Below are 144,179 nucleotides of genomic sequence, written 5' to 3' on the forward strand. Positions count from 1 at the left end.
GTTGTCATAAAATTGAAAAATAAAACACATCAAAATTTGAATGAGAATCAATGAACATTTGAAGATGGTGTCAACTTGCACATATGCCCTTTCCAGCATTACAGCACTTAATAGTATAATGTATTTTGCAACTATTGAATTAAAATTTATATTGCATTGAAATAAATGTCTTATAAAAAGCCATTTACAGATTGCTTTGGTCTATTTGTAGCTTAATTTATCACAGAAATACAGAGAAATGATCGGGAAACTTTAAAAAGTTTAAAACTGATTGTCAAAAATAATTTATAAATACATTTTCTTTGTATATGGTATTATAACTTAAAAGAATACACTTAATAATAATAAATAAATGCTTTATTAAATTCATTTGATGCAATCTTATCTTCACTTTGTTAAAATCAACTCTGAAAAGAGTTTGATCCTGTCGGTCCTATTTCCTGATGATATGTAGAGCCTTCTTTTACATTTTATGACAATTTGAACATATTACAATCAAACCATTCAAAAACTAAGAGAAATTAAGAAAACAACAGACAGACTGGCTAACCAATAAAATTCCAAGTTTGACATGGTGTATGAGCTCCATTGTCTAACTGAGATATTACTTGAAAATTAAAAAAAATCTTTCCTGGAAACTGTAGAACAAAGAGGAAATGTTAGTAGAAATAACAAGAAAATTTAAAGAGAACCAACAAATGATTGTATTCAAAATGGTAATCAGTCATTTTCAAAAGGTGTTGCCTCTTCACTCTATTATTGCTTTTTGTATTTCAGAATTTCTATCATTCTATGTTTCTTAGAGAAATATGGTTCTTCATCTTGATAAATCTCCAATAAAACAAAAATATTATCTCCTTTGCTAGAGCAATGGAAAATAATATAGTTTACACAGCTGGTGGTCCTACATAGCCTGTCAGTGTCATATTACACTGATGGGTTCTTCTTACAGTCGCACTGAGTTTCTGAAACAGTGTCAGAATATGGGAAGTTCTGAGGTGGTTTCTACACTTTTTGTTAATGATGTGATATTTACAACAACAAACAAACGCCTGACTTAGCTTCACCTCCATTTGCGTATCCGCCGGAATCTACTCTGTTAGGATCATTCAGTTCTTCAAACAGTCCTGTTTCAATAATTTCTTCCTGCCAGGCTATAGGGACAGCACCTGTCGCGAACTTTTTGAAGAACTTCTTATCTTTGTCATCAAACTCAATTCCTCGTATTTCAGAGAAGTCAGCAATGTCTGCAACATCTTTGGCATAGACAACTGATGGATCTGGCACAAACGGAGGGTCGATAAGGTTTGCCTCTAGCCTGTGGAAATTTATTGTTTTGAAGAAACTATGTTTTCTTGGGTCATCATTTTCATTTCTGCAACAAAGCAAAAGTTTGTTAATTGGTAGGATGTTTTGCTCTCAAGTGTGTCTTCGTGTTGTATACATGAGAGTATTTTAAAGTAAGGAGAAATACATATATACACACAATGCAAGGCAATTCCTTTTTTCATAACCAAGACCCACTGCATTGCACAATATAAGCAAAGCTGAGAAGCAGAAAACATCTCAATCCCATTATTCATTACTTTACCTCTCAGGGTAAATTAGTCTGGGCAAGGAGCCAGGCAAGAGCTGCAGCGCTGCTCCTGGCAGCGCACCGAGACACCCATACCCAAAGACATGCTTTAACCAGAACTGAAGATACAGCAGGAAGGGGAGGGGCAGTATTGGATTTACTGTCCAACAATGGAAGTCCAACAGTTGGGTCTATATTTACTAGGATAAGAATATCTATTAAACTCTAGACTGGGGTACATTGAGTTAATATACCTAGGGATTGACTTGGAGGAACAACAGTCTGGATAGGAAACTGGTGACAAATGACATTTCTGGTTTTATCTTAATTCAAAGCAGCTATATATTTACATGATAAAACTCAGTTATGTTCACAGTTTTAGTGAGTCCGCTCCTTCAAATGAACTACTCATAAATGAACAAAGATTTAAAGCAAGAGATTCACAAATTACAACATTAGCAAAATGCACCACTGTTACAAACACAGCCCTTTATTAATACTGTTAAAACCCAAGAACAGAAGCCAGAAGGGACTAAAATAATTGTAAATACATATTTTAAATACATCTTAAGGAAAGCAACTACAGACCTCAAGGAGAACTTTTGCTATAAAAGAAACAATGAATTGTTTCATTGCAGACCCATAGAGAGGACTTGTAGGATATTCTGATTTTAAGAATAACCTGCCCTTCAAATCTGTGCTCGTTAAAGCCTGACCAAGGACCATACCTTTTGAGCTGGGCCTCTAGCATCAAGGCATGCAAAGTCTGAGTTTTGAATTCTAGTGAAAGAAGAGAGGACCACTGTATTTTCTCCACCTATGCATTTTTTTTAATGTATTTATGGATACATTTGTCTTGAAAACAGTGATGTAGAAAACCCAAATTTGTCTGGTTTTTGGCCTCGGAAAATAGTAGTTGCTAACTTGTTGCTTTTTTTCTTTTCCCACTTCCTTAAAAAATCATATATTAGCAAAGTTTAAGCCCTTATGTATTTCTAAACAATGTTTGATGAACAAAATGCAATGCAAACCTTTAACAAGTCTTTTTATCTTTGCAAATGTGTAGAAGCACCATATAGAAGAAGCAGCTTGGTGTTACTATAGAAAATCTTCCTTTTTTAAGACCTTATACCATGTGTGCAGAACAGCTCCTACAGCCCGCCTCTCCTGCCAGTTCTTCAGATGCTGTCCTGCCATGTTTCTAGCCTGCCTTGGTGCTACCTGGCACAGTTGAGATGAAACTACCAGCTGCCCATTTCAGCTCTCTTCTTAGAAAACTGGCATTTTGTGCCTCTGCTGCCTGATTCTTCTGAGCAGGTCACCACCAGCTGCTAACCACTGCACAACACCATGACCAGGATGCTAAATCACGGCCTGAAGAACAACAGATGCTGCCATCCAGGCACCCTGGGCAATGAAAGAACAATGTTTTCAACCCAAAGGAGCCATATGAACACAATTACGAATGTATAAATTAAGCCAATGGGGTGATGACCTCTGTATATACTCAGTCTTGCAAAATCATCTCCTAACTTAACTAGCTATTCAGTGATAACCAAGCACTTGAGCAGCCCTCAAGCTTGATGTGATTTATTTACATTCACTGTTAGCTTGAAGTGCATTAGACTTGCTGCTCAAATTAATTAGTGTCCTGGGACACTAGTGAGCTAGTAGTGCCAACAATCCTACTGGGTAGATGGACTCACAAACTTTCACTTGTATTTTGCTTTCCCTTTCTGTAACATTAACTAAAAGTACTAGAAGCTGGTGAAGGCTCCAGAATGGATTGCTGCAGTGTTTCTCCTCCTGATGTATTTTCTGACACTGTCAAAACAATAAAAAGTTTAAAAACCTAAAGCTACAGGAACGCCATCTACTGGAACCAACTGAGGCATCTTCCAACTAGCTGGAGATGAACTTGAGCTCTTCCTGCGTAAACTGCATGTTTATGTAACTTAAACGGAAAGAGCAAATGAACTCACCTGAACTCCATCAATTTTGTATTATTCCATTAAAAAATAATAAAAAAGTCACTTTACAGATTTGGGATTTGAGATGTCATTCCCAAAAAGCCTGAGCGGAGAAAGTTTTACATCTTTCCTGAGTTATCCAGTGACATTGAGTCCTCAATAAATGAGTGGAGTATTTTAAAAGGCCAGGTGTACAAAGTAAAGCTGTCCTTGAGCAGCTTTAACTTATGCAACAGGCACTTATGTAGATAACCCAAGGTCTTGCTGTCCTTAGTAGAATTACAGCATTAATCTTTACATACGGATGAGCTGTCCTGAATAGTATCACCCTGTTTAAGAGGTACATGCGGGCTTTTATTCTGTATCATGCCCAGACATGGTATACATCCTATCGTTTTCCTTCTCCAAGTACAGCACATAAGACTATCTTAAATAGTAGAAAATTAAAAATAATTACCTGTGTACATTTCTCCTATTGCTGAGAAATAATGTAACAGTAAGCAGACAGAATGATTGCAAATGATTCCCTTGGCAAAGAGAATGTGGTTACAGTAAGTGAATAGTCTGTTGCTGGTTTCGCTTCAGACTTGCTGAATGAACTTGACCAAGTCACTTAGAATCTCTAGATTTCATTTTCCCCTACTCTGAAATTTGTTTACTTCACAAAATGCTGTAAGACAATGTCTGCAAAGTATGCTGACTTGTAAGGTAGAATGCTCTAAAAGTTTTTGTATTAAATTTATTTTTAAAATAAGCTCTTTAAACGTATTAAAAATAACACACTTGTTTTTTAATCAAACATACTCTCTGTGCTGTTGAAAATATTTTTTTTCTGCAGCCTTGCAGAATTATTGTGAAAACTCATCAGGCACAAAGAGTAGTTGTCTTCATTTAGCACTGGAATAATAAGAATATATATTAATGATATATTACCTTTCACTGAAGTTAATTTTTTCAGGCAAATGCATGGCTAACATTTTCAAAACTGTTCCATGTTGTTAGGAAATATAAATTTAGAAAACTATCTGTGCATTTTCATTAAGTCCCTGTGTCTATTCCACTTTTAGATTTGAAAAGCACCCGATACATACCTTTGTATCCATAAGTGATTCAAATCATGGTGCATTCTAAAGACGTGTACTATCAGTTTCCTATTTTGGTTTTTACATTTTTATTGTATTTCTCTTGTCTGTATCGCAAATGTAGATCCCCAATTTGTCTCATTAGAAATGTACTAAATTATTTCTATACACACACATATTAGAGAGATCAGAGATATTACAAGTTAAATATTACAACGCTTATATTTCCGATTTTCTTCTTGTTAAACAGTTGCTTGAAATTGCTATGTCAGGAACACATCCATTAGCCTTCATCAACCCAAAGTCATCTCTGAAGTCCCCAAAAAAATATTTTGCTTTAAAAGGATTTGTGCCCAAAATTCTTTTCCTCCCTTTTCTCCCTGGGATGAGTCAGGAAGACCAGAACCTCTACAAGATTTTTTTAAAGCACTGGAGTAAAGCGGAGGGGTTAAGGTCTCTTCAGTAAGAAGCCAATGACACAGCCTTGGAAGTTAGATATCTGCAGGGAAGAGAAGCCACACTGCAGATTTGGATTTTTGCCCACTTCATTCCAGTAAGTGATACAGCCTCAGATTGTGCATTCAGTCTGCGCTAGCATATCCTTTACCTTTAGGAAAGAAAATGCAAGAGAAATGGGCTGCTCCCTTCTCCCAAAACTATATACAGTCTAACCCCACAAAATATCTAAAAGGGAAGTCCTATGAGTAGTCTGGGGTGAGGACAGGCAATCACGTTATTGCAACAAAATTCCTTATTTCCATATTATCTTCAAAACTTTCTACCTCTCTCTTCTTAGAGGTGAAAGGGAAAACTCAGTACACTGTAGAATCAAGATCTAACCTCATTTTTTGTAATATGTAAAATAATAATATTGTTTGCAGCTTTAATCTGGCTTTTACTGAGTTTGAGAAGTAAGGCATACCTGCTTCCTAAACGATTCTCTGTTTTCTTAGCCAAAAACAGTCGGCAAATATCTTTTGCTTCCTCTGTAAACTTGGCATGTTCAAATTTCACCTCATCTTCCAGAGTTCTTCTTTTAACCTCATCCTTACCGACCTTTTCTTTGAAATCCTTGAATGGTGTTCGCCCAGCAACCATCTCATAAATACTACATCCCATAGCAAACCAGTCCACAGGATAGCTGTAATCTTCTTCCTTCAGGATTTCTGGAGCCATATAACCATTTGTCCCAGCCTATTGCAAACATACAGACAGATTTACTATTCAATGTCAGTAATGAAATACATACAATTTAACAGACTAGTCTATAACTCTTCAAAAATATTAGTAATATGATTGATATATTTTGTATCTAGAAACTCTGTATAATTGATGTATTTTTTTCATCAAGAAAGTCTGAGGTATAACTCTGTTTTAGCACATGGACTCTATCTGTCTTTAAATGTCTTAGCATATGGGAAAACTGTCTTAAATATGCTCTTCAAAAGGTGAAATGTCTGTGCAATTTCCACCTAAAAGTGGTTTCTTTTTAAATGCTTAACTTGCTTTCTTCTTGTACATTAATTTTTTTCCTGTTGAAGATAGCATTGTTAGCTTTGTCCTGTAAACACAACATCAATTTGAAAAGATTAAAAAAAGACAAAAATCAGACAAACAATCACTGATTCCCTCCCTATTCAGTGATCATAACTGGTCCAACGTAGGGGTCCGCTGCCAATGAGAAAATTCTCATCAAGCTGGTACCTGAGCTGCACTCCCAGTTGTTTTTTGGAAGGAAGTACTACCATCAAGGGCCAAGAAAAACTCTTAAAACCATTGTAAGAAAGTAAACCTATGAAAATTATAATTAGTAGATTAAATGCATTCAGGTGAAAGAACAACTTTGTATCTCCTAACTGAAAAAAGCTCTCTGGATAAAGACTGCTACTATATACAGCACTAAAGGACCCTTCTCCAAGAGAAGTGACTACTCTTTGAGAGGGGAATCTGCCTGCTTCCCTCCCAGACCAGGCCCGGCACATTCCTATCGGGGGACAGAATGCGCAGTGTTCAAAATAGCTCCTGCTGCCTCTCTCTCTCAGGTGCTGATCCACCTGGGAGGGAAGAGAGGAGGTCAGCCTCTCTATACACTCTGCTGCACTGTTACGTGACTAAGGACGCGAGATTTCCATCGAAACAGCATTCCTTCAGCTGACCCACCGGTTCCTGCTGCATCTCATGCTACATCTTATATACTTACCAGATTCAGCTAATGGTGATAACTATGTCAGAAGTTGCTTGAACCCCTTTTATATCTTTTTGAAATACTGGGACTGATATATTAGTAGTACTACAATTTAAAATGAAAAATTATGTTCGGGCAAAATTCTACTAAAGATTATTCAAGATGGTCATCATTACTGCTACCAGAACACAAGTAGTGACAGAGTTTCACTCTAAAGCAAAACAGTTATAAAAAGGTAATTAAAACTAGACCTCGTTTGGGCAAATGATATTTGTAAAAAGCACAGATTAACAAATGAATTTTATTTTACGGGGTTTTGGTAACTCCTCTAATTTTTGCAACATTAGGCACAGTATATCTGAGTCAGGTCTCCCTATGAACTTTAGCTCAGCCAGTACACATTATGGCATATACTCTACTGTAAACAACGTGTGCAAGAGGGAACGTCTTAGCATCAATTACAACATAAGCCTAATGGACAGAAAATTAAATCCAGTTTGTTTTCCCTCTTTGTACTTTTTTTTTTTTACTTTTAGGGATACAGAGAAAAATCTTCCATTTGGCTGAAAAACAGAAATGAGGTGAGAACAAAAATACCAGCCAGGCTGAAAGCAAAAGAAAAGGTTAAAAGCTAATTGCTGCCTCCCTCACTAAACCCACAAAAGTACAGAGGAGCCGTACGGGCAGCGCAGCAGCTGACATCATCCCACAGGTAATTTGTACTGTTTGCATTGAATTTCTCCAAGTAAAAGTTAATATTGAGAGATACCCTGACAGTACTACATGTTTATGTACGATTACTGCTGAATTCAGAAAGAGGGACAAGCACTCAAATACAGACCACAAAACCCAGATCCATCTGGCCTCAGAAGATTATGAAACCTGGAAGGGAGAAGAGGGATTCAAAGCAGCAGAGAAAGTTTGGTACAAAAGCAAGCACACAGAGCTCACTGCAGGTCAGTGAACACAGACACTAAATAGGCTTCTGGAATATTTTTTGTCTTTTTTTTCCCCTTTCTGGGAAGCAATAAACATTCTTATTTTCACCGAGATGAAGCTGGGGCACTAATGCCTTGAAGAACTGATGAGTCATATCATCATCAAAATGTACCCTGACAGCACAGTACAGTCCTGATAAGACATTACTTTGCTGCAACTGAGCATCATCATACGGGAACTGGATAAATCTGACCTGGAAAAGCCAGAATTCTGCGATCATAAACGTCTCTCAAGGCAGCTCCTTTCAGACTGCCTCTCTTCCAGTTGTGCTCTTTCTTCCATAGTTGCTTTTTTCAAAAGAAACAGTTGTCAAGTCACTTCAGTCACTTCCATGTGCACTTTCCACATGACCTTCAGCAAGTCACACCATACAAAACACTACGCTTTGACATGACACTCATGTTTCCCAAGAACAGAGAAAACAAGACCATAATAGCAGACCAAAAAGACTGCTTGACCGTAATTTATTAGAAAATAGAGATGGACCAACAACAGCCTCCTTGAGACCTAAGCGAAACACTGTGGATGGGGTTACTGTGAACAAGAATTAAACTTCAAAATTGTATATTAGTAGCACGGAAATCTTTTGAGCTGTTATTGAGCAGATCCAGCTCAACCTGAGAGAAGTCTAGGGTTGTTCCTCTGCTATGTCAAACCATTCCAATTCAGGACTGTGGGAGCTGTTTTTCTCATGGAATTTTATCAAAACTCATACCTGATCTTAAACCAAATCTCTCTTTATCCTGAAGCTTTCCTATGATTCATTATGAAGGAACAGGCTGAGAAGCAGGAATCTAAACCTCATCTCATAACCCCTGAGACTCAAAACCCTCTTAAATACTACCATTTTATAGCAGAAACAAGCACATTTCACAATTAGTCAGCAGTGATGTTTAAGGGGGAAGAAATACATAAATCTCTGCAATATTTATGAAAACAGGAATTTGAGGAAAGGAAGGAAAGAGCTCATATTTTAGTCTTTTCCACCTATTTCTACATATGTGGAGCTTTGGCAAAATCATTTGGGAAGAAAGATGATAAAGCTATAAGCATTTGCTGTATTAGGGAACACCAAAAAAAAGGAATTATTCAACCCCTGGTACTGGAAGAACATACATATTTCAATCGAAGATTTAATTTTGTCTTTAGGAAGTAGATAGCATTAGAGGGAAGCTAAAACCTAACATCCCCGCACTAATCATTATGGAGAACAAAATGCCAGAAATCAGATCATGTTTCAGGGAAGAGAGATCCTGCAGCAACGTGAAAGGCAGCCTCAGTGAGTCAGGAAAGGTTTATTTAAGCAGGTAAAACAGTAGCTTAGTGAAAGGAGTTTTTAAACTGTACAACTCTCACTAGCAGTAGTGAGATTTGAGCAGCAAAAAAAAAAAAAAGCATATTAGGTGGAAAATGCATCCACTGATTCCCAAAGCAAAAGTGAATTAGAGTAATGAGTCAAATTACTGTCAGCAGGCCAAGTAGTAAGTAAATATACTGTAAACTGTACTCAAATGTAAAAAGGAAAAAAAAAGGACAGAAAGTAAAGGAATTAAAAGATATCACAAAAAAGATAAATAAGCTACTTTTGAGAAGGGGTCTATTTTCTATGGGCTGGTACTGAATATTTAATTGGATTAGAATTATCTGACCATGCCTCAGAATGTATACTTTAAGTATGAGTTACTGGTATGTCTGTCACACACAAAATCATTACGTTCGTACAATTTTGTAGTTGTTTTCAGTCAATACAATTTGTAAGTAAATTCAGAAGCTGTGTATTAACTGAAAAACACTTTTTCTTACTAGAGCTCATTTTACATAGATAAATTTCACTCTTTTAATGGAAATGGGGAAAATAAAAACCAAAAACATTCCCCAGTCAGAAAGCTGAATTCCTTTGTTGTCAGCTCTACACTTCTAGGACATGCACTGGGTTTTGACTGAGATTTAAGACCGAGCACACAATTTTTTTCTTTCCTGTAGGATTCCTGATAAGACCAGGAACTATTTAAACATATGTGTCAAGCGCTCAAGTGATCTTACAGAGACACAAAACCACATGCAATTACCCCTTCACTGACCTGGAAGTGTCTAATGGGATACAATAAAAAAAAAATAGGAAAAAAAAATTACAAAGGAGCCAATGAACGTTATATTATCCCAACTTTTTTACAGAAGGCAGAAATCATATGTTAATGCAGGGGCACACGACTTTCTGAAGCATAGTCAGTGAAGTCAGTGCAACACAAGCTATTTTTTGCTTGCTCTCCATCTAACAGTCTTTTGCGATGATGAGCAGGATGCCTTATTTGCATGTGCTATTTGAAATACAAAAATAGTCATCTAATTTCAGTCAATTAAATTTTAATTGACTTCCTTTTAAAAAGGGTTAACAGATCTGCTTCTCCCTTTATTCCTCTATCTTGAGAGCAACCCAAAAAACAATTTTCCAATAATCCTCTAAAACGTAATGACCAAGTGTTGTCCTTGGATACATTAGTGAAGCAGTTCTATCAAGTGGAATTGCTGCTCCGAGTGTGGTTTGACAGGGCATAGTAGAAATGACTCATCTGAAAGTATACAAATGTTTCTTTTGTGAAATGTGATCCTGCATGAATTTTTAAAAGGTCACATAATTATAAACTTTTAATAATACAAGATGTGATCCTGAGAAGCACTAAGTGCACTCAGTTCCCAGTACAGTCAACGGGTACTTGGCACAGCACAGCTCTGAGCAGAGCGAGGCCCACTGTGCAAGTACGCTCACGCATCCTATTCCGATTGCTGTCCCGACAAGGGAAAGCCCCTTGAACACCACCATTATCCCAGCTTCCAGCAGACGCTGGTGAGAAAGAAACAGAACTCTCTGGAGCTTTCATCAGCACAGAAACAGACAAATGAGGAGATATGGGATTTAGATCTCTCTACCTTTTCCCACAGATCTCTGCAAAATAAACTCAATTGATATCACAAACCAAACAGTAAAGCAAATCAGAATGTCTATCTTTTGTTTGCCATGGCACAAGAACTGTTGAACAGAGGAAAAAAAACAAGCTGAGTTTAGCTCCATCAGCTGTTTCCTGGGGCTCAGTCCTTCCTTCCTCCAAGGGGTGCCACTGCCTGCTTTGTTCTCTTGTCCAGCTGTTCCTCCACTCCTTCAGCAATGGCCTTAATAGACCCTGCAGGAATGCAGGAACAGACCACGGAAAACTTCTCTGCACACAAGCTAATGGGCCCTAGATGTAGAGAGGAACAGCTAATCTGCCTCTGTCACTCATTTTACAATCTTCATTTTTCTCCCAAGTGCCACTGTGAGGAGGAATGGAGCATGATTTAAATGAGTCACACAGAATTGCAGTTCCTCCACATTTTCTCACCACACCTTCATAAAGTAACAAGCAGCCAGTTATCAAGTGAATAGGCAGCAATCTTATAAAATAAAATTTAACTTGGACAAAAGGCACCCTTGAGAAGTCTCACAGAACAAAGATTTTGGCATATTGTTAATGTTTAGCAAAGGGAAGGATTTTATGATGGGATGGCCAACCATAAATTGATGGGCAACACAAGGAACACTGTTCAGAGTACCAGGAAAAGACAATGACAAAGACCGTATAGGAGCTTAGGGGCTACTGAATGCCGCATACTTACACAAAATTCAAGACCAAAGTTTTCTTCATTTTAACACAGGGACATAATGTTAACAGGGAAAGCTGTCTGCCTTAAAAAAACCCCACACAGATAAAAGCACAAAAGGGACAAACCAAATTTCTGCTGTATTAGAAAAAAAGGAAACAAAATTGCCTCTAGGTTCAAACCCATTAACTGGAGTAGTTAAAAAAATCCACCATCGGTTTTTATTCTTTTAAACCTGGACATCAGTAGTCATTGAAATCAAGGAAGTTGCACAAATGAAAGAGAAAGCCACTTCTGTGACAGTAAGGGCAGTCTGCCTCTGTGCTGACACTTGGGAAGAGAAAGAGACACAGTTACAGCATGATTTTCAGTTTATATTCACGATACCTGAAAATCAAAGGGATAAATGGCTTAAGGAAGGAGGGTTCAGCGACTGGGCACCAGTTTTAACTTTGGACTCTAGAGCATCTCTCCGCTTTCTCTCTGGGTGATCACACGTAAAGCACCGTCTTTGCCTCACATCCCTACTGGAGACAGAACGTGCCAACATCCCCGCCTTGGTGAGTGTCATCAGAAGAAATCTGCATTCATAAACACTGAAGCAATCAGATGTTATGGGGATCGAGCATGTAGGACAAGCAGAACACTGGGTACAGACTAATAACCACACAATGAGAATTCAAGAATCATCAGGGTTCTCTAGTCTTCCTGTTTAATTTCCCTTTAAATTTCTCATTACTATTTCCCATATATCATGCGGGAATAATACTTCACTTCAGAGATGTTTATGGTTTCATTATTTAATGACTACAGAATGTTCCATAAACTATTAATAAGGGAGAAAATTCTCCATGTACTTAGCTCTGTATATATTTTATGAAGCTCTTCATAATGAATGCAAATGCAGTATCATAGCACAACGTGTAGGTGGCTTTCTCAAAAAGGGAGCCTCAAATAGAAATTCTGTGTTCAGTGCCAGTGTGACGGAGGGAACAGGACTGCAGGGTGTCCTGAGAAGGCTCCAGCGTAGGTACAGCCCCTCTAGGTTAAGCTGCGCGAATTACTGTCTATCTGTCTATCACTGAAATCCATGGGATTTCATCCACTTTCTCTTTTGGGATTATGACTAATGTTGGAGGTACAATTCTTTTACATGTAAAACCAGGAAGACGCGTACTGGCCGCATTAGACCGAAGAGCCATATGGCCAGTTTACTATTGGCCAAAAACGGGATGCATGGGGAAGACTGTAGGAACCTGGTACACACACTGATACTTCTCTAAGACTTTCCTAGGCTCCAACTGTTTGCAGTTCAATGGCTTCCAGAGACAGGAATGGTTTCTCTCAACAAAGGTTTCTTCCATCAATTGTCTACTCTCCCCCTAAACCTAGATAAATTCCTAGATCATCCAAGATCTTTTACAAAAAAGTCCTGCAGCTTAACTGCACATTGTCTTCAGAACCACCTCCATGGATTCTGAACCTGCTACCCTTCACTAGTGGATTTTAGACTTGAACAACGAGCAAAACCAAGCCCACAGTTTTCACTTGCTTGTGTCTGTAATTTCAGCAGTGTCGTCATAAAAAAAAGTCATTATATGTTTGTTAACTGAAACTACTCATGACAGCAAGTGGAATGTCACACGTGGTCCAATAAGAACAGAAGCGCTACATTCCTCAGCATCCCGTAGCTTACAGCTCCTGCAATACTGCTTCTGGTCAAAGCTGTCAAATCAACAGTTCAAAGAATTACGTTGTCAGCCAAATGTTGCATTTCTTACCCAATAAAATAAAAACATCTTTGACAATGTTGAACCAAGTAGCCCACTAGATGATTTACCCAAAAGATCCTTGCAGAATGTGTATTATTTTTTATAATAAATAATGAGCCTCAAGAGACAAAGGGACTAAACAGTAGTATTTAGCACTTACATAGCATTTTTCATGTTCAAAGAGCTTAATTAAGCTTTCTACCAATTCTAGGAACATCATAAGGAACCTTATCTCTTGCTTTTTTACTTTTTTATAGAGCGTGCTATAGCATTTATTAACTGTCAGATCAAACTGAAAGAAGAACAAGGTTACAAGTCATGCAAAGAGACATGATGCTATACATCTTAAAGGACTCTAATGTCTTTTCCCAGACAGAAAAACGTGTCTCATGAGTGGCACACCCTGTGAAGGAAAAGCATTTCTTGGGCCACATTGCATTCTCATAATTTTAGACAACTACAGTATCCTTTCTGCCATCTCCAAAACTGCAGGAGGCAGAATGACCCCATTCATTCATTTTTGCTCCCTTTACTCTCATGATCATGGCATTCATAATGGATAAGGCTGCACTCTGTAAAGTATGTGTTTCAGAGACTAAAAAAATCTGCAATACTTGTCATGACAACGCACTTCATAACAATTGTGATGATCAAAATTTTTAAGAACAAAGTTCTCCTAGTAAAACATAATCAATTTTACGTGTCATACTCAAAAATGTATAAGCAAAATGGTGATTTTGAAACTGTAAAATAGCAGCAAGTCACTCCAATCCCAAACAAATGATGGGCTATGATTTTTAAAAGTGCAAAAGAAGAATAAATTTTTACAGAATCTTACCCAATAGGAATGCCATGTGATAATGACCACAGGTCAACTGTGGAATAGCTTGCTGAGTTATTTTTTATTTCACAAGTCTGAACCTTCCTCCTGCTTCTCCACTGCCTTGAAATTAAACCGCAAGTTTCAGGAACATCTAAATAGATTTCCTTCTGTTTTCCTAAGAAATAGGATCTTATAATAAACAAACATACAGGAGGGCAAAAGGACATTTTGAGTAAGATTTTAACCAAAACATGTTTTTCCTATAAAAATATTATGATGTCCTTCAAATATATAAAACATAGCTCAGGAAAACTATGAAGCAGCCTGAAACCTCTGAAGGTATGAATGCACTTTTATAAATACTACAAAAATATGTTTGTCTTATTTTCTCACAGTTATTATGTCAATATTTAAGCTCTCTGGCTCACATGCATCTGCACAAAAGTACTTCATAACTTAGATGCAACAGTTGCTGTGCACAAAAGCCATACCCAGTAAGGGCAGAAAATTCTCCCTGAAGTAAACAGCAAATACGCACTGATTTCTGGAAAAATGGAACTAAGTCCTCTATATTTCGATATGCAGAGGATATGAGGATACTAAACAGAAGAACATACTCACTTTTCTCACAACCAGGAAATTAAATACTGTTACTCTTTTGTGTAAGGGTAGGAGCATTTCACTTCCATACAACAGGTGAATTTTGAGTTGTATGAGAAAAAGTTGCAGAGACTTCAAGAAAAAGGATGCCAACTCAAACTGTTCAAGAGGAGAAACTTGGGATGGAGGCTCCCCATTTCTGTCATATGCAAAAAGAACTAGTTCCAGAATCAATCAAGTACATAACTAGACAAAACATTTTGCCTACGCAAAAGCCATCTTTGTGGGCTCTAGGTTCCTCCTTGTTGCCTATTTCAATTATATAAGCCAAAGAGAACATTAACATTTAAAAAGGCATAATTTTAAGATACGATCTAGTTTATGCATGGTATGATCAACACATCAGAAGAGATGCTACAGGCACATTTGTACGAGAAGTCATGATGATATTTCCTGAAGTCCTGAATAATTATATTATCACTGGCAAAGAGTTTATTTCTATTTCCAGTGATGTCAGTAAGAACTCTTGACTAAGAGTGCATATACCCATTCTAGGTAGACTGTACAGGTACATGTACACATCACAAGAAGATCCCATATAATCCATGTTTGTTTCACGAACAAAAAATACATTTAAAGTAGCTTTCAATTGCCTTCTATTTATTTCCGAGACTGTTATTGTTCAAACTTGTGTACTTTATTATTTATTTCTCCAGTCTAAAGCCAGGTAGCATTTCACAAATACAAATAAGCACACCTTAGTGAAACTAAAGTTTTCTAAACTCTGTAATTATTGCCATACCAATTACTTACAGCTGCTTATATATGTTCAAAATAAAACTCACATGGAAACCCAGATGTTTCTACTTGCTTTAGCAATTGAAAGGAAAGGGAGAAAACTAAGGCTGGGTATCCAGCTCTTCCTAGACATTTGTAAGGAGCGTTGTTTCAGAAAGTAGGGTTTTTTTATATATATAATAGTTACAGACAATTGGTAGAGAGTACACTAAATATTTCTCAAAAGGAGTATATGTAATGACAATACTTAAAGGATACCAAGACTACTTCTTCAATTTACGTAAGTATTAATCACCAGCTGCACAATGCTTTTTCTGCAACATAAACACACATTACTTTATATGAAGACCATGTTAAAGCTACCCATCTAAAATTAAAACAAACATTTCATCCACGAAGAAAATAATGTTTGACTGGTAAACAGTACGTAAACATAGATACATAAAAATCTTCACTAAAAACTTGGAAAATGTCTAAAACAGGAAGTCATTAACTAGCTTATCACTTGTGCCATGTGATAACCTAATCACCTAACAAGATTTACAAAAGGGACTTATGGATCCTCCAGCTGATGTATGGGTGATGCGCATTTATTCATACGTGAGAAGCTAGGAATTTTTCTGACGCTTTGAAAGCGGAGCAAATTTCTCTTTCATGGCTTGTACACTCACAAGTGGTGCACAAAACTTTCAGAATGCATCCAAATAATGTATGTTTTGCAATCTCTAATAAAAAATACACAGATAAATCCATATATTGCATACTATTCAACCCTGTATGAGGAACGATGGAAGTCATCACATGATATTTCTACTTAACAATACACAGCAAAAAAGAGACATAGGAAAAAAGTTGGAAAACTGCTACTTTGTTTCACGATGCTGTATTTCTATGGTGTGTATAGGGTGTTAAGAGACATTTTCATACCAGCGTAGTTACAGTCAAATCCATGGAGACAAACAATTTTTAAGCAGATGCCTAAGATCAGATGACTACTCCGCATTTGTTTACTTGGTCCCTCCTGATATAGAAGAGGTACAGAAGAGTTTTCTATGTTATTTTGCTTATTCACAAGGAAGACCCACTTAACACCTGAAGAACTAGAGAGATCATGAAAAGATTAGCACTCAGGAAGGAAAACCTAAATCGCTGAGAGAGATTTTTAGATGGTTGTTGAAAAATCTTTTATTATTTTACTTTATCTTTAGCATCTATTTAGTTCACACCTACAGAAAACAATTTGGAGGAAAGTGCTCTAGTTTTAAAAAGGCACTATTCTGCTGCTTCATTTAAGAGTATGAGACTAAAATAGAATCTTCATACTCAGAATGAATACAATCTCATAATAACAGTAGCTTTACTGAATACAAGGGTAGCTTGCATTGTAGAAATCTGTGGAGTAAACTGTTAAAATATGACCCAGAACTGCATATTACATTTTTTCCTCTGAAACAGTACTTTAGCAAAACAAGGAATTCAACAGTTGCTGCTACTGATATTTCTAAGATGAAAAACAAGAAATGAAATGAAAGATCAAACAACTCGAGCTCACAAGCTTTCATTATACAGCAGAAGATTTTTTAAAAATATATCACCTTACAATAGATGCAATTTTAAAAATTATTTCTACCTTAAATTTAACAAATATACTATTTGTTAGTATATACTATACTATTGTATACTATTTGATAGTATACAAATATACTATCTTAATTCTTTGTACTATATGTAAGACTGGCTAAGTACAATTTATCTTAACAGCTGAAATATATGACCATTAACTGTACCAGACAGTTGAACCATGTTTTCATTTGGTACTAGGGACATTAGTTAATTACTTTCAGGCAGTAGAATAACTTATGAATATGATTAAAGCAAAGTTAGGCATTCTTCTCGTATTGCATTAGAACAGTATTTTAAGTATGATATTAAAGAACCAGGTCATAAAAGAGGGTTTCAAGGCTTTAAAGTCAGAACTGCTGGAGATATGAATAAAGTTCAATGCATTACAACATCTATCAAAACAGTACAATTCTTTGCAAATGGGAAAATAAAATTAAATTGGAACGTTTTATGTTATAGTTCAGTAGTATTTTCCCTATAATTAGTGACTGAAAATTATAAGCCTTAAATTGTCAGTTCAGACCATCATCCAAAATCTAGAACCAGCGTTATGACGTTCAGCACTTCACTCAGATACACAGGACAATAGAGATTTGGCCCGGAGAAATATATTTTCTGCTGTAGCTTATAAAGTTCCCTTTATAAAACTGTGTCCACAAAATGGTGCAACTGATTAATTTAATACATCTGTCTTGGAGCCATATATCTTTTTGAGTGAAAAAAACCCCCACATCTATACAAATATCTTCTCTCAAGATTTTTTTAGAGAGATAATAATTTACTAGTCATACTCAAAAAGCATGCTATGATATAAACTTTCTGCCAATTTTAAGTCACAATGTAACTGTGATTAGTCAACTAAAAATACTTTAACAGCACCATTTTCATTTTATTACAGTGATACATGGTGAAGCTTAATGCAACAAATTTTGTAAAGGTGTTTTTAGGTTTTCCTGTGTATGACATTACTATAAATAATAGTCATATCTAGCTCTTATATAATGATTTTCACTAGTAGCTATCAAATGACTCAAACAGGTTTAGTTTATAGAAATGCAAAATAATACTGGCAATTATTATTCATTTAACTCCTTCATAGTTATAATACAGAAAAAAAAAAAAAAATCTTCATTTTCTTCCTTCTCCTATTTCAATTTCCTGAATGAATAAAAGTGCCTTTACCAAAAATTCCTTGTAACACACTACAATTGTGTAGTATATACATTGCAGTTTTTGCTCTAATAAAAGCACCCACCTAACAGTGATTAGTGCTTCTAAAAACAGTGGACAACAACAGAAGAAACATCATTATAACAACTTGATGACTGTCATAGAAAGTGAGGAGGAATAACTGCCTTGTCCAGTACTGCTTTGAGATTCTACCCTAATACCAACAGAAGTGGTTAGACGTTTCTAAATACACTCTTTCATTTTGTTTGTCTTTTTTTTCTTCTGCTAAACCGCACAGAGCTACAAGTAGTAAAAACTGCCCTTGGATTTTTTCCTGATCATCATAACTACATGCATCCATAACTTGCAAAGCACAGTAAAGTTAATAGCTTTGAGTTCACTGATCAAAAATCCACCTTCACAAACAAAACATTATTCTCATTTCACAAGTTCTATACAAAAACCTGCCTTAGCTTTCATAGAAACTGTATTTTCACATCTAAAACACCATGTAGTCTCATTTTAGAATTATTTCCTATCTAAAAAACCACCAGTTTCCATATTTTCTTTCACTGAGAACTAAAAACACTCATACTACAAACTTTTTATATTGCCAGGAAAAAAATGCATCCTTCAAATGACAAATTACTGTATTAAGTAACAATGTCAAAAGATGTGTGTACTTCAAGCACGATACAAAAGGTTACCAGCAGGTCCTCTCTCCTCTACTGAATTTCTACAAAGTAGCTTGAAAGACTGGGGGAACTTAACATAAGGCAGTTAGATCAGTTTATAATGTTGCTTCTGTTTCTTCATATTCTTAGTGTATTTCAGACACATTCACTCATTATATAGATCTTTAATTCATAGCTAAGCTACCTGAATACATCCTTCTTGTGTAAACCTCGTGACATTATGACAAATCTGGGTTGGTTTGGGATGACCAGAGGCACAACTGAAGTGCTGCACAGTCTAATTCACGCAGGAAAACCCAGGTGGTCTCCTATCCCCTTCTTCCTAAGCACACACAGAGGCATGTACATTAGCAAACTGAGATTAAGTCTGCTAACTTTTTTAGGAATCAGTCTGTGGCGGGAGGAAGGCTGGCAATGGTTTATCGTGCAGCATCATGAACACCTGCAATACAACCCGTAGCACCACTTAAGAGTAACCTGGAAGAAACTGCATTCTTCTAGGAGCAAAAAATGAACACAGAAAGAGTCATATCTTTGACTTCTGCTCATTAAACAAACAAGTAATTGGTTCAATCCCTGACTATGCTCTACTGCACAAGACATCTGCGTTAGCATCTCTAAAATAACTGGTTCAAGAGTTTATCTTAAAAGAAACAACAGGTCAAGTTGATTTTACCGTTTCTGTGTAAGACAAGTTATTTTACTACCTACATATAGTGCCTAGAGAGTTAATTAACCAAATCTTCTTACCACCCGTCTCTTAGAATGAAATGACCACGTAAGGTCTTTAGCAAAGAACAAATCCCAGGGAATTAAGTCTTGGAGTCATAATGTATTAGAAATAGAACAGCTTCCCTTCCCACTTCCCATGTTCAGTGAATTTATACTCACCCTCTGAGTGATGCTTTTTCCCTCTTTGACTTGCACTGCCAATCCAAGATCAGACAGTCTGCAATTACCGTTATCATCCAGGAGGACATTTTCTGGTTTCATGTCCCGGTACACAATCTTGATGGAATGGAGATGCAGAATCCCACAGGTGATCTGAGCTGAGTAATAGATGACCCTGTTCATTTCCAAACCCCTTTCTCCCACATTGTAGATGTGATACTTCAAATCCCCTCCATTCATGAGGCTCATGACAAGACACAGATGGGTTTTGCTCTCATAGGCATAAGCTAGTGTGACTATGAAAGGGCTGTTGACCTTCTCCAGGATCTCTTTCTCCAGTAGCGCCATCTTCTCTCCACCTTTCTTTTTCAGCCTTTTCTTATCCAGTTTCTTGCAGGCATACATCTTGCCAGTGTTTTTCACCTGGATGGCACAAACCTAGAGAAGCAAGATACACAAGGAAAGGTAATGAAGGAATTTTACACATACAGACTGGAATATCAAGGGCAGTAATAGGCAGGAACTGGGCAATCACAGATGCCTATTTGTAGCTGCTGATGCTAACTTCCATGGCAGAGTATTTTAGCAGAGAAAATAAGCAAAAAGCAAGTATACAGTCTGTTCTGTTCCAGACTAGTATACGGTGGACCTTATGCAAAGTTCTTGAGGACACCATTAGTAGGTATGTATTAGAAAATAATATGAACATGGACCCATTCTCTGACCATGAGAGTAAGTGGGATATACAGCTTACATCTGCATAGCTAAACTCTCTTCCATCTCAAAAAAAGGTAGCCCCATTCATACTGTGTTTTGGGAACAGATCCTGATCTATGCTATTCCCTAAACTGCACCTAGGAATTACCTAGGAGCGCGTGATGTAGCACAGGCTAAAACAGTGCCAAGGAGCAGACTGATAATTAACTATACGGACAGTCATACAAGCTTTTGTAAAGAAGCCTGCTTTTTTACTAACATAGATACATAATATAAAAATCTTAACTCTTTGCCAACAGGCATCTGAATCCTTTGTCACAGTGTAGATAACAAACCCAGCCTAATTTCTGAGTAACAGACAATCTGAAGGACCAAGTTTTGCAAAACCTTAGACCATTTCTTAACCCATTGCCAAGTTCCTCTTTGCAAACCCACCTGCTGGTCTTGAAAGGAGAGGGATGACCCACATCCTTAAAAGTACACCTCTTACCTCTCCAAAGCCACCTTTGCCCAGCACTCGGAACTCATAGAAGTATTTCTCAGTTACCGGCTGCTTCTCAAAAACTTTCCATTGGAGGAATTTGTCATAGAAGGGGCTGGTCTGAAAGTCCTGGAAGGGCTTGTCTTTAAGGAAGAGTTTGGTTTCCTCCTTCGCCAGCTGCATGACATTCTCATAGTCTTTTGCAGTAGCTGCCTGGCATTTGCTCGCCACATCAGAGCTCATAAAAGCCAGATAGTTTTTGGAGCCTGTCTTAAGAAAATTGGTGATCATGTTTTCCATGGTACTGCTCTTGACATTGTCCTCTGCCAGTTCCCAGTTTGACACCTCATCCAGGAAGTCCCTAGCTACCAAATATTCTGGCACTGTCTCTAAGAAGTCTCTGAAGAACTTCTTGCCGATGGGCTGCTGCTCACAGATGCTGTCATAATCAGCAACAATGGACTGTCTAACCTCGGTGCATTGATCAATCTTGGGCAGTGAGAGGCTCTTACGTCTCTTTTGCATCTCCTTGGTGTCTCCATCTCCACTCTTCCTTGCCTGCAGATAGGCTGTGTTGGCAATCAGGTTGTCAAGCCCCCCCATGTCACACATCCTGGCAAGGTCTTGGGGTGGCAGAGCCTGACTGAGACAAAACAAGTAACTGGCCCAAGTGCTGTGCTGTAGCTGCCCTGCACCTCTCCCTGCTAGTGGTGTGTGGCTGCCTCTGAAAAACACCAGAGAGACTAACTGCTTTTGCATTAAATACCTCTCAAGGATTTTCACTAAGTACCTTTAGGTATATGCACCATTTGTGGAAAGTGACTGGTAAGAGGTTTCTCTGTAAGGAGCTTTGAGTTTGCTATGTATAGCCGAGGGATGACATCCTCGGCAAACCTTCTCACTGGCAGCACCACAAGCACGCAGTTCAGCTGGTGTTTTTCACAATTTAAATCTAAATATAGATTCCTTCTATATGCACTGTCATGTACTGAGATTCCCTCTATATGCACTGTCCCTGGCTACTGAGAACATGCAGATTCCTGTCTGCAATACACGCACACTCCAAACCCAGTGACGCTCTGGCCACAGTTAATAGCACAGCCTCCTACCTCCCTTGCTTGACACAGAGAACACCAACGTACTAAGAATTATGTAAGCTGGGATCTGGTTTTATACAAAGCTTTTATCACAAATCTGCCATGCCTGAAACAAGAAGCTGACACAGACAAACATGTCATTGAGCTTTAAATTATCACATAATTCAGTGCGTTAAGCATCCATATTTCCAAAACTCAAGTTATACTTGACACCCATGACTGAGCTCCGCAGACACTTCATGCAAACCTTGATGCCTCATGTGGCTCTGTCTGAGAGGATTATGTGCAGAGGCTAAGACCTGCTGCTGGTCTAAAAATAATGATCCCTATATACAAAACAACACGTAGCTCTGAGTTCATCTCCTACCCACAGAAAAAGCAAAACCACTTCAAATGACCAGCCAAATCTCGCCAAGACACTTCTGTAAACTACTGTGGCCTCAGTTTATTTTCCCTGCTTAGCTTTACGACAGTAAGTGGCGAGACGGTGGCAACAGTGTATGGCTGAGGTGGCATCAATAAAGGGACAAAGCTGATTATAAACAAGTGAAGGCAAATTCCGCCTGACTTCACTCACTGGCTGCCTACCAGGAAGCCTGTGCCCCATTTTTTCCCCAAAAGAATAAAAATCATGTGTGGCGCTTATTAGGCTAAGCCCCCGTCTACTGTGGGGTCATGTGATTTGGCTGCTAAAACTTTCTTTAAATATAAGGAAGGTATTATGGGAACAGGAAAAGCAGTTCCATAAATCTTCCAGTAGCAATGGGGTCAAGCTGTACTCCTGAGGTCAAGGTCAAGTTTCCTTTTCTCTCTTTTCACTCTTAGAGCAAGCTGAAAAGCTGAATCCCAAACGCTAAACATGAGGAGTAACAACAGGCATCTCTCAGACTCTCTACTGTAAGCGCTAAGCCCTTCTTGGCTGCTTTTTGTCACTCTACTACTATGTAGTAATTTGTTTTCACGTGCTTAACCCCATATGCATTGAATCCATTTGACATATAACTCATGCTTATACTCTACAAAATTACATTAGAGGCGTGAGTGTTTTTCTAGCTGTGATCGAGAGAGCCATCCACCGCAAACCACTGTGTGTGCACAAGAACGTGGTGTACCCTAAAGCAGAGTATTTGGAAGTCTTGCTTGTAGAGCAATTCCGCCAGGTGAAGGCAAACACGGGGCAGGAGGTGGTTACGTAAAGGGCTAAATAATGCAGCCAGCAGCCTCAGCAAAACCGAGAAAAGTCAAAAGAATAAATGCAGAATTCCGCTGGTGGCTTTCCTGAAAATGGTGCCCACAGCAACATATTCCTATAGTACTCTGGGTACAGAAAGGCAAGAAAGGAGGTAATTAGAGCTTTAATTTCAGGTCCTAAAGCTCAGCAGGGTCTTTTTTTTCACATTCAGCAAGCGTGCCACCACAGCTCAAACAGCAGCAGTACAAATGGCTGGTCGTTGGGGACGTAAGGGTGAACTCAAGCTTATACCAGCTATTGATATATTCGTGTGTAAGCAAATCAAGAAAACATCTAATGTTTATAGTACCTGCATAAGAAAGACAGATTCACAGCTCCAAAAAATCATTCTGCTCTGTGAATTAGAATCTTTCCAGATTTCTATGGAGCATAAACTTCCTCTAAAAGAACATAACTTTGTAAAAAGCAAAGTGGAACATTATCTTTGGACACACATTCCATTACTCCAGTCACTTTTGAGAGAAGACTCTAGCCAGATTTGCTGAATTGTCCAAATCTGCCCAGCATTTATTAAACAGTGGAGAAAAGCAGACCAGCATTAATCTATTAGTTAATAATAGCTATTTAAGTTAGTGTTACGGACTCATAAAAGTATGTTCAGGTGAGAAGCAAAACAGATTTATTTTGTGTGTACAAGAGGCGAACAAATTCAGGACTAAAAATGGGTACTCAGTAACAACTATACTAATAGAATGTCAGGGTATGATTTGGAACAGAAGAAAATTTCTCTGGTGCAAAGCTCACAGAAAGACTGGGACATAAGCTAAATCACAGGGAAAACACACAGGACTTAAAATTCATTACCTTATATTCTAGGTTAACCTCTAATTGCTGGCCAACAAGATACTTATAATACACAGATATACACAAATACCAGCTACTTTGACTCCAACATTAACTTTCATAATACCTCATGTGTGCTAACACCTGTTTGAGCTGACACTTTGGAAAAACTTATCTGCAATTATAATTTCAGCTGCTCTTATCACGCACATGACATGAACTGAAAACAAGGTGAAAATTACTTTGATACTTTCCATATTCACCTATAAACCAAAGCAAAATGAAGGAGGAAGTCCTCTGATGGGACTAGATGAAATTAATAGAGGTTAGAGGATGGAGCCTAGGACCAAATTCTGGCAGAGAAAATAGGTGGTAGAGAAGATATAGTTTAAATGTGACAGCTAAATATAATTTCCACATATCTGCATTCATTTTAGGATGAATTCTTTTCCACAAACAGAAATACTCTACAACAATGTAAATGCTATAGGCACTTCATTAATACCGTTAACCTATTTTATATTTGCTTTCAATTTTAAGACAGACATCATCTGGGATAATAACAACTGGTGTGATACACTGTAAGAGAGAGGATTATTTTTAACTCTGTGTAATGAGAAAAAAGCTATATTTAAAAAATTAAAAATATTTTAAAAACAAGATTACAAGTATTAAATAAAAACACAGTAAACTGCATGCATGCTTGTTAACACAAAGGTTGCCATTGGAACTACTTTATACAGTGAAGATAAACCTTTTTAAATATACTTAAAATAAACAGAACTAGATAGAAATACATCTGCTGAGAAATGCATTAAACATTTAAGGTAATAATTTTGAAGTAAACAATGACATGCATAAAATACTGCTTCAATTTCACCCAGGTTTATTAACCATTTTATTAAGTCTGAATTTGCTAAAGACTTAAAGCAGTAATTCAACCTATTACATATATTAAAAAAAACCCCCACGGCACATGTCCGGATTACTTTGGATATTTAGGGAAAAGACAGTCAGAGGCAAGCATTTAAATATCTGTAAGAAAAAAAATAAAAATCACACGATTCATATAAAAAGATGATATCTCAAGGATATATCAAAAGATGATATATCAAGAAAACAATGTTTTCTCCCACTTCCAACACACCATAACCAATAAAATGATGATAAAGAAATTTCTATTAACTGAATTTTCATGAAACCACAATTTAGCATTTTTCCCTAGGTTTAATTAGTACCTGCTTCCTTGGGATATGTTGGCTTTCTCTATTAGTCAGCTAACCAGTGAGATTGTTCGTGCCACTAGTTAAGTCATAGCAAATACATATCTTTGTACCAAAAGTCTCTGGATTAAAAATACATGTCTCCATCTTTAACAGAATATAAATTAAAAAAATTATTAACGCGGTTAAGTTTTAATACTACGGTTGTAGGAATCATGTATAGAATGTAATACAGCAACAGACTTAGAAATACAACAAACCAAAATTGTCTAAAGTCAAAAATAAAACCTAAATTAGAAATGTTTAGTATAGCGTGATGGAAAAAGCACATAGCAAATGCTCCACACTTCATTTTTGATTAAATAAAACAGAGTATTTTCTGAAAAACTCACCAGCTGTGTTTTTGTGAACACTATTACTCAGAAAACAATTTCTTTGTCCTGACAGTAAACTATGCAGCATACCAGCCAGTATGATCATCCTTTCAAATTAATTCATTTATCTATGCAAAAACATTAAATAAACTGTATTTAGGGTATAGTTTGCACCACCACATTTCTATGCTCTGATACAGCTGACACTCAAATCGCAACAGATACATTTGTTAATGTAGTGTCTCTCTTTTTTTCAGTTGTGGAAATACATGCACTGAGACTGACCACTGCCACCTTGTACAGCAAAGAGCATATAACAAAACCACACTGTTCTTGTATCAGAAAAGCTAAATAAATCATGCCATGATTGACATGTTCCATTTTTTGTATGAGCATATGGCATAAGACATACACTATTTCAACAAGTTCAACAGAAAAAATCCACAACTTCCAGTGTTTTTATTTGCCTATTCGCTGGACTACCCAGTCCTGCTGGCAGAGGGGACAGCGATTATTCTGTTTCACCCACAAGGACATGCAGCAATTGTGGAAGGAATGATTGCATTCTCCCCAAACCACTGAAAGAGAAGAAAGAACACGTTCCAGTCATGCTCAGCTGGCCAGTCAACACCTACAGCAAGGTCCAAACCATCATTCTCAGAGGTTTATAGCCACTGCAAGCTTTAGAGAATGAAAATGAGCCCTTACTGATTTATCCACTAAGATTCCATTATTATGGTCTTTCTGATGACAGTCAGTCCTCTGTCATCAATTCTTTTATTTATTTCCAATTACAAAAAAAGAAATGCATGTTTTCAACTTCTTGTATAAAGTGACACAGTTTTGTGAATGTATAAACACATTTATCAGTTCTGTCCAGGAAATAAGTGCAACTACTTATTTACTTCGTCTTCCCCAGTATCAAAATATAGCCACTGAACTACTGACTACCATACGAGAGCAGATCACCAAATTATTATCTGAAATGCAGTGTTTAAACTTTCATGTGTGATAATCAAGGAGGCGTATTTGACACAGCACATAGCCTAAAAACAGGATCTTAGACCAGGATACAGGTCTAAGTCTACAATTGTTTCAACACAACAAAAAGGGTTGTCTGTTGTCCATCTACTCCTGAATAGTATTGGTTACTTTGCTTTTTTCCTTTATTAGTTAACATTTTCCTTATGGGAATACAAGCGTACCAATCAAAGAAGTGTCGTAAATTATGTTTGGGTTTTGGTAGTGGTTTGTTGGTTTTTTTTTTTCGTCTCTGACCATCTTACATAGGACACTTAGCAAGCCAGTTAAGATATCTGGAACAGGAAATTCCTGTTCTCATTAAAACAATCATCAAAACCAACAGTGGATTGAGTTTGAGACAATATACTTCAAAACCAAAAAAACAAGGGCATGGAAAAGTTTACCACTGGTTTAAAAGTTGACTTAAACGTTTAAAGCAAACTCTTTGAGACAATTTTCATTATTTTCGATTTAAAAATATCAGAATTAAGTTAAGATTTGCTTTTGCCTACATTGGTATGCAAATGAAAGCATGTTTCTGTTTAAACAACACTATAACAAACTCAAGTGATTCCACTTTTTCAAATGAAAAGTGAACAAACAAGCAATTGCCTCCACTATGTCTGAATTAAGACTTGGAAAAATACCACTTTCTAACCCAGGCACACATTTATTTCAGAACGTTTTATTGGTATTACCATTGTGTCTTCTAGCATGCACCTCCGAAGAAAAAAAAGTAACCTTTTCCTACCCACTTCAAAGAGGTACATTATCATCTCCTTAGTTATGCTCAGGGTGAGAGAAACTGAAACCTCCCAGTTGTCTACGTGTTGACTGTAAATTTGAAGCTCTTTTGTTCTACAGCATGTCTAAAGTGAAAACTGATTTTATTAGTGCTCAAAAATAAAGCATAAAATATTCCTAATGTAAAAAGATGACACAATGTAGAACAAAACACCAGTTTACTTCTGAGCATTAATAAAATCAGTATTCCCTTCAAACTTTAAAATGCGCCCTACTGAGAGAAGCTTCAATTGAAAAACAAGCGAATGAAATCACTACATACCAACACAATCTTCTTGTTTGTTTTCAGCTTGACATCTAAGACAGGCATCTGAAAGTAAACAAGAACAAGATGCAATTTGATTCTCAGGATTCCATCATAAGAATAGGTTTGTCAGAGGAAAAAACAAACTCTAAAACCAATTTATAAAGGTAAAAATTCCAAGTTTTGATCTTTAGTTCAGCCCTTTAACATCAAATAACACCTCCCTAAATTTTAAAACAGTGCATATGACAATGAAATACATATCTGAAAGAGATCAGGATTATCAACTGTTCAGCAAGTTTTTTTTTTCTTTTCCATTGCTTTGGTGTTTTCATAACTTCTGCTTAAAAAAAGCCTTCTCCATTTTGTAGATATAACAACCAGCAGATTTGTGCCAAGGAACTCAGGCATATTAAGAGCAGAGCAAGCACAAAGCCAAACCCCAATTACAGGACTTTGTTTTTCAGATGTCAGCATCTCCTTTTAAGGAAATCATTCACAATTTTGTTTTTTTTTGTTTTTTTTTTGTTTTTTTTTTTTTTAGGCTGTACATCTCTCACCACAACCTCCACCTCCTACTACTTTTTATGTAGTAGTTTTCCTTAATAAGTACCTGCATGTAATTGTCACAAGAGTCACATACACATGCAAACATATTGGTCAATTTGTTAATATAAATTAACAGATAAACTTGGAATAATATCTAAATAAAAATATTTACCATCTTTATGCACTCCAGTCTGTGGCTATAGGACCGGATGGCAGGTTCAGGACTCAGTAAGACAGAGAAGTGACAACTTCCAGGCTTAGTACCATGCGACACACATACAGTGGAAAAATGCCTTTGTTTATCCTTTGCCCTGACACGGGCTGCCATAGGCATCTGTGCACATACCACGCAAAACAGAAAGTGTTCAATATTATGGGAGCAAACACATCTTCATCTCCTCCAAAGAAAAGGTAATAGTTTAAAGAAAAGTGTCCTGCAGGTCAGATCTGGCCTACATGCCACTAGTTGGACCACATTTTCCTACAAGACAGAAACATAATGTCCTACAGGAATTTAGATTTCTGTATTTTTGCTTTCTCTGCCAGATGCGGCCGATACTTCTATTGTAGATTCATCTCCTTAGGCATTCCTCACCTTCTTGGGTAATAAAGAAGAAAGAGGGCAGAAACTCTGAAACAGTTGCCTTTTCCTCACTGAGATAAAAGAAAGGCAGTAAATAAAGTTTCCTGTTGTCTGTCTGTTCCTATATTTCCACAGCATTTAAGGGCCAAGCTGCAGGGAAGATTCAGCCAAACTGCTTCAACTTGTATGACGGTACACTGAAACAAACTGATCTGGGACCACCTCAATATGCATGGCACCAAGCTGTGCCACACCAGTAGTAGCTGTAAAAGCAGCTTTCCTATCCTAGCCCTAGACTTGCAGTTTCAGACAGAGAAGCAGCATTTCTGAGGACAGAAATGACCGCAACCATACCAAGGTAAGCTGTCCCCACTCTTGCTTCACAACCCTAAGGGCGTCAGTCTGAAAGGTTAAGCAAATCTAAGTCAGGACTGCTGCAATCCTCCCCTTCCCAGCTAACACCTGCATTTTTCCTTCCTTCCCTTATGCTTTTGAGGTCTAAGGAGTTGTAACAGTAGAAAATTAAGGCAGCTAACACTTTCCTCCCTTGCAAAAAAATCAAACAAACTAACTTTCAACAAGTGCCAGCTTAAGTCTGGCACTGCCTCCAACCTAAGGTTACTGCAGACGCAGTGGCTCTACAGGAGCCAGACCGGGTCTGGCAGGGTCAACGTGAAATTGCTAAACTGAAGTCAGTAATGATCAAGTTTCACGTTTTAACAATGTGGTTTGTTCTCAAAAAATAGTTACCAGATTTTTCTGCTAGTCCCAGACTGGGACTACTTACGAAAAATTGTAAATTAACTTTTTCTTCTTTTAAACTTTTATAAAAGCTCTAGGTAAGATTTTGTTCATTTAAGACTTTTTTATAGTGCCTTGTAACAGGCTAGCTAGAGCAGGGAAATACATTCTTAAAACTGGGGTTTACACGGCCAATGAAGCCAATTTCATATTTCCAGGGTGGTCTCTGTTTACCATGTAAAAGCAGACAATCTTCAAAACATGCTTACGCAAAAGGTGAATCTCCCACCGCTTCAGTCTGGGCTGCATCTTTTTTCCTTTAGTACACCTTTTTGCCTTTTCCACAGCATGTTCTCAGGAAAAACATGTACGAGAAATGACGGGATTGCATATTTTCTCTCACTTCTGTTAAGCCCAAACCTGACCAGATTTGCAACATGCTTCCTGGACCTACAAAAGCAAGGTGCTCTGGAGGGAATCTTGGGTCATTTGTTGTGCCAGACTGTACCAAGCCCTACCGAGGGCACAGTTATGACCAGGATGACTCAGGACAATAATAAAAATTGGATATAAAGATACAGTAGAATAATTTAAAAAATTTTCAAAGATCCAATATCATATTTGTAAAAGATGTCAGAAAATAGCAACGCCAGTCAATGATGAGTCTGCTTTCAACGAGATTCTCCAGATTTCAAACCCAGGTAAACTAACCCCTTAATTTTCAAATAGATTTTTTTGGTATGTTCACGTGTGTTAAACTGCACCACTATTTAGGAGGCTTGAGTACAAGTGTTAAGAGACTCTGGATTAACGGAGTTGGAAAATGAATTCATATCAACATCCACGACTGCTTCTTCAAACAAACCCCAGAACAGCAGCACCACACACGTAGCACTTCGGGCAGCCCGGCTGTAACCCAGCGCTGGCGGACTCGGCCAACAGACACGAAAGGGGCTCCGTGAAGAAGGCGCCTTCGCGGAGGCCGGGGTCGGCAGGACGGCCGCCCGCCTCCGGGCCCTGGCACACGCTCAGCTCGCCTGGCGAGCGCCGCTCCCCGGGCTGACCGGCGCGGGGCTGCACCCCGCAGGCGGCCCGGCCTCCCCCGGCGGGAGGGCGGGCTGCCCGGGCCCGGGGGGGGGGGGAGGCCGCTCCCCCGACCTGAGGTGACGGCAGGGCCTGCGCTCGGGACGCCGCGGGCCGCAGGACCCTCCTCGCTTCCTCAGGAGGAGGAAGAGGAGGCGCGGAGGGGACAGCCCCCCCCCCCCCTTCTGCCGGAAACCGTCTCTCGCTCGCCGTGCGCGGGGAGGGCAGGGCGGCGGCCAGGGCGCAGCGCACCCCCCCACCCCGGCCCGCGGCGGCGGCCATGGCGGCCGGGGCCTGCCGTCCGGCGCTTACCCATGACCTGCACCCGGCAAATGGCGCAGGTGTCGCACTCCACATCCCAGCTCCACATGGCCACCGCGTTCCACTTCTTCAGCGAGAACATCTTGTCGGGGCCGCCCGCCTTCGAGCCCGCCGAGCCCGGGTGCGAGTGGGGGGCGCCCGCCTCCTCCCCGTCCTCCACATCGGCCATGGCGGAGGGGCGGGGACGCGCCGGGCGGCAGCGCGGGCCGGCAGCGCCCCCCAGCGGCGGCGGGGACGGGTGCAGCCCCGGGGCGGGGGGTGGGGGGGGGGCGGCCCCCAGCGGGGCTGGGCGGGGGCGGCGGGAGGCCGCAAATAGCCCCCTGTCAGCCTCCTCAAAGCCTACAGTTTCTGGAGACCGAAAGCAGAGTCTAAGTTTAGAGTCCGGATTTATCGGCTCCAATTTGTTGATAGACAAAAAAAAAAAAAAAAAAAAATCAGCAGGAAATAGGTAAAAGAGTTGTGAAGCACTAGGGAACTAAAAAGCTCAAAAAGAATTTTGAAGTGGCCGGTTACGTTCAAAAATAAAGTATTTAAATATACAACCACAGACGTCTTAAAAACTGGAGCTTCAAAGTGTGGATAAGAACAAAGCTAAACAACGTACAGACTTACAGACTTAGTTTAAAAGATAATAGAAACTTGGATTTCTTTCGTAATCTTTACCCAGATAGAAGTATACAAAATTGACTTTTCCAACATAGTACCCTGTCTGTTTAAGCCTACTTTAAGATTAGTTTGTTAAGTCATGTTGATATCCATGTGCAAATTAAACTTCAAAGACACGATGTTCTATTTAAAGCTAGGACAAAACAAATTCGTGGAAGTTGTAAGAGCTGGAGTTAGAAACAGCCCACCTCCACCTTCCTTTTCCTTTTCTCAAGACTACCGATGTTTCTTTAATTTGCACTAAAGTTCTCCTATCACATCGCCAAACAGATCAACTACCGTCAGAGCACCTGGCTGTGACCAACACCGAGCCTTGTCTCGGCAGCTTTTCATACATAGGCAGCATTTATTTGTGTGTAGTCTGGACCATTCCTATGGCCATATGCCCTAAGCCATTGACATACCCCATCACACAGCCTCAACAGGGACCATCAGCAACACAGGTGTGCACGGACCGCAGCAGGTCATCTTAGCTTACCCACAAAGCGAAAGGCTAAAGGCAAAACTCCTCTCTAGCCCTGGATCAGACCCTTGCGCGCACACACACACCATCCCTCCTGCCTTTAGGGAGGAATTGCTCATTGCAATTTATCAAGTCTCTGACCACACTGCAGAAATCTCAGTGTGTTCCACCGTATTTTGGTGGTTGTGCTGAACTTTGAGCCTCAGTTTGCAAAGCCAAATGGTTCCAGACAATCACACTTCTGTTGATGGTTTAAGCAAGATCTTAAATGTGTCAGTTCCCACTTGTACTGTGGAAAAACCTGTTGATTCTCTATTCACTAACCCACTATCAGAGAAGTCATACCAACCAGAGTACCCATCTCCACTGTTCCATACTAATACAGGTCCAGTTCTGGATCTACATTAGATTGCTGTGCTAAGCTTTAAAAACTAGGCCGGGTAACTGCTTACTAACTTGAGAAATTGCTTCTGTCTCTACCACTTTAAAAAAAAATAATATCTGTGCTCAGCAGAAACGCTGCCAAGTTGAGGTTTCAAAATACTAACTTCTTGGTTTTGCCAACTTTCCTTCAATAACAATTGCAGCTGATTGTTGCAGCTGATTGTCGCAGCTGGGCTACACATGATTATAAAGGCACAGGAATAATGATGTGTAAGAATATGGTATAAACAAGAGTACAGAGTAAAAAATGAGCTATTTTAAAGGAAGGGAAGGGCAGAGACAGAAATTGCATTTCTTAATCCCTTTTTACCATTAAAAAAATCGTTCCATCAAAAAATGCAGTTTTCCTTGTAACAGAAATAACTATCATTTATCTCTAATTCAGCTCTTAGATGGTAACAACAACAAAGCAGTATGTACAAAAGTAATGTGAATTTTAAAATTCATTTGAGAAAAAAAAAATTTTGGATAACTTGAATGTTATGATCCCTAATCAAGCCCAGATTTTCTTTACATCTAAGAACTAGAGAATATTTGTAGAACTCTTAATACCTTAATTGGGACAGTTCCTATCTTCAGTTATGCTGAATATAATCAATGTTAAAACTCACACTGTTTTGATGTTCTAAATATAAACTTATTTTCTGCTTGCTTGGTATAGCAGGCAACAGTGGTTGCTGAGAAGGAAAGCAGCTCCAAGTCATTCTGTGGACCATGCATCAATCTCAGAACGGGCGAGTGCTGGTGTAGAAAAGGAGTACGTGGTGCTTCCATCCAGCTTTGCGAGTGCTGTAGAGTAATACAAAGTGTGAGTAGAAATAAAAACTTCTCACATATAATGACACATTTTTCACAGCCAAGGAAGACTTTGTGCAAGATTTTTGAGTGCCTTTATGTATTTTTAAACCATTTTTTATGTTTAAACAGGACACCTAGCAGGTGCCAAACCGACCTTCCTCAAGAAGGATGATCTCTGCATACAGAAAATATTATCAACATTTGTAGTGCAAGTTTCTCTAGCTGTGAATCACCCCTTCACCTGAATGGACTGAATACCTTCTCAAAGGGAGAGGATGACCAAATCCTCCTGGAATTCCAACTCTTGTCATGTTTCCTAAGACTGCCAGCAGAGTAAGTCACACACTTTGGCAGAGGCTTGCACATTGTGCACCTTAGCCACAAAAATCTAGCCCTTGATAATAAAGTAAAAAAAACCCCAACAATTCAATAACTTTAACTATATATTGATCTTAAAGATCTTCTGTTTCTACATTAATCAACTATCCATTCAGAAGGACCTATCATTTCCTTGAAAACACTGTTAAACAACATGTGAGTAAGATACTCCGCTCTTATCTCAGCTGATCCACACTTCTCTCAATCCACACTGCCCAATTCCCAAACTTGCAGAAGTCAGCGATGGAAGGAGCAATTCTGTCACCGAGTCTCTGGTTTGGCCAGAGTGAAGAGGTCCATAAACTCAGAGGAGCTGCCATACATAGCTGGTGTGATGCTCAAGCTACTACTATAATTATGCTAATACAGCAGTGTCTGATGATGATATGGACTATCGCATATATGCTACAAAGCCCTGATTACTCTTATTTCCCAGTGAGAAAGAAATGTTATAATTAAACAACAATGAAAACATTTAGATACAAAATTGGTTCTATTTTTCCTCCCTGTGGATGTGCCTTACCAATAGGCCTCTCTCAATAGGTTCTCAACAGCTACCAGAGAAAATTTGAAAAGATCAATGACACAAAGTTGAAAGTCACTACCTTCTAGTCATAAACCTGTCATTAACTTTGATAAGTCAGGTTTTTGTAACTCATCATATTCTTTTTTTCTCCCTGTTGTTTTTTTTTTTTTAACCATCGTGGCAGTCCTGAATCTGAGTTACTGGGACTAGGTGTAATCCAGAAAAGTTTAAAATTAAAACTGCTTTTTGTAAAACTTGAAAATGTATAAATATTTTTCCTTTGATAATACATTGTATTTGTTATAACTGTTGCATGGATGTTTAAACTTTCAATATATCTGTTCCTAAAGTAAAAAAAAAAAAATCTGAAATTTAAGCATGTTTAATTTCTGCTATGTAAAATGTCAACTGCCTCTAAATAAAGATTAAAAAAAAGCCTCTTGTAGTCACTTTTTTTGGTAAATTTACACAATTTGCCTTGTCATCTCTTCATTTTTCTTAGCAGGGATTAGATGGAAACTGGATGCAATTTTCCTCTTCAGTTCTAAAAGCTCATAAAAGCAAAATATGACACGTTACAATTATGTTTGTGTGCTGTCAAAATGTCACACATTTGCTGTACACTTTGCAAATGCAAATATAAAACACACTGATTGCAATAATTTGGCAATGCTACATTTAACCTGTAACCATTCCCTGAACTTAATCACTTCATAATGCTATAAAGCAGTTTTTCCTGCACAACTGAGAAGGGGGCAGCCAAAAAAAGTGTCTCTAGTATATAGGAACTGCTCTGGATGCCTATGAATCACAGATTTCTCAGAGTTGGAAGGGACCTCTAGAGATCATCTAGTCCATGATCGATATGATCCATCATATGGTCCATCATATGGTCCCTATGGATAGAGTCAGTAAAATAGGAAATGGTGTCATTAAAACAATTAGGATCCCTTCCTTTAGTCTCTCCTCCTCACCTCCTCCTGCAGAAGCCATCAGGCACAACCAGCTCCTTTGCTGAGCGTGTCAGTTCAAACGAGATGCAGCTCTGAGTTTATTCCAACAGAGCGGGTTAGTCCTTGATAGAGGAGAGATTGCCAACATGAAACACTGTTTTCAGTATTAGGATGAAAGAGATGTTTTGAAAACTAATTTTTTCAAAAAAGAAAGGAAGTAACTTTTGATTTGGTATTCCCTTGCTTGTCTTGTCTACTCTTAAAAATAGAACTTGCATCTTTACTGTGCAGTGCCAGAACTTCCATTAGCAGTGAAAGTTGTAAAGCAAATATGATAAAGGTGCCTTTAACTCTGTCCATATTGCTTCATAGAAATAAAACAATAACTTCCCAACTAATAAAATAGCTAAGAAAAATAATTATCACCTGAAGAGCTGCACAAAAATTTCAAGCCATCTTGGAGGAATACGGTCCTGGCACTCTAGAATTCATCTGTTCTCTACGGACGCACACGACACTAAGGACATCATACATGGGAGACTGGCACAAAATATGATAGCTCTTGCAGTGAGTTTCCCCTATATACTTTGCCACTGTTTTTAAGTAAAACCTCATTATTTCAGATTAGGCAGGGGACGACTGCATTTGCTTATCTCATTCAGACTTTACTGAAAATGTTCCAAATTGAACATCTAAATATAGGAACTTGAACTAAGTTCTTTACAGCCCATTGAGTGATGGTTCAGCTAGAATTACAGCTAACTGTGTGCTACAGAATGGCAAAATCCAGCTTGTTTGGCAACTGTGAATGGGGATTTACATAATAGTAGATATCCAAATTTGGAATCTTTTTTATATTATACATTTTATAATCAATTATATTTCTGCAATCGTTTCAGAGTAAGGATGCAGCAGTGTAATTCATCAAGGACCGGTTCTGGATTCTGATTATCTCCATGTCAAATAATACCCATTCCAAGCTCCAAGTGTTTGACACCCAACTTACACGATTGCCATAATACAGTTTTCTTTTCACACTCCTAATCCCATGTCAAATGAAGACAGAGATGCATCTTCACCTCTGAAGAACATTTTCAATGCACCTTTTTAAACTCTGAGTATTGCACAGTGGCTGGAAGCACATTCAATGCCTCTCACAGATTTTCACTAGTTTTTTTAGAATGGAGATATCTGGAAATGACCTGACTTTTGTTCTTTTTTTTTTCTTTCTTCTTTACTCTTACAACCTTTTGAAATTTTTGTTGTTTTTTCCACAGCTTGCTTACTCTGAAACATAGAATAGAAAATTATTTTTACTAATAACAAAACTGTTATGGAAATGTCAGTTTTATGATAATGCAAAGAACAGTTATGTAAGGATGTGTGTATCTTGGCCAACTAATGCATGTGCTGGATTGTATTATTACACTTACTGTTTGTTCTGTCAACAGACTAACATATATCAGAACACTTAAGTACTGTGTCAATTAATCTGCCAAAGAAAATAATTTAAGCATAGTTCTGTGCCAAAACTATTTCTTAAACTTCAGATCACTTATGCCTCTCTGTGCTGTTTTTCCAATAGGAATATGCTAAACAGTGCTATTAATGGCCAGTACTAATAATACTGTTGTGGTTATAGCGGAGACCTCGGTGAGGGCAGACAGTGGGGCTGCAATAGAGGAAGACAGCATAGGAAACAGTACTGTATCAGCACAGGAGCTGTCATCTGTACTCCTTAAGGTTTTACTGAAGCTGCCTGATGCAGTTGTCGGAACGGAAAACAGACTTGAAAATATGTATACATTGAGTATTTGGAGCTTTGAATGAGTGTTATTTGACATGGAGACAATCGGAATCCAGAATCAGTCCTTGATGAACTACACTGGATCCCTACTGTGAAATTATTGCAGAAATTTAATTGACTATAAATTGTATAATATAAAAATATGTAGTTTCTGTGAAAGAGAAGCATGATGTGGGCATCCAGAAATATAAAAGAAACGGAAACAGAAATTTGGGAAACATACTGCATTTATGGAATAAATTGCATACCACTCTTAGACTGGGAGGATGTCACTGGAAGGGAGAATGTAGTGAAGAAATCACAGAAATATATTGCTACCCGGAGTAACAAATGGAGTTTTAAAAAGTACATCCCCACCATTTTCCCTGTAATGCTGCATACGTATGCAATTTGGCATGAACCTTATAGAAGTCCAAGAATGAGTTCAAAGACAGAGAAGTACAGTAATTCAGACTCTTACATGCATTGTGCATTACTCATTAAGTGAAAAAACCAGACATCATGACACCTAATATATAGAAGGAAAATTCTTGAAGAAGTTTTACAAAAAAAGTTAATTACTTTTGCACGGGAACCTTTCTGCTTTAATAGCAAAACCCTGTCTACAAGAGACTAAATATCTCCTGACTTTGCTGAGCTGCTTTTATTAAGTCTAAAGCCTTGAAACTTTTCCATACAACACCCAAGCTCATCCACCTTTCCTTCTGAGGTAGAGATTTAAAGCCAGTGACACAAAGACCTCAGACTACTCCATCAAATTCAACACTAGACTCTTGTTTGCTAATTGCTTTACTCTGGAGTAAACCTCACCTATTACTATTCCCCTGGACAGTGTGGATTTTCAAGTTGGAAGCTAGTCTCATATTCCATTTATTAGTTTTAAAAAATTAACTGTGAAGATAAAATTTTGCCTATGTTAACTGAAGCTAGCTGTTTGAGAGTGGAACTGCATTCTGAACTGAAAACTGAAAACCAAGTTATGCTGTTTTGCTGTTATGAGGGGGCACACCCTCTACCTGTGTTGAAATATTGACATCTCCTTTAAATTCATGTGAGGTAGCGCAGTTCGTCTTAATATTTTTACCCTTTCACAGATACTTGGAACCTGCCTAGTATCAGGATAGACCCCATAAGATACCGTTAGCAAGTCCTGCCCTCCAATCCAAAAAACGCTGACAAAACAAAAACCAAAAAACCACCAAGGGAAGCCACACAGAAATTTGCCTTATGGAAACTCCCTTTACTCACATGCTTAAATTACTGGAAGGTATTGTGTAAGTGAAGCTAATCCTCTCATCCTTCACACTTGCAGACATTATGTCCTGTGTACCACATCACTCAAAGTATTTTTTGACTTTGATCCAACTTTCTACTTTTAGATTTTGGCCAAGGTAGTGCCAAAATGTATGTATATACAACTCAAGTATATACATAAATAATTTTAAAACACCAAAACCGTATCAATGTCACACCGTGACAGAATGGTGTGACAGGGAAGACTTGACAAGAATCTGAATCAACTACTCAGGAGGAAGCTAGGTGAATTATTTTGGTTGTTATAGAAATCATTGTATGCTTTGCATTTTAAAAAGGTAGATCTTTTATGGAGTTTTTCCAGCAGTATCGGAACTCATGCTTGTATTTTTCCATCTGTACAGCTTGATGCTTTATTTAAGAACTCCTATCTAGGACTAGGGTTATTTCTGTTTCAATTTTAAGATACTTGTAAAATTAATCAGATAATCTGTATTGTGTTTGCTCTAATTTATGCTAGGATAAATCAGCAAGATAAGGAGAAAAGGTAAGAGAGGGAAAGGTACAGGATTAAATACAAGTTGTGAGGTAAATGATGAGCTATATTACATCATTATCATATGGAGAAAATGCTTGTACAAACCTCTCAGCTTACAGTCACCTTCTGGGGTGTCAGTTCACGACTCGAGATGATTAAAACAACCTAGTATTTGACAAAGCATTTTGCCTACTTCTGGCATCATTTAAATACTTTTTAGTTATTGGCACTACAGGGAAGTATTCCTTCCTCTTGGACTTTTAAATTTCCATTGCTATACAATATTAGCACCTTGCCATCCCCGAGTGTGGAAAGAAGAGACTAAGTTGTATACACTTAGCCTTCTTTCATTAAGTACTTCAAAGGTTTAGGGATGAAAGATGCAACATGAATGTCAGGTCTGAGCACTATTGTGGATCACTTTTACAGAGGAGTTTCAACACTTAATAATTTTACCTCTGTCACCTGTTTTTTGCCATCTGATGAAGGCTTGTTTCTGTATCACCTAGCAACAATGTCACTGTGTCCAGGAACAGCGAGGGCTGAGCAGGCGGTGTTAATCCCCGTGGAACTCCCACCCCTAAGCTTCTTCGCTGGCTACTGAAGTAACCCTTCAGTAGGTATGGTGTCTGCACGCTGATCCCAGAGGAAAACACTGCCGGAACACCCATCGAGCTGGCTTTGAAGGCTTCTGTTGTATATACAGTCACGTCCCCCAAACATCGTCTTCTCTCTGCTCCCTGGCACCATGCAGCGTGTCACTGAAGCACCAACCTGGAGCAAAGCAGGGGATATCTTGCATTTTTTTAAGAAACCAGAGCAAAAATCTTCTGCACTACTGTTTCGGAGGGACCAGGTAAGAGATTTTTACCTTTAAATCTTGAATTCAAGTCACACAGTAGATTTACTTTGGCTGTTCTGTGATTCTCTCAGCTTCTTCCCTTGTGTACGAAGAACGATCAAAAATAGAGGATGAAAGTAGGGAACAAAATCACAACCCCTTAAAGCAAACTAAATTGTCTGACTGGATTTAAAGAAACATGTAATTGATGTTTCTAAAATGAGAATAAAGATTTATATTTATATTTTTTGTGAAACTTAACTAGACTTTATATAAAACTGCCACAGCATTTGCAATAGTAATTATGCTAAAATAATTATGATCTCAAACAGTTATAAAGCTTAGTCATACAATTCTATGGAGCATGATATTAAGGAAGATTTATATATGGATGAATTTTGTTCTTTTCCGTAAACATTTACTAATGTAAGGAATATTTTAAAAACAATTCATTAAGGTTGTCTAATCATTCTTTTTAAAATTTATTTATTTTTTCTTTTAAAGAAACATATGCCCTTCCTGAACACTGCAGCCACTAGATCTTTTTAAAACTTATTCTGTTGTAGAGCAATTGATTACCAAATTTCTGTTCCTGCCTTAGGTACATAAAGTGACTTTTAAAACTTACATTTTAAAACTAAGTAATTTAGCTACATTACAGTCTGCATTTCCAGTTCTTATAGCTTTACTCTGGCAATCTGAATTTTTTTTTTTTTTTTTTTCAAACAGCTGCCTGTATTTCTGAACCTCAGGAACAGACAAAATATGCCAGCAGCAGTCTCACCACAGCTGAACACAGTAGCACTGATAGTCTCCTTACTGTTATGAAAAGATTTCTGGTTTATTTAATCTTCATAAATCATAAAAACCTTAGTTAAATATGCTTCTGTAACTACTTGTAAGAACCTTAAGTAAATTACATGCATTTGTCCATTCTACTAGAAGGTGCTTTTTTTTTTTGTTACTGGGAGCTGTTGCTTATTGGCCTAATTTTTATTCCATATGCATGCTCTTTTAAATGCAATACTAAATGATTCCTTATCATATGTGAATTGATGTTGTAAACTTTGTACTTCAAAACACATACAAATAACGAAATTAAAGATAATGTCTTTTAAACACTTAATTTTCCACATATTATTGATTCTGTTTACTATATATATAGTCTATAGGTAGACTATGTGAGGATAAATATATATGCTTACCTACGTAAAGGCTATAAGCATGCATTTTCTGTGTGAGGAACTAGCACACTGATTTTCAAGGAATCCAGAGCCTTAGGAAGAACCTTCTAGCTACAGAGGCCTTACGCATCTATGATTGCTAGCCCAGCCCAGAACTGAGTGTGATCAGCTCAGAAGCTACAGATCTTAAATGGGAATGCCCTTTTCACGTCATGGTGTAGAGAACTCAGTTTAACGGAACAGTTAGAAAAGGCAGCACATTAGCGCTGAAAAGAATAGATCACTATGATCATCACAGAATACTTAACAAAAATTTTTTTAATGTCCACAGAAAAAAATTCCTCGTGTACTTCCAATTTCATCTTTAACTTCCTCTGCTTTCTGACCTCTGCAAATGAATGTAGTGACCACTCAGACTGGGCCTTACTATAGCTTACCTCAGAATTTATTAAAATTAATTCCAAAATGGCTGGAAGGTTTGCACAGTAACTGCTAATAGCAGCTTCCATACCAGCAATAAAGGACAACAGGTCAGCTCTCTGTACAAGAAAACAAAACATCTCAAGACATTAAAATACACTTGCACAAAATTATCTTATAAAAAATGCCCATAAGCATAGGAGAGGAGAGCTCATGCCAAAAAAGTGCCCAGATTACATAAAGAAAGACAAGTGAGAAAAAGCAAAGACCAAAGTGAAACATACTTAAAATAGGTCTGACATTATCTAGCGGGTACCAGTACACAGGACAGGTAATGAAAGACAAATCAGTAAGCAAGAAAAAACATTAGTCATATATAACACGAAAAACATAGTACTAGATAACCTTCAATACATCAGACTAGTCATTGCAAACATTTTAAAAACTGTCAAATTACTAAGGCTTCTATGCACAGTGTTATGCTAAGTTATTAACTATCACTTCTCTCTCCAACCATCAACCTTAGTCAGAATGTAACAATGCTACAGATGCCTACGCAAGACCCCTCAACTTAAATCTAGCTGGCAGGAAAAAAACCCAAAAATCATCTCTATGCACACAACTCCTGTATGTAAACCCCTATTAATTCAGTCTTCAGATAAATGCTAACCTTTTAAGAAGCCGAGCCTCACAATAAACACACAGTGTATCTCAAGTTTGTTGCAATTTATTTGTGAGTTATTCTCAAGCAATGTTACAAAACATTTTAATGTATTGGTAAGAAAATAAAATTTAAATAAAAATACATTCAACAATACATCATCATAATACAAATTAAAACTAATGATAATTTACAATCCTAACAGAACTAATTACTGAATAACATCATCTTTCTAGACTAATCAAAATGAAGGCAACTTTTATTATTAATCATCCTACTTGTACCTAATTAAATTCTAGAACATCTACTGCACTTTAAAACATTATAAAAAGGAGAAATCAAATCTTAATCGTCACAAATATCCAATGGCCTTTTTTTTTCCCTAGATATTCCAGTACCAAAGCAAAAAAAAAAGTGCATATTTAAGAAAAAAAATGTTGCAAGAGTATACAATTCAATTTTTCGTAAATTTGACTTTGAAAACAACAGAAAACGGCTCCAAGGAACAGAAACTTTGCCACAGAGTTAATCCATGTACAGGAAAACCTAACTTAGACACTCAACCACATTCAACTTTGTTTAATGGCAGCTTTTATTAATGGCAATTAATCACACTTTCCCATGGCAAAAGACATTTCTTGGCATTACTATATTTCCCCCCTGCCCCGCCCCAGTTTCAACTGTTGGCAAAGAAAAGTCCCTTAGAATACATCAAATGTGTAAAAAAGGAAAAGGCAAAAACAACTGAGGTGATAAAATGATTGTGACGTTGCAGACACTAGTACTGAGTCCCGGATATTCTAAAATACTTTGTCTGGTATTAAACCAAATAGTTATTCTAACAAGTTACATTCATTCCAAAAGATTTCAATCCTGTCTCGCCAACTTGCTTCCCTTACAGAACGCCTCCCTACAACACTATAATACATGTATAGGAATTTAAACAGCTTACAGTTTCAAGCATTGTGGATTTCTATTTGATTTCTAAGTTACATTCCTAGTTAATTTGGCCAGATCATGATTGTAAAAAACCCAAAAACAAACCCAACAAAACAACAATAAAAGACCCCACAGCAAATGCTCCAAAAAGAAAAGTACCACATATAGTTATTATTAAAAATTATATTCCAAGGAGTACCATTGTATTTAATACTGATGAAGCAAAGTTGCCACAGTAATACCTTTGCTTCTTCCTGGTTATATACATACACGTTCTTTCAGCATAAACATATCTTCTCAGATGAAGTGAGCAAAAATTAACCTTACCAAAGTCACAAATGCCAGTTTAAAATTGTGTTAAGTGGCAAATATGAATCCATATAACTAAAGATATAAAAATATTCACGGAAGCATTGCTTAAAGACAAAACAATGTTGATCATTCAACTGATCATAACAAGCAGATACTACAAAGTATCTAAAAATAATCTGGGATAGTCCAGATATCTAAAGTGCTTTGAGTGATTATAATAGAGATTATTTATTAGATTTGTAGTCAAAAGGTGAGCTGGACCTAGTTATCACTTTTTATAAAAAAAAGAAATAAAATCATACATGGGATGATGTAAATTGATCAGTACTTAACCACAATCTGTTCACATTTAAATTTTACTATCTGTAGGCAAATTTATTAAAAAAACAATGTTGCTACCCTGCATTTCTTTTTAGATTAAGAAAAAAATATGTACCTTAAAAATCCTAAAGAAAATATAGATAGTGGTCTAATGTCATTCCATATATTACTCACCCCAAATGTAAACAAGAGGTACAACATAAGTTCCCTGATTTCTTCTTCTCTAGTATTTTAAAACATAACTAACACTGGTATTTGCTGTCCAGATTATTTGCAGCATACTGCAAGATTCTGTAAGACTTCAGCTGTAGATAAATCAAGTCCTGACAACCCCTAATACAAGGAAAAAAGTCAAATAAATTGAGTGTGAAGCTTCAGATCTTTTCCATGTCTTAGTATCTTGGGATTTCTATTTCAAGATCCGTATCAGCAGGGCAGGCACTCATGGTAAACTCATGCAAGTTTGCAGTGTATGTATTGAGAGATGTAATCCAACCAACAAATGCTGTGTGGATTTTCTTCCATTAAAAAGCTTATTTGTTTAAAAAGTTCTTTCTAATAAGACAACAATGGCAAAACAACATTTAGATTTATTCACACCTATTACTTCAAGAACCTGGAACTTCAAGTTCTTCAGCAAAATGAGAATAAACCTTAAGACCAGATTTCCAAGTAGATACTTTTCTATTAAATATTAAATAGATTGTCAACACAACTAGCATTTATGCTCATTCTTAAATACTTTGTAAAAATGCATATAATGAATTTAAAAAAACAAAACCAAAAGAAAAACCCCAAAACACTCAAGAACATTTCCAGTTTCTTTTTTCATCCAAGTGTGCCACAGTTTGTTTTGGTTAGGAAACTTTTCCAACAATCGGATTTTCTCTGGAAAAAATAAAATATTATATGTAAATATTTTTAAGGTTAACATTTGCTTTCTAGTTCTCAACATAAAATTTTCATATATTAAGAAAAAAAAGTATTTTTTGACAAATTTCTACCACTACTTGTGAAATTTCACAATTTGTGGAAAACTTCACACACTCTCATGTGAGACCTCTAAATCAAAGTAAATTTGTCTAAACAACTTGGGTCAATACTAAACTAGGCAAACCAAACTCTGGTTTGAACATTTTCTTTTCTGGTGAAATCTAGCCTTATTGGCACAAAGAAGAAACAGAAAACTTGGTAGTGTTTTTCCATAGATATCAGCCAGGATTGAGAACTGAAAGAATCTGCTTTGGAACAACAGTGTACTCCAAAGAAAAGATTTTTTTTTTTTTTAAAGTTTACCAGAAACAGAATTTATCATTGAGCATGGCAAGTGAATTGAAAGATACATTTCTGCAGTATAATCTTTACAGTTAAATAAAACTTGGCATTTTAATTATTTCTTAACTGAAACATGGAATTTCAAAAAAAAATTTAGAAGGCAGGCAGACAGTTAGGGATAAATTTTGTGTGCACTTCAGATGTTAACTTGCAAGGAAACACAGAGCCACTGCACCCACTTACGGGAATCTCAACAGAAACACAGATGAATCCAACACGAGAGGAACTTCTAACAACTGGTAAAAAGCTGCATTACTACAAATGAAGTACCTTATTTTTTCTATTTCTTTGTGTTGTCTAAATCTACCTTTAGCTTAATTATCTCTAGCTAAACAAATCTGGTCTTGTTCTGTGATTTATTAAAAAAAAAAAAAATCACACATTTACATATGTCAAAATTACCTAAGATACTTACTCACTACCATATTTAGCACTAGATGATCTCTTCTTTTGGTATTTTTCATGCGATTCATTCAGCTTTTCTACTACATCTATTATCTGTTTGAGTGTATGAAAAGTTGCTACAGAATCTTCAATTGTGAAGTTAGAATAATCATCTGGTTCCTTCCGTGGACCTTGATAGACTGCTATACTTCCGCAAGCCTCTACAAAAATTACCAGAATTATTCCAATTAGAATCGCAATAATTAACAAACAGATCTAACTCTGACGTAAATGGCGATTCTGAAATTCTGAAGTGTAAAGTTACTCTAGCTTATACACAAAATAGGTTAAGACAAAAGCATGAGACAGTATCAACTCGCTTAATTTACAGTTCTGTGGCTTATTCTCTGCCCGTTGTGGTCAGCATCTCCAGCATCCAGCTCTCCCCTCTTCACATTAACAGAATAACAATGCTTTCTTGCAAATCAACCATGTTCAATAGAATTCACTCCATAGTCAGGTAAAGGAGAGTAAAGACAGAAGAACAACCAGCTATAGTTGCAGTCTCTCTGTTTAGACTACTAAGAATATTTCATATATGCAAATTCAGTTAGAACAACGTGCATGCCTGATGTCTACTGTAAAGAAATGACTGAAGAACGTCTGACACCAGAGCACTAAGACAACAAAAATATAATCTGTGCCTCTACTCTGTTATTTTCAGGTAAATTGTTAAGAAATCAAACTGATGTTAGGGGCCTGAAGAATTAGAGCTGATTAATATCAGTATAATTCTTCTGAATTATTATTTGAGTACCTTCCAACTTCTGTAGTTTAGACATGTTGATAGTGAAAAGCGAATAAATTCTTTCTGTCTCTCTGTCTCCATCAATCTCAATTTGAGTATCAGCAGGAACATCTCTAAAAGGTGATAAGAAACAGATAGTCAATATAAGAAATTTTCTTGAAAGATTTGAAAGCAAGTGAAAACTGAGTCTGTTTCACTATACTTAGCCTTTTAACATGTCTGTCACTCACAGATGGGGCTTTACAACTGCTACACAAAACTTAGCATTCAATGCAAGTGCTCTATAGAAACAGGCCTAAACAGTTTTGAGGGCAATGAATACAGCAATACTAAAAAATCGCTTTTTCCAACAGAATTTATTATTCAATATGTCAAGGAAAAATATTTTTAAAATATCAAGGTAAAGTTAATTGTTATTAAATGACAATTAAACCCTTATTTTAAAATCTTCTATTCTTGAAAGGTAACCAGAAGTGAAGGACAAAATACATTCCTAAACCAGACCAGTTCAAAAAACTAGAAAGACAAAACCAAGTTATTTAGTAACGGGAATCTTTTGAACTGTTGAGAAACCTAACATAGGAATGAACTGAGTAACATGGAAGAAGTATTATATGTATTTTCAGAAAGCTATCTTGTAGGACTTACACTGAATTTTAGAAAACTGACTGAGATCTTTAGTCTGTAATTTATGCAACCTATCCAGACAAGGATAAATTTATTTTTCAAAAAGATCAAAGCATTTGTTTGTTTTCAGAAATCAGCAGCTAAAAGACAGACATTAATGCTTTATAAGACGTTACTCATACTCCTGACACACCTACAAAACCCAAATTATCTGTCAGAATCTACATCCAAGATTATTTAGTTGATTTTCTTAGTACACTCTGTTTTAAAATATGTGAGGTTAAAATAAAAAAGTGACTGTATAAAACAAGCCAATGTAATTAAGGGAATAGATAGACTTCCAGGCTGAGCCCTTTGCAGCAAGGTATTTCAATTATTTCATATAGATGACATAGGAGTGTCACATTTCTGCATTCAGCTTGGCATCTGAATAAACTTGTGCTATTAAATCTATTATTCTGTGTGGAAAGAAATCAACCATTCAATATTTCTGATTTACATGCTGAATTGGTTACCTTCATTTCATATGGTGGCTGATGAAGTAATAGACTTAGTAAAATCCAGTACTTCAGGCCTTATCAGTAAGGCATGTTTATAGTAGCATAACTTGCTAAAGCCTTGCTTTCAGATTTTCAAGTTGTATAGCAATTTATACATTATCTGTCCAACAAAACATATGTAATTTCATCTGAGAAGCAACTTACGCAGTGCAACGAGCACAGCCCTCTGTGTTCTCTATTGTAGCCTTGCAGCAAAGCCAGTTCCCATTCAGAAAAGCAGAAGGATGGTAAAAACTAAGCCTATTCTGGTTGCATCTTGTTACCCGGCACAGAGCTTCTATCCACTCACTAGCTTCTACGCAATTATTTGCTTGGATATAGAGTGGCTTTTCTCCATGTAGCACTTGAAACATCTGTAGAAGGAACACAATATTATTCTGCTCAGTAAAAAAAAAAATCCAGTTATTGAGTAACTTTATGTCAAAATAGATTTCAAAGCTCAGGCAATTCGACAAAGCCAAATTAAGACAGAATATGAGACAACGGAGAAAAGGAGTCTTTTCACCTCTTCTGTTTTACTACACAGCCCTATTTAGAAAAAAAAAAACCACCACAAAACAAAATAGCTCCCTGTATTCCACCTACACCATTTCCTCATTCAAAAAAGAATTCTTAAATAATTCTAACACGATGCATTTTCTGATCTCTGCATTCACGTATCTTTAAATGTGACCTCAGACTTCAGGCTTCACATCCTGTGAGCAACAGAAGATTCTCAGAAGATTCTCTTTAGCCATCCTTAGCCCAAGTTACAGCTGTACTTTTATCACTGCCTCAGAATTTTTGATTGAAATAACACCGAAATACTGATGTGTTACTGGTCCCGAATGAGGCTGTGAGCACAGACAACTGTCTCAGCTGATGAAGGTACTGGAGGAAGTTCTCATCAAAAGGAATAACTAGAAGTTTGGTAACATTACATTTCTAGTAGAACATAATATAACACATACTACTAATACCTTACATGAAAGTGCTTTGTCATAAGGTTCACAGTAGTTTTAACCTTCATTCCAGGTATTTGGAAAGGGGAGAAGTAGTCATAAAATCAGTCAGAAAAGCTGGTGCAGAGATCCAAATCTCCAGGTTAAGTTCCATGTTCAGAGTACTTGGAAAAGCTGCACATAGATTTTTATTCCTGATCCAAAAAAGATTTTTTGCTGAAGTGTTTAGTAATAGTGTTTCAGTAACTCTATAAGCTAATTATAATCTTTTATTGAATAGAACACATCAGGAATTACATATAAATATCTTTTGACTCACATTTTTCTTGTTGAAGGAGCTCTCATCAAGTTTCTCCACTGCAAGGATGTTTTTTATTGGAATAGTGAAAATTGGTTCTTTATCTGTAATAAATTGTAACCACATGAGTGAAGCGATTTTTAAAAAACTGGTTTATAACCTCAGTGCATTGATACTGTAGATTATGTTCTCCAAATTTGCATTTTTATTACTGAGAAAAGGTACATGAATCATAGAAGCATTTTGTAATCAGGGCAAAGGTAACTAAAACATATCATATGTACTTAGGAAAAGAAAAAAATTATGCATTTTAAAGAGATTTAAATGAGATGCAAACACTTAGAAAATATAGAGAAAATGAAAATAATTCTAAAATAAATATCATTTACCTTGCTGTTTGTGGTAGGTGAATTCTCTACTTGTTAGACAGAACCACCGCTTCTTGAAATTCTTTTTACCAATCCGAGTCCTTCCCTGAGCTCTTTTGTACATTTCTCTGTAAAGACAGAATCAAATGAAACACAACCATTAGTCTTCTGGAGAGCTTTTAAAACCATTTATTGAGATAACACATTACTGTTCATCATGCAGCAACATAAAAATCTACTTAATTGTGAATTAAAAAACAATTTAAAATCTACTAGTTGTTCAAAAAAGATCCTCAAGATTACCTCCCAATATAGTGATCGTGCACAGGGTTAACAGGAAAAGAGTTTGAAAAACACACAATCCAGACTCTTTGTAGCAGTAAATTTGGAATGGGTACTTATTCAGATCCAGAACTCCAATTTTTCCCAAAAGGGAGTAAAGTGTATCCAACTACCAGATTCTCTCTTTCCCGTGAGTTTCTATATGTGACTGTACTTGACCGTATCTGGTCAGAAACTGAATATAAATGAAATGACGCTGAACACAGCTCAATAGCAAGGGTAGACACAAACTGTATTCAGTACACTTTAAGTGTACTCACTGGCAACAATTTTTTTTGAGCAACAGCCATCAATTTATAATATAGATTAGCTTCCAAATTGCTATAACTAAGCGTTGATGCACTACAATTGTCTCCTTCATTTCTATTTAGTATTTTAATAAGAGGTATATTTCTTCCTTGTCTGAAATGCAGATGCTTGTTTCACAAAAAAAAAAAAAAAAAAAAAAAATCTTTACTTGCTATGAATCTGCCTCTCTGGTAAATACAACTTTTTTTTCCTCCCATAAATATTGTTTGAATTTATTAATCAGCTATTCTTCCCCAAAATCCAAAAAAAAAAAAGACAGTTCATTTCTTAGAAAGATGCTTTTCACCTCATTCTAACATCTACTGTTAAGTATCCCAATTGCAGGGTAATTTTTCCCTATACTTAAAGCATTAACTTCAAGGCAGAACATTTAGCTGGCTGGGGATAAACAGCATGCAAAGTAATTCTAAATTACATTAATACATTCTTTTAAAATACACGTTCACAATCTTGAATAAACCATCACAAAGCATGCATTAATGAATTGTAACAAATTCAAACATTTAATAGGTTTTAAGGAGCTTTTAATTATTTTTTCAAAGTATTTATAAGATGAGTTATGAAAGTTTAGAGCTGTTGGTTTAATTCTGCAAACTAACAAAGAATTATCACAAATTACAAATACTGTAATTTTTACAGTATATCAAACATTTTAATGAGCTTTAATCTTACATTGGCATTAATGAAAAAACAGTAAAGTCAATTCTGGCTTGCATGATATAGATTCAAGATATATTTACCCTTCTTTTAGATGTACTGGCTCGCTCAGACCACTCGGTTCTTTACTTTCAGTAGAGGAAACGTCATCCAGGAACTTAAGGAAAAATACACAGGGAATATATACTATTCAGAAACAAAGAACAACCAAAAGCTATTTTGAAAATATACATGTACAGCTTCTCCTGGAACGGAACAATTATTTTATGCAACAGATGAAATGAAAATATATTGCAGGGACTTGGGACAATGTAACATGGCATGCCCATAAGCCACACAAGATTTCTTTAACTGGTTCCTAAGCAGCACATCTAATCAAGTCTGTTTCAAAAAAGTTATACTACTACTTTTTTTTTTTTTTTTCCTTTTAAAACTGAATTAGCTTAGGCCACTACGTATAACTCTTGTGTATTTGATTGTGTGGATTTTGGGGTGGGTTTTTTGTTGTTTGTTTCTTTTTGGTTTTGTTTTCTTAAAAAAAAAAAACCTCTAAAATGGACTACAATTTTTCTTTTCCTATTAGGAAACTGAACAACAACACAACCTTCTAATAATTAGGACTGAGCAAATACATCAACCATTAAAAAAAAAAGTCTAGTTGAAAGGTACCTTTTTCACAGATTCAGTAAATTTTTCTTCTTGAAACGTTTTGAAAAACTCACACATAAATGTCTCCTTGAAACTTGACTGAAAGAAAAGGTATATCGACATAAATAAACTTTCGAAGAATGTTGTCTAAGAAATAAAAAAGAATTTTAGCAGCCTTACAAGTTTGCTTTTGGTCAAACTTCCCCAGCTCCCCAAAGTCTGGATGGCTTTTGATATAAGAGTTAATGTTCTAGAAATCTGTGCATCCTAAAATAAACAAAATGCAGAAGTCACATTCTTTTTTCACAAATCCAGGTAAAACATTGATTTAAAAATGAAAATGTCACAAAAATTTTTATATTACACAATGTAGTAAATCTGACACATCTTCATTCCTTTTCTTCTTTACTCAAAGAGAAGAAATGCACATGCAGTATTGTGCCTTTATAGTACTTGTGTTTTGTGCATATATGTATATTTTAAGCTGCTGCACAGTGTTTAAAACTTTACTCACTATCACTAGAATTTAATATTTGTACTTGGAAAAATATTTTTACCTATAAAACATCTCAAAACCCTCAAATCCTGTAATTGTTGCTACACATCTAATGCTTCTGAACTAAGTTAACACTAAACATAATGAACTCTTGCTTGACAAATGGTAGAAATTTTCATAATAGAAAGTGAACTTTGTGTTTAAGGCTTTTGCACCATTTGTTTGCTACCTCACTGCTTGCATTTTAGGGCAGGATTACAAACACAGCCACAGAAAGATGCCTTGCTGTTCCCTTTAAAATGTTTAACCCGCAAGTGATAAAATCCTGTAATCTTTTTACTCAACAAACTGGATAATGTCAAAGGAGTGAATTTGAGTATGTAGATTTTTTCTTTTGAAAGCACAACACACATAAGTACATAAAATAAGCTAATAAAGATAACCTCTAGAGCAGATTTCATACATATTCTGTATTTTATGTGAAAATAATACAGTATTTTTTTCTTATCTCCATATTGCTGTCTTTGAAGATTATTTTTTTTACGTATATCATAGACTCATGGAATAGTTTAAGTTGGAAGGGACCTTAAAGATCATCGAGTTCCAAACCCCCCTGCCATGGGCAGGGACACCTCCCACTAGAGCAGGTTGCTCAAAGCCCCATCCAGCCTGGCCTTGAACACCTCCAGGGATGGGGCATCCACAACTTCTCTGGGCAACCTGTGCCAGTGTCTCACCACCCTCACAATGAAGAATTTCTTCCTTATATCTAGTCTAAATCTACCCTCTTTCAGTTTAAAGCTATTACCCTTGCAACCCAGTGCAACTAGTGGAGTCCAGAATAAATACACAGACCAATTATTGGATAACTCTACAACCTCTGTTTAAGACACAAATGGAAACATTTTTTGAAAAGTAAAAGTGGCATCTAGATATTTAACTTCCATGTGGAGGGAACCAATGCAGTTTAGGCACATGTCCTAAAGAACCCTCAGTCGTGCTGCTATTCTAACAAACCAGCGCATTCCCAAAAAAAGGCACAGCATCTTTAATATCAATAGCTCTTCTTCATCACTTGAGAACACCTCATAAAGACTGAGAAATCTGATGCTTCAAGAACTGCAAACATCTGAGTTCCTTCAGCGAGGTATAAAATTGAAAACTCAACTTGGAGACATTTAGTAATCTTATTTCCCAGTTACAGACCCACTGAAAGTAACTTATTCCTTCCCAGATAAACAGATCTGACAGTTATGAATAAAACAGAACAAATCTTCACAAAACTTACTGGATGGTGAGGTCGTAAATGAAAAGTATGAGGTGAGACTACGGCTACAGCAAAGAAACGAAGAAACACAAAGCTGCTCACTGCAGAATACTGTACATGAGGGTCATCTGCAGAGAAAAACCATGAAATGTAACATGCACTAAACTTAATAGGAAATAATGAAGACAGTCAACATAAAAATCCTTAAGAAGATAACATCAGAGGAGACATTTATATTTTAAAACAGAATAGAAAAATCAATGAAGTGCATGAAATGAGAAAGGTGATCATGGTAGGAAATGTTCTGCTTATAATGGAGGGTTTATTTCTCTGAAATGAAGTTCTATTCTCATAAAACTGGCTCATCAGCTCCACTACTAGAAATGACGAAACTATTGCAAGCATTTACATACACAATGTTGATTAGGTATGACTGTATGCATGTTAAACCAAAAAAGAAATTACTGTAGCAGTGGCCTTTAAACACGAGGGCCATTGGGTTTATTCACCCGTAAAGCTAATTGCTGATCAACTCAAATACATTAATGCTGCACAATAAATGCAGTCAACACATATGAACAACTAACTCAAATTCTGAGTTGCACCATAAAACCATGGTATTCTATAACTTTGATGCTGTAAATGAGGATTTTCGCATTTACTATTTTGGGTATATTTACATCTTTATACTGGGAAATATAGTGGGATCGCATTCTTACTCCAATGACCACTTTGATCTGATCTGTCTAGGAAGTTAGCTATTCTGAAAGGACCGTCCTAACTAGAGGAATTTATGGCGTCAGTTCCAGTGATAAACATAAATCAGAAAAAGGCTCCAGATTATAAGAAGTATATTCTTCATTTGTAGCTTACTGTATGACATTTCAGATTTTGATTGACTGAAGTATTTCAGACCCACCACATTATTCCAATATTATTCTGAAAGAATAAAACTGTTCTAATACCAGTCACATTACAAATACGTTAAATATTTTACATCATCCACTCTCCTCAAAACTACCCATAAGTAGTAAAGCTATGGCAGTAGTAAAGCTAAATTCATGTAAATTATGAATGTGCTACTCATAGTTAACATAGCTGCAGTTCATGTCATTAAGATGCAAATACTGAATTTATTTTCGAGTTTACATTTTGCTTCTTTAGAAGCAATAAACAGATCAGCTCTTCTCTATTTTACATATCTTTCAACTAAATCACTTCCTGTATTACTTGTGACTTATTTGCTGCTGTCTTGCAGTGTTTCTGACCTGCTACATATTTTCATCAAAAAATACAGAATTCTTCCTGATTAACCACAATGCTTTACTGTAAGTTACAGACGGGCAGAAAAACAAATGCCTGATTGTCAGGGCAAGAAGTTCAGGGCACAGCTTTGGACAAGGCAAGAATTTTAACAATCCTCATAGGTAACTGCAAAAGTTGAGTATTTCGCTCTGAACACCTTTTTCAAGTTTTTAGAGAACACTTACTTGGAAATCTTTTGGCAGCCAGATGCCTCAAAGAATAAAAAACATCACACATTAGGGTAGGACAACTTATACTTGACCGCACAATTTCACGGAATACTTTGTCTACATAATAGCGTAGATTTTCCTGCAATTATGAAAAAAGTTAGTTTTTCAGACCGTTAACATTTGCATTTATATGTTTTTTTTTCCTGAACACAAAACACTACAGTTCCTTTTTTCAAAACACTGCCTGACTACTCAATTATTTTTTTAGTACAGTGCATATTTAAAAATACTTGTAATAGCTATACGGGATTACTAGTGTTAAAAGATAGTTTACTGTTATTCACATACAAGAAAGTATATAAGCAGTGTCTGGCAATATACAACTATAACAAAACATGGTTTTGTAATTTGACAACATGTTACAAGGAAGGAGCACTTCCCATGCATATCTAGTGAATGTTCAGTTGGTTTGTTGCAGCAACTATTGCCTTAAAAGTCATCCTCTGGTAACAGTCAAGCCTCAAGCAAAAATTTAATGAAAAAAATAAAAACAGTCCTAAGTAGGTACTTCATCACCTAAATGCTGAGTACAGAACACCAGGAATTACAACACCCAACAAGCTGGCAAGGAAGACCATAATTCCCCTAATTAATTTCTCCTCCCCATACCATTTTCAGCTGGACTTTACTGTTTTCATAAACAGGGATGAGAAAATACAACTTTTCCTTTGTTTACTCTGGAATCAGAGGCTTGTACTGCTACCACAAGTTACTAATTTTCCATTACACAGATCTGCTTTTAAAGATGTTTTTCTAACAGATTTTGAGAAAGTTTATATTAGGAAAAACACATTTGGAAACTCACCATATTAATTTCTACATTATCTCCTTCTCTTAATTTTATGGGATCTATTTCACAGGGTTTAGGAGACTCACATATCTGAAACAAACAAACAAAACTGTAGGAGTTCAATTTTTCAGACAGAAAACATGGAAATACACCTATTTAAAATCAGATTCTATCCTAGATTTAGGGGTAAAATTCCAATAATTTCTAACTCTAATAATTTCTAACTATAGACAACAGCATGCAACAATCATCCTCAATTTTGTGTGTGCCTTTTTACGTGGATCAATTACATACAGCACCATGTGGGTAAATTCTGCAATGTGTTAGAGGCTGGAGAAACTGTCATTGTTTATTTTCAAGCATCCAGAACATAAATAACAAAAAAGCAGCTCCTCTCACTAAAACAATTATTGCTCAATTTAAGTCTCCTCTACAATTCCCCCACCTGAGTGACTACCACACAGAGAGCTGTAAGAAGAATGTTTATCAGAGACAGGATACCCCAGGGGGCTAAGAATCCTGAAAACAGCTTCAGCAGGACAACCTACCTCATCAATAACAGGTTTCAAAGTAACCTTTAGGTAGTGCTTCCCCACTATTTTCATCATTTCGTCTACACACCGAGTTGCTAATGAGTTGCCTCTGAAGATTGTATTTGCTTCTCTATAAGGAAATAATATAAATTATTTGAATAGGGAAAAAATAAGAAGCTCAGTTACAAAATCCAATTAATACTTTATCTTGCTATTTAATTAATTAATTTTTTTGAAAACATTTTTTCACATATTTCAATCAGGAATTCCAGAACCTAGGTACCTAGCTTGCAATGGCACTCAGGAACAGAAAGAGAATAAACAAGATTTTTATTACAGCTATTACCAAAACCAGGAACATAAATAAAACCATATGGAAAAGCCTAAGAAATTTTAGACAGCGAAGCTATAATCCAGTGCTGAATGTGAGAAAGAACAATTGGAGAAAATTCCAAAACAACAGACTTATATCTCACTGATATACAATTCTTCCTCTGTGAGTCCTGGTGGAAAAAACATCTTAGAGCTACAATAAATAGCATATTGCTACACTACACTGATAAACTCAGACACTTTAATCAAAACATGTTTAATGAAGGGTTAGGCTTTTTATTCATTATAGCTGTTGAAGAAAACTGAGAGCCAGCTGTGCGAAGTAAATCTTTCTGATCTGAGAGATTTTAGTTTAATCTTCCTTTGTTACAGCTCAATTATAGCAGAAAGGGGTGTGGGTACAAAAATGCAGTTCAGAAAATTATTTTCCATGAGTCACATCTTTCTACACAGTTAACTTGTCTCACCTTATTTAAATCTGGATTAAGTCAGCTTTGAAATGAACCATCCTGTGGCGACAGAATCCCTTCCACATCTCCACAGGACGTGACTCGGCACCTCAGTGGCCACTACTCAGATCTACTTTATTTCTCTCCTAACCACAGAGCTGCAAATTCACAGGCCACACACTGCTACTTGGAAAAACTCCTGTGCTTGCTACTTTCAAGGCACACAGGAGGACACATACTTACTTGAAGGCATCTTTGCAGAAAAAAAAAAGAGTACCCCTTATTAATTCACGTAACAGTATAAGATTCTCAGCAATTTAAAAAAACATTAAGTACCAATTTCATGACCAGTAAAATTTGAAGTATCCAAATTATGACATTTTAAAATAAAAACTATGTGCTCTTAGACACAACTCCAGGCCTCTAGTTTATTATGTTTAGCTGTGTACCAGCTCCAAGAAAATTTTACAAAGTTTTACCACATCAATCAATTCTCTCAGCTTGAATGTGATTTTAATGAATGTTTTTTATAAACTAGCATTAAAAGGTGAATGTATTTAGTCAGTTTTACATAATGAGAGAAAGAAAATTGACATGCTTACTTATCAATGTTGTATCATGAAGCTCTTTGAAGCTCTAAGAATAATTTAAAAAGGCATGACATCACTAAACATGAAATACATACTGTGTGTCCTTCAGATCTAGTTCTGCCACAGCAGCAACAAATGGAACTAGCTTATGGTGGTGTAGCAATAATCGTACAAGAGGCAGAACGGCATCATACTTGTCTCGACAAACTTCACTCAGTATGTAGGCAGCAGATGCGGAAATCGGCTGTGAGAAAGCAGAATACAAAATCACGAGTGAAGTAGTTAAATGTTCTTCGTGTATTTGGCAAAGTACAGATCAAATCTAACAAGCCCATAGACACAGCTTAACAGAAAGTTTCAACATTTGCTGTGTAACATGGCAATTAAACCTTTCCATTCTACAGAAATACTTAATTGAAAATTGGTATTATCTACTCTATGCTTGACATTTAAGAATGAAATTCGGCATTTACTCACCCCTCTCATTCTCCCTAAAGGGTTAGGGTATGGCTTTGTCACAAATCCAAGTAAGAGGCACCAAGCAATTGCTTTACTATAATGTCATATATCTTTATAGGACTTTTAGAACTATGATCAGAGCACATTAAAATACAGTTCTCAAACTTCTGAAGTGTTTGTCACCATTCCGCAGTTGGGAATTTCAATACTCATCCAGTTATTTTACTTAAGTAAAAAAGACAGCTGCTGACTGCCACCAGCTACATACTCATCTCTTCCTGAATTTCAGTGAAGTAGTATTTGAATACAGGCTAGCAAAAATTTTAAGTCACAATCTGTTTCCTCTTTACCTTTCTTCTCCTCTGCCTGACTTCACCAGCACTGAAGTGAAGAAAAGCTACAAGACACATAGGAATATAAAGCCTGATTACAATAATTTGATTACTGTCTCAGTGTTATGCTAACCATCTGCCACACTTCCCTCTTTGTCACCACGTCCGCAAGAGAAATCCAGTCATGCTGATTAACATGCTAGGGAAGACAGAAGCAATTCAGAAGAATTGGAATTAGAAGTCAATTCTGAAGCAGACCATTTTTAGTAAACATGATTATCTGCTCCTTCAGTGCCAATAATGGATCAATGTCCCCAGAAAACCACTAAATCCAGGATGCCAATACCAGCCAGTGGGAAAACACAACATTGAAAAGAGCAACCAAGAAGAAGAAAGTATTTTATCTCTTCCCATCACACAACACAGGTTATTTCACACTCTCTGTTGGTTCTTCTAAAAGAAGAAAATCTTGGTAGTTTGAAGCAGAAGTAAATGCTCTACAAGCTGTTCATCTGGTTGACACAGAAGTAAATCACGCAAAAGAACAAAAAAAACCCTCTAGATAGGCATAACTCACATTGTCTCACACAGGATTCTGTAATAAATTTTAATTTTTCATTTTAAAAGAATTTTCCAAATGAAGTACCTGAACGTCTGGTGATTTTAGCAGCAAGTTTCTTAGAGAAGTATAGTATTCAGATGGAAGTACACAGTCTTCAGTATAACAGATATTTAATCTAAGTGAACCCAAATCATCAGTTTTAGAAGACTTGTTTCCATTTTCTCTTGGCTGAAGTAAGTACCTGAAAGCAACAGGGCAATTCTAAAATACCAGATTCACATTTCATTAATTTGACTAATTCCACAATAAAGTATCATATTTATTTATTTCAATATAGGTAAATAAACTGGGTCTAAAAATGGCAATAGAATTCACATAAAAAAACTTGACACACAAAAGAAAAAAAAGGAGCAGCATTTGATGCACCTTTAGCACATAATGAAACATATATTTATTTTCTCCTATCTTTCTGAACACTGAAAGGATCTACTCCTTGTAGCTCAACTGGGATAACAGGAAGAGTTAGAAATTATGTTGGACCTTCGAATAGTTAGAAATTATGTTGGACCTTCTCATTTTACATCTAGGTTATATTTAGGGTGCTGGACATTGCAGATGGAACAGCTAGTGTTAAGAATTTAAATGGTCTAGTCTGAAACCAGTAAAAATACATAGTATTATCAGGCTGCATTCCTAAGAAGTAAGATTAAAGGGAAAAAAAAGCTTGTGCTTTTTTCCTACTCTCAATACAAAATGTATTAAATAATTCTTCACTGGCTTTTGCTGTAGTTCAACGGTATTCCAACAGGAGGCGCAGCCCTACAAAAATTTTAAATAGCTTTTAAGTAGTGACACAGTACAGTCTCAACATTCAGCCCAACAAACTGAAATCATATCTTAAATATTCTTTTACAGTCATTCATATTTCTACTTCTACCATCAGGAGATCAGAGACTTGTTTTTTTTTTTTAATAGTCAGATGCATTGCATATGAAGGCATGCTAATATAAAGTAAAACTGATTTACAAGGAGAATCTCTACTTGACAGCATGACTCTTAAAGCTTATTTTCCCACTATTTAGTGTTAGTGGTACTGTTTACGTGCTGTACTTCAGCTTTATTCAAAACATGTTATGTAAATTAGTAATAGTATAAAAAATTAGTTATTTTTAATCACAGAACTGTTTTTGATAAGCAGATCATAATTGGATATGAGGATATTTGATACAAGGTATGCCTACAAAGTATATTAGCAGACACAAGTCTCTCAATCAGTACTTGAAGTGAACCGGACACGGGTCAGGTCAATTCAAAACACTCTATGAACACAATACACTGGTAATGAGTCCATGCTAATTAACCTTTTCCTTCACAGGCTGTTAACGGAGGCATGTCAGTATGTTAATATGGTTATACAGCTTTTGATCAGTTCAGAGCACTGGCAGAACATGCCTGTGTCTGCAATACACCATGTGAAAAATAGAAAATACTGACAAAAACATTTGTTATGTTTAGGATCACATTCAAATACTATGTCTACAAATCAGAGTTCAACTTTGACACGTCAAAGACACTTGGATCCTGAGGTGGGTAGGCAGAGCAGAGCCATAATGGTTCCTGGCCAAGGCCTGTGTTTCATTTAGTTCCTATTTACCCACTTCTTTCCTATGTCTTCTACATGGATATGCAAGGGCTTCCTCCAACTCTTTTCCCTATATTGAAAGGTGCACTAAAAGCAGAATATTCTACAAAATTGAGGCATTCAATTCTGTTGTACTTATCACTTGCTGCCGCTAAACATTTGGGACAGTAAAGGGGCTGCAGATCAGCTCCTGCTTGCAAGAGCTTCAGAAGGGAGGTTGCTGCTATGTTACAAGCAGTGTCTTTCCTGTAATCCCTTCATATCTTACACTTCCAGCTTTTCAACTTCTATGCCTGCTCCCCTGGAATGACAATGGGTTGGTTCCAGAAGATACTTTCTGAACCTACCCAAGGAATAAAAAATAGAAAAAAGAAAAAGAAAAGAAAGCAATACTTAATATTTGCTGATTAATATTAGGCTGAAAAGCATACACAGATCACTAAAATCCAACAAGCTGACCGAAAGACTGTTACTCTCAGCCTTCCCTTTCCTCGTGCTCCGTGCTTTCCCCTCAAATGCATGAACTATTCTGTGGGAGTGGACAGACTGGGGGAAGAGAAGGGCTAAATGTACCCTTTGGCAAGGTTAATTTATTGATCAGGAAAACTCTCTAGAAAGATATTTCACCTGGACTAGAAAAAGAAGACGTATTTTAACGGACAGTTAAAAGAAAATGTATCCTTTGCAAGGGAAGATCTGCAGGCTAGAAGCAAATTCACTTTTTAGCCACCACTACTCACCATGCTTGAAAGGAATCATTTCTTAACACCTTCACGGGAACTTTAATTTCTCCTAGAAAGATGTCTTGTACCAGATTTCCATTATTCCATAGGTCAACCCTGAAAATAAGAATATTGCTTTATTTTTTTTTCTCCCAGAGAAAATCTTCAAGTTGACAGTAACTGCCTTACAGCACTAATCCACATGCATGCAGGCAGGAAATGTTAGAAATCTCACTCCATTCTAATTAAATCAAGAAGAATCAAACGAGTGGCTTATTAACCCATAAAGAACAGATAAAGAAACAAACAGTGGGAGTTAGACTCGCAGTCCTTGCATCAGTAAATAAAAGTGATGTTGGCAACATATATGTATTCTGAGCAGTCTCTACCCCCAAACCTGTGCGCAGTTCTTCTCAGGTAATTCAAGTGAACTTTTTAACCGATCTATTTACATATCCCTATCTAATTGCTAAAATTTGGCACACGGCAATGCCACACCAACACATGCGCTTGTTTTCCAAACAGCAGCTTGTATGCTTACAACCTCAAAAGGAATCAGACTCCAGACATGCACCTTGGGTTTTTTTCTGTTACTTCTTACCTCTCTGACATTTCTGACAGACAGCAGTTGTTAAGAAGAACAAAAAAAATTAATACTACATTTGTTGGGGCATGACTATTTTTCTAAATATATTTGCATCTATAATGAAATATACAATTCTAATTAAGATATTCATGAAGCTAATAGTTAAAAATGCACGCACCAAGCTATTTCTATAATGGCTATTAAAACTAACCACTAAATTCTTCTTCTAATGCCTGCCAGGAAACATAAGGTAGCCTTGAAGACTTTCTGTCATTCAGTAGTTCTGATGCATGTATGTGTGTGAGCACAATAAAGAAATGAAACTGAGTACAGGGGCTTCAACTGTCCCAAGTAATTACCATAAAAACAGACAGACCTGCTCTAAGGATAAAGGAGCAGAAAAGGGGAATATACTTTGAAGTATTCTTTGCATTCGCAAGGGAAAGATGCAACACAAATCTTCCTCTAAGACGCAATGCAAAACTGTAAGAATCTCATAAAAGAGACTTTTCCCTCTGTTTTTATTAAAACAGACAGCTACATTTGAAACCACAGACCAACATCAGGTATGCTGTTATCCTTCAGTACAAGTTCTATTATCAATATTCTGCCCAGACTAATATACTGATTGATAGGAGGTCCTCACACCTCTTTACTCACACGGCACAGGAAACAAGTTTAGGCTGCCAGATACACTCTACCACTACTTAAAACCCCTCATCTTCAGTAAGAAACACACTAAAAAAAAAAATGAGTAATTTTATAGATTAGAAGGATCCTTTCTACAAGTCTGATCAGTAAATCTCTGGAGTTACACTAAAATAAGACCTTTATTGTCTTGATGATAAAATACTATGATTTATTAATGATTAAATAAATGACTTTCTGATCTACATAACTTACCTGACTTCTAGTTTCTCAATATCTTCTTCTTCCACCTGAAACTGCGACTTTTTGGTGTAACTGCTGGACCTGGTTACCTGGAAGTAAATTCCTCCTATTAATTTACTTTTTAATGTTGTATCATGGATCTCAAAAAACAAAGAAAACCCTGGCTCTTTAACATTGGGAAACAGTTACTGTCCTTTCAAAAAACTTCAGTTCACCGAACAAACTGCCTTTTGACAGAAAGCAGGTGAAAAACAGGTCAAGAAGGGTTCATGGTGGAGCCTGATGAGGGCTAGCTGATATCTAAGGGAATTATAGAATAGAAGATCTATTAGGGAAAAAAAAAAAAAAAGAAGGAAGTATGACATGAAACTGGTAAAAATTTCTTTAGTTTCAGCATGAGCCCCAAGAAAGCATTAAAGTTAGTTCTGAGATGTTTAAGGAAACAACAAATATGAAGTCCACTCTTCTTGCCCTAGCTATACCACAACTGTAACCTCTTATTTTAATTTTCCTCATTTTTTGACTGATTGCATTCTCAGTTTAACTCCAATAAATTTTAAGTCATGAAGTTATCAGAGTGGTTTGGATCACATTTTTATCCTAATATCTTATTTCCTAAGAAATTACACTCAGTATCTAGAACAAGTCAACTGAAACACACGCCATATGTTGATATACACATTGTCTATACACAATATACACAATTGTCTACACATGTCTATACACAAGTATGGAACAATTTTTCACTGAAGTCCCACAGCAGGACTAGGTTCTACATAAATACAGTAAATTATAACACATTTGAGGCAGATGTAATTGTAGAATTGAAATCAAATCCTAAATAACAGAAAAGTTAACTTTTTTTAAATAATCAAATTAGCCTTCATTGGGTATACTCCCTACATTGTTTTATTAAAGAAATAAATTGTGGGGTTTTTTAGCTCAATGTTCTTGATAATATTTAAATCCAATTCCACGGGATAGGTTAAAGTTCTCTCAGAACTCCTGAGGGCAATGGATGCCATATAAAGTGACTCAAGATAACGAGTTACCTTTGCACATGTGCTTGTGAGGAAGTAATTTTTCCCACAGCAATTGAAGGGGAATGCTACTGTCTTGCAGGCCCCAGAAATGTAAATATGTCATTCACTTACATTTGAGAGGCTAGTAAAAGCTCTTCAATTTGCTTGAAGAGGGCTTTCTGTGTTAGGTACTGCTATGCAGCTTGCTTAAAAATATTTGAAGGGTTGCATAAAACAGATAAACAGGCAGAATACCACACAAAAAGTTACCTCAAAATAAAATGTTTCGTTAAACTGCGGATTGCTTGTTTTCTTCTTTACTTTGGTCTTCTTTTGGTCATTCCTGTTCCAATGTGGTAAAATTTTTACCATAGACAACTTAAACACACAATTTTAAAGACATTCTATTGTCAAGAAGTACCCATACATTTAAGTTAAAACATTTTTTATCATTTTAGAGATCGCTTTGATCATAAACAAAATCTTAAAATAAAATGAGTTCATCTTCACAATATAGTTTGAAAATTTTAAATTTCAAGTGCTGTATCTAGTTAATCATGCATCTGTCCAGCCCAAAGTTTCTATTTCATTTCACAAGTATAATTTACATATATGAAGTAAAATATATCAATAATTACTGAAGTGTTTCAAACTTAAGTCTGCAAATGATTTCTTTACCGCTGCTTGCAGGTTACAAGCAGTTTTCCTCATCCCTTTCAACCACCAATTTCTGGTTTTCCCACCCTCTTTTGTTGGGGAAATATCCACTGCTTCTTTACAGACAGAGGCTTACTGAATGTTTCCTTTGGAAGGAACCACTGCTAATATTAGATGCTAAATAGCATAGAGTCAAACAAAGCAATTGCTCACCACTCCCTTGTGTTTTATATAGTAATTTTTTTTTTTTTCATTTTATGTGTTCTATAAAAGAATACAGTTCTATTTAGTTTGTAAATGGCTATAATAGTATAAAAATGCTTTCTGAAAGAAACAAATATAAAACATGGAGGGAAAACAAATGAGGGAGAAGAAAAACTGTCCTGGACAGCAACTAACTGCTTTCAGGGGCTGCCCATATAAATATTCCAGTCACGGTACATGAGTCACACATGCACGAGATTGGAAAATCTTAACCAGGAACTTCTGTCATATTTGCACATATGTTCCCATACCAACAGGGTAAATATCGTGAGGGACCAACATTCATCCAGTTCGATCTGTATCAGAGGACTCAAACAGCAAATATACGTCAATTTACCTTCTTTGGCAATCAACACCATGCTTCCTAGGTATTATGTTCGAATCTCCCTAGCCGTCTTCAAAAAAAACCCCAATCGACCAAACCACCCACCCACCAAAAAAACCCCAACCCACACCTAAGAAAATGTGATTACGTATGCAAGTTTGAAAGAAGACATTCTGGCACTATGCTCACAGTGGCAATTTTTCAGTACTGGAGAAAGCAGACAGACTTAGGTTTGATGACGTAAAAAAAGAAACAACTCAAACCTAGCTTACTTGAGATGTTATTGGGCAGGGACTTGTAGATAGTGAATGTGTGGGATACGGGATTTTACTTAAATGAAAAACCCCGACTTCTGGGGTTCAGGACTACCGATCGAAAAAAAGGAGGCATTTAAACTTTGGGGACTTTCAGTAGCATCCTAAAGGTGCTGGGCATTAGAAAGGTCTCACCAGAACCTCTACTCTCTTGCTTCCTTCCAAGTGCTAAACATTTGCTGCAAAGAAGCTCACACATTAAGAAACACAGGGAACAGAGGAAGGTGAGTGAGCAATTGACTATATCATTCCACATATTAATTTTTGTCAAATTCCTAGAAAGTACAGTGCAGATATTAAAAGTCCAGTACAAAACCTGAGGAGCAAGGAAGAACTGAGTGACGGGTGGTTCTTGACTAGTGCAGGCCATTCAGAGAGACCAAACACCTTCACAATCTTGAGAGTATGGTAGGGAAGGGAAGAGTACAGTAACAATGGAAGATGTGATATACGCAGAAAGCATTTTAAGATTTTTCTATATTTTAAAGATTCTGCTTAAAACCTATGACTTTCTTTACCAGTTTAAGGTCATAGTGTTTTCGATGCATTAATTTTATATTAAAATGTTACCTGGAAGGCCCAACAAGAGAGACTGTTGCATAAGGGTCACAATTCTGTCCGTTAATGAGAGGCAATCCATGGCACTCCTTTATGCTACAAGGAAAAGACAATCAATAGATCAGTGAAGCAATGTCTCTGGCATAAAAAAAATAAAACCCAAACAATCTGTTCTTTTTTAAAATATTTTTTTAAGTCCTGCTGTATTACACACTGATATATACATTGATCCAATGTAACGTATGTACATGAAATAGATTGTAACTACAGATCTCTGGATGGTAATACAAGGTAATACTCAAGTGTAGGGGGCTCTGTAAGAACAAAATTCTTGGAATTGCTTTGATAAAAAGACATTCCAGTATCACACATGCATGGCAAAATCCTAAGTAAAATGAACTGCTACTAGTGGAAACTGCAGACCTCATTAGCTTTTAAATTTGATTTCTCAAGGCCCACAAGAAGCTATATGGCCTCATCCACATGGCAGCAACCACATTTGGAAGGCATTGAAATGGATTCAAATATTTTGTTTCAGCTAAACTACATTCTGAGTTAAGTAAGCTGAGAAATGCAAAGTCATATCCCAAAATGTTATTTAAAATTAAGCATCCAAAACTATTAGTATATAGTCCTAGCATGTCCAGGTTCATCCATACTATTCAGCCACAAAAAGAAAAATCAGTTTACCTTTGAAATAGTACATAAATTTTACTTTCAAACTCTTTTCACAATAGTGAATGATCAGGGTTAAACGGCCCTTTTAAAAATACTGGTTTTTTTCATAATTTGTACAGTAAGTTGTAAGCTGATGTTTAACAGGTACATAAGCACACTGTTCACCACTCCTAAAGCAAAAAGGACAGGATAGTTAGAAAGTATTGCTCATGGGGACAGAGACACATTTTCTGGACCTTTTCTGAAGGCTTGCAATCTTTCTGAATCACCACAGCAGCAACACTAGAAACAGAGCTGGGTCAGCAAGCTGACTAACCTTCAGATATTGCCCACGTACAAGTATTAACCAAAACCAGCTGGAACAGCCAAAGAGAAGCAAAAAAGTTTGTAAATTTACAGCAGAAACCAGACTTTCTAGCAAAATGATGCTTTTATGTAGCCATGCACACTGTAGTATTTTTGTCCAGAAACATTCAGCAGATTACAAAATTTCATAAACAAGTAAGACACAAATGGAATCTGAATGTTACATTGCTGGGTCAATTGCTGGGGTTTTTAGGGTCATGTATTTTAAAGAACGTATTGCAGGAATTTAATTAAATTAATGCAAGTAACTTTTGGTTGCCATAATTAGCTATTTTGAATAAAATCCAAAACCTATATAACTTCAGGAGGAAAATAAACTTTTCTGCTCTAAGTTCATATAAATAATCAGGTAAATGTTGTAATACTATAATGTGAAATATTAAGTTATGCAGATCAAGTTAAAATTACAAAGCAGCAACAGTAGCTACACACTGTTGTTAAGTAAATGCTTCCTGTACTGTAGAAAAACAGTGTTAGAAGAATAACAGGAGTTGCAAACTCAAACACTCACTAGTGAGGAAACAACAGACACTAACACTCCTCTACTGCCTCAAAATTCCACCCTCTTTGGAGTATGCAGGATTATAAACCAGATGGTATTTTCCCCCCAAAAAGTCCCTTTGTCTTAGCCAGTTCAGGGAACATTTAGTGCTGAACCACTGCACAATCATTTGTTATTTTTCTTCCAGTTTTCAAGCACGTGGCTTTCAGCATTTCAATAATTTTTGAATCACAATGAACCCTACAGTGATTTCAAACCCACCATTTGAATGGGTTCTTGAAACATCCAGTTGTTTCATAAGCATTAATTGATTCCTCCCCTAACATACACGTGACATAGGAAAGTGGCGACAAAATTAAACTGTCTAGACTTTTCAGTCATTTGGGGTATCTGATTTGAGGCAGCAAGGACCTGATTCTTTCAGACTATTAGGATTCTTGTAGCACGAAACATACTGTCTCTGCAGTTCCCAGAGATTCTCGGTTGCAGGTGTGGGTGCTGACTGTACCTACGAGTTAACCTCAACTTGAATATCATAGGAAATTCATAGCAGGTAGATCAAGTCCAACTTACCTGGATAGAACTCAACTATTTTAACACCACCACCACATTTTGTCTTCCTACAGCCTGTGTCATGTTCACCAAGCTTTTGGATTTCTCTAGCAAACAGACTTAACTCCTAGAGAAAACAGTTTCTTTCCCTGTGTATGAAGTTTCTCGCTCCTTCCCTGATTGCTGTATGAATGATCTGCATATTTGACATAATATAGGAAAAGGCTTATTGTCATATCAACAAAAATTGATCACAATGCCCTACTTTTGATTACAGGAACAGCTTGTTCTGGCCTCCCCTGTCTTCTTACAGCTTGACTGCAACACGCACAAACTAAAGGAAGGCTTGTTTGTGATTTCCTGCAAGTTGAAAAAACATTTTACTGACAACTAACACAGCCTTGCAGCAGAACTAGAATCTCCAGATTCATAATACCGATCTGCCACTTCAAGCTGATTTCATGCTCCAGTCAGTCTCCCTGTGTAGGCAGTTCTAGCATTCCCTTTTCATCTCCTGCTCAAGTCCCAGCTCTGTTGCCAGCAAGTAAGGTCTACCAAGCTTAGACAGCCTACCCGGTTCCAACATCTCAAAAAACAAGCAATACCCCAGTCCCTCAACCACCAACTCCTAATATTCCCAAATCTTTCCTTTTCAGACTCATCGGGCTCAAGAACTTGTTCCAAATTTATCTCACCTCCTCCCCTTCCACCTCTCACTCTGGCCAGTCATAACCATCCCTTAGCTCCCCAGTCACCGCCTGGAACCTGCTTTAGAGACACTGTCTGACAGCATGGCTCGGTCAGCTGGGCTGCACTGAAATGATGGATCCTCCTCCTCCTCTTACGCCCCTGCCTTGCATCTATCACCTATGACGATTCTGTTTACTAACCTTACAGGAAGCTACTTAGGTTGCGAGCCAGTTTTCAGTCGGTTTGGCAGCCTTGAATTAACCTAGTCATGCAGAAGATCTCACAAGCTCCAAAGGCAAGTAGCCATTAAGGATAGGAAGCCATTAAATCAACTCAGCACTATCAAACGGGATTGTTGCTCCCTAAGGACTGACTACTTGAGACTGAAGTATTGCAGAGAGTTTTAAGCTACTACACAAACAGCCTCCACTAAACATGTTAAAAAATTTTTGAAGATGTTTGAAGTGGCTCAATTACAGTAGACTTAACAGAAATGGAAAAGTGCATCCTCAATGAGTTTACCAGCTAGCAAATCTCCCAGGAATACTGACCTGCCCCAAAGAATCAGGCGAAGTGCTAGAACTGCAACCTTCTACAACAGTTTTCAAAAAAACCCCACTGTCACGGTTGTGGCACCTCCAACAAGGACACCCATGAAAAACAAAAAAAAAACCCAACCCCAAACACTGTGACCAATCAAAAAAGAAAGCACTAAATATATACATTCCTATTCTGACAATCAAAATAAATATATTTCCACCATATGGTAAACATTTCAGCTTTAACAAATGGTTTCATCTACCTAGGCTGGCACAAGCAATTTTCATTCTAAAGGCATAAATGCATAGAGTTTAAAGAAGGAGACAGGAACTTAAAAGCCTTTTACTTTATATCTTCAACTACTAAATCTTTACGTAAAGTCTAAGCAATAGCTAACAGAAGGACTTTCGTTCTTTTCTCAAACTACTGATCAGTTACGGTACAGTGTAAGAGATCTTTCAGTTTACATTAATTCTTGCTTCACATCTGGGCAGTCTGTTCTGCAAGAGGAGTTTCATACAGGAAATATGAGCCTTTCAGATGCAACTTGCATATTTCCATTTTATGAGCTGAATATAAGTCCTTAAAATGACACAGCCTGTAATAAACCCCCTCAATGACTGAGAGACTCTACCTCCACCATTCAAATCAACTGAAGTCCTTCAAGCGCAGAAAATAAGTAACTGCAGCCATTAGGATTTGTACACTTCGTAAAAAATGTTATGTTCCCTTCTTCATGTGAGGAGACTAACAGGACAGTAACAAACTGACAGGTCAATTTAAGATAGTATAGAGTATAATTTATTTAGGAAACTAAGTGTAAAAACAGGCAAAATCTAGCTGTAATAAACCACTTCTGGGCTTTCAAGTATTCACATTGTGAACACACAGAACCTTTTCTTTCAGAGTTGAAGTCAAGCTAAACACGGAGAAGGCAAGCACTACCACCCAGTAGCCTAATTTGGCAAGAAACTGTTCAAGTATCATCCGTTTCAGCAGCAGCAAATACAAAAGCAATGGTCACACAAACTTGTTTTTACAGACTCCCAGAAAGGAGAGCTGCAAGAACGTATTTTTGAAACGCGCTACTACACACGCCAATGTGGTTTTGAAAAAAAGAGCCCACACTGAGTCAGCAGTTAATCTATTGCATTATCTTTTTCCCCTCCTCATTCACACATTAGAAAAGGAAACAACTAGTTTCGGAGACAAAACAAAATTTTAATTCAGAAATGGTCTGTGGGTGGATCTGCATGAAGTTTAACAGCAAGTTTCCAACTAATACAAAAACAACAGGCAAAATCAGGGCTTAGCCCTCTGTAAGTAGCCTCTAAGATAGCCTTTTACCAAAATAAGATTAACTTTATGCTTGTATTTCAAAAAAGTGTAAGCACTTCATTGATATAAAATAAGCAATTACAAGTCTTAATTTTACTTTCTCGAGGGAAAAAATGTATTTCAATATCATGTATTTAGAATGCTTATACAACCTGAAAGCCCTAGTTGGCTTCAACAAGTCCCACCTCAAGAAAATTGGCCACCTTTCCCCCACCCTCCAGCATCAAGTAAGACCAGATCAGTCAGTTGTGGCTTATCTTGTACGTGACCACTTTTTGTCAACTTGAGCAAAAGAAGGAAACTTCCAGTTTTTAAGAAGTGAGGGGTTTTTTTCTGACTGTCATCCACAACTTTGCTGACACAAACATAGTTCATGATATATTAACATTTATTCTTCCCCAAGCTTACTTCCCTTACATAAAGTTGGGGAATAGAGCCCTAATAAGGATCCAAAATAAAAACAAAACCAGATGGGGGCAGGTGGTGGGAGAGAGTACAAAAAAGAAGAAACATAAGGAATCACATTCCTGGTTTTGCTATATTCAGCAACACCTTTCTAAAATCACATTCATTTCCCAATAACTTATTGTATGGAAAAGTTGGTTTTACCATACATATTAGCATGAGAAATGAAGCCTTCCTCCCTACTGTACTACCTGTAAGAGGCTAACATCAGCAGCAGCTCTCTGTTCTTAACTTATAAAAACTGCTTCCTGTTGAAATTACCTTCAAGTTTTAAATCAATCCTGATCATAAAATCCATCTAGAAGACCAGCAAAAAACCAGCTCCTACAACCATGTCTACAGAACCAAAATAATATGAATCCATCTCCTAGTCAGGTCTAATCCTATCGCTTAGGTTCATCCGCAAACAAAAATGTGATGGGAGACTCCAGATAATGCTCAGAATCACAGCCCTCAAATTACTTGCTACTGTCTGTACTTAACACTATCTTTAATCTTGTGTTGTGAAAGGTACAGCTACTACTTTTCATCTTTGCAGAACTTCTGGACTCTCAAGGGAAGACATGGTGGAAATCCATTAGAAACTTACCTACGCACAGAAGCCCACACAAGTATCTAGAAATCTCTTATCCTACAAAAAAAAAATGTAACTGGTGAAGGTTTAAAAGCTTCCCCATCTCATTCCACTGAGAGACCATTAATTTGAACATAAAGTAAAACACTGAAGGCAAGCATTATAGCCTGTATTTTAAGAATTGTTTATTCCATGATTATTTTTTTCTTTGGCCAATACTTTTTCAGTTTTGGACAGATGGAGAAGGGGCAGGGACAAAAATACACATAATAATTCATAATATGCCCTCTGTCTTTTTTTACTCAATCACATCTCTGCTACTTCCTATCTTTCAGATTTTTTTAAAGGAGTTACAAATACAATTACTTCTCAGGGCCTGGTGGCAATAAAACATAGCAATAAGTGCATCACTGACTAATTATCCTTGGAAATCTACAAAATAAGCAGACTTTTAAAGAATCTCATATATTTTCTGTAACTTCCTTGTGATTTAAGATCAAAAGGGTCTCAAAAATGCTCTCACATCCATTTCTCTAATACTATATCCAGTGAGAGTTGGATATATTCCTCATACTCTCAACATGTACATCCAAAAATACGTACAATATATTACTTACACAGCCAATTATTTCAAGGCTATCAGCATGTGTGATAAAACACTACTAAACATTTTTAGTTTAAGGAACTCCAGTGCATTTCATAATCTCAGACGAAGACAATGGTACTGATGTAATACTGCAGTGTATAACGCACAATCCTCTCCCACATGCCAGTGAGTGGGTGAGTACAGCAACCACGAGAACCCTGTCTTCCTTTTGATCATTTATCTCCGTCATAAAGAGATCCTAAGAGAGGGCACAAGGAGTAACCCACTTCCTACTCAAAACTGCAGTCTGCCACAGTAACTTTCTAAAGCAAATTCTCTTCATCATATGAAAAATCCCAACATGTTTTAAAAATAGAAAAAATAATTTAACTTACACTAAAGTGCACGGATATACATAAACATAAATTATAAAAATTACTCTGTCCGAAAGTTAAGTTGGGAATAAAATATGAAGTCACAAAGCCCCAGGCAGCTTTTGGCAGCGAATAGTCCATGAGGGTAAAGCTGTTCTAATTCTGCCTTGTGCTGCAAGTGGGATACAGAAACAAGAGCAGCAGGACTCCCAATGAACCAAGCTGCCACCCACTACACAAGCAGAAACACATTCAGAATTATCTTTAAGTTATAAATATACATCGATGTACAGCAAGTTTCCATATCTTACCTGAATTATCAGCCTACAAATAACCACTAAAGCATTACCAGTTTCAGTGGCTTAGTTCTATCACAGCACTAGCTTCCCTTTTCATACCAAGTAAGCAACAGAAGAGCAGAGAGATTATTTTGCTAGGTCTTGCTCCAACCAAACTACTCATCTTGGTTTAGACACTAGACTAAGACAGAAAGAATGTAATTTAAACTTTGTAATGAAAATTACATTAGCAAAATTGACAGTGTAATGGTCTCCCTCTGCTCCCTGGAGCTGATCTGAGCATGAAGTCACCGAGACAAACGGAAGACCACACACCATTTCCTCCCCTCACAGTTTCGCAATACAAGCCATTCTTTCATACTAAATTCTCACGGAAGATTTAAAAAAAAATAATAAAATAGGCAAAGAAAAAACCTCACTCTGAATAAATGTAAGCTAATGAATAATGCTGGAAAGCAAAATTAAAGAATCTTACTACCTTTCCAGTTTTTAATTTTAATTTTCCCTTAGTCTTTAACTTCTTTGTCTGTACCCTTCTCTTCACACTGCCTACCCTGCAACCTGTTAGAAGACAAGCGCAGAAAAGCCTTTAGTCCTTTCTGAAGTACTGAAAATAAACTGCAGTAAGACTGGCTTATTCTCCTGAACCTTACTCATGCTGAGAATGCAAAGAAGAGTCACATGAGAATGCTGCCAATCTCAGAGTCTCTGCCAGTCATTTGTTTCCACTGGTCTTTTCAATGAAAGCAAACAGTCTCCTAGACGCAAGTAACACAGAAAGCTGTCACACTGCTTCCAAAGTAAAGGACAGGATTAGTTTCTAGAGACCAGTATCTTCTAGTATGCGCTTATCAGACAAACTTTTTATGACACTGTCAAAACATTTTTGTATAGTTGTATTTGCATTAGCCTCTTACCAATTTCTGGCCTTAAATATATTGCTTAATAATGAATAAACAGAATGCCCAGAACATGTGGAATTTTGGTCTTCTGTGACTAATGTCTGTAACCTGTATATTCAGAATCCCAAAGCAATCACACGGGATCATTATCAAACATAGCTCTAAGAGTAACAACACAAGAGTGCGGACTGGTTAGTATCTTCCAATACGTGTCATGCTGTGCTTTTTCTTTAATATTGGTGAAATGTGTCTTTTTTGAAGTATCATATACCAAAAATTTACTGTTTCTAGGAGGGTCTTTGACATGCTGTAATATCTTTACATTTTGGAGTCAAAATTAAGTTTAGTAGTGAAAACTCCTTAAGTTGTTGCTAAAAAATTTTACTGATATGTGGCAACATTATGCTGCTCCAAAATGGCAACTCCTGGACTTTGTTTTGTTATAAACATTCCTTATCATGGTTAACCATGAGAAAGTAATTCCGAAGCAAAACTAAAAGTGGATTTTCACATACTGAACCAAAATATTACTACTGAGAAAGTTTCACACTGTTTCCAATGCCACCACTAGCAGCTCAGTTGTCAGCAACAGCAATACTGGCTGTCAGCTGCCGTGGGCATTCCGAGCTTTCTCACCACACGATTCAATTGGAATTACAAGACGCTGAACTAACACCAGATAACCATGCTGAGCCCTAATAAAAGTGAGTGCTTTAGAAGCAACAGAGATGAGCAGCTGCAAAAACCTTCTGCGGGAGTTCCCTAAGCATATACCCGTTCCCTCAGCAAGGTAGGCTCCAAGGAAAGTCATATAAAAAGAAAAATGTTATTGGTACCAGGATGTGCAGACATTCAGTATTAAGAGAGACAAATCACAGTGTTCTAACAAGCAATTCAATATTCAAGAATTAATGGATTTTCTTACTGTACTACTAGTTGCTGGCACACAGATCCATTATCTGTTATCAGTTCATTCAGTTTTAATTCAAGGTGAACTTTTCCCTGAAAAAGCAAGAGAAACAAATATTTTTAAAAGCTTTTATTTTAAAAGTAGTAATCAGAACAATAATATAGTTTATGGTTAGAAGCTATTTAAGGTAATTTCAATATATCCACTTCAAGCAAGCATCTATTCTAAAGCACGTATCCTGCGAGTATGACGAATGCATTTGAATTTGAGAGACAATGATAAAGAGAAGCATTATCCTCAACCGCAGACAGCACATGAATCGGTCAAGCCTCCAGAGATTTAACACATGCACAAAAATATTTCTTTCAGCATGAGGAAATACTAAGAGCAAAAGTCCCTCTCAGCTTTTTTCTCCTAAGCACAAGATGAACCCTGAATTTATGAGCATTTCAGGAGAAAGTTCTAAAATGAGCTTGGACTCTGGAGGCAGCGAGTTATACTTAGAGAAGTAGAATAGAACGCAGTGGCCATAACCAACAACATTTAATATCCAGCTGTGAAATTCTGTCCATCCCACCAGACTGAAGATCATCTAGGAATTTATTATGCATTCCAGTGCAGCTTTCAACTATCTCGTGAAGTCTGCCGACACACTCATGGAACAGTAAACACTACCAAAGGAGATTAAAAGGTAGCAATAATTGCTAAACCTGGCTTCCTCCTTTTCTTTTTCTGATGTAGTAGGATACATTACGAAAAAAAAATAATCCATAAATGATGGCACAGCATGGATTAACTTCAGAACTAAGCAAGGCCCGGCCTACTCTGCCCTCTCGATAAAAGGCTCCAGAAACTCCAAAGCACGATATGCAGCTTGCTTGGGATGACCAAAATTGGAGCAAGGTTATAGCAACAAAACTTCTACTTCCTGAACAATACTGCTACTCCCTTCAGCACCCGGCTACGTGTGCTGGCTTTCACATCTCAGATAACCACACACTGACACGGTCTTTCCTCTAAACCACGCTCTCCTCAGTTTTCTTGGAATTTGACTGCTAAATGGAACATCAGATGAGCCTGGCTCTGCCCACGATGATGATTCTTCGGGAAAGGACCTGGGAGGTAATTGTAAAGTGTGGCAAAGGAGGCAAGCTGTAATTTTAACTACAGTTTTGCTGTACAACATTAAAATGGAAGTAAAACCCTTAGCTGACCTTGCACACAGATAGCACTTATGTTTTGACATAAAATTGAAATGTTTTTATTGTAAATCCCCTGGGGCAAGGGCTGTGCTTCTCTCTCTCTGTACGTCACATGGGAGGAGAAGTGAAGTCTCTTTTATAAGGAAGTTTTAAACGTAACTATTTTGGGATGCCTGCCAAGTGTTTTGCAAACTGTTACTACATGGATTGGAACACAGGTACATTAAGAAAATATTTGTCAAGCAGAGAAACTTAATTACAAAAATAGATGTACAGGATAACAACAGGATACTGAGAAGCATGCCAACAGCCTTACAAGGCAAAGTTTTCTAATGACAAATGAAAAGACAACATTAGTAGTATTTATTGCAATACCTGACAATTAGTTTTAGTAGGGAGACCTTATGAACGGCCTAAACATTTTCCTTTTGCCTTTTTTTTTTTTTAATAAATATATAAACACAACTCACATGCTCTACACTGACTGGTAGGAGTAAAATAGAAAGTTTACTGCTCCTGAGAACTATCCGTAGATGTAGTTTGCCCAAAGCCCCATGATGGCTACAGTACCACGGCTCTCCGTAAGTATTTCTCCAACACTTATGAAGAGTCTTGGGTACATTTTTGTTGTTTCGTTTGTTAAGAGCAGCACAATGGTTTCCTGAAGTGGCTGATCTGCAGATCTGTATCAGAACTTTTGATGTAATATGCAACTGGGTTTTAAACATGGTTGTACAGATTTGGTTTAGTTCAAAAACATGAAGAGAAATCAGCCATTCCTATACAATAAATAAGCAGCGCACTTCATGTCAACTCCCTTTTCAGCTGTAGATCTCCGGGTTGTTCAAAGGCAGATAGGTACCATTTTAACTTAGAAGTGGATTAACAATCAATTTTCAGATTCTGACTAGAGGAAGATGGAGCTGTTGATCACGTGACCAAGACTCTCACAGTAGCAAAGGAGCCAAACCCAGGGTGTCCAAACCCAACCCAAACTTCAGAACTACAAAAACAGTTACACAGTTTTGGTTTTAGATTTGCTACTGCATTTTAACAATGTATTTAATGAGGTTTTTTTCTCCCCACAGTTTCAACATTTTGATCATTTCCACATTCTGAAATATTACAAGTATCTATAATAAATACAAGTTTTCTAAAGCTCTTAAGTGGAAATTGGGCTAGCAACTATATTTTAAATATTTATGCCATTAGGGGCTCACATACTGTGCCTATGTTCCATATTCAGAATCACGCTACTGTTCCAGCTGTACCACAAAGTAACTTTTGACAGTATTAGTTTCCTTCATAAAACCTTTCCTTTACATTTAAGAAGAGGAGATCTACCCTTCAGATGAAAGTGTTCTATGCTTGTGAAAGCTATTGAGGGTGGTGGTGGGGTTTAAACAGAGTTAGAAATGCTAACAGTTATTTTCCAGTTCCTCCCTCAACACCACAAACTCTAGATTACGGTATTTCTCTTGAACTCTGTCCTCTTCCTTCCACTTCTCCCAACTCAATGGAACAAATACCACAACTGAACTACTGAATTTGTAAGGAAGATCATCTTTATGCCATGTACACTGTCAACATCTAAGGAGAAGAAAAAAATGTCAAGCCAATAATTAGAGAACTTTAATAAAAACAAACAAACAACAAAGAAAAAAGCAAAAATAACCCAGGTTATCCACTCAGACGCATCTTTGGAAAACTGAAGTCCATGCAGCAGATGAAAAGTAAAACTGGGGCTCTAGAATACTCCACAAGTTACATAATATCCCCACATTTAGTACCACCCAAATGTGTGCTTACTGCAAAAATGTCTCTACATACCGGATACGGGTTCTATCAGCTTCCATTGGCTTTTTATCAGCTTTCCCATTCTAAATTAGAGCAAACGTATAGCACATTTCTGAAACGTGCCACATCTTACTGCCTACCACACTGAGCTCCTAGCACTATGTAATGGCCAAAAGTTCCATAATGCCAGGAATATCCACTCAACTCAGTTAACCCTGTGAGGTTTACTTTACTCAAACCTTTCTTCTTTCCTAGGGTTAGAGGTCTGAGCCATTTGGAATCTACAAGCTGGCTTGAGGCTCCATCTCCTTTTTTTTCCAAATTTACACACTCTATGTGAATACCAGGGAAATCTATTAGGAGCACATTACTTTGATAATTGCAAATTCTATCAATTCTAAGAAAGGGAACAGTGAATGTTAAAGTTGCCTTCAAAAACCTTGGAAGTGTGTGAAAGATTTTGACCGTATCAATGTATTTTGCAAGTATAGACCAAATCTCTAAAAAATGTTTCTTGCTATGAATAACAAAGATCAAGGGCACATTTAGCAGTATGGCCTCGTTTCAAACCAACTAAATGAAGATTCAAGAAAAAAAAAAAAGCTCAGAGTGGAGGAAGGCAAGCATGCTGAGGCTATCTGCATTTTAGAAAACCTGAAGTGTTTTGTGTTTTTTTTTTACAATACATATATTAACAAGTTTGTGCCGGCTGCAGTAAATACGGTCTATTCCACTCAACTTTTCAAATGCTATTTACTTAGCATTCCCACATTCATGTACACTTTTCAAGAACTAATGGATACAAGAAAAACTTTTAAGAAAACAAGATGAATATCCATTCATAATATTGTAACCAGCAGCAAAACAACAAAACCAAAAAAACCCAGCTAAGATCAAAACACAGAGCAGATGCTTTCTAAAAATCAAAGCAATTTTTACACACTTCCAGTGGCTGGGGAGAGGCCACCCTCCTCCCATACACGCTTCAAAGGAAATACCCATCACCCTTCTTTCACCAAAAGCTTATATTAACTCAAGCACATAGTGCTTTTTCTCTGCTGAACTTTTAATCACCTCAACTTCAGATAACCTGTATGTACAGAGCTGTGGAACCAGAACAGAAAACGACTGGCCTACAGCTTCTGCTTTAGGAGTGGATTGTGCCCTAAATTCATTACAAGTGAGGTGGTTTTAGAAAATGACTGGTCTGTTTATTTCCCTACCTCCCCAATTCAGTTTTCTTTTGAAGGAATCGACAAGTTTAATTCCATGAAAGACAAAATGTTACATTTAATTTATTTCCTAGCCTTTCTAGAAATTGTCAAAAGTTATTAATGAACTCAAATATCTTCCAATGATATTTCCATTTGTCCTACCAAGGTAGAGCTGACAATCATCCATACAGACTACAAGAATTGATGAACTGCGAAGAAAAAGGAAATAAATACCTAGGATATGCTTATTAGTAAGGCAAAAGCCAGTGAGTGCCAAAGTCCTTATGACTTGGTATGGATTTTGTATATCTACAAGCTGTGTAGCACAATAATCAGTATGCAACTCCACCACTAATGTACTTGGATCTACAGGCTGCTCATTATACCAAAGTTAGCCTGTATGAAAAATAGATCACTAGTACCCAGAAAGTACAGTTTTCTTAAAACAAATGAAGGTTTAAGGTAAAAAAAAAAACAACAAAAAAAACACCAAACAAAACCCCAACCAAGCAAACTGCAACATGTCCCGCCAAGGAAAAACACAAAATAATTCTAAGCCATCCTATCGCCTTGCACCCATTATTAATTCTGGAAAATACTCACACAGAGGGAACTCAAGAAAAACCTACCAACTACACGTATGGTGCCATAAGAGCAGCACATCTGAAAACAATCTGGTATTCCCCAAACTTTTTTTCTGCACATAAGCTATGTGAAAGCCTGCTGTTTTCAGCCATGTCCCACCAATAATGTTGGGAATCTTCATGGAATACATTTCAGTATGGTATGGTACATCTAAACAGTCATATTTCAGCCAAATCTGGCAGATGGGCACTGGTCTCAGCTTTGTGTTACAAATTTCATGGAAAACGGAAGCAGGACAGAGGACAAACCTACCCAGATGCCTAACTCAAGGGACGATTCACATGAAGAGAACACACCTTAGGAGAAAAGGTCATCCTTTAATGGAAGTCTCATGCAGGCGAGTGCTTTACATGTGTCCCAGCCATAAAAAAAAAAAGTATCAATAAGAGTTTACATTCCCCTGTGAGCTACAAAGCCACAGAAAATTAATTTTTTTTTATTTCCAATATGTAAGAAATTGCTAAATTCTATTAATGGAATATTATAATTGAGTTTTCATACTTACTCATGTAGTATTATGATAAAAAGTAATCTTTCATTCAATACACTTTTATGATTGAGAAAAACCACAGCAAGCATAACAAAAGTTAAAGCAGAAACTGCATTTCAGTTTATGTCTGGAAAGGGCTTTCTTGAATATTCAGAGTGATTAGATGGAAGAATTGGAAGAAGAATGACAACTTACTGTTGGATCAGATGATCCGTAGGTTGCTTCCAGCTGAACTATTCTATTATATTCTATCCTAACTGAACGAGGATTGGTTTTCAGCAGATAAGAGAAAGTGGTATTCAGATGTTTTGAAAATCTGTCTTCATGTAAAGTAATCACACCCCTCCTATATACCCAACAGCTGCATGCTAAGCTTACAGCTCAGAGATGATTAATTCATTCTGGAAAATAACGTTTTTGGGTTTTTTTGAGAACTCCGTACACTTTCACCTCTTGTAAAAGTAGACAGGATTTTCCCTACCCAGAAGGACTTCCAAGTTACTAGAAAAATACAAACACTGCCAAGTTCAAAACTTCTGCCCTTAGGCAAATCTGAAAAAACCTATTAAAATCTAATAAATTATCACAGCAAAAAGGTTAAGAGATTCTCAAGAATACTGTTATATTTTCTTCCCGAAACCAAAAAGAGAGTTGCTACAACTTCTAGAGCCATCTCATCTTGATTTATTACTAGAATAAACCTGTCAGAAGAACTGGAACTACAGACCAAAATACAGTTGTGAAGTGCAAGTTATTTGATACTGAATGCAGAAAGTATTTCCAAATTAGATAAATAAGAACAGCACAAGTACCTCTAGTTTTGGATACTTTAGCCATTTCATGCCACATAATCAGTCATCACTTCAGATAACACCAAAACAGACTAAAAAAATGATTCAGTAGTTTCCTAGATCATTCACCTGTTAAGAAGCAACTGTTTGGGAAATGTCAAGTCTTCTGCCAGTTTTACATATCATGAGGAACAATCCAGTCAATTAAGAAGCATCAAATATGCACTCTTCACTAATCAAGCTGAAAGACACAACTGTCTCACAAGACTTCTACCATTATGTGCACTTATCTATATTTAAAAAACGTAAATGTGCAATTTAATAGTTACCTGAACCTCTGAATTAGAATCAACAGGTTGAAGCATAAACCAATTCTCTTTTCCTGTGTAGTTGCATAAATCTTCTTTTTTAATTGACACCTTTCCTGGGGGAGGGGACCAGAGAGAGATAAGCATAAATATCATTCATCTGAACAGGACAAGTATTTAAACAGATCTGAAGTTTGATTTTTGTTTAAACTCTCATTCTTTTAGTTTTTTTTTTTTTTTTTTTTTTTTTTTTTTTTTTTAAAGCTTATTATGCTATACGAAAAGCTTATGGTAACAAGGAACACGAAGCACAAGTAAAGCAGAAAAATAGTTTGTATAAAGCCAGATTAAGTTAATTACGATGTGTTCTCTTGGATATCACTCATAACAAGATTACGTCAAATAAAGAACACACTTGTGGCTGGAAATAACATAATAAAGATTTGAGACAACAGTAACAGTGTTGAAGAACGTTTAGGAAACTGAAAGTAGGTGCCTTTTACTCTTTGGATTGCTATTTGGCAAGCTGTTATTATATCAAATTATCTGGCATCCCTGGTGCAAATTATTTCCTTCCTCAATTCAAGTAATGTGAAGGCTTCTTCCACAGCAGACTGTCATTATGCAGTGGAGAAAAACACAAACAAATAATAAATCCACTATAAAATAAATAAATATTAATCTATAATTTTTCACCTGAAATATAAAACTTGTTGCAAAATGTAACTAAGTTACAGGTTGCACTGACAGAGGAAAAAAAAAAAATAAATCTATACATAGTGTTAAGAATTATTCCACAATTGCAATTATTCCACAATTCATTTCTTAAAGATCTACAGGTAGTGACAATTACTCAAATATTCCAATGAAGCAGAAGTGGAAAAAAACCAAACAGAATTAAAAAATAAATGTATTGAGAGTGTAAGACTACAAAATGTCCTATTAGCCTAAAAAAATAAACATATTTTAGTATAACAGAATAAAGCAAGGAAACAAAATCCTGTTTTTCAAACTTGAAAGGAACATTTAGTTCAAGTGCACTATACACTGTGCTTTGAAAAATGCATCACTTCAATAATTTCTTCCTTAATATTACAGATAGCGATACTGAAAATAACCAAACATTACCTAAGATGTAGATAGTATCCCAAAACTTACCTATACGCATGTCTTTTTGTAAAACACTTTTATCATAAATGTAGAAGGACAACCACTGGAACGTTCTTGGAATCTCAAAGTAAAACTCTTCCCCAAAATACGGGCTGAAAAGAAAGACTGAAAGTTAAAATAGAAAAACACTTATATAATTTATACAGAAGACAAACATCAAAATGATACATTTTTGCTGGAGACCCAGACCTTGGCCTTGAACACTATACTTCTTCTAAAATCTATCAGCAAAGCCATCACAACCATTTAATTACAGGACCACACAATACCACTGCAAGTTAAAAATTCATGAGAATGCCTTACGTATGTTTAAAAAAAAAAGAAAAAAATATCAGAGCGCACACACAGAAAGTGTTGTCTCCTCTGCAATTTCAATTCTATTCTTGTCTTTTTTTCTGTCTATCCACCCCAAATGACTTCCTGAGACACAAGTTTTATCTTTTTTCATTCAGTATGCAATTAAATTACATTAAAACACAATTTATTAATTACTTCACTAACTGACATTTGTTTAGCTCTAATTTCTGTGTCAAATTTGATGCTCAAAAATACAGATCTGTAAAAAGAAACCACAAGCATGAGCAACTATAAAACAGAAGAGTGAAAAAGAGACATGTTAATCTCAAATGCACGTGTTCTCCCGCGTGCTGGAATGGTCACCACATTCCTCCATTGAATGAAGTCCAATACGACGTTTACAGGTCACCCTACTTAACTGCCATTTGCACAGCCCTCAACGTAAAAAGACTTTGGGTTCCTCTATGTTAGACATATTTCACACAATGTGTTTGTATCTTCAAGGAATTTATACTTCCATTAAACTGAAGGAGTACTTACTGATGCAATCATAGCCAGTAGTCGAGACATTGTATTTCAAAAGACTGAAGAAACGCACAATGTTATTTGTGTCACTGCAAGTTGGGAATTCTGAAAATTATGTGCATCCACAAAAAACAACCTGGTATTTTGGAACTACTGGATTCTTAAACAGAAAATACTTGCAATTACAATGTATTAACGTTACCAGGGAATGAAACTAATTCAGCTTCATTAAACTAATTTTAGCCTCTGCTCGCTTTCTACAGAAAAGTAGTGTGATGACAGTTATACCAAACCCAGGAAAAAAAAAGGGTTTTTTTGTTTGTTTCCCAGTAGAGTACCTTTCTGACACTGTATTGTTAAAATACTTTATTAAACTAATACAAATATGCTTGCGTTTGTAACAATCAGTTCATATTATTGCCTACCCAAAAGGATACCAGGAAGAACAGGGTATCATCCCTACTCTCTTCCCTCCAAAATAATTACAGAAAAAACACCAAATACTTAAAGACGAACAGTTCATTAAATAAGGTAAAAATAAGAGAAGAGCAGATAACTAATTTAAAAAGTTGGAAACAGAACAGGTGAAAAATCTAGTATTCCAAATTTCTAGAACTGATTTTTAGAAACAAGAGCTTTAACTGCAGGAATTCATTATGAGGAATTTCACAAGTGAAAGTGTTTCTTTTCTTCAAACACAAACATTTTACCATAGGTTTTAAAGCAGACAAATTGGTATTGGCCCTTGCACTACACTGAGAAATAACTTCAGAATTCTTAGTTGAAAAATTTGCTTGTGGTTTTTCAGCTCCTCGGGTTTTTTTTGTTTTTGTTTTTTTAAATTTCAAAGCCAACAAATTCAGCTTTGATTTTGAGGGCTGGGTTCTTCTTGTCAGCACCACCACTAAAGATATAGATTCACGAGCATTACCTTTAGCAGCACTGCACCCCTAAGCAGCCTCCATTTCCTTATTACCTTTGCTGCTCATTTTAAGTTGTATTGGCACAATAACTCAGACCAAAAAGAGATTAAACACAGGCTTATTTTAAACTTAGGTCAATTCCGTGATATGGCTCCCCTAACAGCTACACAAATAATAACTGCATCAGTACAATCAAAGAGAGAGATATTCCAGTGGAAAGAACGAAGAGTGGGTAAACCAGCAGGCACTGGTATCCAGGGAAACTCTTCTGTTAGCCCAGCTTCAGTCAGACACCCTAAGAGGAACACTAGGCTGCAACGTACATCAACTACTTCCTAGTCCCTACTCTTGCTGGATCTATATAACTCTATGCATCCACTTATAATCAGATAATTAGTCTGGGACAGAGACTATTAGCAGAGACTTCCAAAACCTAATTAGCAGCCATATCCTACAGCTAAGAAGTACAAGCTTCACAACTATATCCACCCCCCTCCAAAGAATGATCAGCCACTAACAATCATTATTTTGACCTCAACACTACATGAAGTCTCAGATTTGGCAAGAAAGAGTGAGTCAATAGTATGAGCATAAATAGAAGATAATGCATTGTTTTATTCATATTGATACATTCCTCCTTACCTAGATTAACACCACTGCCTTATGAATCAGTTGTTGATAATTCTTTAGCAAAGTGTGAGGCACAGAGAGAAAACTTCAGATGGAGAATACAAAGGATTAGTAAAGAAATTCTTAGATGGATACAGAACTGGAAGGGGTACAATAGGTTACATCAGTGAGGAAGAATTAAAACGGAGAACTTACTCAACCCGTTCCTCAGGGATTCAGTCAGTTTAGTACTTTCATTTGTGACTTTGATGCAAGAATTTTAAAGACTGTGACGGATACAAAATTAGAAGATAGTGCTAATTCAAAGGAAGACCAGACCGTCATTCAGGAAGAACTGGATTACAGTAACACAGGAGATTAAATTAAAATGTGTGACATACTCCTTTGCCCTTCCCTTCCTTGTTACATTAAACTGGCAGTTCTATGACGGAACCCAACCAATGCCCCTAGATCTGTCATTTGATAAAAGCAACAGTTATATCAACAAGACAATTAATTTTTGCTATAGCCTTGCATTCTCACAAAGTTCAGTTTGAAAAAAAGAAACTGAATTTATTTTAAATAAAAAAATAAAATGCAACACACACATACCACAGCCCCTCCGCTCCCCAATTCCTCATATTTGACTGTAGATATTTGAGGAGGCTCACAGATGTTCTTTAAACTTTCCAAGGGAAAAAAAACTTCTTTCTTCAGAACCCACAGAAATTCCACACCATGCCAGTAAATATTTCTTCAGTCATTAGTCAAAATATCCTTCTCTCACTTCAGTATTAATTCATGTTTTTCTAACTTTGAGAAGTCATTTGTTTCACATCTGCACTCTAACAATAGTCTCAGTGCTGATGGAAGCCCAAACCTATTTACACATTTTAAAAATACATTTTTTCATTTATTTTTTTTTCAATTACTGTAGTCAAAGGTAATTTTAATTCTAGTGATAATTACTTTCACAGACATTTAACTAGCGGATATTCATAGAATACAATTTAGATTACAGCTAGTATAAATTTGTAACCCCAAATATGGTGACAAAAACAGACTCCGAATTATGTGTGTAAGAAAAAACAAATAATAAAAAACAAAGCAGTTAAATTCAAAGTTGTACTTATGGCTAAAATTATACTGCATTATGCCTTACTGAAAAGCCGTTTAAAAAGTTTTCAGACTAATAAGGGATCAGAACTTTCATCTTCCAGTACCTCTAGGTAAGTACGGTATTCGAGTTTAACACAGTAATAAGTAACAAGATGGTATAATTAAGTTTCTGGAACAAGAGTCAACCTTCACAAGTGCATACACACTAGTAATCAAGTGTAAGCATCCAACTCTGGATGCTGCTAATAGAGGATGACTTATTTTGTTACATTTCATCAGTTTGTATGGAACCCTACTCATGCTGTGAATATCACTTAACACAGCCATAATTCGGAGGGTGAAGGAGTTCCCGATGTAACTTGTAACTCCTAATAAATACTCTCAACTTAGAAATAAGAATTTCATATCACTTGAAACATTCTCAATTTGAGGGGGAGATGTGTGTCTCTTGAGACCTCCTCCAACCCCCCAAATTGTTGTTCTGTTATAGTGAGTTTTTTCTTCCTTTCCTCTGTAAAGTGAAAAGTAAAGTACTAATAGCATTGTTTTCATTTAATCAAGTTTCAGTTGAAACATCAGTACTATTTAAAAAAATTTTGAAGGATCTAAGGCAATTTATTTTATCAAGTATTTTACTATGCAATTAATGCTTCCTTCATTGTCAGGTGATTAAAATATGTAAATTTAATAACTCTTAAACAGAACATAATAAAAAAGCCTGCATAAACATTAAATGTAATACGCCTTGTTTCTAGTAGTAACTTTTAGGGTTTAAACTATTAATACGTCAAAAATGGGAGAGCAAAGTCTTTCTTTTTAAAAGATATGCTGCGGTCCCTTTTACCCATCAAACTACTGTCTATTTGAAGGGGAAATTTTAAGTTTCTGCTTTATGAATACAGTCTCTATAACATCCTTCTCTGAAGGATTATTCAACTGAGTTTGTTTTAGTTACCAATCTCAATTGCAGCCAGTTAAATATTGAAAATTTTCTGGATTTGACTACAGCAGTTACAGACCAGGAGCATGAGGTCCTGGAAGAGCAAAATATTTGTTTCTGATTGCATGCACGTGGTGCTTGCTTTTCATTCAGAAGCATAAGGAGGCTTTAAAATGATGTTTTGAAAAAGTAAAATTCCCTGTTTAAATCTGCCATGAGCAGTATGCTGTTCCTCACCTGGAAACACCTAGAGAGATAGTGCAAAGAACAACTGCTAACAATAAAACCACTGGAAGCAACAAGAATTAGGAAAACTTTCAAGAGTTGGAACAGGTTTTTTGGGTTTTAAGAGGAAGGTTAAATGTCTCCTCCAGGTAACTGTCACTCAGATACTCTGAACAATGCAGCTGCAACAATGCCTCAGTATGGGTCAGCAGTGAACTTAAAGAGTTTTGAGATATAAAAGCACCTACACTACTGCAGCTATGTTATCCCGACTTTTGTTTGATTGTTTTTAAGGCTCTAAGACAGTAGCAGAATCTACAGCTAAACGGTGCTCAGGGAGGACAAGCAAGCCATTCTGTGTGAGTTACTGGGTATAGTTCCCAAAACAAGAATTTCAGGAGCCAATGAGGCCTATTCAGGGGGACACCCCACAGCACACAAAACTCTTATACGTGGAAAAGTTCCAGTTCCTTCATTCTAGAAACAGGTTTTACAAGACAGACACTAAAAGCAGAATTCCACCAACACAGACTTCTGCATGTCAGAAGTAGGAAAGACATGGAGAGCAAGTATTGGGCAGATTTCCTTTCCTTGGAAACAACGTGGTAAGAAAAAGAACGTTACACTGCCCAGTGGAACAGTATAAAGTTATAGTGAAGTACGTCTTAGCATGCTTCATTTTAAAGGCACTGCAGAACTCATAAGCCTCAATTTTGTCTTCTTTCAGCTACTCTCACTATTTACACATTGCTGTGACATTTCTGAGTGGCTGCCAGAAGTCAGCTCTGATTTTAAAAAGCAAAAGCACATACACATGGATACATATCTTGTTTTTATTCTCAACCGAGGCAGTCTTGCTTATCATCTCCATTTAAAAATTAAGCTTACCTTAAAGATTTTTCAACTACCTGTGTACGAAAAACTTCTTCTTGGTCCAAGTTTATGGTACAGAAAAAGTCTCTCATTTTGTTGGGTACTAAGTGTTTGGCGTCATCTGTAAATAAAAAAAAGATAACTGTAAATATCAAGGGGCAAACGGCCAAAAAATCTTAGGCACAAGAACTCTACATTTTGAATGTGTGTCCAAAATTTACTTTTCCATTCAGTTAGCATGCATTTCCATATTCGCTTTCCATTCATAAGGTCCAACAGTGTACAGAAACTGCTGTATCCAGCTTCACACGGAACGAGAGCCGACAGGAAGAGGAGAGCACACTGACTCATGAACACCGCTTCCTCCAACACCTGCACTTTCCCTTCAGAGGTCTCATCTCGGGCTTGACCCCGCATAACTTGCTAAATCCAAGAAGCTCTCAGCCTGAGGTGAGACGGCATTAGGTCATAAGACCAAGACATGATCTGGCCAAGTTATTGTTCACTTGCTATTTTCTTCGCAAGTATTTTGGCTAGAGGAAGCTGATTAATACGGACTTACTCATCAAATCTTTATTTCTTTTTCCACAATGAACAGTTAATTTTCAGGTTACTGATAAATTTTCAAAGGCTCAGCTATGAGTACTGTTTATTTTTCCCTAACTGGTCTAGTAGAAGGGGCAAAAATCACCTGCGGACTAAATGCAACTTGGGTAAGAACATGTAGAAAGGAAGTTTCTAACGAGACAGGATGATAGTCAACACAAGAATACAAATGTTTGCTGGGTATTGAAGTCTAGGCCACTGCTGTACCTCTGGTAGCCCTTTTCAGAAATGGTTACTTCTAAGTAGTTACAGCTCGAACCAGTTCCCAATGCTCAAACGGGAAAGCTCTTCCAAAATCCGAGTGCTGCAGGCAGATATATTTATTTACGACAACACTGTCCTTTAGCTTAAACAGTTATTTCCCCCCGGATGTTTCCTTCCCCTCTGAATGTCTCTGAAGACAGCAAACAGATCCTTTTCACCTTTTGTTCTGCTAAAAGAAACAAAACCAACTTTTCTGGTACTCTCCATGAGAGGCTCCTAATTGGCGAGCAGCCACTCTGTCTCTCTTCCACTTTGTTATCTTAAACACAGGCAACCAGAATTGTATTATGCATGAACCTTTTACAGTAGTGTCCATCCTTATCTGCTACTGGAAATATCTCTCCCAATAAAAATTACTTTATCTAAACCTTATATAAGGTATTAAAAAGTAATAGGATGAAAACTACATTGAAGTACTGAGTTTTAATTACTTATATCTGAATAACCTAACACCTCCGCTTTCAAAGATCACAGCTTGAAAGTAGATTAGAAGTGTCATACATATACATTTTAAAAACTGCAGATATGAAACATGGCAGAGTAAGCTTTGCTATGTTTTTAAAATGTAAAAATCAGAATTTTCTTTGTCTCTCTCTTCCCCTCCTCTCCCCCCCGCTTTTCTTTTCTTATGTGTTAAATAGATTATTACAGTCTTGAAAGGCAAGTCAGTAATGCCTGGCATTGGAAAGGCTACCACAACTATATCCAAGGAGAGAATGTGACAGTTTAACAGGAACAGAGACTGAACTTCATGCATGATGTTTTCCACGTCAGGGATGTGTACACTGATGGAAAGCATGAAAAGACACTTAAGCAACTTCCACAGTTAAAACTTGTGCTCTCAGAAGCATCAATGAGCTTTTCATCAACTTGGGTGTGAGAGAGAGGGAAGTATACATACTACTTTTAAACACCACACTTAACCTTGACAGATTGAGAGACATGAACAGAACTGCTTTTTAACACTATCAGACTCCAAAAAGAAACTAAACTCAAAATTACTCAAGTGAGATATTGCAGAAAAACTGAGAAAAGCAGCAACAATTGAACATTGCCTTAAAAAAAAAAAATCTATTTTAATAAAACGTATGAAAGAAAACCCAAAAATAAATTCATGAAAGAGGCTAGTAATCCCCAGAGAGATTCTGATACTGTAGTTTGTAATTAATAAGCATGAACTGCATGTATCAGTTGTTCCTAATAAGAATCTTTATTTTGTAGTTAATACTCTGTATCTTCACCATCCTGTTCTTACATAAAATATTTAAGATATAACATTACTTAATTGGAACTTTAAATGCACTCTATAGTGGACTTGGAAAGGAAATTACAATTATTATAGTTTCATGTTTTCTTAAAAGACTAAAAATTAAATATTTCTATATAATTCACAATTTGTATGTCTCCTATACTGCAGTCTTTCAGAATTAAAAGAAACCTTCTACCCAAGGGAACAGAAGAAATAGAAGGTTTGATTTTCTAATGAGATAAAAACCTTTACTTTGTAGCCCAAGTGTTCAGCTTTAAGGCACTGCCAAATTTATTGAGGTGTTGGGGAGGCAGGGAGGATGACTCTCAGTTGTGAGTTAAACATAACCTCACGGCACTTGTCAGGTGAAGGCATGAGATTGCACATCTTTCCCAATGTCTCTGAATATTTGTGGGAGACTTTTCAGCCTTACAGTAGTTCAACTCTTTCAAGAAGCTTATTTTCTTAAAAAAAACCACCCGAAACCCAAAAAAAGTGCAAATCCATGATTGATTATACTAAGTCTTAATTTTTCCTCAAAAATCTAAGGCTATAATGGTTGCATAAAAATCAAGTATGAACAAGATCAGATAACTGCTTTAGTGTATAGATTTTCAGTGCATTTATCAAGTATGCAATTCTGCATTCTGAAGACGGCGTGTTTCAGTGTTCAAAGGATGCAAAGGAAAAAAGGTAAGAAGTGAGAGAAGTACAGTGAGGAAACGTACACCAGTGTTTGCCAAGGGTTTGTTTGGAAAGTGTAGGTAGTATGAATGGTTAGTCAGAAACACCAAATGAAGTTGTTTAATTTCTCTCTCCTCCACAAAACCAGTTTTAGACCTAACTGTGCAACTACAATTCAAGCCTTTTCATAGATGCTGTCATTTAAAACTACATACTGCGATACCTAAACTTGCAGTTCAACTGGTGAAACGTGCAAGTGATGAAACAGCAGCAATAACTTACTTATTTTGTACTGACCCTATCAATTCACCAGTTTTGGTCACTGGACTAACTTAAACCAGAAATTATTTTCACATGACACATTTAGTAGCCGAATTCAATAGGGAAATCATGAAATGCATCACTAAAATAATAAACATCAACCTTTTTATTTTGAAAAGACAGAAGTTCACAATTGTAACTAGTTACCTGACTTGTAAACTAAATTTCTCTATTGCCACTCAGCTACTTTGGGAAACCAGCAAAAAATAACAACAGTAATTTTTTAAAAAAACAACCCACACTTTAGCCAATTATGCATATTGGTTTGGATTTTAAAACATTTAGAAAATATCATTTAGGTACTCTATATAAATACCTAGTAAAACCTCACTTCAAAGTAAGCTTAGATCAAACCTAAACGAAAAGGAAAAGCTGCAATGCTAATAAAAACTCAAGTGGCAGAGCAATAGGAATTCAGAGGTACAACATTTAATCAATTCAAACTCTCCACACACGTTACTTTAATGTTATGAGTTAGTAATAACAGAGTTAGTAATAAGAGCAATGGAGCAACCTACCAAATTCAACACTTCTGTCAAACTCCCTTGCCCGCACATCATTTGTTAAACACAGACACTACATGAAAACATCAAGTCAGAGCTTGGTCACTGTTAACAGTGCACCAGAAACAAAGCAAAAGCAGGAGGTGGGATAGATAAATGCTATTCACAATATCCTCTGTGAGCGAAAGTGCGCAATTAGTGTACATCCTCCAACAGGGACCCGGAACAAAGCAATTTAGAAGACATTTATGCACACAAACTCTAAAGTCTTCGCTTCACAGGACTAAACATATTATATAGCAACAATTAAATCCACTCCAGGAGCGCAGCATAACCCGAGATAACCACGCAGTGGTAACAACTCAGCACAAGAAGTCTGAAAAAGACTGCGTCCTAAGTTTTCTCAAATGAGCACTGAGACAACAGAGACATTTCCCAAGCATTCCACTAAGACAGGTTTCAGTAAACACACCAAAAATCAAAGCAACTAAAATCACTTACCACCTAAAAATGTACTACTATATGTCATAAAATGAAAACAGTAGTTATACAGCTTAAAATACTACATTATGAGATAAACCTAAAACTACACAATACCCATGTACCTTCGTAAAGTGCTTCTGTCATTACTATAACATAGAAAACAGAGCCACCAGTTGTTGTCAAAAAAAGACATCTTCAGTGGATTTCTGGTGGAAACCTGCTAAGGCATAATACCACATTTTCAAAAATATATTATGGGGTCTTAAGCTGCTAAGACCAGTCCATCTTGCCTCTCACTTGAAAATGGGAGGCAGAAGACTGGCTGCAAACACTGGTTTCCCACAAAACAGCTGGAGTACCAGGGACTGCAGATGTGTCCCTACTCTGTTTTTTCACTAGGTATGTAATAGCCACTTAAGTCACCTTTAAGTATACACTTCAATTCTAAACCTATTGTGATGATTTGTGTAACATCACTAACTTTAGATTCTACCATCTATTTGTGTATTGTAAAACAGCAGCATAAGTAAGAACTCACTACAGATGGTGTTTTCTACACATGCAGAATTACACAGAACTGACATTACCTCATTAAAACTACCACGCTCTCTCATGCAACACAAAATGAGTCAGTCTCGAGTCTTGCAGTAGTTTAAATGCCAACAAAGCTTAAGCACTGAAATGTGTTCCACTTTTAAGAAACACATTACAAGGAATTCTTACAGACTATGAACAACTTTCCAAAGCGAGGTCTGCTACTGCTAATCCCTCCAGATCAAGGGGGATTACATTATTGCATTTGTTTATTATTGTTCATTCAGAGGGTTTTTCCCTAGAAAACACATTGGTAAAATACTAACAAGAACTGAAAACAAAACAGTATGTGCTGTGCAAAGAAGCCAGAAGAGCATATAGGGACCCACAGACTAGCAAGCTTCCACAGCATATTTAACTCACATCTTTTTTTTTAAACAGTGTATCTGTTTTGTTAGAAGAAACAAGTAGGTTTACAAAGCGATTTTAGCAGTGTTTCCAAGATGCATCTTTTATTCCAGCTATTACTTCTACTCGTTTCCAAACAGGCTCCTACAGTTCTTACGGGTCCATCTTTGGCAACCGACTCTTTACATATTCCCCAGGAAGCAGGTCGCAGTTCTCGGTTTACCATTACTTTTGCCAGGTAATAGAACATTCAAAGTTACAGTGAAACTACAGGCTCAATCCAGAACACAGCAATGGGACAACAGAACTAGTTTCAACATAAGTCTCAAGATATTTTGGATTTTGTCTCTTAGTACTTAGTGGAAAACTTTTATTGAACCTGATAAAAAGAATCACAAAATGTAAAACTCTTTGGATGTTGCGTGGCCCAGTGTTGACAAAAACCTTATGATAAAAGTTAGGAAGCAGAACGTGTCAATAAATAAGTCAGCTTCAGTAATTAATGCTTTAGCCCCAAAGCTAACAGTATTCCTTTTTTTACAGGCAAGATGGCATGTACTATTTCTGTGACAACTGCTAACAAGCGTGTGTTCAGTGCTGTCGACTCAACAGGCGATCACTCTCTATGGCTAACGCTGGAGTCAGAGTACCTCCCGCAATACTTCCTGCCCTCTCCTGTTTTCATGACCTACTCTTCTATTTGCTGAAGACATATTCAAGCCTATACTGCATGACGATACCTAAGTAAACACGACTCCCATTCCTCCACCAAACCCAATCCTTCAGCAGGTTTTCACAACTGGTTCTCAGTCCCAGCCCCATGCCCGATTCAACTTGTTTTGCTTCATTCTCAACGAAAAGTCGATCGACTGCGTGAGAAAGGAAATAAAGGGGTTGCATCCGAGTTGTATGAATGTATTTTGATACCCCTCCAGGAAGCCGCCGCACATCCTGTTTCTGCTCCTGGCTTTGAAGTCCTCCCGACCCGACCCGCACTATCTCTTTTCCTCCCCGGCCCCTCCTCCCCAGCTCATCCCCTGGTTTCCCACGTTACTTGTACGCATAGGTATTTTTAGTCAGCACTTCCTAACCACCAAAATAAAGCCACCGGCCTGCCTCTCACCCGCACACACGCTACACAAAGAAAGAGGCGCATTAATGACCGTTTCCAGAAGGGCCCTCTACCACCAACTTCCTGCACATCAATAATTTCGCAATTTCTGCTTGACAAACAGACTCCGATGCCCGAGGTAGGGGCGGGAGGGGGCATTTCTCCTCGCCCGCTGACTCAAGGAAAACCTCGGACCAACGGATGCTTCCCAACCGCCCCGGGGCTCCAACGGCCCCGCCGCATCCCTCCCTCCCGGCCCCGCGGCCGCGCAGACCCCGGCCCGCCCCCGCCCGCCCCTCCCGGGCCGCCGCCCCGGGGCTCCCCTCGCCGCCCGGCTCGGGGGGCACCGCCGTGAGGGGCCGCTGCCCCCTCAGCGCCCCCCGCGGCCTCAACGGCCGCCGCCCCGCCGCGGTGAAGGAACGGGAGCGGCGGCGGCCCGCGCCGTGGAGCCCGGGCAGGAGCGGGCACCTCAGCGCGGCGGCCCTCGGGCGCCCGCCCCGGCCTCACCGCAGCCCGCCCCGGCGCGTCCGCAGCGCCACACTTACAGATCTTCCCCCGGAGGTTCTGCAGCACCCGCACCTCGTCGCCGCCGTCCCCGGCCGCCATCGCGCCAGCGCCGCCGCCTGCGCAGTGCGGCGCGCCGCGGGGGGAAGGGAGGGAGCGGCCCGGCCCGGCCCCGCCACACGCCCGCCAGCCGCCGCCGCCGCTCCGCCCCCGCCGGCCGCCGCCCTCGGGGGGCACCAGAGACCGGAGCGGGGCGGGGGGCGGCCGGGCGCATGCGCGATGGCGGCCGTCTCCCGGCAGGCCCCGGCGCGGCAGGCGGGCGCGCGGGCCCGGCCTAAGGGGTCCGGCTGGTTCGCCTGCACTTCACTAGGCGTCCGGTGGTCTCGGCCGCCTCGGCGGCCGGCCCTGGCCGCCCTGCCCCTTTGCGAGGGGGGCGGAGGGGCTGTGGCTGCGCGGCACGTTATTTACCGCGTTGGTGTTGGTCGCGTTTAACGGCTGCAAGGAGCGCCCGAGCCGGTTGCGGTGATTGCCGGTGTGCTGAGCGCCCGTCCCTCTGAAACGCGCGCCGTGGGTTCCGCTCTCACGTGTTTACATTCGCCTGTTCGGCCACATGAGAAATGGCATAAAACAGGTCGGAAAGGGTTCAGCCTCCCCTCCGTGCTGCCTGGGGCCCTGTGGCACCCGGAGGGGCTGGCAGCCCACCGGTAACGCGGGGCGGCAGCAGCAGGAGCCCGCCTTCACCGAGCTACAGAGCCTTTGCGTCGCGGTTTATACTGACGTTTCTTGGAGATACAGCCCGTGATATGAAACTCCCTGGGATCTCGCTGAGTTTGCCCCAGTCCCTCGTGGGTGGGCGGGGGGGTGTGTGTCTTTCTGAGGTCTGTGTAACCCAGCCAGCCGTCGTGTCCAGTTTGGTGACACTGGGGCGCACGCCGAGGGTACCCCAGCCTCCAGCCCTGCAGGCGCAGGGCCTGGTGAAAGCCGTTAGCGACTGACACGTCCTCGAACAGAGGCAGTTTGAGTGGGCTAAAGCTGGTTGAGAAAGCAGCAGAGGACTAGGATTCTTCACTCGACTCCTAGAAAGCCCTCTTCAGTCTGTCCTTCTGCTACAGCAAGGGGAAGTTTGGAGAGTTTCAGGCCAACATCTGTCATTTGTCTCTAACTGAAGCCCTCTGCCATGGTGCACTGGCCATTTTTTATTTCTCCTGCACAAATCTTGCCATTATTATTGTATGGCATCGAGCCATATAATGACAGTCAGGCACTGCCACGCCTCATTCCATGATGGCTTTTCCTGCACCCAACTTCTCCCCTGCTGCCCCTGAGGTCACACTGAGGTTCCTTCCTCATCCCAACGCTCCACACCGTGGTCGGGGGAGGACAGGTACGTGTTTAAAGGTGGCAGGGGGTTGCTGGGGAATAAGCTGCTGCTTCACAGCATTAAGGGGTGTATTTGTATGCATGCAAAACCCAAATCTGCACAAAGACACGAGTTTGTATAAGCTGAATTTTAACCTGTTAGATATGAGAGACTCTACAGTTCAAATTGAGGATTTGATGATCTACATCTGGCTATCTAGGTTGACTGCCCAGTCCGACTGGTGAACTGAGGCTAACCTGGGCAGAGTCAGAGCTCTCCTCTCAGAAAGGCTGCGGGGCAGCTCCCCGAGAACGGAGATGTTTGCTTAAAATGGGGGTCACAACATTTTAAAAGCTAGATGGTGTGACTCTAGCTCTCCCATGCTCTCTCAAAAGCTATGATTACGGTTGGAGTTTACTGTTTAACTTGGCATCAGCTTCCTTCAAAGCACAGACCTCCTATCGACATTACCAATGCAACTTTTACTTTTGCCATTGTCTAATTCCTGACACTCTATTTTATAAGTGCCTTGTTTTAATCTAACATACCATGTCCAGAGTATTGTTTCAGTTGCATAATGTTCATTTTCAGCCTCATTTTAAGTTACATTTTAGGAGCATCTCTATGACAGGTGGGTCTGTTCCGCTGAGGACACAGGTAAGACAAACACCAGTATGCTAACTTGCAAACTCGGGGAAAAGATTTATTTATTTAACATAAGGACAAAGTAGGGGAATCTTTGCTCTTGTAATATAACCCTTAGGTGTTGAATTATCAGTGATAACTGCTATACTAAGGAAGTTTAGAACAAATAAAAGTGATGATGACACTTACTGGTTTACCTCATATGCTTCTGCCTGTAGTTTACCTGTGTAACGTTATCTCATTCCACAACAATACCATTCAGTATTTTTGTTCTAATTTGGGGTGTATCATAACTGAGGACTGACTCACATTTTATTTAGATGCACAAACGTTGGGATGATCTACTTGTCTTTTTAATAGGCATTTGAAATTGAGAAAAATATATTTGTTACATGTAGCAAACATCTAAATTTTTTAGTTTAGTTATACATCTCTCCTGGTGACCGTCCCACAATGACCTGCATAATTTAGCTTGAATTTAATTTTTAGTTGAAGTTACAGACTAGTGACACCTAGCTGAAGGGGGAAGTACTCTGAATATGCGGAATCTTCTGTTTTGCATGCATCTTCATATTTCCTTATGCAATTAGATATTTGCATTCTGACCTATGTTTCTTGGAGCAGTCCCAAAAAGATCGCAAGTACAGTGTGTAAAATACACAATTTATACTGCAAAGTTACTACCAGAACTGAAAAGAATTTCTAAAGTTTCAGGTCCTCATGAAAACACATTTAAGATGTTGCAAAGTACTGACCACAGTTCACCTGCCTTCCAAGTCCTTTAAGGTACTGAGCAGGTAGGTTCTGTTCACCTCAGCGCTGTGTTCACCCATCATGGTACGACGCCAGGAGATACCACCACCTCCCTTGAGCTCTGGCGCGTTCTCCATTCACTGTTCTGACCTTAACGAATGGAATGTTTGGTAACTGTGTTGCTTAATATTCTAACAAAATAACTATTAGAAGATACATATCTCTGCATCTTACAGATTATGTAAGTATTAATGTAACTTAAAAAATGGAGAGACTTACAGAAAAATAGGAAGATGTTATTTTAATTAAGCAAAAACAGAGTTATAATCACTCTTTCTAAAAATAAAATTAGACTCTTTATCAATCCTTAACATCTGCATTTAATATTTTCTTCTAAACAAAAATACAGATGCGATTATGTAGCAAATTACAGTCTTTGACAACGTATAGTATTTACCTTCTCTTACACTTACTTTAATTCTAATTTGGTCATTAGTACTTGACTCATTACTGCAACATGTAACTTGTAGTAAAAGTGCCACAATTGAACTATAAACATGACATTGCCATCTTAAAACTGCTTTGCTATAAACTGTAGAGAATATACAGAGTTACAAAGTCATTGTGTTTTTATCAAAATATACAAACCCCCCCCAAACCTAACACAAGCTATCAATATTTTTCTTATGAACTATACAGTTATATAAAATATTTGTAAAATTATCTTTATATTTATAAATATTCTACCTTATTTGCTTTGGTCTATAATTATCATCATACAAGTCCACTTAGAAGTTATCTTTGTGTACTTTCTTTGAAACATCATCGTACTTTCCTGTGTTTATTCTTCTATTATCCTTATTTAAATGGAACCAAAGCTGCCATGACACCAAAATTTCTCAAGGGGTTCATAGCATTCACCAATGATAGAATAAATAAGTGGACTACATCATTACTTCAATCAATACTGTATTATCAATTCAATTGTAGTTTTATTGTACCCAAGCTATAGTTTCTTTTAAAATATTCGAGAAGACGAAGTAAGTAAACAGTGTACCACATTTGCACATACAATGAAGCTGAGGATCACTAACCTTCATCCTGACTTAATTGTTTACCGCTTCATAGAGATGAACCTACACGACAAATTGGAAATGCAGATACAGTACAACAGAGCCCTATCGTATGAACCGCAACTTGTACACATACACCCTGACTTTTTTTAAATCTCATCATCTCAGTTAAAATTAATCAAATTTTCAAAAAATAATATTAATTGTAATATTTTGGTGATGTCTTTCAGAAGCCTATTCTCCCGATTCTGAGCAAACTGTGAAGCTGTAAGTCTCACCACAACCCTCTGGTGCGGCAGGACGAGGGAGGCAGAAAGGCCGACACTTCTTCCTCCAGCAGCCCATTCCAGGCACCTCTCTGCTACGGGCCAGCTGTGCTGGGCCAAGTGACGCTGCAACAAAGCTCGCCTGGGGCGAGATGCTGGCACGGTTGGGGGGATCACTCAGGAGGGACATACGAAGGTCAGATGCTGTATTTAAGGCATGGGGATGAGAGGGAACCCCACGAACTGGCGCTATCCCTGTTTATACATAGGGATTGCCTCAGGGATATATATATGGAAGCAAGAATCTGAGTATTTACCTACTCCTCCCAAAATCAAAGTATTTATGGGTAGTTGCTCTGTTGTTTGTTGTCCAGGCATTATTCCAGGATGAGGAAGAAGACTCTGTCTAAATCTCCTCTTCTTCTGCTGAGAAAAATGGTATTTCTAAAAGACAGAAGTTGCAGACACACCAGGAGGTGGACGTTTACATACAGGATTTCTTTAAGCTGGGCCATTTCATGAGAACAATTTTCTTTAGACAAATGCACCTGAATAGCTCTACCAGCCATTAACAGTGGAATTTATGCAGTTTGGAAGACTGGCTATTGTGAGTTCCACTGAATCTTTATTAAATGTCTCAGAGATATCATAAATCTGGAATACTTTCCACACAAGCACTCAGACTTAACGGTCATTATGGTTAACTACAAAACTGAATATGGAAAGGAAAAGAGGTTTAAACTCCTGAATATGTTTTGTAAATGTTGAGTTACAGAAAAGCACGCCAGAACTCAACTGTACTTCAGCATACCCAGGTTCATGAAACATTTCCCACTTTCACTTTAGAATACACTAAATTACAATTATTTTATTTATAAACAGATTACCTTTTGTTAAAAAATGCAATATATGGTTTCTGCAGCAAAAATTCCTTCTACAGAGTACACTGTGAACCTACATATTTATTCTGCCTACAATGATTCTGACTCAAAAACAGTGCTGTACAATAGTTCAGTGACTAGTTTCCTGTAATGCTGAGTAGAAGGGGTTTGGTTGGTCATATTGTTTTTTTCTTTTTTCTTTCTCTCTCTATACGTTAGAAGTCTATTGTGGCAAAAGTAATTTGTGTCTTTCACATTAAGCTTGTATTATTGCAAACACTAGTTTTTCTTTTCTGTTATTCTTCCTTCTTTTGCATATATTGACACATGTTTAGATGAATAAATTTGATCTTAGTAAACGGTACCAATTTGAGTGGAGACGTTTCCCCATTCAATGCATCTGTATTTTCTCCAATATATAGTCTGGGATTTTTCTTCCCTTTTGCACAACTGTTACTCAGAGTATAACTTCTGGAGTTACATTTTGTGTATTTTTTACTTCACTTCCTTCTGAGCCAAGGAAATGTGGATTTTCTAAAAGTTTAGTGCTTTCATTGCAAAACTGCTCTTTTCTATCTTGTGGACCTGGACTTTTGAACAGATGTTTCTTCTGGTGCATTCCCAGAGCAGCTGCCGTCTTGCAAATTTTGGGGCACTGCAAGCAAGCGTATCCTTTTCCATTATGCTCACGTACGTGTCTTTGCTCATGGTTCCTTTTGGTAGAAAGATACAAGAAGCTCTGAAAGCAGAACTGACAGTGGTAACGTTTTTCTCCAGTATGAATTCTTTCATGAATTTTGAGTGTTTCATTTAAAGTGAATGCCTTATTACAGTATTGGCAGACAAAGTCTTTGACACCCAGGTGAATACGTTCATGTTTCTGTAGATTTCCAGGAACCGAGAAACACTTACCACAGGTTTTGCAAGTGTAGGGCTTCTCCCCAGTGTGACACCTCATATGCATTTTTAAAGTGGATGGACTTTGAAATTGTTTTTGGCATAATTCACAAATGTAAGGCTTTGAAGTAGCTACATGCCAGTGTACGTGTTCTTGAATGTCTGCAGTGGAAGATTGATCCCTTTCACAGAGTTCACAATGAAGATTAGGCATTTCTGTGTTCTCTTCTTGATTGATCGCCTTTTCCTCAGGAGCATTCCTGAGCGCATACTCTCGACTGCACGTGTTGTGGCTCTCTGTAATGGCGTTCTTGCTTCTGTGCTTTTTCCTCCATTTGGTCTTTTTCATTTTTCTTAGCTGTTTGGATTTCTTTTTAGGTTTGTAATTATAATAGGGTCTCCAGGGTTTATCACTGGAGTCCTGGTCACTCACGTCATCACACATTTCTGTCAGCTCCAGGCTTTCTGAGCTATATAGCCTAGATGGGCTTCTTTCTTTTATCTCCATTTCTGATTCCTCGATTAGATTGTCCTGTTTGGACTCGTGTTTAGATTTTCGGCCCCTTTTGCAGAACAGCTTAGATCCTAATATATGTCTTTTTACAATAGCCTCATTGCCAATTTTTACTGTTATTTGACAGAGAGGCGCAACATTGCTGTCAGTAGATGTTCCAGGTAAGGCAGGCTTTGCAATGTACGTTTCAGTTTTACTCGATTCTTGTACAGTACTTGTTGTTTTGCTAGATGAACCTCCAGATCCTGTGATGTGCTGCGTGTCCTCAGTTGCTTCTGCTCTGTTGTACAGCAGTGTTTTCTTTTTCTCCTTAATAGGTTTTGATTTTGTAATGCACTTCCCATAATTATCTGACCCATATTTACAATCATCGCTTACAGACTGACTAGGTAGATTATTTGAAGATTCTGTCTTATTGTTTTCTACAGAAGTGACTGTTTTACTGTGCATTATTACTGACGAAACTCTGCTACTGTGCATTATAACAGAGGGTGCAGAACTGCTGTAACTGATGACTGAGGTTGAATTCTCATTCACCTTGGTTAAAGACACAACTGAGGAATCACACTCCTGAGAACCAGAGTCATTTGCAGCAGTGGAAACTCTTTTTTCAGCTGTGAAAAAGTCCCTTTGCAGGTCAGAATTTAATATACCTACTCCCCAAGAGGAAGAATTCTGAGTTTTCGTGGAAGATGCTGTATCATTACATGAAGATGTATCCAAGGCGAGAGTTCTGTTGTTTGCGATTATATTACTTTGAAAATTCAGTGGTGGTAGCTCAGAGCTAAGAGAACTCGGAATGAAACATTTAGTAGAAGCAGTTTCGTTAACCTGGCTACTTGTTTGGACATTTTCATACGAAGAATTTCGGTAGGACTTATAAGGTAGTCGCCTGCATTTCATAGGTAAAAGTCGATAAAGTTTGTATGGGTACATACTTGGTTTTAAGCCTCCGTTGGCTGTCTTTTTGTTTACTGAGAGACGATGGTCAATTGCATGGAAAGACTTCTGATGATTTTTCAGTATATAGTAAGTCATAAAAGTCTCCAGACAGAAAATGCACTGATACCGTCTTTCTCCAGTGTGCCAGATCTCATGTCTGGTGCGATACTCGGCTAATGCAAATACTTTATTGCAGTAGTGGCAAGGATATGTTCTTCTCCATGAATGCACATTTGCATGTCTTCGAAGACTAGACAATGTCACGTAACTACGCTTGCAAACGATGCAAGTATATAATATCTGCCCATCAACGACTTTAACCAAATGATCCGTTTCTGGTAAAGTGCAGTTTGCATTAGAATAATCAGCAATGCTGTTTTCAGACAATAGAGGCTCTGTGTTTGCATATGAACTTCCATTCCTTCCGTCCGTAGCAGTGTAGTTATCTGCAAAATTTTGTTCATTTCCATTGTGAACCGATAAGGTACTTGATCTCATGCAGACTTGTTCATGACTTTCCAGTATATTTAGATTTGCAAATTGTTTGCTGCAGTATTTGCATATGAAAGTTTCCTGATGCTCTGAATGGAGCTGAAGATGGGTACTGAGTAACGCCCTGTCATTGAATGATTTTGCACAACAGTTACAATTGTAAACAGGTGGAACAACAGTTGCCACAGATGCAGAGACATTAGCAGAACTGTTTTCCTCTTCTCTGGATAAAGGGAAATCTCCTGCTGTATTTTGAGGTTTTGGGAAGGAAGTAATTGTCTGATCAGTAACTGCTTCATGTTGGGCTTCTGTAGTGGTTACTGTAGAGGCTGGTACTTTCGCTATAGCCGAAGCAGTACCCTGGGGCTTAAAGGCTGCCTTAGGAGTACTCCCTGCTTGTTTTCCCGCCTTAATGAGTGGTGTGGCTTGGAGATTCTCATAGTGGTCTTCACCCATCTTGTATGAAGGGCTGCTGTCCTGTTCAGCAAAAGGCGTTCCTTGAAAATTATCTCCCCCAGAAGAAACTGCATAGGAGTGTTCGGCCAGTGTACTGGCTGGCTCGGCATCTTTGCAAACGTCGCTTCTGTCGAGGCTGATGCTGGGAGCTGGTATTGTCTCAGACACCTTTTTAAAGCTTGCCCTCAAATCAAGTGGAGAAAACAAACTGTTTTCTGTTTCAAAAATTGAGAATGCATTAGTAATTCGTGGTCCATTTGTCACAGCGGAATCTTCGTGTCTCTTTTCATGTTTTTCCTCTTTGACAGGCCCTTTTTCACTAATACAGTATGCATAAGGGCAGGGGGAATTTGAAAAATTAACATCCGTAAGATCTTCTAGAAACGATATTCCCAATTTTTTCCCTGCAGCTGCAAGGTCCGTTACAGTCTCCTGCCTCTTAACAACTACTGTGGAACTGTAGATGTAATTCAGTATTTCTGTAAATACTTCAGCTTTGAGATCATCTAACTCCAGTACGTGACCTGAAATACATATAGTACGACTCCAAAAAATGTTTTTAAAGTAAAGGCTTGAAGCTGCGAGCACATTACTATGGGCTTTAAATTTAGTATCTTCCACAATTATGGTGACATCACAAAGAATACCCCGAATGCGCTGTTCATTTAAAATGGAAAGTACAGTGTCGCTGTGGAAGTCGTCCTTGAAATCCTTTGAAAGGGACATGACTGTCATCTACAAGAAAAAAAAAAGAATGTAAATATATTTAGAAGGCATTTTTCATCCATTTTAGTTACAGATCAAGTTTCTAGTTCTATAGTTATTTTATATATATTTATTCTATTATTCTATTAACTTTTAAATTTTAAGAATGAGTAAGATTTTGTCACTGCATTTCGGGTTGAAGTCGTCTTAGGTTCACTGGTGCCAACACTACTGAAGGCAATCTGTGTACAGATCAAAGATGTGGGAACACCAGTAGCTCCTCAGCGGGAGGCAGAAGATCTCTGTGGTCTGTCACTCACCCCCTGCCTTTCACTGGGGACCACAGCCGCCAGCTTTCTGCTGTGCCAGTGAGTGCATCTGCTCAGGCTCACACCGAATGACTCGCGGAACCCTTGAGGTAATTCCCCCGGCAGGCAGCTGAGGTATTTGCTACACATTGTGGGGAAGGCTGAATTGCGGTGGTTCTGTGGATGCCGAGGACGTTGTTTACTGAGGCTGTTTGTCAGACAATGACTTTACAACACAACCGCATCTGACCCCCTTATTAAGCTAATATTTAAAACAGGGATCAGAGATTCCATGCAATAAAGTTTCAGTTACAAGATAAAGCTTTAAAGCAGCACAACTTTGTAAACAATAGCACAGTACATAGAACACTATTTAGGTAAACAGAATATTATTTTTAAATAGTGACTACATTTTATTAGATAAATAGTTTCCACAATTTAAAATGACTGAAAATTTTTAAGTAACTGCATTTATAAATTTAGTGAGTAAAACAGAGTAATAGAACATTTTTTCTTCGGTTATAGTTTAGATTTATAGTGTTCACACTTTATAATTTGATAGAGTGTGTTCTTAATTTCTACCAAATAATAAGATTTAATTGCAATAGTAAATACCATTAAATAACTGCCAATTTATAATAATGAGGTTTAATGCTGACAAAAAATGTTTAGATTCACCAGGCTGTTACTGTCTGAATATACTGGTTTATTTAATTGAGATAAAAGATGCAAAATATGAATGAAAAACAGACTGAAAAAATGGATGAATTTGACAGTATGTATACAGAGAAAATCTCTGATTTAACCAGATTTTTTTTTTTGTTTTGTTCAAATTTAGATCTGTACCAAATAATGAGGTCTGTCCTTTTTTTTTCTCCCCCATCTCTGAATAGTGTTTTTAACTACTTGTTATGGTTTGAGGAACCCACAACAATTTATTGTCATGTTGACAATTATTCTCTCACCTGATGACCCCTCCCCACCCAGGAGGGGGAATCAGGAAAAAACAAGGAAACCTGAGAGTTGAGTTATAAACATTTAATAGAATAAGACTAGGTAATTAACATGAATAATACTAAAGAACAAATATTGATCCTGAGACCAATATAAAATATACACAGCCAATTCTACCGGCAGGAAGCTGTGCACTCCCAGCACTGGACAGCAAATGTGGGACACTGAGCACTACGGCTTCGGGAGGAAAAGAAGGGCTCAAGGATCCAGCACTAGGGCAAGTAGTTCTCAGGACCGCAGCCATCAAGGAAGAGAGAGAACTTCTCAGCAAACTTTCTAATTATATTGAATGTGACGTTCATGGTATGAAATAATCCTGTTGGCAGCTCGGGTCAAGTGCCCAGGTCTTGCTCTCCTCATCCCTGCACCTGGCAAGGCTCGAAAACACCGAGACCTTGAAACCCACATACCATAGCTGGCTCTAAAGTAAACATTTTCACAAATTCAGGCACTAGAGTCTTCTAAAAGTGCAGTTTTCCTAAGCATTGTGTTGCTCAAAGCAGGACAGGGGAGAAGCCCTAATTCGTACCTGACCCTTCCCAGGCGTTTCCATGATTTCTAGCCCATCAATACTCCCTGTGTCTTTGCACTCCATCCCCCTACCTCCACTGGGATGGCAGACCAAGGGACCTCGCTAGCGTGCTGTCCCACAAACATTGATGTGCCACCCCCAGGCTTGTCTCTAGCGAGCTTGGTTTCATCCCTTTCCCCCTTCAAATCTAGTTTAAAGCTCTTTCAATAAGCCCTGTCAACTCCTATGCAAAAATCTTTTCCCCCCTTTGAGACAGGTGTATCCCGTCTGTCACCACAGGCCTGGTCCCGTGGAAGCTGATCCATGATCAAAAAACCTGAAGTCCTGCCGGTGACACCAGGCTCGGAGCCAGGTACTGATCTTCCTGTTTCTTCTTTCATTATACCCTGCAACTGGAGGGATACAGGAAAACTCAACTTGTACTCCTGATCCCTTAACCAGTCATCCTAAGGCCCTGCAGCCTCTTTTGATTGCCCTCGCATTTCTTGTGACTTCAACGCTGCCTACCTGAAACAATAAAAAATGGATAATAATCGGAAGGCCGTACCAGGGTGGGAAGTTTTCTCGCCTCTACCTGGGCGCACCTCCCCCAGGTGTACCTTCTAACACAGTTTAATGGCTGAGAATTTTCAATGCAGAGAATTCAGAAAAATCATAATTGTGATTCACAAAAAATACCTCTGCTGCTTAGATATGCCATGGATGTCGAGAAATTAAATTTACCGGTATAACCATGATAGAAATATAGATGTATATTATTTTGATTATCTGGTCAGTCACAGCAGCTGTAAATCTAGATGCACTGTTTCATCCCTTTAAATTTTAAAATCAGAGTTTATCATGTGTTTCTTTATTACACTTATTTGGCTTAAAATAAGAGATATTTCTTCATTTGGAACAATAACCTGAAAATCACAGTAGTTCGGTATGTTTATCTGCTTTGGTTCAATATCTGAAAATTCATATATAATTGTAGATAGTTTCTATCACATCGAGTCTTCTACAGAAAGAATACTGACAAGAACACTTGTCTTCAAGCAAGCAGCCACTATCCCATAATTGATTCTTTTTTCTCATTGACAATGTCTGAGATTACATCTGACTTGCTCATGTGATGTGGTATTAGAAACCAACTGTCAGACATCAAAAACATTTCACAACAGGAGCCATTGATAGAGTTATTTCCTGAGTATAGGAAATAAATGATGTCAACTCTACCTCCCAGTGTACTGCCCCATAGGAACTTGCCTGTGTTTCTTCTGTTTCTTTATTGGAGACAGCTGGTTTTAGTTCAAAGACACATCATCTGACATACTGTTTGCTAAAAATATCAGACTGCCACTTCTATACTAAGAGGCATTCATAAGCAAGGCCTACAAACCCTAGTGGTTTTAGACCCAAGTCTTATTATTCAACTAGTTATTTCAAAATTTATTATCCTCCTAAAGAGAAAAGCCACTATTTTCAATTTCTACTTGCATGTACATAGAGTGCCAGATTTTGTAGTCCTGAATATTTTGGTATGCTCAGTAACACACCAAACCAGATTCTTTGTGTAAAGATAGTAGAAACTATTATTTGCTATTTAGACATTTAATTTTTTTTTGCTGTGGGCTAAACCATCTGCTATAAATCTCATTGGAAAGTTATACAGAAAAATTCCAGAGCAAATTGATCTTCAGAGCCAACCCTTTTTGCTCCTCTGTCTCAACCTATGCATTCCCCAAATAGCCCATTTATTCATGTCTCTAATGATCCTCTACTGCCTTTTATTTTACCTGTCTTGCTTCTCGCATTTGTGAAAAATGTGTCTGAAATGCTATAAAATCAGAATGCTCTACCTAGCACACGCATAAATGGAATGTTTTAGGAATACTTTACATTCCATTTGCAGTTCATACTGCAAAAGGAAAAACCTGCTCTTCAGTTTCCAGAGGAGTTCTACTGAGACCGAGATAGACAGAAATCACACTTTTCAGATGTATTATTATTGTTGTTGTTAAATATTTTCTATTACAACACTCGAAAGTCCATTTGGAACATTACTATTCTTCTGCATGATTTTTATTATAGATTATGGAAGAAATTCTAGACTTATTTATAAATGTTGCCCAAAACATATGTAAATACCATTTGACCTATTAAAGGTCAATAAAACTCTTCAGCCTACGAAGCCATCCTTTTTTGACATAAAAATGTGTGTTACTTTGATACTTTTTACTATCAATTGAGACATAAATAATTTCTTCAGAATCTGAACAGTAACTTTGTAGTATAACTTCATAATCTTTGGTGCACCTATAGAAAACTTCCGCTTCTGATAAATTCTGAAATTGTTGATTGGGAGTTACCTTACTATTTGCAGATTTTCTGCAAGAACAGTAACCGACTTAACCTGTCCTTAAAAGTTGTTGAATCACTTTGAGAACTAAGGTTTAAATATTCATCTGAAACTTAAATGTAAAGGTCGGTAGGTTGATTAAATGATAATGTTACCTTTTTCTGACATCAACAGGACACTGACTCTCCAAGACAATAGTCATGAGTGAAAATAACTAATATCAAAAGTTAATGGAGAGATCAGAGATTGATGCATCCAAACCACTTATGCCTCACTGCTAATTATAAATATCAGAGCATCCAGCTCTACATGGACACTGCAGAGGGAAGAAGCTTCTGTTAATTTTTATATTAATATTACTTTGAAGTAAACAAAGAGAAGTTTTACTGGCCAATGAATACCAAATATAACAAATATAATTTTTTTCACTACCAATTTTTTTTTTACTGTTGCAATCTAGAAATATTGTTTTTAAATTTTGCTAAACTTTTCAAATGCACTGCCAGGCAAGTGTACCCTATTATATATGAGAAGAGATTCTTTTATTCCACTTTGGTTGCCTAAATTAGAAAGACAAGCTAATGGCATCAACAAAAATACCCAACACATAATAGCCAGTTGCTAGTAGCCAGGCAAAATAAAAAAGAGCAAGATACTTGATAAACTGTAATAACAGTTCTCCCTCCATTTTCTTATTCCGCGCATTTCTACCGGGATTTTAAAGATGCTAATATTTTCTGGTACTTACCAACATGACACTACGCAAACATGTTCACTCCATAATTTTCTTATGTTCAGTTTCATTCCTCTCTACTTTGAAGGCTATCTCTGTTCTGTTTCCGGCCTGTTTCTCCAACTGAGAAGCAACATTCATCTGTATCTAACTCTCCCAAAGGGCACTATTTTGTTCTAGAGCAGAAACAGGGCTAGGCATCACGAACAAACAAAACAAACAACAAACGAGAACAAGTACACACACCCCACATATCCCCCAGCTCTACTATCCTGATCCTTGCCCACCTGGAAAGTCACTGTCCAGCCATCGCTTTTGTGATGGTGGCTCAGGTTTTTTTTATGGAATTGCTTCACCAGCCCCATCTGGGCACTACGGCAAAATAGGGCTGCTTCGACCATGGTCCCTTCAGTCTTCTTACAACCTCAGGCACGCAGAGAAGTTTTAATGATGTCTAATTATGTTTAATAGCTTGCAGTGGAATGTAGCTTAGTGCTCCAGTCTACATAGCTACACATTATTTCTACAAGTACAGTTATTTTTTTTTCTTTTAGACTCTCACTGCTCGCATCCTTCCCTATTAATATAGAATACTTACCTTTTCTATTTGTTATAGCCTCATAAGCATTATAGACTTTAAATAATTTTTTTTCAGCCTTGCACTGTTTCCTCCTAAATTTTAATGCAGACAGCTGGGGGGGGGGGGGTGGGGGTGGAATTTAGCAGAAGAATATTATGTTAGTATTAGCAGATCGCCAAAGCCACCAGCTTAAACATTGTTTCGGGGCTGTAATTCTTTCCTATTATTAGCATCCCTAACTCGTTCTCTCACTTCCTACTTTAGGCTTTCTACGATTGTTTCTCATCACATGGAAAACAGCCTTTCAACCATTATATCAGCCCTCAGAGAAGGCTTACGCTCACTTGGAAAGCCAAGGCGAGCCCTTCTCTGTAACAGGGCGCCCCGTCACTGATCTGGCTCTAAAAATAATAAATAAATAAATAAATAAATAAATAAAACACGTCTCCCGCTGCACGTCCGGTTCCTCCCGATGTCCGAAGTTTTCCCCCCTCTGCCCGAGCTGTTAATTATCGGTGCGGCCCCCCGGGCCGGGCCGGGCCCGCTCCGCTCCCTCGCAGCCTCCGCCCGCACGGTGGAGCTGGGGGCGCGCCGGGCGCCCCGTCCCCTCAGCGGCGGGGTGGGAAACAGAGGCCTCCGCAGCCACATTCTAAACGTGGGCCGCTACCGCAGGGTTCAAACGCCACTGTCTCTAATCCTGGCACGAACTACATAAAGCACAAGCTCCTGATGCGGCACGTTAACGTCGGTATATTTCCCCGTCGCAAAACGCGGCCTCTGAAAGACGAGGCGTTTGGCGAGGAGGCAGCTCGAAGGCGCTCCCCGCTCACGGGACGACATTAAACCTCCCGCCGAGGAGACAACGCGCATTAACCTGCAGCGCGATTTGCCCTGGCAGTCGCAGAAACGCTCGAATGTCGGATAACTCACTGTTTTTGAGCTACCTGGCGATCAAGCCCCCGCCCGGGGGGTTTCCTCTGGCGGCGGCAGCTCAGCGGGCGGCTGCGCAGGCTGAGGGGACAGGTGCCATCTTCCCGGCGGCGCGCGGCCCGCCCGCCCCGCTGCAGCGCGCGGCCGGCGGCCGGCGGGCGCAGCCGCCATTTTGCTGCGATCGTCCGCGGGAAGCGGGGTCGGCCGCGGCCTGTGGAGCGGGGGTGGGCCCGGCGGGCCGGCTCCCCTGCCCGGGAGCCGCGCTGTTTCTCCTGGGCTTCTCTCGCTGCAAATGCACTGTGCTTAATTACCGCGGCCGGCTGGGATATTTCGCGTATCGGCCAGGTTGTTTATGTGCAAGGGCTGTAAATTCGGCAAGGCGAGGAAACGCCGTGTTCCCTGTATCCAGCCCCTCGCCCCGGGGTCATCACTGCGGTTTTGTCCGTGCCATTTAGAACGCCCCTCAGAACTAACGATGCGTTCCGATTGCCTTGTGCTCCTTCACGGCCTTTCTCGTGTGGAGAAAGAGAAAGCGGTCATGGAGATGCACAGCTCTGTGCGTAACTTGTGCAGCTTCCCGCTAAAAAGGAGAGATTAAATATCTCCCTCAAAAAATAATATCGGAAATAAATTACATTTGGTTACTGAGATATAGTCACATTTACCTTATTTTCCTCATCTGATCATTATTTTTTAAGCATATACAGAAACTCATACAGCATCATGAGGTTGTTTATGTTAAACAGTAGTCTTACTCTCTAATTTTGTTTACTTCAGGTGATTTACTGCCTCAGGACTCAGGTGCAACAATACTATTAGTGCTTCATAAGCACTAGCAAATGCTTACCTAGATACAGGAGGAAGTAGCCTGACTTCATTTAGCCAGATGCTCCAATATATTCGGCACAGTCTTCCTATATGTTCTCTCTCTCTGCCTCTCACGTTAAAACGTCAGCAAAACCCGTTTTCCCAGTACTTGGAATCGTGAAGCTTAGAGAAAAACTGGGCTTTGAGACAGGTGGAAAACATTGTTAGAGAAATGGACAATTTGCTTTTGTCTTAAAGCTTGCTCGAAAATACTAATTTTGCCCAAGGCTAATCTGTGTTTATTTTTACAAGCTATTGTGTATGAGGTTTTACTGGACAGTTACTTTCTTTGCAAATCTTAAGCCTATGCATTAGAAGCACTGAATAATAGGAACTGATTCATTTTAGACAAAAAAAATAATAATCCAGAAGCATGAACTATTTAAACATTGTCACCCTCGATGGGCCTGGAAGTTAGAGCTTTGCTAGAGCCCCTTCGTGATAAATGCTGCTCATCATCTGATGAAACTATTTAATATCAACTTAAGGTATACAATCTATTATAGGAGGTAAGGTCTTTTTTCCAGCATTCTGAGTTGGAACTATCATATGGTTTCCTTGTTGTTTAAAAGGTATGGAAAGAAATTTGTTCTTGTCAGGAAATTGTCATAATTTCAGTGGCTGATCTATAAATCCCTCTTCTTTCACCATTTTGCACAATCCACATTAAAAGATCATCTTAGAAATACTAAACATCTTTGTGGATAGCTTAATTACTGCTTCCGGATCAGCGGAATTCTTATAAATAAGTTCACCTACTAAAGCAATGAGTATATTTTTAGCTTAGGACTCTCCACTACCAAAAAATGGTTTCTTTCATCTCAGGATGAACAGGAGATGGAACAAATAGCTGAAGAACAGCACGGTATTGATTGCAAAAGCAAAGTGCATCCCAAAGTTTTCACAACCTCTTTTTTTATCCCAACCTACGTAACTGAGAAGCAAAGCTTCATACTTACATATAGGTTAGTTTTAATCTTGAACTTTGTCTATTGCTTAGTTACTATTGTTTCTTTATTATTGGTTTATGTGCATATATACATATTAATACGTATTAATGAAGATTTCTGACACAAATGCCTTAAGGATTTTTGACAAATGTGTTGCCAGTCACAATACAATAATATGGATTAAATTAAACCTGTTATAATCCTTTGAAAGAAAGAAATTCTTTACTGAACAACAATAAATACAAGCATCTTTTTAGATTACATGAAACAAATTTAAGGAAGATTAGGTTATGAATTCCCCCTAAATCTTAATTAAAATTTATTATTTTAAATTTTGAAAATCAGATGCGTAACCATCATTTGTATAGCAGATACCCCCAATTTAGAGATGTTAATTTATTTGTACTTGACCATTTGATGCTCTGGCAGTCTTATTACCTATAGACAATGTAACAGATTTGGAGAAAACGGATTCATTTTTCTTTCGCTCTTTTTTTTTTCTTTTTGTTTAATTGACAGGATGTTTTCTTAAGGCAACTTCAACTCATCAACTAAAAAAAGAATCACCTTTTCTGTGACTAATACTGTAATTGAAGGTACTAATTTCCATACGTATATAATTTGAGCTATTTGGAATTCACAGTCCCATCAGCTCCTTGTGCAATAAAAATATTCTTCAGAGTAAGAAATTCTTTATAAGGTCGTCTTGGCTGCACCCAAAATTTTACTTTCTCATTGTAATGTTTCATGTAAAACCAATTGCGGGCAAAGAAAATGGAGAAACTGGTGCTGGAGTCAGATCTCTGTGAATGGACTACATTGGTGTTTTGGAGAAATCAGACAAGATTTATCTGCATCTGCAGTCCTGATTTCAGGGTGCAAGCCACAATACAAATTATATACTTCAAAAATAGCAATCTTCCTAGTGTATGTGTATCAATTCCCATCAAACATATAAATGATTGCACATAACATCACACAAATATTATGTTCTTTTTAAATAGAAGTCCAAGTAGTTTAGCAGTGGATTACTTCTTATATGGTAAAATTACAAGGTATAGAGAAATTTGTCAGCAAACTATTATTTACTTCTTTAAAATGTACAAAAAAGGTTCCAAGGGTTTTTCCCCCCTTGTTCCAAGGTTACTGAAGTGGTGATGTTTGGATGCTTTGCTGAAGTCTGATAATCTCACTTCTGCAACTCATGGCACATGGTATTCTTTCCTTAAGAGTATTTCAGACTGCCTAGGAAAAAAACGTTCCAGTGTTCCTCTCTAGTCAAGCAGTTTCAGTTCTTAAACAACAGCAGGAAACAACATATATAGCATTACCAACTCTTGCAAATTCCTCACGAGTGACAGGATTTTGGCCAGGGCTTGGCTGGTTTCCTTCTCAGTGCCTAGAGCAGGCCAGCATATCCATGAGAAAAATGCTTGGATGGACTGTCTTCTCATTGCTCTTACTGCTGAGGTCAAAGCAGCCAGTGATGCTGCTGAGAAGGAACAAACAGCTCCTCTTCACTCCTCAGGCAGACCAACACTTCATTCAGAAGTGGAGCGCAAGAAGGGCCCAGCAGCCCAAAGCGGCTTCACTCCCCTTTCTGTAGCACGAGCAGGGGAAAGAGTTCCTTTGCGTAACCCTTCTCCTCTTCAGCATCAAGGGGAGGGAGAGGAAGGGAGAAGGAGCACAGTCATGGAGACCTGCAGCAGCTGCCTTCTCTTCCAAGTCCGGTTGAGCGGAGGGCAGCCTGGCAGAACTCATTTGGCTCCCAAACTCTGTGAGCTGGGCATGTGCACCAACGAAAGTCTTTCTCCAAGGTATGTAGCCTTCTTACAATTTAGGCATGGCCTAATCTACCTCCCATTAACACTAAACAGAACACATACAAGCAATTTTTAAAGGTATAACTATACCTTTGTCTCTCCACCAGTCTAAAAAAGAAAATGAAGCAACAGCAATAACTGACAAATCCAAATTCTTCTTCTGCACAAAGTATGTTGTGCTGCTACTAAGAATCAGCTGACTTTACATCTTGCTATCTCTGAACAATCTCAGTATTATTTTCTATTTAAGTCTCTCTTTTTTTTTATGTGCTGCTGACAAGCCACTTTCTAGCCTCCTACACTTCTGGGACGTGTCACAGTCCTTAGCTAGCACAGATCGATTGCAGCCAGGAAGCTATGTTTACAGACAGAGCGACAACAACAGACATTTTTCTGTTCTTGACTGTTGTCAAATGCGGTAATTTATATATTTGAGAATAGCTTTAAGCAAAACTAGCAAATTAAACATATAATTTTTGTTCATTTTGGACAATTACTATGTGGTATTCTGTGGCCCATTCAGTTATCAGAAAGACAAAATAGAAGTAGTTGAACCCAGCCTCTCATTTTCCAATTTTCAGAGGAAACATCCTTTGAATATCTGCACCGACATCCCCAGGAGCCACAGCCAAGCTGCGTGCTCGGGGCCACTGTCACTCGCAGTGAGGTGTGCTGGGGGCCAGGCCAGTGCAGCCGTTCTTGCCCTTTACTACAGCTGTTGTAGCAAATCATGCCAGACTGAAAATAGAGCTAAATCCCTTCCCCTGGAAACACCTTGGTCTGCTAGATGGCTTGACATTACCATTTTGAAAGCAAGAATTGGTCTTCAAGTTGTTAACTGGCCACCACCGATCTCCAATATTCCTTAAAGCATTGCAAAATATGTTTATATTTTTGCTGTTATATTGATAAACTTCAGCATGCCAAAAACAACGCACAAGTGACAGCTATTCCTCTGACTCATCCCTTTAGTGTGGCCATTTATTATGACAACTTTTTAGACACATAATAGCTTTGTCAGGTATGCTCATAAATATTCTTATGCTCTGCTTCATTCTGTTTTAAGTGGCCCAAGCCCTCCTCCTCCTCTTCCATCCTGCTGCATATTTCCAAACTGAAAGCTACAGCAGGGCCTCTGCCCGTGCAATGGAGGAGGACTGTGGCAAAAGCAGGTAGCAGCTGGCAGTAAGGAGAAAATTTTGATGGCACCAGCTCAGGTTTGTGCTGCATCCTCTGCCACCAATGTGAGCTCAGCTCAGATGGGGAGCAACGAATAATAAAGAGAAAAACACAGTTGACTTGCATCTTCCTAAACTCTTATTTGCTCAAAAGCCTCAAGAGTATTGTAGCACGTGATGGTATATAACAACATTGTATATGGTTCAGGATCATGAAAAGATTCATGTGATAGTGTCCAAACTACCTGGAATTAATACTAGATTCTGGTACACCTGACTGTTGAGAGTTACAGAAATGTTTAGCATTGTCAGGATAACTTGTTAAATCTCATTGTTATGTATGAAGCCTTCTCTCTTATTGATTTATATGAATTATATTGACTTATATGACTCCAGAAAAGTCAATGGGAATCTTTTTACTGATTTCAAGGGGGTTTTAATTAGGCTACTGGTCACATGAACAACTTCTCAGATTACACCAACTGAATATAAACTCAGGATTTGCAGATTCCCATTTTTTTGTTCTTTTTAATGATTAGCATTTTAGACTTATTTCTGAAAGTTATATTATCTCGGGATAACATAGTTAATTCGAAGGGTTGTATATACTTTTAATTATATATACAAATTAATACTTTAAGAAGAAAGGCCAAAAATAACCTGTACATAAACTTGTTGAAGTCAGTAAACTAATTTGTCAAAACTGATCTTATATCATAGAATCGCCTTGGTTGGAAGCAACCTTTCAGTTCGAGTCCAACCATCAACCTAACACTGACAAAAACCAGCACTAAACCATATCACTAAGCACCACGTCTTCCCGTCCTTTAAATACCTCCAGGGATATCTGAGCTTCTTTTAAATCCAGGAATATAAACCAAAATACCACTATACAAAAATTTGCACAGAAAGTGAGAGTACTGCCTAAATGCTACATCCAAATCTTCTTCTGAAAGTCCGTGAAAAACTGCCATTTTGATGACTTCTACGGCTTTTTCTCCCCCAGCACCTTTTTCAGTTGTTGACTGTTAGAAGACAACACTTAGTCATATCTCTTTGCCTGGATACGTTGGATAGAACGAGATTGTTACAAGCAACATCAGTTTCATTTTTATCTAGTGGCTTTACTTTGTCACTGTGTAAAACAGTATAATCATACTTGCTTCTGAACGCTGATACAAGATGCAAATTTAGAACGCCTGCGCATTTCTGAAAGACACCGTAAACCATATTTTGTTCTTTTAAAGCAGTGCAATAAGTATTCAGAATCCTGGAGAAAGGTTTCAATTTGCAGACCAAGCCTACTGTGCCAATTTTGTCCAGTTATTGCAAGTCTAATTTAAAGCGCAATGAAAAAAAAAAATCACAGGAAAGATCTCCATGGAAAACATGAGGTTTTTAGGTTAAAATCTATGAGTATTAAGAATCCACATTGGGCCATGCCCAGAAATCTTTTTATACGGTGATTTTCAAGATGCATGCATTATTGTGAGCACATGGTATGTAAATGCATTGCGCTGCTTAACAAGCATTCACTGACACACATCTGCAGCTTTGTTAATGTACCTTTTATTCGTATGTGGTTGCCAAGGAAACAGGTTATGGCCAGTATTCTACATAAAATATACTGAGCAAGTGTTCTATGGTAATTCACTTCAAATAGGTACAATTTAGATTTTGTAGCCCATTGCTTCTGTAAGGCCAGGTAACCTGAATTTATCTAATTTTAATGTTTCATTGATTAGTTTAAACCACCAATGCCATCTTATTGTCTCTGAAAATCCATTACCATTTTGTACGTCATACAACATCACGTACTAAAAGTAAACTTGAATACAGAAAACACTTTGAGATATTCTAGGAATTGAAGAGGCTTGTTTTTTTTGTTTTTTTTTTGTTTTTTTTTTTTTAAATTTGGTTCCTTATCTTATATTCTGCGCAGTAGCCTTACTTATTTCTACATAGAGATATTACAGCATTAATGACTATGATGCAACAAATCATTTCCTACAGAAATTTGTACAAATACTGCCACCGAAATCAGTGAACTACTCCCTTTTGATAACGCAAATTATATTCTATGATACAAAGAACCGTGTTCAAAATTAATGAATTAGTCAGGGTTTCACTTATTATTTCATTCAATACCTTAATTTCATTCAATATATGGATATATCTCAAGTCTAAAGCACAGATACCAGACACACTTGTTTTAACCAAGATGATTATTGCTCAAGCACAGTAAGAAGAAAGGAAAATGCTAATATTTGAAAAAGCAATGCAAAATGTGAAACTCGTATTTTGAAATATCCTGATTGTTTATACTATACTTGAATTTACAAAGTGCTCTTTGCAGCTCATGATTTAAGAGGTTTTTTACTACCCTTGATTACAGTCATGTATAAAGGTATAGATTAGATGCACTATATACAGCTTAATTGAAACAACAAAATTAGAAATGGGCATTGGCACTAAGAGAGTTCCTCTGCCTTTATTGTATGGCACAGATTTGTAACGAACACTAGTGATTGGGATCCAGAGTTAACATTCTGGCAAACTCAGGATGCCTACCAATATGTTCACCTTGTACAGATCACTGGAGGCTGTAACAACCTGTTCCAAAGATCTATTCTGCCTGATTTTGTTTGTCCAACCTCTGTGGCAATAAAAATCCAGCAATAGCGACACGAGAAGAGAGCAATGCGCTACCATAGTGAAACCAACTCTTAAATGATTATAAAAAAGGTAGAACTTTAACTGAAAAAAATATATGGTGTAATGCAGTGGTTTTAAAGTGTTAAATATTTTAGCACTATTTCTGTGTGGGTTTTAAAGAGACTTCAGCTTTCTATAATCACCCCAGAAAGTTACCTACCTAAAAATCAGGTTGTTCTTCTGTTAGCGTCTTTTAAAAGTGGTATTGACAGGTACTTTCGGCAAAACCATCTCAGTAATTTTGTGAACTCTGTGGCTACTGTGTATCAGCCTGCAAAGGGGAAAATCCAAATTTAATGACTAAATTATTCGACAAGTGCTAATTTACAGATACATTGTGTAATTCATCAGAATTTTCCCTGGAGTGCTGTAGGACTCCAAATCTACGTCTGGGAGGCTTACAACACACCAGCAATAAACCAGTACCATTAACCAAACTATTGTGAATACTGCTTCTGCCTGCATTGTTTTATTATGGTTTAACCTGTGTGGTGCAAACTGGACATAATATTTCATAATATGTTATAGACAGACATGTATGGACATTTTCAAGTCTAAAGTAATTTTACATTGGGCTCACTGGAAAAATTAGACTGAAAGCAATCCTTGGCTCTACTTCCCTTCTCCCATCTCAACTATATCCACATTATTCCTCACAGATTTACCTAGTAAAACATGAAATAATGAAGGCTTCATGGCTTCCTCAGTTAGTCTGGTTCTGAGTTTCATAAGGTAAAGTCAGTGGAAAACAATTGTATTTTAAGATTAGCTTCACAGTTTGCCAGTTTAGAAAACAAATCACGGTACAAGGAGAAACAAGCATCATTACTAGTCGTCTCCCTTGACTCCACATAAACTGCTGAAACCAATTACAAGTTACCCTTTATCTTAAAAGCCTCCATGTTTTTTTGCAGTCTTTCAAAAGGCCTTTTCTTTCTCCTTTTTCTATTCTGCCACTTTTCTTTTGGTCTCTTTTCTCACAGATATCATCACAGTATCTGTGATAATGACATTTCTAGGCAACTCTTGTTCTCTGGAATACACTTCCCATATTCCTTTGCTTAAATAATTATTCATCGTTTTCAAACACCCTGATTTTATGTTATTATGTATCAAACATCCTAATAAGGTTATCAAGCAATAGTGTAAAAATAATTCAGAACACGGCTTTGTTTCAAAGATACTAAACAAAATTAAATTGTTCCATAGAGCAACTGCAAAATCTTACGGATAAGGCCTTATGACTCAGCTCATAGGAATTTATATAGCAGCAATTAAGAATACATAGATCCATCTTCCATTTGCAAATATACCATATACTTTTATAAATAACATTATACAGGAAATAGAGGATCCATTACTTTGGCTTTAAAAGGTAAGAAGGTGAGCTAAGGTTTTTTTGTTGGCTTAGCTGAGTATGGTTTTAGTATATCTTGATTTGAGTAACTATTCTGTAGCTCACGTCCGCTGTAACAAAGGCCAGAATGAAAGAAAATTGCATTAAGCCATTATTATTACTTCAAATACCAATAAAGTCATATTCACAAATGACTGTGAAATATTATGGTGAGTGGGAAGCTTAAACATCACATTTGGATGAATCCAGCAGTAAAAGATCTTATCAAAGCTAGGGAATTCCCAATTTTGATAATACTAGAATTCAAATGTAATATTATACAGAATAAAGCCCTTTTAAAACGTAATAAAGCAATTCACATGATAAAGTACAACATATACTACATGCCCCAAAAGGGTTAATTGGTACCTGTTCATTACTACCAGAGTCTAATAGTCTGACAAATATCTGAACACAGATAGTTTCACACTAAGGGACCTGCAGTTTCAAATCAAAACAAAGTTTAGAGGCAGCAGTAACCTTAATTAGAAAGGTCATCGAAAAGCAAGAAGGATAGTGTCTGAGTGAATGACTTTTAGTTTGATTTAATTTTTACTCCTGCTTTGTATAGATTTTCTGTTGAGCACAAATGGAATTTGCATGGATAAAAGAACACATTTAAATGATAAAAGGAAGGACTCCATATCGACAATTAGTCTTCTATGACAAAACTGAAAAAAACAAGCCCCCCCCCCCCCAACACTAACATTTGCAGGCTGTGCTGGAGGTGTGAAAAACTGCACCTGCTCCTACATACCCCAGTTAGCTCCCTTAGCCAAAGGGAATAAAAATGGATGAAGTTTACACAAGATTTCTTACGGCACCTTTGGCTATAACATTCTGACACTGCATTAGCTAGATATAACTACCATTAAAATACATACAGCAACCCACGTATAATAGTCAAACTGGAAACAGCTTGCTAATTACTAGACTCCTCCTTAATAAATAAATCAGTTTCTTCAGCTAGAAGAAATTACTGTTCACAGGCTGCCAATGAGTTTTTCCAGCCTCATGAAAGCACTTGAGTTCAGTCATACTAATTACAGAAAGACTTGCACCCCTAACAAAAGAGCAAATTTGCAAATGGATTTAAAACAACCATAGCGAAGCATGCTCATGTAACGGAGCTACTCTTGCTTTAAATGCCTTGAGAGGGTATGTTTGAATACAAAGACGTAATAAAAACAGTTTATCGCTAAGTGCCCCATCTTTTCTAAAGATAAATATCAGCGGCAATAAATAGATTGCTTCTACGTAGTGTTTGCTCAGCAACTTCCTTTAAAAATAACCACACAAGAAATAAAGAAAGAAATGCAATTTTGCTAACTACATGTAATGGCGCACTCCATAGTAACATTTCAGACAGGAGAATAATCAGCAGAAGCAAGCTACCGGAGATAAATCAAATTACAAAAAAAATGCAAACTTTAATATGTCACTTGAGAGATGATGTTTATTACGTTTTCAGTTCTGCTTCTTTAGGTGGAACAGGGGAATATTGACTGCGTCAAACTAATCTCGACATTATGAATCAAATGGTTTTATTATTATTAAGTATTGGCCTATCCAGACAAATGACAAGTTATAATCCCAAACAATTATACTCTGTTTATTTGGAATGCACTGAGCTGCTATATTTAGGAATAAACGAGCATTAGTTCGTTATTACTGACACCATCAAGGCTATTATTGATAATGGCTGTGCTTCTAAATACCTTCTCTGCATTAATTTTCAGTGCTGGGTCCTCATCCACACAAAATATACTTAGTCATTTTAAAGTCAAGGACATGAAAGGAAAATGGCTACCCTGCTGCAAAAGTCTCATTGCAGTAGTGAGAATTTCTCAAGTCACGTACAAAGGAGATTCACAAGGAGATACGCTGTGTTACAAGCTCAGTGGAGACATTTAGTAACATCTGATTCTGTATAAGCAGTTACCTGTGGTACACATAAGATTTAACTTCACTGGTACTGTTAAAAATATTAGCTAAAAATAGAAATAAGGAATTATAATACTTAATTTTTGCAAGATCTATAAGGTCTGGAAATTACCGCAGACCACAAGGGAGCTTATTCTATAAAGGCTTGTTTAAGATCCGACAGAAGTTCTTTTCTAGTATGCTTGAACATAGTTCTTTACCTGAACTTCAGAATTTGTCCACTATTTAAAGAAAGGTTTATTAGCATTACTGTGGCTGAATACAGCAAGGGTGAAAGAAGGTTTAAACAGACTTCTGATTCTCTACATTTCTCAGCTACTAAATATTTCAGTGATACTTTTATACTTGTGATAATGAAACTATCACTTTATATATACACAGTAGAAACCCTGACCTACATGCAAGACGAGGCTAACTTAAAAAAAAGAACCTGGGGTACGTTTCTGGAAACAACCAATGCAAAACAGGAATAAAACAGTTTTTTGTTGTGTACAGCTTTATAAACATGGTATCGTTTAAGAAATGATAGCCGCATGGAAACATAAAATGAGATCAGATTCTCTTTTAGAACTGAAAGGAAACAACTGCAGAATTTCCATTTGCATTGTGATATTGCTATTAAGGAGAATAACATCTTTCTACGTCTCTACTATTGCACCTTTTAAAAGGATTTGGTTGCCAAGGAAACTGGTTCTGGCCCAGTATTAATCTGAAACAAATATATTACAAAAGTTGGTCTAAGTAATACAATACTCGTAATTCTTTTTATTCTTAATGCTCAAATTCAGTTTTTTGTACCTAAGGATTTTAAGTTTTTGTTTCATAACATTTTTTGTGTGTAGTAAAACACATTTCAGTGAACTGATACTCAGTTTAAGCTGACAGGGCCATCTATATCAATCTCTCTCTTTAAAGTCCTTCTACCTTAAAATAAAAAAGAAATACTGCAGATTTATGTTTGTAGCTAATACTGAAAATATAAGCATTAAAGCATATTAATCTTTATTAAAGATTTCGCACAAAACACAAAACCGCTTACAACAGAATTTAAATATTTTTCATTTTTCTTACCTACCTCGATTTTTATTTTTGCATTTTAACTGCAAGCTTAGCAATGCTTAGAGTCACCTTTAAAATGTAATTGAATCAATAGGGTTTTCAAAAATTCTTTTGTTGCATAAGCGTTGCCACGCCCTTAGTACATATGATTATTTTAACAGACATGACTGCTCTACTTTCACAACAGATTTTTTTAAAAAACAGATAAGAACAATTGTCATGCCAATACTAGAAGCCAACAATTTAATATTAGGTTGTTTTCATTAACAGTTTAATACATGTTTTAACTGAAAGCTACATTCCAAAGCCCATTTCATGTTCTTGCAACAGTGACCAAGAAATCAGTAAAACATGCAAATCTCAACCTACCTGCGTGTACCACTTAGTGCAGTGTTAGCATGGCAATGCACCCAGCCATTTTTATGTAAAGCAATGGAGATAAGTTCTGTTCTTGGTCTTCTTGGTGATTTTTTAGAAGCAGTTGTCAAAAATCAGATGGGAAGCAGCTTGAATAGACCGTGATCAGGAGAACCGAGTTTATCAACAGGGAAAGCAGGAGTGGGGAAAAAAAAATGTCCTCATCCAAGGTTTTCCGAAACTGCAACACAAGGTTGTTGGTTTTTTTTTTCTCCTCCTCAGAGAGTTCAAAGCTTGAAGCTGACCACTGCAAAGGCCACTTGTCACATTTACTGAAAATCAGCCTATTGATATCACAGCTGAAAATATAAACTCGACAACCAAAGCCCATTGCACAACGTGGACTGCGTAAGAGTTAAAAATAGATTCGACGTGCCTCCTACCTGCATAATAAATATGTAAGTTTCAAGTGCTTTAATTCGATAGTCACATTAATTAACAATACAATATACATTATTTAAACTACAGTAAACGCAAGAAGAAAAAGGGTGACACCATCTGGAAGCACAGTTTGCTTTTTTTTTTTTTTCCTTTCCAAGGGCTAATAATGTAGTTTGAATGTGATGACAAGCTAACAGCTCACCACATTGCAAATGAAAAAAGAATTCTTAAGGTGATGCTCAAATATCTAAGCCTGTAATGAAGCAAAACCCAGTCTTCACTACTGCATGACATGGCACACAGACCATTTACATACTCACATTTGAGATACTAGGCACAGTATAATGAATTCAATACACAGCATGCACACAGCACAAGCAACGTTAATCCTGCCTGCCATTTTAGGCTTGCAGGAGTAAGATACATACTGCAGCACAGCTCTGGTAAGGGAGGAGGCAAGGGACAGCTCACCTTAAATGCAGTATCTGATTAATGTTGTAAGTGACATTGCGTATCAGCTACAGAGTCTTGGTTCAACTGGGTGGGAGGGAACAAAGAAAATTGTCATCAACTGGTGATGCAAGATGAGCTCCAGTCACTAACACTGTTAGCAAACTCCAAAATCTACAATACAGAAGTAGGCATTTCAAACTCCTATCAAAATCTGCCTGTGCAATGGCTGAGTCCGCCTGCCGAGGAAAACAAAACAATCTTCTTGCTTATTGGAGAAACGCCGGACTGACTACAGTAACATCCTCTTGATGCAGAAAGATTTCACGTCGCACGTATTAAATCCTGGATGCATTTGCTGTGCTTTCCTAATTTTTAACTCTCAGAATTAAAAAACAAAATAAAAAGACAATGACAGCAAAAATAGCATAACTAAAGGTCTAATGTTCATACAAATAAAACATTTCTTTTTCTTTCCTTTCTCTCTTTTACAGCCCATCAAAATCCTGAGCAGTATTGACAAACCACACGAGCAGAGGGTCTGACTGCATGATCAGCTGTCTGTGTCTACGCTACACCCTGTTAACCACAAGCAGTGTTAGAGCTAAATATATCTGCAATGCAGAAACGGTAGGTGCTATGTGGTATACAATCCTGATTAATTATAAAATATTTTTTCTATCCTCAGATATAATAAATAAGAGAAAATTTGGTGCTGATCTCTGTCAGGCACGCTATCTGTCAGACTTACAGAACATAAAAGCTATCCTAAGTATACTGACCTAGATAGCACTAAGAAGACTTAAGCAGCGTACAAGCATACTCACTGTCAAAGCAAGGAAAATGAAACAATGATTGTCTAATCAAACTGAAAGCAACAACTCACTACCACAGTATGAATTCCAAAATGCTACGTACTGTATATGCACATCTCATGTTATTGGAAGATGCAAAGCTCCTTTGTGTTTTTTTTTTTTTTTTTCTCTCCTCAGAGGCTTTTCTTAGCTACGGTTGCACAATGACATTCTGACATCATGGAGGTCAATGCAGATACTAAAGTGCTGTGGTCTTTAAGAAAAAAATATTTTGAAATATTAAACCACAGCTGCAAAAACAATGATAATATTATTAAAAATTTCACATCACCTACTTAACATCTTTCTGTTACCTTCCGAGATTAATAGCATGCACATTGTTCAGCTGCATATGTTAAATTGGTATCACCCTCTGCAGAGGCTGCAAGAGTAATTGTGGGAATTAGATTTTTATAAATATGCGTTAAAAAAAGGCTTATTTTCTGGGAAATTTCAAAATAAAAGAAAATATTTTGCATATATAATGAAAGATATACATGGGGGAAAAGCATTAAAAACTGCTAATCTGAATTGTTTTTTAAATGCCTAATAAGCAAACCTGGGGTTTTTTTCGTTGTGACGGTATCTCCAAAGGGAGAAGGAGAGAACCATGCCACAGTTTACTGTAACCTGAATTACCTTCCCAGGAGGCTGAACCATCAGGTGAGGTAAAACAAACCGTAAGATCTACCTGTTTAGAGAACAGAATCCCCCACACACTATTTCAGTGACTTCCTATCTCTCTACCCGCAAATACCACGAGCTGATACCCAACACATGAACAGAATTGTGAAGATTAATGTGTTAGCTCTGAAAAGATTTCACTGAAAGATTTCTTTAGGTAAATACTGTTTACCATATGTATAAATGAATATATAATTGGTTTCTGACCAACTGCTGAAATAAATAGATCCTTGTGAGGCCAGATTTGTACAGAGAAGCGCTCTCTTTCATTAGACGTGCCAATACAGCCGAGAAAGCAAGCAGCCAAATTTTCATCACATATTTTTTCTCTAGGAACCTGTGTACCCTATGATTTTTTTTTTTTTCTAAAAGAGCATCTGTTTTTAAAAGTGAAAACTAATACCAAGTATTGCTTTAAATCAGAAAATGTCGCACAGCAACAACTAGACTGTTGTATGTATGTATTCGCTTCTTGTAAAAAACAGACAATATGATTTTCCTTTTTCCTCTCTTCTTTCTTTTTTAATGATTAAATAGATATCTATTTAATTTGGAGGTTTTTCCTTGGGAAGTTATTTGGCATTTTGTTCTCTTTCATTTTAAAGGCTGGGAATGAGATGATCCTAACAGTCAGTGCTTTAAAATATTCAGAATCCCCTTCCATAAATAGCACATCTGTCACACAGAAAGGGAACCCAGCCAGCAGAAAGGCAGATCAGACCAGCAAAAACAACTGCTATTCCAATACATGACTTCAAAATAAGTTCGGATTTTAGCAACCCTTTATTTGGATTTTTTTTTCTTGTTTTGAGCTTTTTAAACTAAGAGCTATCTGCTTGTATACACGTCACCATATATCAACTTTAAATTAAGAATGTATGGATTAATTTTGAGGTTTTTTAACATTCATCTCCGAGTCAAACGTATACTGTCAAGCTAGTCATGACCTGGTTAAAACCATGGCAAAGCTCCTAGATTTCAAGAAGGGACGATTTGTGCCTTATATAGCAGTGTGTTAGGTTTATGAGAAAGTACGGTATTACAATTTGGGAACCAAGTGATAGGTTTGTTTAGATACAATGATTTACAGCAAAAGACAGATTTCAGCGGAGTCTCACAACAAATATATCCGTTGCTGGCTATTGAGGTTAGAATTCTCATTCTCCCAGAGAAGTGCAGAGAGACACAGCAAGGGGGTTTGGGTTGTGTGATTTAGATTTAGGAAATATTAAAAGCCTGCTGGCAGCGACGGCAGCAGAGGAATAAACATCTCACAGTGAACAGGGGAGTGAGTTTCTCCAAATCTTTATGCATCCCTCTTACTTTAATGAGCTATTTTCAGTGCTTAGTAATAATTTTCCAGGGTTAGATTTTGCTTCAGACTCAACATAATTTCACTTCAGAAGTCAGATTCTAGGCCCTTCTACAGCTGCATGATACATGGCATAGTAAATAAGTAAATTTAAAAAAATTGCACGTGTACATTGCACAGTGGAGGCCCAAATTTTCAAGGTAGAGCTGTATTCACCCTGTAGGGTATTTCTCAGTCAGAAAACTGGATTTAAGGTCTAACCTGATTTGTGCCAAAACTGTCATAGTCCCAAGGCACTGTCTCTCCTGATTCTTGCCTCTGCTGGGTCAGGACTATCTCGGCCCATGCTATGAGCTTGTGTCAGTTCTTTATTCAATCAACTTAAAGCGGGGCAATTTCAAGTACCTTCACTGGATCTCACAGGCCATTTGTGCTGTAACCTTTCCCACTTTCAACTCCTCTTCCTCGATTTATCACCACTCGAGGGCAACAACGTCTAATCTCTTCTCGCATACTACAGCTTATCAAAACTGGTGAGGAATGAGGAGCCCCAATGTCACACACACACACTTACTCTCGGGTGCACTCCCTCCTTCTCCAGGCTCAACCCAGGCAGCAAAGTCTCAGGTGTCGGATGTTATAAAAATAAATAATTTAAGTGAAAGGTACATCAGCAGGGTCAGCCTGGGCTGGGTGCCTCCAGAGAGGGACATGGAACAAAGAAAACCCTGAGCAATTATACCCTTGTGATCTATACACCCACTGCTCACATGCTCTTCATGTGCTGTTCACGTTTCGTTTAGTCCAGAGGTGATTTTTGGTCTGGGGACTTCTAATACCATATTGGATTCTTTTTCTGTGTCCAGGCAAGCAGGCAGGCCATTGACTGCTCTTATCTTGTTGATTTGCAGTCTCTGCTGATGGTTGTAGCATCCGTATCTTCTGGTTTATGCTTCTCGTGCACCTGTGCTCACTGGCAAAACATGGGGAACTGAAAACTCCCAGACTTAGGGAAAATAATACCAAAACATCAACGCATTATCAACATTTTTCTTATACTAAAAGACTAAACGCAACACTGTACCAGCTGCTAGGAAAATTACTAAGAAAATTAACTCTATTGTGGCCTAAAGGTTTTAACAAATCTAGCTACTCATGCCAAGTAAAGCTAGGCTACCAGCACAAAATCACATCATATTATAACCTTAAGTAATTTATTCTAATTAAAACTTACTTAATTAAGCTAAAAACCTAGTATCTCTCAACAGAAAGACTCACAAAAATTCCCTAAAACTGTACTGATTTTTGTTTGAAAGTAGTGCCACACCTTGTCATCCTAAGAAGGAACTACATGAGGGCAGTCTGGTAGACTGGGAACTCTATCAAGGACCAATCTTGTAGCAGTTAAATATCTGTAAGACTAGTAGACTGAGAAAAAGAGTGACAAACAGTTTCAGTTCTATATGAATCAGCTCACTTCATCTTTATTCAACATGGGCCCAAGCTGGACCAAGAGAAAAAAATGTCCCTCTAGCTATAAAGAACACCCTGGATGTGCAAGTTATGCTTAATAATATATAAAAGAATGAACATACATATATATGCTTGGGTTCATTCCCACCTCAGTACTTTTTTTTTTTTTTTTTTAAACTGTTTGTCAAGTAAACGAGCAACACACAGAAAATAAAGGATAGAATCAATCCTAGATTTCTAGGTAAGAAACTGTAGTCAACTATTCTGTGACACCATTCCTGCAAAGCAGTGACAAGGGGATATGAAGCACAGCTGGGAATCCAAGGTGGGTATTTCCAAAAGTATATATCAGAACTGGCTACAGCCTTCCAACAAACCTGCTCTTGGAATGACTGTTTCAGCCTCTGAATTTAGCTGCATCAATCGTATTTGTCTCTTCATTCCACTACTGCCATTGCAAAAAAGACATTGTTGATGAATACTTGATTTGAAATTAGAATCGTTTTGGAAAAGAAAAAACACAGCCTTGATCATGAACTAAGTTCTCTGACCTAACACCCACATTCAGTAAAGTACCAAGACATTCAGGCTAGCAACGAGCTTGCTAGTGAAACGCCTTCTGTCCAAAATCCTACTGCTCACTACATGACTTAGAAGCTACTTTCTTCAGTACTGAAACGTCAACGAGTTGTTGTTGGGCTGTAGAAAACAAGGGGGTGGGAAGGGAAAAAAAGGACTAATGATAGACCCTTAGCAGTTTGCCTTTTTAGAGCCAAAGTAAAGTACTTTTATACCTGATCCAGCTAACATGCTGGACTTCCATTTGTTTACACATCTAGCTCAAGTTGCCCCAAGGATACAGACTAAATCAGTTGAGCGCTGACAGTTTTCCGAGGCTTTTCCACAATTCCTTCTGTGTCTCTGCATGGCTAAACAAATTCTTCCATTATTTGCTGAAAACAGTTGTTCTTAGTTATTCCTATACATGATTTACACACCTTCATTCTTAATTGCCACACTCACACAAACAGGCCATTGACAATAATATCTAAGTGTTCTAAGATGCAAGTTCAAACTCCTGCTATTCCTGTTAGACGGGGATGTTCTTCAGCACTACTGAATTAAAAGCAGAGCAGCATTTAAAGGCAATTCCTCTTATAAAAGGCAAATACTGAGATTTTACAAAAATCACAAATACCTGAATATTATGAAATGTATTCTGACATACTGCATTGTATCAATGTGTTATGAATCTGCATTATGAAAAGGCATACACACTTCTAATAGCCACTTACAGTCTAGCACTCTATAAGCTATAGAATCTTTAAGGATTAGAACACCTTGGATTCACTGAAAACAAATGGCAAAGAGAATGTCTTTAAAAACTGTAAACCCATCCATAGAATATGAAGAAAGTGATGCCTTTATAGATATTTGCACTCACCTTTACAGGTTATATTTCTGTATTTTCTGTGTAACTTGACACCCAAAATAGTTAGCGATAACAAGTGGCTTTGTCTTCATTTTTTCTCTGAATGGTGCTTTAATTACTGATGAACATGGTCTGTCCCTCTAATTATACCCCCTAAGGCCCTATTTGCTTTTTAAAGTGCTGCCAGACACTATGTCAAAAGTTTCAAATTTCTGTATCCTATCACTCCTGGCTAATTTACCTGATTAGTGAATTTAGATAGTGTTTTTTTACTGTGGTGTTATCAATTTTATTTTCCTTTGTACTAAATAGCACAAATTGCTTGATGCCCGTACCTACACTTTTCCTGTGGGTCGCTTGTGTTGATCAGCACTTCCATGCGTACATCAACTATTTCTTCTCCTCCAGTTTTAAGAGGCAGACATTTAATTTAGAGAGTAACAGGCTCAGAGTGAAGAGCTTATGGAAAGAGGCTTCACTTCGTCACATAAAATCCTGGAGAGAGATACAGACATCTTAGTCAAATCATTCCTATTAATACTAGACAAAAAGGGCAATAAGAATTAGGTTGAAAAAAAAGGAAGTTTCTCAGGGCAGTCAAAATCAAATCTATTCTTTGCAAAAGGAAGTTCAGCCATTTTACATCTTCTTAAAAGTAAATCAGCAGAAAATTTCCTTTTATGAACTCCTGATTAAAGTTACTTCTGAAACACATGACTTTAAGCAAGATCAGTTTTGTGGACCTGGTCTCTCTGTTATTGGTTTTTAACTTTTTTTCATAAAGTTTGAGTAGGGACTATTCACCTATCTTGAATAACGGGCAGGATGAAAATAACACATATTTCTCATTATTAAATATACTAAGGAATCAATTTTGAATAATACAAGTACCAGAACAAGCAAAAGTAGCAAGTATGTCAGTGGAAGAGAAAATGTTTTGGAAGTTCCAAGAAAACTGTTTATCATTTGATAAAATCAAATGTCACATAAAAGGACAGAGAGATCTCACTTCCTAAATCCTATGTGTACAGATGACAGTCTCACAGCTCCAAACAGTTTAACAAATGTAGAACCAAAGCAACAAAAAAAATCCATTTTAAGCTTACTTGCTCAAGGATCAGGTGTTATGCTGCTAAGTGTGGGCTGTTCTTTGAGGCCAGTAGATCTGCTCAAACCATTTCGCCCAACCAGTCCAGTTGTGAAGCTTGTTCCTGTGTTTTTCAAATCGAAGGGGAGTTCTAAGCCTTTGTCTTCCAGCTGTTAACCTGGTATATGTAACCAAAACCCAGGAGTATTAACTATGAACCCTAGATAAATCTCAATCTATACCACTGGAGGAAAAGCCAGTCGTCTACTACCACTCTCTTACACTGCCATAATTTCCACAATTAAGGAATATTTATATTCCCAACTAGACAGGTACCTCATTTTAAGAAAGCTGTTCTACAAATTGCAGCCCTCTGAAGTCTGAACTAGTTCAGCTGGAACTGAGGTCAGTGTAAATGAGGCCCTGTTTAAAAAGCTTTCAGTCCTAGATCACTTATGAAATTACATCTTCGCACAAACTCTGTGTTTCAGAACTGAAACTGTTTGGATGGTATGAATGAGTCAGGAAGAGAAATGGACACACTAATAGAAAGCTGTATCCCATTAAGTCCTTAGGGATTTCAATGAAATTTTAAGACAAAAGCTACTGATCAATGGCAGTGCTTTGTTAGAGTGCAGTTGTACAAAAGGCTCTATTAACAACAATAATAATACACTTTTACAGCATGTTTTATCCAACAATCTCAGAGATCATTAAAAACATTAATTGAGCATAAATACAGCCTGTGATAACTTAGCATTATTATGCTAATTTTATGGATGGAAAGAGAAAAAGACAGAGAGGTTAAGTGATTCACTCAGGAACAGAACCCAGAACCACGTGCACAAGTGGGTTATCCCAACTAAGAAGAATTTTTGTCAGACAAAGGTAAGTGGGATGTCAGATACAAACATTATAAAAGGCATCCAAAACGATGATATAATGACTCTGAGGAAGTACTCACCAGACAAGGAAATAGCGTTGCTGTGGACTAAGGTAAGTTTCTTTCATTTGTTCTTGTATTTTGTAACTTTCGCTGGACCTTTGCAGGATCATTCATAAGCACCAAGAATTTCTTACTGGTTATGTTGGTTTACTAAAGTAAAAATCTAAAAGTGGAGGATATTTTAAGTAATAAAGTAGTAATAAGTAATTCAGTAGGCCTAAATCAATTATCTGTGTTACTCACATTATTTATGACTTCAAAGAAGAGGACAGCATTGTCCCCCTGTACTTGGCACTGGTGAGGCCGCACCTTGAATACTGTGTTCAGTTTTGGGCCCCTCACTATAAGAAAGACATTGAGGTGCTGGAGCGGGTCCAGAGAAGGGCAATGAATCTGTGAGGGGTCTAGAGCACACAAGTCTTAAGAGGAGCAGCTGAGGAAACTAGGATTGTTCAGCCTGGAGAAAAGGAGGCTCAGGGGACACCTCTTCGCTCTCTACGACTACCTGAAAGGAGGTTGTAGAGAGGTGGTGGTCAGTCTTTTCTCTCAAGTAACAGGATGACAGGAAACAGCCTCTAAACCAGGGGAGGTTTAGATTGGATATCAGGAAAAATTTCTTCACTGCAGGATTATCAGGCATTGGAACAGGCTGCCCGGGGAAGTGGTAGAATCACCATCCCTGGAGGTATTTAAAAGACAAGTAGACATGGTGTTTAGGGACACAGTTTAGTGGTGGACTTGGCAGTGTTAGGTTAGCAGTTGGAGTTGATGATCTTAAAGATCTTTTCCAACATAAATGATTCTATGATTTCCTTACTGAATATCCTTACTATTTTCCTTAAACTACTGTTTAAGGAAAACCCTTAATCTAACACTCAATCTTAATCTGATTTAAAGCTTACAACAAGATGTAAAAGTTTCATCTTTACCAAGCATCCCGGACTTTATTCTGGACAAAAATAATCCTTAATCTTCCTTCCACCCTTGATACTATTCATCACTTACTCCTCACTTACACTGGCAGTTTGTTTCACATGACTGCTTGGTTTTACTACCCTTTAGACTGCCTTTTCAATGATTCCTAATATGTCCATGATATTTGATAAATTCTGAAACTTTAGAAGTTTCTAGAATACTCCAATCTTTATGCAAATATGTCTTGTTAGTGCCAGGCAAATAATTTTCATTAAGTCCTTAACAGATTCCTCAATATTAATAGCAGAAGACAGCAAATATTTGCTTATGAATATCCAATGAGAAATAAGTAATTTATGAAATGTATTTTTCCTCTACAACATACTGAATAAGTTCTTGATGATTACCATTTTCTCTCTTCATTAATCTTCTTAAAGGTTTCTTACCTGCTTACGCTGAAGATACCTTTTATTTGCTGGGCAGTTCTGGCTTTATCAGTTCTTATGAAAACTTTTCCTCCTTCCTCATTTAATTAAAATTAAGTTAGTGTTAGAGCTGGATACTAAAGACATGAAGCAGATCCAGAGTAATCAACCGCAGCGCAAGCTTCCTCAGCATGCCTAAATCTGGCTGTGGAGAGAACACCTTAATGACCAAAAGCATGGCTTAGTCTTCATTTCCAACTAATCACTACCTCCCCGCTACAAGTATGGTCAATGGTGAGAGCTTTTTCTTGGAGATTTCACTTAGTGGGTTAAAGATTTCAGAAGTTAACATCTTCTGAACACTGCTAGTTGAGATACACACCAGTCATGGCATTAGTTGCATGCCGATTCTGACAGAAGACTACATTTGAAAAGAACAATAGAAATACCAGGCAATAGAAAAAACCCAAGACAACCAATTAGTACTAAATGGGCTGATCCTCACACAACTAAGTTGGTGAAGTCAGCCACAGAACACTTAGGTTTTGAGGTTTTTCTCCTCATTCAATATGAACTGAAAGTAAAGCAGCACCTTTGGGTCTAGATGAATATGGTTGCTGCTTTGTTTGCTTATGTAAGAAAGGCCTAAACAATCACAGCTATTTACATCGCTATTTGCAAGATATAACTGCAGCAGCACCTTCATTTGGATAGTGATAGAAGATGTGCCATTGCTCACTTCAACCTAGGCCCATGACACAAATTCCCAGGATCCCAGACAGATTTGGTGTGATCACAGTAAAACCCCAAACCTTGGTGATCTTTCAGCCAGACTTCCACAAACCCTTAAAGCCAAAGCTGTGTCAGCTGCTCTTCTCGGCACTAGGCACTTGTTCCTCCCCCAGGTAAATCTATGTCTTGTTTTCCTTGAGAACTAATTTCATTACTTTTGTTTGTTCTAGTTCACTACCTTGCTGCACAAACTACTGTGCTGGCAAAAGGAAGAGGGGTAGGAACAAGTACCTGTGGTTGGGGAAAAGGCAGGACTGCTTCTTTTGGGAAGCAGCTCCTGGAAGAACTACCTTCTTCATTGTTACTGCCACCTCTTAACACAGCCTTGTAATTAGTTTAGACTGGTAGGAGCCAGTCAGAGACCACACTGCTTCCAGAGCCTGGTCCTTGTCAGGGAGCAGAAAGGGCTGGTTGCTCCCTAATGGACAGGGAGATATATCACAGCAAGCAGAGGCCTCACCAGACACCATCCTACCATCCTAAAATAAAGAAGCAGGACAGATTAGGGGTAATAGCCAGGCTCAAACCTGATCATCAGGCAAGTTCATAGCAATGAGGAAGGTCCATGTCAGGCTGAGGAGTCAGTCTGCAGGTCTGGGTCAGACACAGCCCTGCAATTGCCAGGCAGGTCCATAGTGCCAGAGCAGGTCAGAGGTCAAGGTCAGGATAAGGCCCAGCCTCACAAGCATCAGGCAGGCCTTATAGTGACAGGAGAGAGCCAAGGGCAGACTGGGAAGTCAGTCCACAGCTCTGAGGTCAATACACTCCACAATGACCCAGATGAACAGAGCCTACAGACAGGTATAACTGAACTTAAATAGATCCCCTGGGCCCATGGGCAGGGGTGTGGGGAGGCCCCAGGTGGGACCAATAACAGTTTATTAGTGCCCTTACAGTCCTACCCTTTCCCCTTTTTAGTGTCCTGTTCCTCCCACCCTCCTTATGCTGGCCCCACTGCTTGTGAGGCTAAGTGTTGAGTCAGACCAGCTCACCAGTTAAACCGAAAACTAGCCCTCTTTTGGTAAAGTTATTTCTGGTTATATTAGTGAGATCATCCATCCCACCACACTGCTATATGAGCCAGGGCTATGGAGGCAGCTGGAGCATATGGCTTGGGGTTGAGAATCAATGGATGGTGGCACATGTGGTGGCAGTGTGATCTAAGCAGGGTTCTATGCCACTTCTGAAACTACACCCAGAGTTTTCTGCAATAGCTTGGACATGGATTTTCATACTTCCATTACCTCCTAATTTCAGAGCAGGTATATTGCAAGTGTCACTGCTCACAGATATCATTATAGAATTGATTCTGTAATTTAAGTTCAGTTTTTAATTTATATAGCTCTGCTAGATGATCTACAGGCAGCTGGACTAGATGATTGTTATAGGTTCCTTCCAACTGAAATATTCTATTCTACGCTACAGACATAGCTGTGGATATACCTATATTTGCCTAAAAGAGCTAGAGGACACTCACTGTCTCAAAGAGCATCTCTGGAGAAGAAACATTAAAATAAAGGAGAACCAGGCATGAGGAAGAAGAAAGGGAAAAGGAAACAATGGTGTTTTGTTTTGTTTTTTAAAAATCAGAGCTTGCTTTTTCTTTCCACACCCTGTATAATAATCCAGCAATGGAATGCAAATTAACATTCATGTTTTTTTAAACAATAGCCTTTGTGTTCCAAACCACACTGACAAAGCAGAACAATCCAAGCAAAACACGCTCACAAAATCTTTGCCAGCAATGTGCTAACCAGCTTTGTTGGAAACATCTAACACTGTGAGTGTATCTGTTTTGGAAAGTAATCATGTAAGTTCAACTTCTCTTTACTCAGCTGATAAACTATTTCCTTCTTTCTCAAGCTGAATTTCAATCTGTTACATCGCTGCAAATTCAGTTAAGTCAATGTGGTCCTACTATCAGTGCTACTGAAGCTCTAGGCCTAGGAAGCCAGGCTGAACATGTATCAGTAAGGGCATAACTTGATTTCCACGATCTCTGTTATCAATGAAAAATGCATTGAAAAGCACAAGGCCTCATTGTCAGAGACCACACTACTCACTGTGCTTTCGAATACAGAAAACAAGATGCATCACCAAAACCTATCACTTTTTTATTTGAAGACACTGAGACAGAATACTCGTGATGTACATGATGCTACCTTTACTTCAGAGCAGAAACACTAAAAGGTAAAAATATATATAAAAGTATGCTTTCTCCAGAAATATCTAAAATTTGGAAAACTAATCCCATGACTGCAGTTACTGCTGGCAGATGTCAGCTGCTCTGGAAGAGAACATATTTGCTAGTCTATTAAACTGCTGTCTGGCCTCCACCCTATTTAGACCCAAGGACTGTTTTCAATCAGCATGTGTAAAATCTCCCAACCTATCTTTACATGTGGGAAAACCCACATTGCCTGAGAGAGCTTCCTGGAACTAGCGTTGAAAAGCTTTGCAGGACAGTAGAACGTTTGTAGTGAAAGCAAGCTCGAAGATACACTCGGAGGTGTTTATATCTACATTCTCTGAAATGATAACCCATCAACAGCCATCATCACTCTGAAATCTGTGTAAATCATCAGAAGACATCCTCTCCATTAACAATAGAGAATATATTAATATATCATAACGAGCAATAACAAGTATAATCTATGGAAGGGAAAAGGATCAGAAGAAGGATAATCGGTCTCTGTTGCTTTTTGCTACGTGGCATATAGTTCTCAGCCATTTCAAGCCTGCGGTTACTCACTGTGGGAAAGCAGGTTGGCTGCTTCTGCTGTTTGAGCTTCTCTGCTGCTATAAAATGGACCAACGTCTGGACAAATGCAGAGGAAGAGCAGGGGCAAAATAGCTAAAGCATAAAAACACAACAAAGCAAAAGTAGCCATTTTAGAACTCTCATGCAGGATAAGGGGGAAAAGCCATAAATGAGTTACATCCCTCATTAACTTTTGCCTACTTGACAAAAATTCCACTGGCATTACTGCTTACTTTCATTAGGAGAAGCTCTATTAGAAAAAAGGATTCAATGCTTCTGGAATATTTAGCATCTTGTTAAATATAACTTGCTGAGCATATTTGTTTGAAAAGGTCTGTGGTTGTCTTAGCTTGTGGTCTATAATCACCTTACTAATGATTAAACTATGCAAAAATCTTGTATTACCTAAAGGTTTATCAACTGGAATTTAATTTAATGGTAAACTTTGTGTTATAACAACCACCATAAATTTGCACTAGTGACTGAAGTCAGGACACTCTCCTCCTAGGGCTATAATCCCAAAGAAGCCATAGGGAAAACTGAGAACTTCTTCCTGGTATCTAGGATGTAAAAGACTCTTTGCCAGGGCAACAAGTGCTTGTGAAGAAGACACTCAGAAGAGAGACCCCCTCAATCACTCTACTAGTGTTACCAAAATTCTGTAGAGATTACAGTTTCCACCACTATTCAGGTTTCAATTTGTGGTTATTCTAAATCTGGTACTGTATTTGCAATGCTGTAAGTGATACTCAGAACGGACTGCTTCATACCATGTTACTCCAATCTTCAAACAGACCGAACTTTTTTCAGTCTATCAGCCTGGACTTTCCCCACCTCGCCATTGCAGGACTCTTCATGCCTTCTCTCTCCTCCCCTGTTTCAATACTGTGCATAACAGGATGAAATAAGAAAAGCAGCAGAATTTCAATTTATTTATGGTGAAGAAAATTAATAATTAAAACCCCACATCTTTGTTGTTTTATTTTCTAGTATTTGCCTGACATAATTTTTATCTTCCATTCCTAATGTGGACCTATGGTATCATTATATAGCTTATTTTCATTTACGTAGCATTTCAGTGATGCTGAAATGTGTACATCTCTGGAAGACATGTTTAGTAGATGTGAATGCACACTTCAGAGTTCATGTGTTGTTTATGACATCCTGTGATGTTTTCTTCACTGAACTCTAGGTTTAAACAAGCACTCATGAAAGTGCAGTCCCACAGTAGTGTGAAAAGCCCTGCAGCCCAGCCCATCACCTTCCGTGGTGGCTGTGCGAGAGCACTGGTGAGCAGCACGGAGCTGGCAGCTCCAGGCAGGTGCCTGCTGGGCACCAGGCAGCACTAACCTCCAAGCAGGGCTCTGCTTACACACAAACCTCAGGCCATTTTTTTCTAAGTCATTACTTAGATACCATTCTCTCTGTTTACACTATACCATGAGGCTGGAAACCATTTTTTCCCCATCATACCTAAAATTCAGGGCTCATTCCAACTGGCAAAGTGGAGCTCATTATCAGCTGGCTTTAGTTTTCGGTTCCTGTGCAAATTGTGCTGTACTTACAATGATATTAAGCTAAAATAAACGGCAAGCTGAAAACAGAGTATCTGCTGCCTGATCATGGAAAAAATTGGCAAGTGGTTGGGCTCATACTTCCTCTTTTTTTTTGTACTGAAGGTTTCAGTGGAGGATCTCATTGGTTCATCTAAACTCATTGCTAAATAAGCAGTTTTCTTCTTCTCTTTTTCATCTGCTTGTTAGATCTGCAAAAGTAGGCTCCATACATACTACTTTCAAATTTAAATGTCGCAAGTTAAGCATATAATATGTAGTGAATCATACAGTAATGCAGCACTTACTGAAATTATGTCCTGAAGTACGGTGTAACTCTTTTCCCTCATCACAGAATCATGGGATAGGACTCTAGGATCCTATTATTAGGAAGAATATTAGCTTTTATTTAAAAATTTATTTGTTTATTTAAAAATAATTTCTAGTTTCACAGATGTATATCAAAGCTAAAAGCGTATCTGTCCTGGTTTGAGGTAAAACAGAACTAATTTTCTGTTCAGTAATTTTTCCTTTTTAGCTGGGCCGCTTCTAACTAACTAAACTCTGAAATTAACGGCATATTGTTCAGAAATTGCTTGGTCTCATAGTGATAAGACCTGATAATACCAAGGAATGGTATGCAGAGAGGCCCTTGCTTATACTTATTGCTCTAACAACCAAGGTCAGGTAAATTTGTTATTTGCCCCGTTGGAGGGTCGGAAGCGGAAAAGCGTAGAGGGGTCCCACCTGTGGGGAGGAGTGGACAGGACAGGTGGCCCAAAACTGACCAACAGGGTATTCCATCCCATCTGCATCATGCTCAGTATAAAAGCTGAGGGATCAAAGGGTCAGCTCTCTTCCTTCAATGGCCGACATCTGAGGAGGACCCTGTCTGTTTGTCTGCCTTTGATCCCGATCCGAGCAATCCTGACTCCAGATCCGGAATCCAGCTTCTGTCCATCACCGAGTCCAGCCTGGGACTTTCACCTGTGCCTGCTGGTGACATGATCATCACCCTGGGAGCTTGATACGGTTTTGTATATACTGTATATTTTTTTTTCTTTTTCTTTTTTTATTATTTATTATTTCATTATTTATTAATATTTTCATTAAAGTAGTTTAGTTATTTCTAAACTCATAAATCCCCTTTATCTCTTCCTCTCCTCTCTTTTCCTTGGGGGGGGGGAGGGGCCATCTGTCGCTCTGATTGGTTAATCTGGTCAAAACCACGACAATATCCTAAAAGCATATCCTAAAAGGTTAAATGTTAAAAGGCCACTGAACATAAGATTTGCTTTCCTTCAGTTTTATAATAATTTAAAAGCTGACAATTCATTTTCTGGTGTACGTACTCATGAATGGGTCTCTTGAGGTTGACAATACTGGAAAAATTTGCAACAGAAATTAGTCTAGTTTTTCAAATTTCTATGTCTAGGTAGCCTCTCTAAAAATACAAACCCAAAGATTTTATTAGCTTTACCTTACTCCAAAAGGCAACATCTAGACTTTTCCAGTGGATACAGTGAATGTGAGGAAGTAAGAGGTAAAAAATGTGCACATCCTTCTCTTAAGTACAGCCACTTTTAGAGGTCTAGAAGAACAATGAATCAGCCTTATTAGATCAAGAACTCATTGCTTTAAATAAAAAAAAAAAAAGCAAAGGATTTGTGTTCCTAATTTCCACGTATTTCAGAATTAAACAGTAAAAGGGACAAATTGACTAAAAAATGGTAGTTCACTAAAATCTTAATAAAACTTCATTGTTCTAAATGTCATGAGTAAAGAAAAAATACTGTACATCTTTTCAAATATTAAAAACAATTCTGATACTTGATTCTGCAAATTGATTTTGCATTTGGAAAGGCTGAATTTCCCAAGTTACCTTTCTGCTTTTGTTTGCCTATCTAACAGTAGTTACCTGCAGCTGGATTCCACTGTATTCTCTATAATCATCACTTTTACTACAGCCCAGTGAAAGTAGGCTTCCATTCCTTTTAAAATAAATCCTGGTTTAGATCTCCTTTGGCAAACCTGTAGCATTTTTCACATGCCAACTCATAGTTAATCTTCTGCTTGATCTTGTTTCATAGTGAGCTTTGTAATAGTATGGCCATAATAACAAGGATCTGAAAATTGTTGAAGTCAAACAGTTCAACTTCCTTTAAGTTCCAGCCAGTGTCATACTCCTTTGTGCAGGAGTATTTGAGGCTTTCTTTATTTTACAGTCCTGATGATCATACTTTCTTAGAAGGTGAAAGGGCTAGAGTTTTACATCTAGGATCGGTCACCTACCTCAGTAAACTAAGTAGCTGCTATGTCATTACTGTTTGCAATAAGGTAAGTGCACTAAGTCTTTGCCTGTTGAACACCTTGGTTTGCAGCACTTGGTTTCACTGACCATAAACCACAGGGTTAAGGCATAGTGCAAACAACAAAGCAAGAAAGGCTGCTAAATGTAAAATACTATCATCAGGGTGTCTTCCAACAGCTGTTATCAAAAGTAGCAGAAGATGCAAACTCATTTGCAGTCCATGAATAATGATGGTTTTTCTGGCCTTTTTATTTGAGCTATTTAAATGGCCAGCATGTTTTCCTTCTCTGGAGAAAAGACAGCAGCTAATTACAATGATGATTATAAGAACTACAATTAAAACAATTCCAGTTGTTCTGGCAAAAGTAGCTCCATGCACACTTGGCCAAGGAGGTTCTGTTTTGAATATATTTTCTGGTCCTTCTTTTAATGTCTTCTATTAGTAACAGGCAAATAGCTTTAAGCTTTGTTATAATCCAAGAACAAATGACGACTTTGTGTTTCACTGAGTGCACCACTGGTAAATATTGCAAAGGCCAGCATATGCAGCAAGACTCTGGTTAAGTGCCATCAAAGTAAAAGTTCTTCTCCCACTTGCTACTTGTACTCCAAAAATTCTCACGTCAAGTACTTGTATTGTATAACAGATGGCACCAAGGTCACAGACGAGGGAACAATAAAGAAGGTGATGGCACAGGAGAAAATATTGAACTTCTTTCTTCACTTGAAAGCATTTCAAACTATCTTTGGTATTAGCAACCTAACTGAAGTAATAAAAATGAAACAATTTTTATAAAGGGATGCTTTTTACTACATTTTCTATATGCAGTAATACAGAGCATTTTCCTTCTGATGAATCACTGAACATGTTAATGCACTTTAAAGTTAACTCCCAAGTCCTGTAAAAAAACCCTAAACAACACAACAAAATCCCCAAAGAGATCATAATTTGTACAGTGAGCTTGATGCTATTTTTCCCCACAACCACAAGCACAGTTGTCAGCTATTCACAATAAAAGAGCTTTGTCTGCACACATTTGTTAGCTGATTTTGCTGTAAACTTTACATGTGATATATTTGTTTTCATGGTTGAAAGAACATAATACCAGAACCTGTAAAGCATATTCTTAACTGTCTCTTTTTGATGGCCATTTAGCAGAAAGATGAATATAGAGAGTATGGAAATGAAAAGTATCCATAACCATTTTTGGTAGCTAGATTGATTCATTTGATGCTATTTCATAGAGCAAAGCAAGGAACAAACAAAAAAAGAATAAGCTGCTCGCTGAACCTTCTTGAGAGTCCCACAATTGGCAGATGGATAGTGTATGGAAATAAACTTGCAATACAATAACCCTAATGGCTAAAATATTTCAGCCTCCAAAACCATTACTCTAGAATCTTTCACAAGTACTACATTTACTAGAAAAATAAGGTATAATCATAATAGCATCTATCTGCCACTTAGTATGACATATTCTGCTCTGAATGTTTGCTTTCAAATATCAAAATAGATGACAATTCTGAACAGTATTTGAGATAAAATTTTTGTCAGCAGGCTATGATTTTTCATTTAAAGACAAACTGGCTTTGCCAATTGGTTTTACTTACCAACTTAAAAAACCCCACATATAAAAAAATATAAATATAAATGTCATGTGCACAAAATGTTTGAAACTATTCTTTCATAAGCACTGGTCCTCCACTGAAGTTTAGCTGTCTCAAGGTCTTGTATTTCTGATATTTCAGTGCCTCCCCAACCTCTAATATTTTCTTAATTTTATTTAAATGCAGAAACTTTTAAATGCAGTCTTAAATGCTGGGTTTCCTTGAGATAACTTGCAATTTATTTTGTGTTTGATTTTCAGGAATCTTTAGCAGATACTGCCTGCATTTAACCCAAGTACACATTACTGGGAAGACTGAATATAATACTTGAGAACAGAGACAAAGCTCAAAAAAAGATATTTGAGAGGCAAGGAGGGTATTGTAAATGATCTAAGGAATCTTAGCTTTTTCGTGCGACTATCAGTTAAGAAAGTATGTATGTACTCAAATACTACAGTTTAAGCATTTCCAAAGCAGTTTGGTAATTTCAGAGCATAAGTCCTGTTTTCAAAAGTCATATAATAACTTCGACAGAAGCTTTCATTTCACTCACGGCTTACTGTCGCTCAACTGTTAGCCATAGGCTTACCACAGACAAGCAGGTTTCCAGGCTCATATGGCTGCTCCTGAGACAACACTGGCCTGATTTTTATTACATCTATGACCAGCCTGTGGTTAGTTGTTAGGTAACAGTAAGCCATAAACACAGGTAATACATACAGTTTCTGACTTGACAAAACTGCATAGCTAGATTTTACATAATTCACCCACAACTGTATTCTTCAAGAATACTTGTGAAAATAGACAGTATATGGATGGGGCACAGTCAACATCTCCTTCCTTACTGAGTCTGCATCGTTCGAGAAAACAACATATAGTCCTCATAGATATATGTGGCCTGTGAACATATGGAGAATAGATAAGCATGCTTTAAAATTGTCTACACATGCTGCAAAAGCTTTTGGGAAAAACACAGCGTATAGGAAGTTTATTTTGATGACTACATCAGGGACAGACATTGCATGTGTACTTGCTTTTCACAAGAAGAGGAACATTAACACTTTTTCATTTATTTAAGCAAAGGGTGAAGCAGTGGCCAGCGACTCCAGCTTCCCCCACAGAAGGCAGTCACCTCTTCCTGCCAACCTGTTAATACTAATGCATCCCTTCAGAGTTATGCCTCCAAAGCTTCAAACTACTCCACACAGGCCAGCTTCTGTTTTTACTGGGGCTCTGTGCAGTCATACAGCTTCAGTTAAACAGTGTCAGTGCTGGCGTCTGGAGCTATTTTTAAAATGCACTGCGTTGTCACAAATCAGCCTTCTGGTCTCCTAGTATAATCTGTTTAGCAAGTGGAGCATGTAGCTAATTCAGCCATAAATATGTATATCTACATACACGCAGAGAATAGGCACTCTGTCTTCCGTTTATTCTGTAGAAGGATGAACTCATTGAAAGTATGCACTAAACAAGCAGAAAACTACTGTTGTTTTTGCTAGAATATGCAGAATAGATATAGTAGAATTAAACCACTGTCTCCTATGGTTGTCAGGGGCCCTTGAAAGTCAACTTTATACGTGCATAAATAACTAATGCTTTGCTTAGTCATTCGTCTATCAGTTGGTCACTTCCTGTGTATGGGCGGAAGAAAACAGTATCTTGAGTGTCTTATCTGCAGTTTAGATCTGTATTCTGATTTCCATCAGTGTGCAGGCATATTGTAAAATTTCAATTTATGAATTTTCACACCTCTTGTAACGGAGTCATGGGGCCTGTTCACACAAGTCTTTATCCACAACACATTCAAGCATGGCTTCCAGCCCAGTGTGGGCAGCAGCTCCATGCTGTCTGCAGTGTTCCTAGTTCACATTTAACAGGAAACTCTGTTCTGTGCTTAGATGCAAGATGGCTATTAGGAGGCAGTCTGCAAAATCAGAAGGATCTTTAACAGGGAATAATCAAAATCAATGTGTCTTACCGCAGTGAATCTTTTGTGAACGATACAAACTTATTCAATACAGACACTCAGCATTATCTTATTACAGCAAACTTTCACACATTACATATCCTTATACTACCTCTCTGGTGAGAAATTCAGAGAATTTTCACCTATCATATCACTTTTTGCAAAAGTGAATTCTTTGCGAATTTTTTTAAAAAAAAACAACAAACCAACATTAAATGCATGGTCTGGGATGGCAGAGCCACCTTTGACTTGACGTATCAGAACTTCCCTGGGATTTTCACTGGAAACTTGGGATTTGAGGCACTTGGATGGAAACAAGATTTTGTTTTCATCTGCCACAAAGGAAATCATTGTCTATTGTTCTTATTTAGGTTGGACTGGCTTTACAACAGTGTGACTATATTAGCTTAATAGTAATGATGTGTGAGTAAGAAATACTGAAACAAAGCTGCACAGGTTTTACTTGTCTGGCTGAAGAAACAGGATTTCTGAGCTGCCAAAGCTTTAAGCCACCTTTGAGCTGCCCTCATTTGGTAGACTATTCAACTACCAAAATAACCAAGAGCAGTGTTGGGATCATCCTGGCAGACACTGAGAGACAGACTACTCTAATTTAGCAGTTTCTCTAATATTTAATGGGCTTCACCACAACAATTCCAGGACATCTTGTATGGTCTAGATTGCATATCACTCAATGCCACACTGATACCTTTCTAGCAAGTTCTAGGAATTTTTTTCTTGGAATATTTCAGTTCTTCCAGGAAATTTTCTGTAGCCCTCTGCTATAGTTGAAGGAGATTCCTGGTATAGAATACAAGCCTTCATCTTGCAGATTTTCCAATATTACAAAAGCTTAGAAAATGTTAATGCTGAATTTGATAGGAAATGATACGTGTTTGTGCATCAGCAATGTTTATACGTGAAGTTAAAGCTTCATTTTAAAAGCATCACAGACTTCCTTTGGAGTTTTTAATTAGACTATCTATAGAATTAAAGTGTCCAGTTTGGGACTTATGCAAAATAATAAACCCATGATATAAGTTAGTTGTATTTTTTCAGACACCACTAATACAAAGAGTAATTTTCAAATACATCCTGCAGGGTTTAAATATAAAAGCACATTTTCCAGAAATAGCTTTTCTTACTACTGAGAAGAATAATCTGGTGTATTCCCATTCTTTTGAAGTTTAGGCTACTGGCTATAGTTTTATTCTTTCAGTGCCACACGCACTGTAGTCTTAAATTCATCCCTTTATTGTTAAGAGTTTAATGTAGAGAATATCCAGGCTTTTATTTGGAAAACGTGAATTTTTAAAAAGAGATAATATCCTTTTCAACAGTACACTCATGCCTATCAACACCTGATAATAACAGGAATATGATGTAATTTGATTGTACATGCAAAAAAGCTAACCTACCTTGTATTTTGTCTCTGCTGAAACTGGAGTAGTTCATGCTTCTGTTTCTTTCTCTGTGTTGTTAAAATACTGCTCATTTTAAATGAAGAAGCAAAAGAAATTAAAGAGAAGCAAAAATAAAGAAGTTACTTTAAAAAACAAGATGTCTAGGATGTCATTATGTATTTAGAACATGAATCTTTCTCTAGGCATTTACAATGTTTTTATTCCACCATAGACTCAACCAAAGCAGTAATAGCAAGAGATAAAAATATTGTAATAAATA

General features: G+C 37.7%; 4 protein-coding genes across 7 annotated transcripts; all 4 read right to left on the reverse strand.

The window, feature by feature from the left end:
* Positions 1-340: 340 nt before the first annotated feature.
* GRK7 (G protein-coupled receptor kinase 7) lies at positions 341-21,777 on the reverse strand. The gene is made up of 4 exons (XM_074154182.1): positions 21,028-21,777; positions 19,821-20,258; positions 5,551-5,822; positions 341-1,375 (listed from the first exon to the last, which is right to left on the reverse strand). The coding sequence occupies exons 1-4, from the start codon at positions 21,775-21,777 to the stop codon at positions 1,033-1,035; spliced, it is 1,803 nt and encodes a 600-aa protein (XP_074010283.1). The 3' UTR covers positions 341-1,032.
* A 2,070-nt stretch (positions 21,778-23,847) lies between these two features.
* Positions 23,848-31,269, reverse strand: RNF7 (ring finger protein 7). Of its 3 annotated transcripts, none has more exons than XM_074154183.1 (3): positions 31,087-31,269; positions 27,837-27,884; positions 23,848-26,325 (listed from the first exon to the last, which is right to left on the reverse strand). In XM_074154183.1, exons 1-3 carry the CDS (start codon positions 31,262-31,264, stop codon positions 26,207-26,209), a joined length of 345 nt encoding a protein of 114 aa, XP_074010284.1. In that variant the 5' UTR covers positions 31,265-31,269; the 3' UTR covers positions 23,848-26,206. The 3 variants fall into 3 exon arrangements, with proteins under 3 accessions (XP_074010284.1, XP_074010286.1, XP_074010285.1); XM_074154185.1 differs by having other exon boundaries at positions 23,854-26,325; positions 31,094-31,264; XM_074154184.1 differs by lacking the exon at positions 27,837-27,884 and having other exon boundaries at positions 23,854-26,325.
* A 13,188-nt stretch (positions 31,270-44,457) lies between these two features.
* RASA2 (RAS p21 protein activator 2) lies at positions 44,458-93,877 on the reverse strand. Of its 2 annotated transcripts, XM_074153161.1 has the most exons (25): positions 93,811-93,847; positions 88,511-88,528; positions 87,124-87,229; positions 81,586-81,689; positions 80,449-80,543; positions 73,996-74,072; positions 65,217-65,300; positions 63,357-63,429; positions 62,077-62,153; positions 60,606-60,704; positions 58,308-58,464; positions 56,966-57,114; positions 55,514-55,628; positions 54,981-55,055; positions 54,131-54,254; positions 52,662-52,768; positions 51,058-51,144; positions 50,899-50,976; positions 50,313-50,386; positions 48,943-49,049; positions 48,575-48,657; positions 47,459-47,667; positions 46,137-46,240; positions 45,351-45,540; positions 44,458-44,488 (listed from the first exon to the last, which is right to left on the reverse strand). In XM_074153161.1, exons 3-25 carry the CDS (start codon positions 87,198-87,200, stop codon positions 44,458-44,460), a joined length of 2,376 nt encoding a protein of 791 aa, XP_074009262.1. In that variant the 5' UTR covers positions 87,201-87,229; positions 88,511-88,528; positions 93,811-93,847. The 2 variants fall into 2 exon arrangements, with proteins under 2 accessions (XP_074009262.1, XP_074009261.1); XM_074153160.1 differs by lacking the exon at positions 88,511-88,528 and having other exon boundaries at positions 93,817-93,877.
* Positions 93,878-98,479: 4,602 nt separating this feature from the next.
* On the reverse strand, positions 98,480-109,374 carry ZBTB38 (zinc finger and BTB domain containing 38). Its single transcript, XM_074153389.1, has 2 exons — positions 109,212-109,374; positions 98,480-102,789 (listed from the first exon to the last, which is right to left on the reverse strand). The coding sequence occupies exon 2, from the start codon at positions 102,787-102,789 to the stop codon at positions 99,211-99,213; it is 3,579 nt and encodes a 1,192-aa protein (XP_074009490.1). The 5' UTR covers positions 109,212-109,374; the 3' UTR covers positions 98,480-99,210.
* Between the last annotated feature and the right edge of the window lie 34,805 nt (positions 109,375-144,179).

Source organism: Numenius arquata, chromosome 9 (genome assembly GCF_964106895.1).
Source record: "Numenius arquata chromosome 9, bNumArq3.hap1.1, whole genome shotgun sequence".
Lineage (NCBI taxonomy): Eukaryota > Metazoa > Chordata > Aves > Charadriiformes > Scolopacidae > Numenius > Numenius arquata.

What these genes read in the sequence shown, in the direction of transcription:
- GRK7 (XM_074154182.1), bottom strand. Translation starts at nt 21,777, where the DNA reads ATGCAAAAGCAGTTAGTCTCTCTGGTGTTTTTCAGAGGCAGCCACACA. An exon ending in GCAAAGGTGGCTTTGGAGAG is followed by an intron (nt 20,259 to 21,027) that starts GTAAGAGGTGTA and finishes TTGCTTCTCTAG; the next exon opens with GTTTGTGCCATCCAGGTGAA. An exon ending in GAAAAAGCATCACTCAGAGG is followed by an intron (nt 5,823 to 19,820) that starts GTGAGTATAAAT and finishes TGTTTGCAATAG; the next exon opens with GCTGGGACAAATGGTTATAT.
- RASA2 (XM_074153160.1), bottom strand. Translation starts at nt 93,877, where the DNA reads ATGGCGGCCGGGGACGGCGGCGACGAGGTGCGGGTGCTGCAGAACCTC. An exon ending in ATTTACGACCTCACCATCCA is followed by an intron (nt 51,145 to 52,661) that starts GTAAGTTTTGTG and finishes TGTTTATTTTAG; the next exon opens with GATGCACAGATTTCTAGAAC. An exon ending in CACCTACCACAAACAGCAAG is followed by an intron (nt 48,658 to 48,942) that starts GTAAATGATATT and finishes AATTTATTACAG; the next exon opens with ATAAAGAACCAATTTTCACT.
- RNF7 (XM_074154183.1), bottom strand. Translation starts at nt 31,264, where the DNA reads ATGGCCGATGTGGAGGACGGGGAGGAGGCGGGCGCCCCCCACTCGCAC. An exon ending in TTGCCGGGTGCAGGTCATGG is followed by an intron (nt 27,885 to 31,086) that starts GTAAGCGCCGGA and finishes GTTTACTTTCAG; the next exon opens with ATGCCTGTCTTAGATGTCAA. An exon ending in CAAACAAGAAGATTGTGTTG is followed by an intron (nt 26,326 to 27,836) that starts GTATGTAGTGAT and finishes CTTCTCTTTCAG; the next exon opens with TGGTTTGGGGAGAATGCAAT.
- ZBTB38 (XM_074153389.1), bottom strand. Translation starts at nt 102,789, where the DNA reads ATGACAGTCATGTCCCTTTCAAAGGATTTCAAGGACGACTTCCACAGC.